At 39.6% G+C, this 109,059-nt stretch overlaps 5 protein-coding genes across 6 annotated transcripts; 3 read left to right on the top strand and 2 right to left on the bottom strand.

Annotated features, from left to right (window-relative positions):
* The first annotated feature begins 7,186 nt into the window (after positions 1-7,186).
* Positions 7,187-56,270, top strand: srrm4 (serine/arginine repetitive matrix 4). The gene is made up of 14 exons (XM_026321936.1): positions 7,187-7,389; positions 9,868-9,915; positions 39,805-39,939; positions 45,868-45,951; positions 46,095-46,175; positions 46,266-46,292; positions 46,552-46,602; positions 48,097-48,180; positions 48,902-49,067; positions 53,198-53,511; positions 53,735-53,914; positions 54,539-54,640; positions 54,743-54,898; positions 55,946-56,270. Exons 1-14 carry the CDS (start codon positions 7,187-7,189, stop codon positions 56,214-56,216), a joined length of 1,902 nt encoding a protein of 633 aa, XP_026177721.1. The 3' UTR covers positions 56,217-56,270.
* A 3,177-nt stretch (positions 56,271-59,447) lies between these two features.
* hspb8 (heat shock protein b8) lies at positions 59,448-70,589 on the top strand. Its single transcript, XM_026321961.2, has 3 exons — positions 59,448-60,280; positions 63,649-63,712; positions 69,375-70,589. Exons 1-3 carry the CDS (start codon positions 59,854-59,856, stop codon positions 69,565-69,567), a joined length of 684 nt encoding a protein of 227 aa, XP_026177746.1. The 5' UTR covers positions 59,448-59,853; the 3' UTR covers positions 69,568-70,589.
* Positions 70,590-71,863: 1,274 nt separating this feature from the next.
* On the bottom strand, positions 71,864-73,624 carry LOC113138579 (heat shock protein beta-1; the record flags this gene model as incomplete). The annotated part of the gene is made up of 4 exons (XM_026321117.2): positions 73,258-73,624; positions 72,814-72,877; positions 72,493-72,613; positions 71,864-71,965 (listed from the first exon to the last, which is right to left on the bottom strand). Coding segments are annotated over exons 1-4 (654 nt in total), but the record flags the coding sequence as incomplete, so codon positions are not given.
* Positions 73,625-75,816: 2,192 nt separating this feature from the next.
* Positions 75,817-101,725, top strand: LOC113139005 (coiled-coil domain-containing protein 60-like). Of its 2 annotated transcripts, none has more exons than XM_026321935.1 (14): positions 75,817-76,193; positions 78,522-78,599; positions 78,922-78,998; positions 83,954-84,124; positions 84,893-85,027; positions 87,722-87,826; positions 89,492-89,579; positions 91,653-91,863; positions 94,360-94,438; positions 95,216-95,305; positions 96,158-96,298; positions 96,685-96,825; positions 97,056-97,245; positions 98,341-101,725. In XM_026321935.1, exons 1-14 carry the CDS (start codon positions 75,954-75,956, stop codon positions 98,500-98,502), a joined length of 1,908 nt encoding a protein of 635 aa, XP_026177720.1. In that variant the 5' UTR covers positions 75,817-75,953; the 3' UTR covers positions 98,503-101,725. The 2 variants fall into 2 exon arrangements, with proteins under 2 accessions (XP_026177720.1, XP_026177719.1); XM_026321934.1 differs by having other exon boundaries at positions 95,213-95,305.
* Positions 101,726-106,260: 4,535 nt separating this feature from the next.
* On the bottom strand, positions 106,261-108,834 carry xbp1 (X-box binding protein 1). The gene is given in 6 exon segments (XM_026321948.1): positions 106,261-107,107; positions 107,206-107,313; positions 107,316-107,372; positions 107,461-107,577; positions 107,887-107,983; positions 108,458-108,834. Coding segments are annotated over 6 exon segments (1,191 nt in total). The 5' UTR covers positions 108,694-108,834; the 3' UTR covers positions 106,261-106,531.
* Between the last annotated feature and the right edge of the window lie 225 nt (positions 108,835-109,059).

Here is a 109,059-nt window from a genome sequence, read left to right as displayed (position 1 = left end):
TTTTTGTTACCACAGAAAAACCATAAGCAGAAAGTCTTTGAAGACATGTACTAGTACTACCTTTTGCTTATTTATTGAATAAACCTTTTGAAACAATAGTTGCCTATTGGTTAAATAGGTTATTTGTCAGACCTTACAAAAGCAATTCTTGTGAGCATTTTTTAAATGTACTTGTGCATTTGTGGATTTATTTTGGTAAATTTTAAGTAGCTACAACTACCTGCACATTGTCAGGGTCTGTGAAGGATTATGATAACAGTAAGAAGAAAACAGTGACTGGTTGACTGGTTGTAGGAGACAATGGAAACTGTGGTCTCCTGGTGTCAAGAATAAATAAATACTTTGTACTGTCATCTACCCCTTCCCCTGTGCTTTGTCCCCTTTGGGTTTGGGGAGATATAAAAATGTAATGTATCATCTGCCTTTGCTCCTTAGACAGTGTAGTCATTAGTCACATTACATAAGAGAACCATGTCAGAATAATGTAAAAATAGTTATTTTAATTAACAAACTACCAGCGCTGTCATTAGATGCTGTCTTCTCATTAACAAAGCTGACATGGTGCTTTTTAACTGTAGTGGAATTTTTTGAGACTGATCAGCATATTAATATGTAAATCTTAATATATAGATTATATATCAGCTGCTATTCATGTTTACACATAAACACTTGTTTAGATATTTAATCCTAAGAATCCTAAGTTTAGTGACTGATATTTGTAGGCATCCCTGCAGTTAAAATTTCTGGTACTTAATAAATTATTACTACTGTAAACGAGACAGGCAGCCTTTCTGTGTGCACCTGAAACCCCCACCTTTTGATTTTAGTTTCCCATCTTACTACTTTGATCATTAAACACACACAGACCTGTGGTCCTCATTCCAAAGTCATGTTCTTGCTCATATTGGCACTGAAAAATGAAAAGAAAGATAGTATCAGTTAGCATCATTGGTTGCAGGTAATAAGCACTTTTGTTTACCTGGACAGAAGTCTTTGTTTATTCTAGGGCAATAAAGATGCATACAGTCCAAGGAAGGCAAGATATTACAGCATAAAATATGACTTTTCCTGAGGTGTTTAATTGAGCTGTTGTTTTGCAAAAAGCTGCTCTGGTGTAAAATGTGCAGCTTTATTGCTCAAGTTCATCATTCTTGTTGTACCAGTGTGCACACTTATTTTATATGAACTAGTTCATTCAAAGCCCTCAACAAATATAATTCTTTTGTTTAATAAAAGTAAATCAGAATTTTTTTTATCTGCCATCATAAATGCAAGCAGCTTTTAGTTCTGTGATTACTGCCTATGTTTATTTGGTCTTTAAACTGGGCAATTTTCTAATTTTTATTCATTCAGCTCCAAGTTTCTATGGTGACAACCATCCCTGCAATGTCGGCTCAAGTTAGGTGTGAGGTATTATCTATGTTTTATCTCTGCAAGTAGATGGTGAAAGAAGAGCTATGAGCTACGACATGATAAGTAATTACACTGGGAGTCTGACTGTTTTGCTAGTTTTATCCAATTTTTCCAAAGCTGAGACACTTTCCTACAGGTTTCTAGCCTTCCCTCTGTGACACTGCTGATAGGGAGAAGAGAATCCATTTATATTCTGAATGATATGCTAATAGACAGATTCAGCATATCAACATATCCCACAACATTTCCATTCATTGTAGTTTTCTGTAAATCTAAATCAGGAATTGTGACAGCAGTGCCTTTATTTGTGTTTGCTACTGTACAGTTTAACAAACACACTAGCAGTTTCAATTTCCTAGATCTGCTGTGCTCATTGTGCAGCAATTTGTAACACTCTCCTCTTTGTTGAGCCTATTTTTATCAGACAACCTCCTCACACCTTGGCCCCCCCAATGCCATGTCACACAATAGTCAGAGAGTCAGGCCAGGTTTATTTACTTTCACGTGTTGGGTGGTGAGGAAAGGGATCAAAGTGTCATTTTCATGGAAGTCATTCCAAAACTGCAATAGCCTGAAAATGAAATATCTTATCAGGTTTGAGCAGCTGGAGCCGAAGCACATAGACTCTGGGGTTTACATGTTAATGAGGGGTTCTGAGTAAACCATTAAACCAGGTGAAGAGCCAGTGTCTGTTGGCAGCCATTCTACAACACAGTACCAAAGCATGTCTTGCTTTATCCTGTAATGTGGCATTAAAAAGTCATTTATAGTTTTTAATTTAAAGAGGCACCTCAAAGTCTTATTAGAGAGAGATTTATTGTAGTCCTGTCAAACATTTCAAAACTCTATGTCACCTGGAGGTAAGGGACCACCTTTGACTGTGTTTATTTTGGTTTCACATTTCTTAGTAGTTTTCAGGGCTTGTTAGTTGAACTATAAAGTTTACAACAACATTTTTATAACTAAACACACCGTCACTACAGTAAAAAAAAAGTATGGCCAAGAAATGTTATTACTGTCACATTCTTTTCAAAACTTCTTGAAAAGTAAGTTTGTCTGTCCTGAATGCTGTGGCGAGAGCTTATCTCCAGATAATAGCAGTGGTTGATTTCTGTTGATGTTATGTGGGTGTGCATGTTGAAAGTGAAAATGAAAAAGAACTGAACAGTACTATGAAAAAGAAATACTGCTCAGGGTATGGAAGGAAGGATGAAGCTTAGCCTGTCTGTTTTTCTTTGTGAATAAACTTTTTGTGAATTACTTTCATATGATGCATCAGTGGAAGAAAGAAAAAGAAAGTTATTGACTTGAAGGCGCATTACATATCTATACAATTTGCCTTTTTCCTTTCTTGTTGAATAGATTGAGGCTTAAAAAATCCATAGAGATGAATCCATCTGCTCTAACAACTGCAATTACTGTCAGCTTGAGATCTGACAGACAGCAAAGTTGTTGAGCCTCAACAATAACTTTTCATTTCCTCTGCTTCTTTTTAAAATTCAGCTAATTTGCAATTTACTTTGAGTGGATACACTTCATGCTTAGCTCTGGTTGTGTATCGGCTAACCCAGAAAATTAAAATTACATTCAGTTGCTTTGTTAATAGGCTTAATCTTGTTGATGAAACGGCTAGAGCTAGCTACTTTACGTAGCTCAGTCACAAATGATTTTAGCTTTTGATGTTATACTGATGTGATGTCTTTACCACAGAACCATCAATAATACCAATTATTCTGAATACTATTAAGTCTCTTCTATTGTATGTACTTGATGCCATGTAACACTTCAAAACCAATTACTGTCACTAGCTGCGATTCTCTTTGTGAAAGCACCAAGGCTAAAATATAAAATGATTGTCTCTCCATAGTTTAATGACTTTTTCCACAACAGCTTTCTGTCCTTCAGCTCAACTTTCCCTATAAAAGCTGTGCTATCAAAGGCACTTCATAAAAACACTCAGCAGGAGGAAGTCCACCCCATAGCCCTCAGCACAGCTCTCTAGTATAACCTCGACTTCATCTCGTGGCAGAAACGGCTGTTTGATATTCCCTACCACAAATGAAACATATTCTGGGTTTTGCTGGACTGGCTCGTCTCTGCCCTTTGGTTTGATTCGAGAGTACCTCTGCTCCATCTTTATTCAAAGCACACTGATGAAGCAGCCACTTATCATTAAGTGGCTGTACATCAAGGTTTCATGTTATCAGCTAATATATGCATTATTAATCCAGAGGTACTGCGCTGTGTCTTTATGCATACCTATTAGCAGGCAGAGATATTAATTCCCACCCACGCTTACATTACTCGTGAGGTCAATGAGAAGTTCACGTGAGAGGGTTGTCAGTACCTTACCTTATATTCACAGCAAAGGAATATTGTGGTGTGATGATCAGATATAGAAACAACCAGTGAAAATCATCCACAGCACATTTAGTTACAATCTGTAATCAGTGTGAGTGAAAAACATTTAACATATGACGCTGTTACATCTAAATCTATAGTTTGGATTAAGCTGTGCAGTTTTCAATTATAGAATATGTTTTTAAATTAAAGCTGGGTTTATTAGAGAAACTGATTTACATATAGCACCAGTTCCCTCCTACTGATTATCATAGTAACACATCCCTTTACAAATGTCTTACATTGTCGTGCTCCATTTATATACTCCAATGCAATTGCATTTACTAGAAGATTTATTTTTCAATATAAAGCTGATGTGCAGCTCAATTTTTTTACTTTCATTATTAAATTTTATTTAGATTAATTGTTCAACTCAACAGTAGTACTTTCTGTAACCAGTGTCATCTTACAATGTTTTTGTCTACAGCAGATAAGATATTCAAATGCCCAGAAAATTGGCTAATTGCCTCAATTTATAGGATATAGAGAAAACCCTACTAGTGTTTGTGATTACTGTTTTTTTTTTCACTACCACAGCTGATAAAAACGAAATCTATCATGCAGGCAGTACTTCGAATTTATGGCAGAGAACTGAAAAGTGCTTGAGATAAGTAACCCATCACAAAGACCATTGTATTAGTCATAATGCTTATGCAGCTATAGGTACAAAGTACAGTATATCTTTATCAGTAGGTGCTGCCTGGAACATAGGATATCAATCTACAAGTTGGTACTATGCTTTGGAAGATCATTTGTGTGATTTGTATATTTATTCAATGTTAATGGTTTAAAACAGGAAAAGCCACAGATATATACTGTCTTGTAAGCAGCTACAGCATTTTAGGTAGGGCATAAAACAAATATAATTGCAAAAGCAAATGTTGTGTTAAGATTTCACAAAAAGGTTACTTTTTTTTTTATTGCAGTTGGTGATATACAGACAAGACAGGAAACTAAAGAATGTATATAAAAATATCACAGATTAGTATTTTAGAAAAGATCATAAATTACTTGGAAATATAGTAGTGTTTAGTAGTGTTATGACAACAAAGAACAATATGTTAATAAAAATGAGAATGAGGATTTTCTACATGAAGACTGTGAATATATCAGCTGCGTTTGCTGCTCCACTATTCTGCAAGTCTATAAATAGTATTTATCCTTTAAAGTATTACAGAGTCTTCTGTTGTAGCCTCAGCAGGCCGGCATCCTTGTAGTAGTTTTACCTACATCAGTAATTCAACAGGATTTCAAAGCACAGTCTCCTGCGTTATAGCAGTGGCAAGCATCAGATGATTTGCAGCATTAGACACAGAGGAAGAGGGAAAAGGAGGGCAGGAGGTTTGGGGAGGGGGTTGTTGAGCTGTTGCTGTGTGTTAGGTTTCATGTAGAAGCAAAGTGGAGAGGAGAGCAGAGGAGGAGGTATCTGACGGCAGGGAAAAGCTGAACCCCCTAGGGGAGTTTTGTGTCAGCCACATGCTCTGACTGGTCCTCTGTGAGCCAGGCCTTTTGTTATGCTGATTTACTCTGTTCTTTTGTCCAAGAGACTGTGTGTGTGTGTGAGGGAAGAGGAAAGGGAAGATAGGAAAACTCACATAGCTGAGAACATGTTGCAGACTATATACAGAGTGTATCAATAATCAGATATTCAGGGGTTAGAGGAAGTAAGAACAGCTTTATTATCCTATCTCCTACACAACACTCAAATCCAATCCATTTAAGAAACTGAAACTGTTAAATTATTGATGAGACTGAGTAAGAAAGTTGTTTAAGTTTAATGATGATGTTTTGTTATGTTGGATTATATATCAGTATTTGATAACTATGCAGCTGCAGGTATAAAGAGAAGCACACAGCTGTATAATCACTAAGAATAATTGGTTTTAGCAGAAATTTTGACTTGTTTGCCACCAGTATTTGTTGTGGTGGTGGCGACAGTAGGTTTAATATAGAAGACAAGGAAGAGGCATTCCATCACCAAATAGTAATAAATAAAAAGACACATTATATTTACTGAGAAGATATAATACCTATAAGTAAGAAACCACAGATGGGTTTGTCTTCTGACATTCATAAAAGACGTAGAAGTTACAGACACAAAGAAGAATCATAAAAGTCCTTTTTAAAGCTTTAAAACTTGGTGGACATTATTTTATGATACTAGTTGTAATTTTGACATCACATCAACACAATCACATTGAAAACACCTAACAAATGTTGAACATTTACCCATGTTTTTAATTGGGTTGATTGGCCTATAAAATGACAGAAAAACAAGGCCACATTTTCCAGAACCTAATATTACATCTGTAAATCTATATTGTGTAATCAATATTACAAAACTCAAAGCTATTCTGTTTCTAATGTTGGGAAGCCTGGAATCAGAGAAGGTTTTGAGTTTTTTTTAATTAGTTTTCTAATTTATCCAGCCTTAGTACTTAAAAAAAGATGAAAGGAAGGAGTTACAGAAGTCATGGAGGTCGGATAGAATTTAAGAAAGGAAGAGTATAGGAAAAAAATACTTAAAGAAATACAGAATTAGAAAAAGAAGAAACTTAACCAATATACTATACCCTTGAAGTGAAGTGTGACACATACTTAGAAAGAGAGAGAGAGAGAGAGGGGGGATGAAAGAAAGTATCTCTCCATTGTCCAGCCCCTCAACTTTGACGTCATAGGCTGAGAGACACAAAACAAGCTGCTCTGAGCTGAGCTTCTCACTCGGTTTCCACTCACACACACACTCCAACGCACATTCACGCCTGTCCTCAGACAAGCTGCAACACTTGCCTCAACACCTGCTCAGCCCTCAGTCGCTACGCATGGGTGTGCAATCATCTCCACACCAAGACACTGCACTCTAGCAACAAGAAAACCACTTGGTCTCTCACTCCTCAGGACTGAAATGTGCTCCGTTTCTTGTGAATGATGCCTTATTCTGTGTGAAGCTGTCGAGTGGAGCACACTGTGGAAAAAGGAGCTCTCCTGACTCCCAGCCCTGACCCAGACCCCATCCCAAGAAGCAGCAGATGTGACAGAAGAGGAGAGGCGGAGAGAGGCACCATCTCCCCCACCCCTTCTTCCCTCATCTGGGGGAACAATACCCAGCCGACAGTTGAAGAGGGTCAGCTTTTGTCCCTCTCCCAGCAGTCCCGCTTAAGAGCGAAGAGCAGACAGACGCGCTGATATATTGACCTGCTGCTGTGAAAGGAGAAAGCGGTGAAAAACAGTTGCCGTGCTCTGTACGCTTTGATTCAGTACTTGGACAGCTCCTGAGCAACAACTGGTGTGACTGCCTGTTTTCATGAGTGTGTAGAGGTGTCTGTCTGGTGAGAGACTAAAATTGATCTGGGTTGGACACTAAGAACCACAAATGCAACCCCCCTGTTCGCTCCAGCCGGGCTCCTGTGGCCCCTCTCCGTCCCTGGGATCGCAGGGCAGCACAGCCAGCCTCCAGCATCTGGAGGAGAAGCAGCTTTTTGAGAAGTTTTGGAAGGGGACTTTCAAGGCTGTGGCCACACCAAGACCGGAGAGCGTCATCGTGGCCAGCATCACTGCCCGCAGGAGGGTGACTGAGTGAGTTCTCTACTTTGCAGTTACAATCAAACACATATTGGGTATTTTTTTTCCCCTACTGTCACATATATTTTCTATGCAGCAGTCTTAGCGAGTGTTAAATTGAAGGACAAATTGTCAAGCTTTTGTTTTTGATCAAGAACCTCAGCTGACACAAAATATCAGCAGGTGGTTGGTGAATGATTCTTATAAAGGATATTGATAACTCTTTGAATTTTCTGACATGAGAACCAACAAAATGATCCTTTCTATCACACAGATGTCATCGTGGTGGGCTCATTTTAAGGCATTAGCCTTCAGAAACTTCAGTTCCCAAAAGCTGTTGCATTTAACATATTAATGTAACATAAGAAATACATCTGGATTTGTCCGCTAATTTTTTTCATGACAATAAGAGAAAGTTGCTAGAATTTCCTATACAAATCAGTCTAACCCCATAGAAAATACTTTTATCCAATTGCATGTCAAAATACATTTGATTGTCTACTTGAGATAAATTTGGCTGGAAATATACATTTTTTGTTGTGTAGAAAGCAATTTCAGTGATTAATCTCAGCATTTAAGTGTACCTACACTTCTACAAACTTTCATCCTCACCCAATTTTGTCCCAGATACTTTTGGAGACACAAATCAGCAAATCAATTTGACTTTAATATGTCTTTGGTGCTCAGTGATCTGTCATCAGACATGCATCTTTATGATCTCCTTGCACTTATACAGGCAGCTGCTCACATTCAAACATATAGCCAAACACAGCTGGGATGAATAGTGTGATGTTCAGTTAATTGTCCCCTTTAAAGGTCATGCAGCAATGTCTTTGTGCCTCTAATGTCAGACTGCTCTCTTCCCCTGTGACATGGCTTTGTGCCAGCGTCTCTGTCGTGTGTTTGTTCCCTCACATTTGTCCGCCTGACCAAAGGTTAGCTGCAGCACTTAGAGCCTCAGAGAGGAAAGGCTGCAAGTCTGTTGCGCCTTTTCCTCCTCCTTCCTCTTTTCCTTTCTTGTTATCCAAGTCTTGCTCCTGTCTGCAGGATCTGCCATCATCTCATGGCTTTGACAAGTTTATCTATTTCATCTTGCCCTGCTTTTTCCTACTGTCAAGCAGTCCACAACAGCAGCAATGACACTTCTTTTACAAAGGCTTACGCTGCATGTAACACAGCATATATTAAATCCAACAGATTTACATACACATTTGCACATATGTACTTATCAAATACTGTAGCTTGCATGGGTGACCTTTGAACGATTTTGACACCCACTATCAACTTTCTCTAATGTGAAATTAGCTATGTTAATGAGGATTAGAACGGCCCATTTCATCCTACATCAGCACAGGCAGCGGAAAGAGACACTGAACCAGATAATGTGTCTTTAATGGCTTCTATTACAGCAGGACCATAATGCTGCACATGGCCTGGTTATAAAGGATTTTTTTTTTAGCTTGTAGGATCTGGCAAAACACTTCTTATTGCAAGAATATGACCAATATGCTTTTATGTTATGAAGTTTCAGCTCAGTGATCTAATCAAATAACTGCAGCCCCAGGTATTCCTGTATATCAGTCACTGCATGATACAGACAATAGATTCAAATGTTTTGGGGTAACTGGCAAAAAAGTAGAAACAAAGCAAATGGACCCACAAAAAAAGAAATGTAATGTGGCTGGCTGCCATGAACTGAGCAGCCGTTTTTAAATAGCTCAAAGAGGAGACTCTGGAGCAGGGCCCAGCTGTCTCTTCAGCTTTAGCTTCTCCTGGTAGGAAGCTCTCCTCAAGTGGCTTTACCCCTCCACGGGCACTGTTTGGGTGACAGTGACAATGATGATGGCAGTGTGGCAGGGGCAGGCGAGAGTGAATGTTGTTAATTTGCCTGGGTCTGTTTCTGAAAGACAACTACAGTGTCCCAGTCGTCCACTGCTCCTGTCTCACCCCAGGTCTGTGTATGTTTGCAAGAGAGAAATGCTGAGAGACCTCTCGGTGATGCAGATTGTAAATAATGAGTAAAACACAACAAACACAGCATACCCAGAGAACGTAGATACTGGAGGAGACTTGGGTGTCCTCCCTCCTTCCCTGGTGCACTGTTGATTTTGCCTGACTGGGGAATGCTGTGACCATCAGAATGCATAGCCTTAGGCTTGCTCCTCTGCCTCTTTCTCTCCAAGAGGAAATATCATTATTCAGTGTGTATAACTGCACGATGATGAACAACTGCAGTGAACGCGAGGGGGCATTATGTACAACAAGCAGAGAGGGAAATAAGAGAGGAGACAGAGGGAGAGCCACAGGGACATGTTTTATGTTCAATCAGCATTGGCCTTTTTTCTCTTTGCACCGTCCTTGCATTTCATTTCCCTTCTCCTCCTCCTCTCTCTTTTACTCCTGAATTAAAAACGCTGTAGGGGCCTGAGAGCCACAGAGGAGTAATTAGAGTTTGTTGTTCTCCCTCTGTCCTCCCTGTCTCCTCCTCTTCAGGCCAACCACACAGAGGAGGGGAGGAGTTCACTGGCTCTGTGCAGTGGGGTGGGGCTTCACTCCAAACCATTATGGACCTGCAAGCTGTTTTGTTCATGGGGGGCTCCTGATTAAAAATGCAGCCTAGCTAACTTTGGGTTGTGTGGCTGTGTGTGTATTTGCGTGCATTCATGTGCATCTGTACTTGATATGTTTTCCAGCAATGTGTGTGTGTGTGGCTGCCATGTTGGTGGGGTCTTGTCCAACTCTGTGGCAGATGGCAGCCTCGAACGAGTGCAATGCAAGGGAGGGGTGTGTGTTTGTTTGTGTGTGTGTGCGCGTGTGTGCACGTGAGTGCACGGTAGGGGTTTTCAGGCTTCTTACTTCAGCAGATGCTGGTTTTAACGAGAAAGAGGGTGAAAGGGTTGGGGGGGGGGCTTGTAGTCTGATGGCAGCAATGGGAATATACAGTACAATGGACAAAACAATAGGGACACCTTGGACTAGAATGCAGAGTAATCCATATACAACCTGAAAAATGTCCACAAAGTCACAGTTTTAAAAAAGGTCTCAATAAATGAATTGTTATAAGAATTCTTATTGCAAAGATGGATAATTATTTTCATTACATTAACCCTTCTATCAGTTCTAATAAACCTATACTCCATACTTTAGTAGCTGAAATCTGGCTATACAGCACCATGGCTACAACAAAACCTGAAAGGGCAAAAACATGAGTTTAGAAGATCAGGCTGAAGCTGTCTAGACATCTTATTTGTTCATAATTGTAAGAAGTTGAAAACAGCTCTCTAATACTACATTAGTCAGAAAACATGTGTGTGCACTAAAACCTGACAAAAACTGAATTTGTAATGTTGATAGCAATTTTCTGTATTTTTCTCTAATATCTCACTTTTTCTTTTGATTTGTAACGAAGGACATCATTTCAGAACTTCATTAAGATCAAATGAAGAATTGTGACCAAGAGACTTGTCTACAAAAGTCATTCTTTTTTTTCTGCATAGGTTTGACGTGGGAGTTTGTGTACAACCTGTATGATTGTTTGGCTGGCTGTGTTTCTTGCCCCATTGGGAATCATTTTTAGCAGTGCTGTGTTACTTGTGTTTTTGCATCCACCCTCTATGTGGTTGTAGTGAAAAGTATTTGCCTTAGGTTTAAATTTTTATTGTGGCCACAGTTGTGCTGAAGAATGACAGAACACAGCATCCTCACATATAGTACACATAAATACAGGCATAAAAATGTTAAGAGTAGTAATAAATGTTAGAGTATATAGAGTATGGAGTCACATAAACATAAACAACGAGTAGCCATCACGGCTTCAGCAAGGACAATGTCTCTCTCACTCTGCGAGAATGACAAACGTAATTTAGTGACGGACGAGAGGTTTGTCTGTTGTTATACATCTCTCTGTCTGTGCTTCTGCTCTTTTCATTGCTGAGCATCTTCACTGGACTTCTCTCTCTCTCTCCTCACATCAGTATCTCTCCTTTTTTTTCCTTGAGTACCTTTTCAGTGTGCGTTAACTCGCCCTCTGAGTCTCTGTCATATTACTCAGAGTGCACAGGATGCGACTGCTGAGGCATGCCGACAGGAGAGTGGGATATGATGCCTTCTTCCTAGACGGGAATCGGACTTATCACTGAAATTGATTCACATTTGATATTGATTCCCACATAACCAATCCATTTGAATCAAACTAGTGATTGTGACTTAACAGTTGATGCACCGTTGCAGTGAGTTGTACAGCATGATGTGTTTTCATAGGATCAGGCACTATAACAGAGATGCTAATTGGTTGACTGGATTTGTACTTAGTATTGATTTCTACACAGCTAATCAATTCGAATCACAAAAGTGAGTCATAAGTAACGTGATACAGTGTCACAGTATGTAGTTGTACATTAGAAGACATGTAAGGAAAGATTACTGTTCTTTACAAGAAAACCATATGAATATGTGAAAAAATCATATATACAAATGCGCATGATACAAACTCATAGTCACTGTAAATACATTAAAAGTAATTAAAATCTGTTATATTGTTTCTTGTTAGAGGGTACCCCTATATATATATTTCTGATGTTTTCGGACACCATTGCAGTAATCTTAACAGGAGAAAATGAAGGCACATATGATGGATTCAGTGTCTGTAATGATTTTTGAAAGTATTCACAAAATGCTAAAACGAAATTGGATGACCCTACTTTTTGATTGAAGTCTTCCTTTTGCGCAGTGCAATAAAAGATCTTAAGACTCAGAAAATTGCAAATATTAACTTAATAACTGCGAGTGAGTTGTTTATAGTTTGAAGTTGACGCATGCTTGATTTTGAGTTAAAAGAAAAACATCCCAAATTTCTCAAAATCATTGAATCACTCAGCTACACCAAGAGTATTTTTCTGTAGCTGTAGAAAGCTCTTTGGGCCTGCTGCATTTAGACCTATTTGGGATAGAAGATAATTTTTTTTTTTTTTTTTTTAACATCAGATACTACTGGAGTGTCAACAGACACATTAGTAACTGTGTCACTACAGTCTTCGACAGACATCAATGCTGCCAGGCTAGCGTGTATTTACAGGTCAGTTTATAGTGTGTCTTTCGGTGATGGTTAGCCCAGTTTATTGTGCAGGAGTTTCTAAAGTCTGCTGTCACATGTTTTTCTGCCATGTAAGAAAATAATTCATGACAACTGAAAACGAGTTCATAGCGTTGCCCAACAACTTTACAGCAGTGAAGCAGGCAGACAATCTGCCAAACAGCCAAGAGTTATGGTTAACTGTCAGAGAAAATGATTGTGATTGCTTCAAGAGCCTGATAGGAGAGAGTGATTCTGTGACTGGCTGACAGGATACGGTTTTACATATTACTGTATTTCATCTTTCACGTTTAGAAAAAAAAATGCCTTCAGTGGAGAAGATTCTGTTCATCTTGGATTAATGGTATCTCAGAGAAAACTAGAAAGACTAGTGTAAAAGTGTTTAATATCTTTAGAGGGAGGGGGTGTGCTATAATCAGGGACACCTGAGGCCAGTACCCTTAAATTGCTGTTTCTGTTTTAGCTGCAGCATAGTTTTGGGATAGGGGACATTTTGAGCCAAATTAAAAGTGAAAATATATAACTTTTGTGGAAATTATGTGATGATGCCAAATGCTAATGCAAAAGTAGAAAAAGTCAGCAATATTTACAGAAGCAGTTACCTATTTTCTGTCAGTGAATAACATGAGCCACTGTATTTTTTAGCTGCAAACTATTAGGAATTGAGTTGGTGTGTTATTCCTCAAAAAATTTCATTTGTAAGAGCAAGTATTTCATTTTGTATTTTATCTATGTTTCTCCTACATACTTAATGCATTAAAGAAATAATTCCTCAACTGTCACTTTAACTTACAAAACATCTTAAATACTTGGAGCTGAGTGTAGACCATGATGAAGACAACCTCGGAGGCCAGCGACTCATACTGCTTCTAAAATTCCATTACCAATGTTGTGACCATTCATACTTCGCTTTACCTGTGGGGCAGAATTCTACCAAGACTAATCCCTTCAGAATAATTCAGCAGTATTGATTAGAAAGGTTAAAAAAGTAAAATCCATTATGTTGTGATCTTATTTTGTCCTAATTTAGAACAAAGCTTGTATGATTTAGTAGAAGATCCAGTAAAAAGATTTGTTCACTTTATCAACAGGCCCAAAAAACTGACAGCCAGAACAGCAGCACATTAAAGGTGGAATAAGAAAGGCATTTGCTGTCCTGCAGCACAAAATGACTGTAATACATCAGTGGGAGATTTGAAGGTGTTATTGATAAATGCCAATGACTCACCAGTTACTTCAAAAAGTGATATTTTAAAGTTCACTTTGACATTTCCAAATTTCACTCTCATCTTAAGCTTAGGCTGGCACTGTGAGAAATGAGTTTAATGACACATCTGTTGGTCATCGGAAATTATATGCTGTTCCTGACCAATAACTTGTGTTGTGATGTTTAATATAGCTTTGGCATGATGGGTAACAATGGTTGTGTGAGACATTAGCAAGTACCTGGGAATCAAGGCAATCTCTCGTTTTTATACACATACCTCATGAACAGATGCCTGGCTGTGTGTTTGTTTAGGGTCATCAGAGCCGGATCTGAATCTGAATCCTGTGTACACACACTCACAGACAGTGTATGCATTACTTGTATGATAACACCTGAAAGCGTCAACCTGCTAGAAATCGACCGAGCTCATACAATCTGTGTGCAATCAATATAAAGAGGTGGGTGTAGCCTAGAATTAAATAGAAATAACAAACTCAAAGAAAAGTAACAATGGCTTCAGTGAAAGAGTGACAGAGATTTCTTTGGATGTGCCAGTTTTGAAGCAGGTTGAATCCATCGTAAAGACATGGCTAAACCTTTAATCTGTTCAACAAGACATTTTGAAGAGTTCATAAGAAACAGTGAAAACAAAAACCTGTGTATTAAAAAGTAAATAGAGACACTGTCACAAAAGGGGACATTTAAAATGGAGGCTGCAAAGACTCGAGTTATTGGTGCATCATGTTTTTGGTTTTTTTTTTTGCCTTGCACATGACATCTAGTCATCAAACAGATACATCAAATTTGAGATGTGCATAGACTACTTACAGGAGCAGGTATGTTCCTGTATATGGAGATTGATCCATATTGCACCATGGGGGGCTCAACAGTATAATTACTCCAAAACTCAGCAGCAGCATTTTAGATAAAGATAAAACAAAGACTTCATATTTAACCCTTTCCCTTAAACATCAGCTCAAAGTTACTGTTAAATTTCCTCTCAGGGATCTCAGTTCCCAGCCTTTGGTTCACCTATATGAGGAAAATGCCACACACTGCCTTCCTCCTGCAGCTGCTGGCCATTGTAAAGTCCTTAATATTATGGCACATTTTCATGCGCAGTATTATATGTACTCCAGAAATAATTTTTTAGTTTGGGGGTAAAAAAAAAAATTAAATCTGAAGGTCAACTGTGATGAAAATCTGATGGGAATCCTGTTTCTGGCTGTTTTGCAGCCCTTGGCCAGACATTCACTGATGGTCCTGATTTTTTTTTTTTTGTTTTTTTTTTTTTTTAATAGCCAAGATCTCTGTTATATTTTAGTTTAATTTAGCTCTAAGGTTACTCAGTATTCCTGTCATTTGCGTAATCCTGGTTCATAAAAAATTAACCTGCATTACAGATACCTGGTACCAGACCCCGGATAATGGCTTCCTACTTCATACCCTGAGATATTTCACATGATATATCTATGCTATAGTGAAATCATCATCTGAGAATCTCTATAACTTCAAAGGTGCTCTTAAAAAAAAAAAAAAAAGAGTAAAGGTACATTTTAGAGCTAAAATGAACTCGTGTTTGAAGTATATTCATGAAGAACATTTCCTTGTAGTGGAAAGTAATATGTAAATATTTTAAGACACATAAATAAACTGATCAAAACAAGCATTCCAAATCAAGCACAGAAATGGACTTTGCTTGTAAATACTGTATAAAACGTTTTGGTGACTGCTTATCTTATTCTAATTTGTACTAATGAGTGCATACAGAGGCTGAAAGAAACCAACAGTTTATAAAAATGCATGCCAGCGCATTGCTGTCATGTGCACAGCATGTAACACTCTAGTGTATTATGATTTTAATTTCAATGGAGTAAAAAGTTAAATAATTCCCCTGAGATGACTTAGAACATGCATACAGGGTTAATACAATGTCTGCTTCTAAATTTGTATGTACAGTATGTACAAATCTCCTAATGTCTGATCACAAAACATAAGGCAAGACTAATCTGTCATGTTGTATAGACACATTTTTGGCTTCATTAGCTGAGAATGGGGAAATGATTTTGTTTGAGCCAGTGTTTTCATGCCTGAATTAGTTTAATTTTGTAATCATGACAAAGAAAAACCTTTAGCCCTATTTGAAAGTTCCTGTCTTGTTCATTAGAATTTGAGCTGTTCGTGTATACAAACCTAGACTTAACTAGAGCAGTATTGATCTATTCTGCACCTGGTTGCACTTACTTAAAATAAAAATTGAGTGCACTGACATTTAAAAAGAGTCATGACATTTAAGTCCATTAACATTGTAAATTGTGTGGCTTGTTCACAAGATGTTTGTGTGTGTGCTTGTCATTTTTTCACTTTGCTGAGTACAGACTGCAAAATTAAGTGTAACAGATGCAGATGCAAAAAACAATATTTTCTCAAGGCTTTGGTTAATTTATGTTTTTTTTTTTTTTTTTTTTTTTACCAAAGCTGTCAGTAGACACTAGCTTTAGCCTTTCAAAGCCTATTAAACTTACACACAAACTTACACACAACTTAAACTGACACACACATACAGAAGGATATAAACTTTAAACTTTTTTTTGTTCCTGCTGCATAGTTAAACCTTGTTCAAAGGCTTCAAAAAGCATCTTGTGTACCTTTTTACCAATATACCATAGGGTTACATCTGACTCTGCTGGATAGGGTAACAAAAGAACACAAACTTACTTTAGTTTATTCTGCAGAATATTTTGTGGATTGTAAGGAGACTGTCCATGAACAAGCACCTTTGTCTAACTGGCAAGGAAATTGGGTGAAAGAGAGAAAGAGAAAGTAAGGAAAAATAGTCATTTTCAATAAAGAGGTTGGATGGAAATCAATATAACAGGACTGCAAAGCACTACTCTAATAACTGTATGAAAAAGGAGACAGAAAAAAGAACCAAGGAAATGGTAAAGAATGAAAGAAATAGAGAAATGAGAAGAGAGACTCTGTGACTGACATTTTGAGATTTCAGGACACTGGTTATTACATTTTACTGAATATCATATTCCAGGCCATGAATAGAAATCCTTCTTGAGTCTTGGCCAAAGGGAATTGAATTATATATAGGCACATAATGTACAGACATTGAATAAACTCATAATGGATGATGAGTGAGTAGGAGAAGGTGAAACACTTTTTTGTCCTCTACTGACTCTTCATGAAATGGGCGCTAGTAAATCTTACATACAGTGAGAGATTACCTCTTCCTTTGAGCAGTTCGTTGCCAGTGAGTGTGGTGGCTGACAGAGGACTCACTTGCTCATTACAACCTATTAGATCTTCACTAACCAGGAATGTCCCTGGATGTGAATCTAAAATGAGGCACCTCTCAACTTTAAGTGGTAATCCTCTGGTCTGCAGCACAGAGGCACCACCCTCAAGGAGAAACCAAAACAGGTGTGAATTGTAAGCAAGCAAGAGTTGACTTAACAGATGTTTTGTTTTTGCAGTAATTGCTCATGTAAACAAACTGATGTTATTCTGGTCACGCCAGAAAGGGCTTGTAAAAAAGGTGTTGCTAAAAGCTGCTTACAGGGCATGTTGGCAAGTCATAGCTGCCTTTGTAACTCCTAACAGGTCATTTAGCTGGAACCATGTTAACACAAACATTTCATTTTCTGATAAATTTAGGACTTTTGAGATTTTTTTAACAATGCAATTTCATTTCCAATTAACATCATTTTTAAATGTTAGAAATTTTACAGTTCACCAACGTTGGATGTTATGCAACAGATTTGCTCAGATTCACTTTTCACAAAGTATGTGAGATCAGTACTGGATACAGTACCTCCTGTCACATCTTGTCTCATACACAGTTAGCAGTAGTTGCTTTATACCATGACCACACGCTTCCCTACATTTTTTGGCAGAAATTGTGGTTTTAGAAAGGCAATTGTTTTTGGTTTTTGGGATGTGTACTTGTTTAGTTTGTTTTGACATGCAGCTTTTACTGACTGCTGTTAAAAGTCACATCAGCTTTGACCCACTGAAGGATGAAGAATGCATACTAAAAGTTATCTTCCTACTATTCGAAATGGTCTTTCATTGTCTAAAAAGGACATAAAGCATAAAATAACCACACTGTTTCATTAGATAACTTACTAAGTTTGTAAGAGCCTCAACATAAATGATATAATGTGACAAGTTTTTAATATACACCTCCTAAAATGTCATAATCATAATTAGATCAGTGGTGCTTTGGGGAATAGATAGTTATTGCCACATCCAAGTTGAGTGTGTCATGAGGCAGCACCATCACTCACAATGACAGTAGACTTAAATCCTTTTCAGTCTAAAATCATACTGAGGCCTCATTAAATATGCATACACATCCTAGAGTTGGCATATTGGAAAATCTGAAAAATCCTACATAATAGGCTGAGACCTTTTTCTGCCAGCAGCAATTTTGACTCTGAAGTAAAGAAAGACCCAGGAGCCTCTTATTTATTACAGTTTCACACACATACAAAGGATATTTGGACAATGAGCTTCAGCCTCAGTTTTGTCTTAAAGTGACTGACTGCCAGCCTTGTTGGGCTTTTATTCTTTTTTGCAAAGTGTGCTATTTTTTCGTATCTGGACCCCCAAAGCGGTCATAGTATTCATTATTAAAATGCAAACTTATCAAAGTCAACTCCTCATCACTTAAATTAAATCATTTCAAGGCTGACTGGGTCCCACATCTCCGCCTCTTCCTCCATTTTTCATTTTCGCTTCTTGCCCATCCTCATTTCAGGAAGAAGGTCTGCCATTCATGTGAAATTGCCGCCATTTACATAACTGATGCCAGGCTAAGGGTGCAAACTGTGGCAATGTTGCAATCGGAGATGGGAGCAGAGGAATTAATTGGCCTACCTCGTTGCTTCCTTCCCTCCATCCTGCTGTCACCTCTGCCGTTGCTTCTTGACACAAAATGTCATGCAAAGACAAGCGACTCCAAAACTGTGACACCTATAAGGCTCACAGCAGGTGAAAAACAGATTTGCTTTGCATCTGGTGCTTTGTAGAAACTTTTTGGTGAAGTTACATCAGTTCCTTTGTGAGTCTGAAATGTTTGTTTGTAGCTGCCTCTTTCCAATCAATGAACAGGAGCTTTTCAAGCTAAATATCGTCATTAACATTTTATGCCACTAAACTGTTTATGATTCCAGTTAAGTAGTTCCAGCACTTTAGCCTTATTATGTTATTATTCCTGTTTTCAATATTCAGTCATAAATAATGACTCCATTTTGTTGCATTGAGCATAAAAATGTGCCCACTGGCCTGGATTCATTTCTGCTGCATGCATTTTAAAAGTAATAATATAATTTTTACTGCCTTTTAGCAGTAAAATGACTGTATTATATCTGAGGAGTTGACAGGGCTGTTGATCAATACCAGCGTTTCCCACTTTTAAGACGCTGGCAGTATATAACAACTACTCATTAGTGCAGTTATAGCCGCTGCAGGGAAGAATTTTATGTAACAAGGACACAGAGTCACAGACAGTGAAGCAGTCTTTACGGTTTAGGACTATCACACAGGATAGGAATGTGAATCCTGGTTCAGTCGTTTTTTTTTTTTTGTTCATTCATTAAGTCAGTTTTTCTCAAATTAAACGCAGTTGTTGAAGTAAAAAGTAAAAAGACCTAACAATAATACAAGCAAAATTATGACTCTGTATTGAAATGGCTTTAGTCACTCATTTAGCATTTATAAGCAGTAACACTTAACACGCTGCAATGAAGAGATATGAGATATATTTATATATAGATAATGAATAAGAGAAGAATAAAACAGTAATTATCTATGAGAAAGGTTATAACTGACAAAAATTTGATCTTATCTGCATACAAACACTTTTTAGGGTGTCGAAAACATTTATTTAAAAAAGTACTCGTAAGTTATATGTTACTGAGTGATTGTGTCGTTTTGATGTGGTCTTTGGTCAGTTGTATATCTAACAATGTGCTTATATATCATTTAAATAGCCATATTTTAAAAACCTTTAAACCATTACCTTTAATGTTGAATTTAACTGAACTGTGATTTGGCATTATTGACCAGTAGTGCGCCATTTTGAAAATGTTGGCCTTTTCAGGAGCATAGAGGTGAAGAGTCCAAAATGGAGGAAGCTATTGTAGCTTATTAGCTGTGTTTTACTGTCCACTGTTAATTTCCCTGTTCTGTCAGAGCATAAACTGCTTTGAAACAATGTTTTGGAGACAATTATGAGACAGGAGTTGAAGGAATATATATATATATCTATATCTATAGATATAGATAGATAGATATATATATATTGGCGCTATACAAATAAAATTGAATTGAATTGAATTATATCTAAAATATAATTCATAAAATATATATATATATCTATATATATATATAGATATATATATAGATATAGATAGATATCTATAATATTCTTTCTGTAATCTATTAACAAGTTACTGTCCTGCTGGCTAGTTTGGAGAGCTTTTTTGTGTCTGCTTTAAAGTATTTACAATCCTGTGAACAAAATATCAGGGGCAGAGTAAATGCCACAGTACAGAGAAAAGTAGAATTATCCAGTTTGCTTAAATTAAATTTTGGTGGTGTAAACCTTTCTCTTTTACATTAAGGGATTAAATGAAGCTGCAGAGCAGCAATAACCTAATCAGCAGGGAGTCTAAAAAAACTGGACTCACTCCATGTGTAATTTGGTCAGATGCAGTTTGTTTTTAATACTAAAGATACTAAGTTTTTAGCTCTCACTGCTATTTGGAATTACTGATGTCTAAAGCTGCCTTATAGAGCTTTAGGTCAAATTTCAGAGGCATACACTCTCTAATGCCACATCAAATGAATGTAGATCAGGTATGCCAAGCCACAAGCTGGCTCTGAGCAGTGGAAGATGCTGCCATGTGAAGGTCAACATCAAGGTCTTAGAGTGACAGTGTACCCAGACAGAGAGTTGTGCTGAGGGACAGGCTTGTTCAAAGGCTCATCTACCCAGTGTGCTACTTCCCAGTGTGAGCGTTATTCCCACTGACATCCCAGTAGCCGACACATCCCACTTAGAACTGATTAGGACAAATGGAGCTGACAGGTTTGTCGCTGTTCCACGAGTAGGAAGGAAGTAGAGTAGAAATCTCCGGTTCTGTCGGGCCAGATCACACAGATAAGATATAGGAGCTATGATACTTTTAGTAAACTTGGATTTCTTCAGGGGTGTCAAACGTCAGTGCTCAAGGGCCACTGTCCTGCTTGTTTTCTAACTAGCCCTGCACTTGCAGCTTCTGATTGGATGAACACACCTGATCCAGGTAATTAGAAGTGAATAGCTCAGGGATAATTGGAAAACAAGTAGGACAGTGGCCCTCAAAGACTAGAGTTTGATACCTGTGTTTTAGATTCTTTTATTGCACCATTTTCTCTAATAATCAAGGGAAAAGAAGCTTTTTTAGTTTTCACTACTTTATAACAGCCCCAAACAACAGAAGTTGTTTTTCTTTTTTTTGTCATTAGTAAGTGAATGATCTCTGAAATTATAAGGGCCAAAGCAAAGTATATGTCTGCCATGCAATTTAGGATTTGCAGACTACAGAAAAGTGATAAAATGATACTTTTTATGTGACATCAGCATAATGCTCAAACATCACAGGATTGGTGTCTCTGGTGTCAGGAAATGGCTCATTTCTTTCCTTAATTAAGTTTAGTAACATCCTTCAATACTGCTCAGTGATTAGAACTACATTAAATGTTGTCCATGTAAGCAGTTTGGTGCTGAGGATGTCATGAGCATAGAAATGACTTTGCAGCTAGCTACAGCACTGCTGATTGGTTTGTTGGGTTAGAGTTGGTCTGTGTTTGATGATGAACCTGTCAGCCAAAAGAGAGGTTATATGGTTGTCATTTCATACCATACATGTAATTATTGAATGTTAGCATGAGTAATTATTTTTGTTACTGAAAATTAGTTAGTAGTAAGATGAGCCTGTGTTGACGAGTTTTTAGGCATGCCTTTGGCAAGGCTCTATGGATGGAAGAGATTGTTGGTCAGTCCACTACTTCGATCCAGACTGAAATGTCTCAACAACTACTAATTGAATTGCTATGATGTTTTGCACTGGCATTTCTGGTTCCCAGACAATGAATCCTAATGACTTTGATATTCCCCTGACATTTTCTCTGGCGCCACCGTGAGGTTCACATTAACGATCCTGAATGAAATGCCTCGTGTATAACAAAGTACCTGCAAAATGTATAACATATCTCACCTGGACTTTGTGTTCAGCACTTACATATTAAACTAAGATGGTAAACATGGTAAACATTGGACCCGCTACACATTTTAAGCATTGTCATTGTGAGCATGTTGCTCTGCATTGAGCTTGAGCCACCACTGTGCCTCATTACAGGATCAAGGAGCTGCTGGCATGGCTGTAACTGGTTGTCTGGAGAGCTTATCAGTTATATATTAAGTGCCCATAATATATCAGCTATAAATACCTTTCATAAAATGTATCACAAGCTCATTTATATGCTGAAAGATTTCCTCTGACGAATACAATTAAGATACTGAGTGCTGTGATGATTTAGAAATGTAGGCACATGTAGTCAATAGCTGGTCTGTGAAAATGCTCCTATTGGTCCTTTTTTGTTGTTTTGATAAAATCCCTTAGTCAAACAGCCCTTTAGAAAGTATTGATTATTAACAGTATGTGCCAAAATCTACAGTACAGTACAGCTTTATTGCTTCATGTGGTGTAAATTTGTTTTTATTAACACCTGGACAGTAAAGCATTCAAAAACTATGAAATCTACCAGCCTCAGAAGGACTGCCTATAGAAGATATGGGCACTGCATGTGCTGTTGAATTTGTCCACTAATTAAATTTATCTGTCAGACATCAGGGTGATCTGGGGATATTCTACATAATTATCAGAAATATAATTAATGTCTCCGGCATATGAGCTAATTTCAGTGGCTTCCTATCACTTTTGATAGAAGCGGGGAGAGATTTTTTTTTTTTTTTTTTTTTTTTTTCAGTTTTACATCAGTGAAAGAATTGGTTATCACACTTGGCCTGATTCATTTGGAAAACATGAAAGCCTCTCTGATAGCCACATAATTAAACGGTTATTTTGGGGCATTCAATTTAAACTTGGGCTCAGCAGTGCCCTTGTAGGAGAAACAGAATTGCTTTGTCTCAGCACTCTCTGTGACTCTGAAGACAGTTTAAGGAAACCTAGTTGCAATAAAACACCAGATCTGATTACAACTGGGGACTCAAAATTAATGATTTGCCTTTGATCCGACCAGGGCAATGCAAGAGTGCCTTTTGTTCTCATCTAAATGAGTTCCTAGTTCTGTGGAAGGCTGCTAAATTATTAAGGCTGTGCTAGTTTGACTTTTGGATTTTTTTTTCTTGCACTGCACAGAGAGAACCTTTGGCAAAGAATTTAAAGGTTTAAAATTGTATCTGAACCATGTTTGCAATAATCATGATGCCTCATTTGCAGAACGTCTGTCTAATCTAATCAACTTCCACGTTAACCTATATTGGCTATATCTGGAAATTATTTCAGAACTATCTGTGGTAAAAATACAGCACAGTGCATTACATCATATGATGGACATCAAGCTGCCAGCCAGAATTTGACTGCAGGACACCCTCATTCTCTTTGATGTGTTCAGCTGAGGTGGAGTGCAGTGCTGGGGTGTGGGTTGGACCTATCAAGTGATGATTTGCATAAACAAATAGATCCTGACTGGTGGCATAATCTGTCTCATGATGGCCAAAGGGCAAACTTAATGCACTAAGATATCAACGTCAACGTCAAAGAGCTGAATAGAGTCTATTTTAATCCACTTATCTGAGTCCTTGATTTGCCTCGTTATTCAACCTGATGAAAAATGCTTTTTAAATGCAGGTGGTGCACATGAATCAAAACCACTGTATGTGTGTGTTCATAAGGAAACTTTTTATTTAAACTCACCTTGAATAATAACTATTCAGGAGAATAGTGTGTTGTGGTGCACAGAAAATTCAGAAGTTAAATCAACACTAATCACACTGCTTTTTAGTGTTAAATTAATTTTGCGATTTTGTTGTGTGTCAGAATTTTTTGGCTGTAGTGGACGAGAGCTAGTTGTCTTGTTGACTTTACTCCCCAGGAAAACCTTTCAGTGCTTTAAGAGATTGACATATTTACTTCTTCTCTAGCAAAGTCCTCCAACATCCCTCTCTCCATCTGTCGCTGCCCTTAACGACACCTCATCCTGTTGAGAATGGGCTGAGAGAGGCAGGAGATTAGCAGCTAATATGGTATTGGAAAAGACGAATAATCTCAGGCACCCTATCTTTTCTCATAAACTCTGGGGCGAATAGACAGTCTTCCAGCTTAACTGACAGACTGGCTCACTGATTGACTGACAGCCGCCAAGGTTAGGGTATGTCAGATTGCAGGAGTCAAGTTTAAAAGTCAGATTGCGGCGTACAGTCTCAGCCCTGAGGACATCATTGTGGATGGCTGCCCATGCTATCAGTGCTAATCCTGGCCTGAAGCCCCATTCCCATTTCCACTAGGGCCAATATTGCTAGGAGACTTGAGATATTTTTGTAATAATTTCGAAGATTTGTAGTGATTTTATTCTGTGTAAATCAACCCTGTCTATAGTTTCTTTGGTAGGTAGGGCAGTTTTTTGCTGGGATTGCTCTGTTCCAGTCTAGTCTCCATAAAATGATGTTTATATAGTGCTAATTTCCAACCATCCATCATATATACTGCTTATCCTGTAGACGGTTGTGGGGGGTTTGGAGCCAATCCCAGCTGGCATTAGAGGAGAGGCGGGTTACACCCTGGACAGATCACTAGTCTATCACAGGGCTGACACATTTAGACAGACAAACACATTCACAGCTATAGAGAATTTCTGGTCACGGATCAACCTGCTAGGACTGTGGAAGGAAATTGGACTATTTGGTCAAAAAAAAAAAAACAAAAAACAAAAACCATACAGACATGAGGAGAAAGACTCCAATCAGGCCCCAGTTTCAAACCCAGAACCTTCTTCTTGTGGGTTGACAATGCCAACCACTGCACCACTGTGCTGGCCTCAAGTAACAAATTGCAGATTTAAATTTTGGTACTCAGTGATGTGGAACTTGACAGATTTATTTATTAATTGTGTGGAGTATTGTACTGCAGTAGCCCCAGGTGAATAAAGCTTAAGTCACTTTTCATCAAGGCTCTTCTGTTTTTCATAATCTGCTTCTGCTCAAAACACTGCAGGATGAAACTCATCTTGTTTTAAACTCGGTCTCCTCAGTTTCACAGAGAACACAGAGTGGACTGCCATCTCCTGAGTCACTTTTCTTTTGCCTTTCCTTCGCTATTATTGTCTCTCTGGAAAATGTGCTTATAGGATTTTTGTGACAAAAGGGAGAGATTCAAGTTTACATGTATACACACTTCTCAGGCAACACTCTTCAGTTCACTCAGGGAACGGCTGCATTTGCCAGCAAGGTGACAAAAAACAGCTGTCAAGATGCTGACAACGTTTGAAGCAGTTGACAGGCTTTGCGCCAGATGCCTCATACATGCCTTAAGGGATGATTTTTCAACATATCTTATTTCCCAATATGTCTTATGCTGTAGAAAACGATATGAAATATGCAATTTATAATCTTGTTTACCTATGTTATGAAGTGACGCTTTTCAGAGAGCTCTCAAAATAGATCAGAATTTAATATGCTCATATCCAGTATGTCTGTGTCCTCTTACAGTGATGGAATTGGTTTTCATATTAAAAAATGTTGCATTTTTGTTTTTGCACTTCTGTTATTGTTTGGATTAAAAGACATTATATACACAAAACATCAAACAAAAATATAGTGTGTTCATTAGTGAGTTAAATAGGTGTCAGCTGTCTGTTGTATTGTCATATTTAATCAACAGAATAATGAGAGTGCTGCCCTCTGTTCCTATCTATCTCTCTCAGTGATTTATTCCTTTATAGCTCCCGTCAGTGAGGGGGGAGGATGTTTTCAACAATATGTAGCAGACAGTCCCCTGCTCACATTTAAATCTGTGTAAAATTGAGGTCCCCCACATTGTTAATTGCAGAGGTGCAGCAAAAAATAAAGTGCAAATCTCCACTAATTTCATAAAATCTAATTTATGGAATAAAGCATTAGTATTTGGGAGAAAATAGCAAAGGCAATATTATCACAAAATACCACGTTACATGAACATGGCTGTTGATTAGACTAAAGTCTTCTGATTGAAGTCATAACACTGCAACCTACAGTACACAAAGACCGGGATGGTTTACCACAAATATTTAAAACAATGTGACAAGAAATTGCTGTTTCACCAAGTCTACCTAGCCTAGTGTCCAAGGATTTATTTTCAGTTTGTGAAAATACAGATTTCTTTTTCATTAAATTTTACCCAAGCAGTTGCAGTTGGTTCTATAATCAGTTCTAATAGCACACAACTGTAAACCATACAAACTTCTGCCATTTTGATTCTTAACAAACTACACTACTAAGCAACAACTAAGCAACAACACTAGACCATATGCGTATATTATATCTACAACCTGACTACACAGCCTGGTGAATATTTTAAACACCACCTTTGACTTTGAGAGGGATTATCCTTTAATAAGGTTTAAGCCAAATATAAGACCTTTTAATTAAGTCAATCATTTATAGCCATGTGACTCTGATGCTTTTTAATTAAATGTCATTACAGTTCTCCATTTGTCACATCTGCCCCCAACCTGGCATAAAAAGTATATCAGGACAGAGTTGTAACGCAGTTTGTTGTACAGGTATGTGACTGAATAAAATGACACTAGCATGCAGTGTAATGGTAGTTTAATTATTTTATCTATTTATTTTTTTCAATTTTCACTAAAGGTGGAAGAACACAAATTTTTTTAAATACATTGCATATATTAAAATCTATTAAAACACCTACAAATTGGTGTAAGACCACCAGTTTGTCACTTGTTATTTACTCGCACGGTTTCCTCTTGAGGTACAGAGGTTATGTAGCTAAATAAATCCCCTCAGGACCTTGACAGCTTTTGCCTTCCCACACATTAAAGATAATGGAATAATTCACTTGCCCTTGAGCCCCATCTCTGTGCATCCATACAGAAATACTCATTGGGTCGACAGCAAATTGAATGAACCTCCTTTCCATAAAAAGGTAATGGACTCCCTGGGATAGCCCCCTAAATAACACGGGCAGCAGGGGAGGTGAGATGAACCAATTTATTATCCAACTTTGAAGAAAGTGCATACAGAAGAGGAAGGTCACTCACTCATTGATCACTGGTTCCCCTGTAGGGAAATGATAATTATGTGTACCAACATGGACTGAAGTCACCCCAGGCTATCACCAGGAGCAGGTTAGAAGCTTTCCAGTGCATTTTTTTTATGGGCATAATAAACGCAGCTCTTTATTAATATATGTGTAAAAATTGTTGCAAGGACACTGAATATTTTGTGGTGCCATTAATGTAGTATCATGTGATGCCATGGGTGGAGAGAGTGTAAAAATATTACACTTCAGGTGTAAAACAGTCTGCCAAAGAATCTTAATACAAGAGGTTTAAAAGAGAGTTTAAGGTGGAATCCTATAATTGAAAATTCTGCTGAACTTATGTTGACAGTACCTCATTTGATCAACTTACTGTGCAGTAAGCATGATTCTGTTTGTATTGTGTGCCTTGCTAAATGCATACTGTGTACAGTTTGTTTATTCTGCAAACCCAGATACACTAACCTAAATCATAATGTTGGGCTGCAACATAAATCTTTCCTTTAATTATGTAGCCAGATAGTTACGTAGTAAAATCTCCATCTGGCATGTACCGCTGCTGGCACAGGTGTAAAAAACGTGAACCTCTGAATGCAGTGATGTGGGATCATTCTGACAAAGCCCATGGAGCTGCATGTAAAGAACATTTTTCTATTAATTCGCAGATCATTTCTCAATTAATCAATAAATCGCTTCGCCCATAAATTGAGAGAAAACAGTTAACTGTACACCACAGGCTTCTACATTTGGGGTAATGTTAAAGAGGAAGAGAAAAAACAAATGATCACAATTGAGTAGCTGAAAATTGCTAATGTTTGGCTACACATTTTATTGATTAAACATTTAGATTTTGGATTTGCCTGATCTAAGTGAACCTTGACTTGTAATCTAAGGTTGACAATCTAGGAACATGGGCACTGGAAAGGGGAGCTCTTCCTCTCCCAAGAAGAGGTCAAAGGTCAACACTGCAGCTGATAGGGATGTTTTTTCATGCTTATAGACTATGAAGATGTGCAGATACTTGGATAACATTATAGCTGTTCATAGATCACTGGACCACCATGTCTGCTGGTTATAGTATACTGTGTAGGCAGCTCTGTTCTTTTCTTTACAGGCTAGCAGCATTTCTGTCTCAAAATCTCATCTACCAGGCCGCCAGCAGCACCCACACTGATTAGCATCAAGGGGGAGAGGTGGGAGGAGGAACAGGGAAGTCAGCGGGTGTCTTGATTACTCTCTGTAGTCGTTGCATTTTGCATGCCCTTCTCCATTTTTAAGATGATTATTTTAAATGTAAATGCCAGGTTGTATACCTGATTTAAATATCCTTCAAAGCCAAAATCCATATGTAATGTTTGTAACCAATGCCTGCACACACTAGTATAGCATGGTAATACTTGAAAAAAATTCCTGTTAGCAGCAGAACCAAGGATCGTGTGTTAGTAATGGACATGGTCTGAAAAAGTGATGGAGATGATGCAAAGACTGCTGTGAGATTACTGTGACGGACAGTGCGTAAATTTGTTTCTCTGTGGTCATTGGTGAGATATATGAGTGGAGATATAAAACAGCTGTAGACAGTGTGAAGAATGCAGCCAAGTGAATAGAAAAAGAGAGAGAGAGATGGAGAAAGAGATTACACTAAAGATGTGGCACCCATGGCCTATGTAACAGCCTACAGGGTGTAGCAGCGGATGTGGGAGGAGGTCCTGACTTTGATACACCACAGACAGCGGGTGTTTTGAGACTGTGAATCTTTACTTGCAAAACTGAGACTCAGATAGACAGAAACAAAAGGTTAAAGCAGCAGAGAAACAAAGATGAACAAGCCTGCAGCCTTTTGCACGCACATGAGGGAAGTGGTGATTTTGTTGGCTAGAGACTGCATATTATGCCATCCATTGAGGCACATTTATAGCTTGTGGTTGATCCGCTGGAATTCTTAGATGCTGTGCCTCCATCTGCCTGTGTGGCACACCTGGTAGGTGGCAAAGATACAGCAATGACAAGAACAAGAGGAGAGACCATGGGGACAATACTTATGCCAAAATCAGCAAGATGAGACAGAGTGTGAGATCTGCAATAAGCACAGGTGAGAGGGAAAAAGGACAAGTGTCAAGTATTAAATAAGGTTTATGATGCTATTTATGTTTTATGTTGTGCAGCTCTGGTGCTAATCTGCTTTCTGGTGCCTTTCTGCTTTAAAAAGTTTAGTTTATGAGCAACATTCTTGGATTAAAAAAAGTTGTATTTCTCTCTCTTAGGCACGTAGCCCAGTTTTACGTATAATATAGAATAAATTGAATTCCATTAATTCAATCATCAGCTTCACTCATATATTTTCTGGCCATAATACATATGCCTGTTTGTAAATATATTGGGCTGTGGAAATTGATATGATAAAAAAAGATTGAAAACACAACAGTATCCAGGAATCCAGATGTTACTTGTGATGATATGTTTAAGCCTCATCCTTCCCAGGTTGCACACAGGTTCCACAGTATCAAGGCAAATCGAATCACAGGAAGGAAAAAAGAAAAATTGTGGTTCATTTTCTATCCTCCTGGCATTGATGATCTAAATAGGGAGCAGATCTTGTGAAATATGGTCATAAGCAGGACTTGTGAATAATTCATGGTGAGGATGTTATAGCTGAGTATGACATTGAAGAAAAAGAAAAAGACATTTAATGTCCAAAGTAATTGTTGGTCCATTCTGAACTTGTTCTCTAATTACCAGTATATATTTAGATCTTGTCAGGAGTTCCCTTGCTCTCACTCCTCCACACAGAGGTGTCGATTGGCCAATTCATTTTCATTGGCCCATTTCATCCTGCCTGTCATGACCAGCTGCAAACCTGATATGTTTACTGACACAAATTAGTGTGGAACTCTTGCAGCTCATTACGACAGAGGGGGGAGACTGAAATGGCAAAGTGTAGGGTCCCAATCTGTTCGCCCATCGAGCTATGTGCATGCAGACAGGTGTGTTAATGCTGGGAATTATTCCCACAGAGGACTATAGCGAAACGTGATGTTGGATAATTGGAGGCATAAGTGGGAAAAGCCAGCCCAGAAGGTCCTTAATGCACAGAGCTGTGGCTACTGGTCTGTCAAAAAAGATTTTAAATTAGCTTCGGTGTCACAGAAAAAGTTATTTATGCTTTTCTGGTAAATATTACTTGTTTAATTGGCTGGTTAAGTCTTAGCCAGATGGCAGTTTTATTTTCTGTCTGTTCTCTTTCTTAATTGGAAGAGGTGTGCAGCAAAAGTTGTTTAGTTTCTCCCACAGAATAAAGTTCCAAAATTCACATCTAAAATGATGCCAGTGAAACGTCCAATCTTGAACCCATCTGTCAGCTGCCTGTTTGAGCGAACAAATTAGGCTTTCACAGTATAGACATGCAGATCCATTTCACTGATCCAACTCTTTCAAAGACTCAACTGTGTCTTCTTCTTTGGTCAAACTCTCCAGGAACACCTTCTGCCAGTCACCGAGAGGCTTCCTCCTCAGCCACTTCCTCCTGATGTGTTGTTCATCTCTGGTGTCATAGCTGTGCTAATTAAACATAGGAATAGCAATGATTATTGCCACATACATTAGCATCTGCAGAAGGCTCTTCAGTAATCTTCTTTACACAGGAAGAAGTGTATTGAGGAAGTCTGCCTCAAAAGCTGCTAATTAAACCCAACTATGCCTGCTTTCCTCCATCCGCCTTCACACAAAAAGGCCTCTAATCACTTCTAACTCAATTTGGAGGCAAGTAATTGATGCACACATAAGGTTTATAATGCGTGAAAGAGCAATACTAGCAGTTAACAGTCTGGTCTAAGAGAACCATGTGACAAACTCTGTTTCTGAAATAGCACTGTTGACTTTGACCACAAAGCTTAACAATAATGCAGTGTGATGATGGTGGCAGCTCCACAGTGTTGGCTTTCATATGAGGTTTCGAGCTAATCACGAGTCAGACGAGCTTTGTTGTGCATGTTGCAGTTTGCTGGGGATTCAAACAGTCTTTATGCCCATGCGAAAATCCCTTTGTTCTGCTACTGGAACTGAACTGCTGCTGGTTTTTCTGTTGGCTTTGGATATGCGTTCCACACTGGAACAAAGTCTGCTTAATATTCTGCTTCTCAGGCCAAAACAGTTTATAACAGGAATGAAATGTAACACAGCAGCTACAGGGAATTGTGCCAACGTTTTCAGAGCCACAGGCTTCAGCCTTCAATTTGCAGGCAAATGCTGCTGCCTGAACTTTGCTATGAACTCTGGCTAAATATTACCATGCAGAGAACGTTGACACGTACAGGTGACCATATTTGACATGTCACCATCCAATAAGACATTTTTTACACAAGGCACACACTGTGCAGCAGCAGCATGTCATATGAAGACACTATTCAAATGTTAACATTCACTCCTACAAGTCCTCACTTCCTCTCAGTATGTGTTGGCTCTTATAATGAACCACAGTGCTAACAGCTCTTGTGAATTTAAGAACTAGTGCTGTGATTTGATTTTAGCTCTACAGAGATATGGCAAACAGAGCTGCCAGTGAAATCCAGAAGGTTTACCTAAGTCAAATGAAGCCTTTAGGCTATGATTCACTGACTAGCAAAATGAACATATTTTTCAAAAGGGTTCATCTTCCACTTGATGTTGCACTTCTCATTTACATAACTCTGGAGAGGAAATTCTAGAGATGTTATTTTAAATGAAATGTTCTGTCTTTAGCTTGGTACTAAAGTCAGCTGGGGATCGACATAGTTACGTTCTCACTAGAATTTGTACTTTTATTCTTTTTATCCAATAATAGTGAAACATTTCAGAATTTTAAAACAAAAAAACTGAATAAAGTAGAATCCATACACTGTTAACTTGACTTCCAGAGCCTCATGTCTTTTATCAAAGATAATATCTCTTCAAAGAAGTGAACGAGAGCACAAACCAGAATGCAGTCTATTCCCCCGATCTCCTACAAGTTGCCAGCCATCTGTGCTAGCTTTTAACTTAAAATCACCTTCTCATGCAGCCTGAGCTCAACTACTTACAAGTAACATCTGCATACTTGTGACATTTAGCACACATTTATTTAGAAAGGCACAAATGCAAATGTCAGTCTATGGATTTTGAGAATCAAGATTGCATCGTGATTAATTGAAAAGTTGATATTTTTATCCATACTCTGGGTACTCCCGTTTCCTCCCACAGTCCAAAAACCTGTATGTCAGGTTGATTGGTGACTCTAAATTGCCCATAGGAGTGAGTGTGAGTGTGTGAGGTTGTTTGTCTTTGTGTGTCTCTATGTGGCCCTGTGATGGACTGGTGACCTGTCCAGGGTGTACCCCTGCCTTCCACCCGAAAGAAAGCTGGGATAGGCTCCAGCAGATCCCTGTGACCCTGGTTAAGGAATAAGCGGGTATAGAAAATGGATGGATGGATATTTTTATTCATCCACAGAGCTGAACTCTGAAGGTCCTCACTATGGAGGGAGAGCTTTGCTCAGTCACTGCTTACTAAATCAGCCTTATTACAACTGCCGGTAAGTTATTTTGCACCTGACGTCTTGAACCCACGTAACTACAGTACACCATCAGTTCGGTTTCATGTGATAACTACTCATAGGTAAATGAGGTAGTGAGTATTTTGTGTGGAAAGTGGAGTTTTCTGACATTTCATCAAACCCTAACACTGACATAGTTTGTCTTCTGGTTTGAGCAGCCGTTCTAATAGTTTTGACCTCTTCAAGCAATTAAATGCACCCTGGTCCTTAACAGCCGCACAAAATCTGTTGTTATAATTGTTCATACAACATTTCTATTAAAATTTCTGACATGTTCAGAGCTGTCTAATCACCCTGAGTAACCTTTGCTTGGACTTACAGCTTTTAGGTAAGCACTTCCGTGGCCGGAGTCTCAGGTCTAAGCCAATCGACACATTTGTTCTCTTTGAAAGGGATTGCTACCAAGTGGAGACTGCTTTAATTTGATTGATGTGTGGTTCACCAAGCGGTGGATTTTGTTGTAATTACTCTTTGTGCTCCCTGTGATAAGGAAATTAATCAAGCCATTATGTTGCTCCCATTTTATCATCAGGACACAATAATTGAATAAACCAACCTCACTTGTCTTCAAAGTCATTCTGGTTCACAATGTATTCACCCGCTAGAAGGGTAGAGGGCTCGCTATACCTGATTGACTGATAGTGAGGCAAGGATGTTCAGCTTATTTCATATTCAGAGACAGTGTAGTTATTCTGATTGGAATAATCAGGGCCAGTTGTTCTCCAAATTTAATCACAAAGCCATGTTATCAACTACACATGGATTGTACAACCAAGTAATCCACTTTGTTTTCAACAAATAACATTTACCTTATTGATGGTGATGAAGTATTCAAATCCCTACTACTCCTACTATGAAGTAAAGTACCAGCATCTCTAAATTTTACTGTACTACTTTTGTAAATGTACTTATACTGGTTAACTCTCTCCCTTCTTCAAGGGGTCAAGTGTCAATCACTAAAAAAATTTAAGAATAAACCTTGAAAATAAAATCCAAAAAGAAGACTCAGCCCCATCATTTCCTAATTGTCCTGTGCTGTCAAAGCTTTATGCTGAAGTTGGATGTTAGATTTGATGCAAACTAAAAACAGTGGGAAATTGCCTGGTGTTACTGATACAGTACCTTCTAACTTGGACTGAACACCCATTAAATCTTTGATGTTCCCCTCTGTCATCCTACCCTCCTACCATGCTTTGTAAGAAAGAAGAGGTGGGCAATTTGAGACCGGTCACAGCTGCCCAAAAAGATTTGCATCCGTCATTGCAATTATTTCTGGCAAGTGGGATGTCACCAAAACTCTATTACCCATCCACACATGCTTGGGAGAAATATCAATTCAAATGGAAAGTGAAATACATGCAGTGATTTTCTTACCCACAAAAAAAGAGACAACATTTTAACATGGGCAGAGTTGTTACAGAGGACATGACAAACCCTAGACTCCCCTCGCAAAACCATCAGTGTGAACTTGATCAATTTTATGACAACAGTGTATTATAATTTAATTTCTCAGGTCATACTTGATTAAAACTCTGAGATCATTCAAAAATGTATTTAAGTTTAAGCGCTCCCTAAATTTCCAAATGTCATTTCATAAATCTGAAGCTTTAGTACATAAACCTAATGACATTTCCCTCAAGTCTTGAAGGCAGCTTCAATTATCAAGCTGCTGGATCTTTTTCTCTTGCTCAATTGATTGGGAGTGCTTGATTGCAAGCTTACATTTCTGTGTCTGTGAATGATTGCCTAAAAATCTCTTAACATTTATTCAATAACACTTCGCCTAAAAGTATCCACTTCACTTTGAGAAGTTTTTAATACCTTAAGAGTTAGTCTTGCGAGGGATGTGTGTGATTCACTTGATATAGGTTTCATTGCTCACTTGCGCCTCTTGGGTGGTGATAAAGTTGTTCCTCACTCGAGTCTGAAACATGGATAAACACTCTCACTGTAAATTAAAGCAAAGTGCCTTGGGACCACCTTGTCTGGGCTTTATTTGTGGTTGTAGATAATCCTTTTCCATTGTAATTATCTCAACTATCATCACTCCTATAATAATCAATTGTTCCTGGTCGCTCTGACAGCAATAATGAAAAGTTCATTCGTCTCCCTGAACCCCACATGTGGCTTGGAAACTCTTCAGTCATCTGCAGAAATTGGGGAGAAAATAGCATCTCAGCTCTTCGCACTTTACTGTCACTTTCAAAATTTTCTCTTGATTTATAAGAGGATTAAGGTCAATAGAAGTCTGTCCTCTGTCTTCATTTGTCAGATGTGATAGGCTTGACTTGTTTGATAGGCTTGTAAATAGGAACAGAGCTCCTTAAGTGCTAATTTGGACAATTTGGCAACCCTCCACTTTGAATAATCAGGGTGTTTGGATTGTTAGCCTAAGGGCCACTTCACTGTACAGACTAATAAAACAGAGGAAATCCTTTTTTCAGTATATTTGTCTAGAAGTTTCTTTCAGGAGCTCTGCAGGTAATGTCAACATGAAACAATTGCTTGCATGGAATTAGCCAAATCTGTATTTTCGCCATCACTGCTTCATTAAGTTTGAAATCATATGTGCTTTACACAGCCAGAAGGTTAATATGATGGTATAAATTTTTTTTGTTTTAAATTCTCTATCTTCTTGTTAGCACTCCTCAAAGAGACATACCATCCATCACTCCTCTTGTGTTGTTTTCCTGCTGTTGCTTTAGGGTTAGCTGTATTGATCTTTCTTATTTGCCACACTTTGTTATTCACTTGCTCTATTAGGTGTGAGTCTTGTTTTCACTCGGTGGGTTAGAGCTCCTGCAAGGATGGCATGGCAACCAAAATGACCAAGGCTCAACCAATATAGATTTTTAGCTGGAACTTCTGTCAGTATTTCAATGTCCCATTTTTTGCATTGATATTAATCGTCTTTATATTTGAAAAGTTTCAAACCATCAACTCTTAGTACACTGGAGAAACTTAATACTAGTCTAAATACTGCATACATATTATTAGGCCAAAATCTATTCACTGTATGAAATGACAAGTTGATTGAAGTGCTTAAAACCTATGCCCACACTCACTGCGGCGTTGGGTTGCAAGTACAGATTGCCTTATTTTAAAGGATTTTTAAACATTTTGCAATATGCTCATCTGCTTTCTTGCTGAGTGTTAGATAAGACGATTGATAGTCCTCTCAGATCTTTACGGTAAATATCGGGTTACTGCCAACAGCTGATCAGCACAGTCTGGAAACACTGGTCGTGAGAGTACACTGATTTGTGCTGAGAGAGCAGAACACAACCAAGGGGGGAGTACATTTGGCTCTTTGTGCTCACAGGAATAGATGGGATCACAGAACAGTTAATGCACAAATGCCCCTTGAGTGCCTCTTAACTCTATCTTGTTGATCTCTTATGTCACAGTAGGGCACCCTATAGATACAAGGGTTAGAAGGAAGGTTGCATTTGAGTGTGTCCTGTGTCCCCTTAGATCCCCAGACTCATTCAGCTCTGCACGCAGGGCAGAGGCAAACTGTCAGGCGGTTTTCGCAAGCTTTGAGTAAACACTTGATTTGAGCAGTGTGCAGATGAAAACATATCTTGCACAATGTAATTGTGGCAGCTGAGAATGCAATTTGTGTTAATTGTCAGTATGATTCTGAGACATTTTTAATGCAAACACTGGAGCTGTGTAGCACTGTTTGGCTGTTTTTCTTAATGGCTGCCTGCCTGCTTCTCGCACACCTGTACGATGTCAGCTGATACTGTGAGTCTGAGCCCTCCAGCAGTGAGCCGGTGTTGTGTAAAGCATCTGGCAGATTACTGAGCAGCTCCTGGCAGATACTGTAACTGTTTATCTCAGTTTTGCATCATAGATGGGGTGTGGGCAAAGAAGCTGTGGCTGTGACAGTTGATGGTACTTTATGAATACTGTATCTCTGTGAAAAATCAGACCTGCAGTTGTTAGTTAACAAACAAATGAAAGTTAGTTGTTCTCTTTTCTTCTCTTCACAAACTGCCCTGCCCTGAAAAATAACCCCACATTCACATGCAATTTATGGCTTCAACTACCAATTATTTTACTTAATCATTAACCTGCCAGTTATTTTATTAAGTAATAGTTTACAAAAAAATGAAAAATGCCCATCATTTCCTAAAGTTATATAATTTTAAATGATCTATTCAGGATTCAGGTTTTCTTTCAGATGTATTTTAGAATTGGAATTAGTAGCATATTTGCAGGGGGCCAAATTGATGCATACACACACAGCCTACACACATCTCTCCATCTAAATTTGGGAAAGTGCAGAGCTCAAAATCACATCCTCACGACTTTTTTCTCTTTTTTTTTTTTTCTTTTTTCTTGTCTTCCTGTTTGCAACATATTTTCATGCACCATCTGTCAGTGTTTGTTATGTGACAGTAAACAGGGCAGGAACAGAAGTGAGACGTTCTCTTTGTAACAAAGACAGAAACAAGAGCTTGTCACAGCATGGTCACTCCTCTCAGCCTCCAGCTACCCATCAGGAGGGGAGCATGTACAGTATGTTTCATACTGGCAGAAAGAGGTCAGAAAGTCAAAAAGACAGGTGCTCCACATATCTGTACTGTTCCTGTAGAATTTCTTCAGCCAGCAGCATCCCAATCATATTTCAAGAGGGACTCTAATTTTATCTGTGTGGTTCAGTCAATTCAGTCAGAACTGTTCAGCATTAGTGTTCATGTGATTTTTTTTTTTTTTTTTTTTTTTTTTTTATCATCAAGGACTCTTTGCATCATTCATTTGTGGCTATGTGTGCGAGAGAATCAGTGTGAAGTGTTGTTTGACAGATACAAACAGCCCGTGATAAATCCAGGTGCTTATAGCTGGGAAAGTTTCAGCCATAAATTGCAGGGTCGGATCAAGGGAATGTGCATTTGTGATAGCAAAATCGATTTCATTTAGAACTCATCAACCGCAGCTCTTAGAGTGACAGCAAATAACAAAGAGCTAGCGAAGGGGGCCAGTAAAAGGAGCTTTGGGCCGCTTTGAACTCCAGCTTTATTTAGGGACTCAGCGTTGAGTGTTCAACAGCACAAATGTTATTTCAATAAATTATCTTTAGGGCAGGGAGGTTTTATGGCAAACTAGAAACAGCCTTACTGTACTGTCATTGTAATTTCTTACTGTACACAGTCCTCAATATGATGAACTGTGTATCAGTGTAAACTGATTTTGCTAAATACATGTATTAGGTTGGATTTTTAAAGATGTCTGGAAAAAATTGGAGTGAAAATATTGTTTTATTGAGTGGCTTGTCCATCTATGGAGTTATAGAGTAAATGCCATTAAATCAAATCAGATCAAATCAAATATTCCAGAATGTCCACCGAGGCAATTACACATTTGCATAGTTGCAGAAGGATTTTATATTCCTCTCTTTTGAAAAGGCTGATTGCACAGAACAATTATTCAAATTACTTGTTCGATTGTTTTATTTATTTTGTTTCATAAGGTGTACCGAAGACTGAGCGACATATTTGCATGAGTGCATATTGGAACACAAAAAAACATTGAAATTCACATACATTAAATTTAAATGCTAATACGGTACAGGTAAAGGCAAGGGGAGGTGAACTGATTTCTGCTGATTAATTGGTTGTACTGTGCATGTACTTTTTGTATGAGTTGCCAACCAGGCATGATTATTTTTACTGATTCATGTATCCGTTATTTTCTGTAAACCAGTTGTAAACTTGTTGTGCTTGTTTGGGTTGACTATCAGTACAAAACCCAAATAGATTCAGCTGAAAAAACAGTATATGAAGTTTACAGGATGAATTGCAGAGAAAAACAGCAAATTGTTTTGGGAAGTTTGGACCAATAGAATGTTTGGCATTCAGACCTACCAACGGTATATAACTAAGATGAGTTCAGACAAAACACAACATAGTCTAGAAGTTTCAAAATTTGCTTTAATGGTCAAGTTCAAGCATCAGTTTGATCAAATAATCAAATTTCTTATTTTGCATCTCAACACTATTAGAACTACAGCAAAGATATTCACCAAGATATTCAAAGATTCCTCTCTCATCAACCTCCTTGATCACACTAATCATCCTTCCGGTGGCTGTCTTTATCTCCCCTATCACCTTTCAAACACTCGGTCATGTCAGAGCAGACAATCTGCCGTTTTGCATTATTAGTTCCCTGCCGGGGGCACTCCCTCGGATGCAGAGAAGCAGAGGAAAATGAAGGTGAGGAAGATAGAGAGCGACGGTTTCTGCCTGCTCGTTGTGGTGGGAGGAGGAGGAGGAGGCGTCGTTGACGGCCTAATCTCTGACTCTGATTATCTTCTCATTACAATCAGACGGAAGCCACTGGAAGAAGAGGAGAAAGTGTAATTACGCTCAAATCTCCCATGACTAAAACAGAGGATAATAAGCAGGGGCTAGAACTGTGTGCTCACACCCAATCATTCAGTTTATTTAGTCATTCGTTCTGCAGCTGCATTTGACCATGGATGGAGATTTTTGGGAGGTTCAGGTGGAACTGGTTGAATTAGTAAATACCTGGCTTATGTGGCGACTCACACCTACCAGGGCAAGTGAAAAACAAACTGTGGCAAATGAGAAAGGTCAATACAGCAACAGGAAAACGTTATTTGGAAGTCTCAATATGAAGCTGTAACTTATATTTGGTCCTGATTTTTACCTTATTACTGTTAATATATACCTACAAGCTTTATACACAGAGGTACCTCTGTTATTTAGGCAGTCCTCTGTGGTATAAATAGGGTTGTCACAATGCAATTCAGCAGCAGCAAACTACAAACACCAAAATCATCAGAGCTGAATCAACATCTCTCTAAAACAGTTTCAGCATCTTACAGCCATGCATCTTTAGTGTTCACATCTGCCCAGCATGAGATAGAAAACACTATTTCCCCAAATGTCAGGGCAAGTGAAGCATGTAAATAACTACATTTCAATTGACACCTCGATTTGAATGGCAAATGACCGAGCTGCAGTTTTTCTGGAGAATGGCTGGCAGGGAGAAATGGAGGGGAATAAAACACATACCCAGCAGACCAGAAGGAATAAGGCTAGCCAAGCATGTTAAATCCCCCCCTCACTGTTGTATGATGGAAGCATTAACTGTGCGGACAACTTGAAAAATCACTTGGAAAGTTCTCCTGAGAAGGCTCAAGAGCAAAAACTTAAAGTGCTTTTCTTCTTCTTTTTTTCTTTTGCTTTCCTCACAGCCCAGAAACAACAGCCTGCCAGCCGCTAAAGACTGATGAGAGGAAAGTGGCAGACAGCAGGGTGGACACCGCCAACAGAAATGGCTGCATCAAAACAAAAGGACGCAAACACCGCAGTCATCGCAGGGTCAGAAGGTCAGTTCATCTTTATGCTTTCACAAATGCCATGTAGAGGCACCTGAAAACTATCAAGAAGTAGTAGTGCTTGGCAAGACAGGAAAGTGCCCTTTAAAGTTGTAGGACTGTGGTTAAGAGTGAAACGTTTCTAGTGATGAATAGTAACAATTTTCATTTGTTTTTGGAGGTGATTTTGTAGATTACAGCACTGTTGATAAAGTCCCTTTAACAGTACACCAAAACTCCTTCAGGGTTAGACTCTCAGTATGAAAAAACAGACTTGATCTCTATATTCTGGTATGGAAGGTGTAAACAGTCTTATCAGGTCAGGCTCAGTGGAGAAAAATAAAGGCGCTATGAAGAATTCCACACTTTGTCACTCAGATCCTCTCTTTTACCAGTACCTTGAACCAAAAGTCTCCTTCGCACAGGCTTCTTATTCTGCTGTGGGAAAAATCAATTCAGCTAGGTTTTTTAAAGAAACCTCCTAATTAATCTGACACCTTCAAAGGTTTGTAGTTACACAGCAGGGAAGCAGCCAGTGGTATGTAAAACACAAGAGGATCATAAACACAAATCTCTTCTCTTTGGATGAACTTTACCCAGCGGCTGCTTCTCTTTGGTTTTAAATTGAAGCACAGACACCACGCAGGCATGCAAGCTTCTGATAATCACTTTCCTGATTTGTGCATGCAATGAAAGACATCTGATAGAAAAAAAAAAGCGTGGTGAAAGAGATTTATGGTGTTGGTTATCCTTGAAAATGAGAGCTTGTTCTGTGATTTGAATGTAGAGTAGAGAAACTTCTTCAGCAGCTACAAATGGCAGCCGAATATAAAACGTTGTTTGAAATTGAATTCTTGAGGAAAAATGGAACATGTCAAGAAAGTGGACACAGCATGCTCATACTTACCAGTTTTTATTCAAAACCAGAGATAAAAAAACACATCTATTTATCACAGTTACTAGTTAACTTATCACCATAGTCATTAGATATATTGTCTTTCCTGTGTTAAATGTTAAATATTTTTCATGACATTGTATTATTTGTTCTAAAGTTACCAGAAACGCTCTTTACTTCAGGTGAGGTACAGTGCGCTGTGATATGCTATTTATTTTATCACAGCCCGCACCACCTTCATACATGCAGTAAATAAAGGAAATGTTTCCCTTACTTGAAAAATTTTGCCACTGAACATAAACTAGGCAGTATTTTTCACCTCAGAATGAATTTTTCAATACAGTAAGACAGGGTTAAAATATCGCTTGGTCTCATCTGTGTCTGGGAGATTATCCTGATGCAACAGGCACCAGCAGGCACCTGTTTATCAACGCATTTGACCACAAGGTCAGCAGAGAGGAGGGGAGACTGAAAGAGCCTTGATACTGTGTGCTGTGTGCAACCATTATACATTCCCCAGCAGCCTTCAGCCTTCACTGGTGTTACCAACAAATGCATAAAATACAAAAAAAAAAAAAATCAAAAGAAGGGAAGGATGAAAAATGTCACTTGTGTTTATTCATTTCCATTTAGAAAAACAATGTAGATTGATTTCCAAATTCTGTCTCAGTGACAAATAGCTTGGCAGAGAAAATCTCCTCTGTTGAGAAACACATTTGTTTTTTGGATTGTTATCTTGCTAACTGGCCAACAGCATCCCAATTTATCAGAGCCCAATGGTAATTATAATATGAACACCAAGCAAAGAATTTATTTTTTTATATATTGACATTTCTAGGATGCACTTACATGTATATATTCATGGTTTCCATGCATGACTGTAGCAGTGAAAAAAAACAAAACGCTCTTCAGGAAAATAAGCTGCATTCGGCATTGAGTGTATTCTAATCAGATGTCCCCAAAACCCTTTTTCATACACTATTGTTTCCTACAATCACCATTCCCAGTATAGCTGGCAATTGACTGCTCTCTTATTCTTCCTTTCATTCTTTCCACCTCATCAAAAGGAACTGTTTCTGCTGGCAAGAAAAAAATGCAAATGCTTGCCTTGTGCTCTCATTCTGCAAGGCCAGAATGGTAGAGGTGTTAATGAGTGACAAAGTGTTCTCATTACCAGGAGAGGGTACTTGGACTTGGTCTCTCTCTAATCAGCCCTAATGCATTTCAGTTCCTAATGCTCCCAAACTACCGACTACACCAAGCAGGGCCATTTATTATAGAAAGACAGTCTTCTGCATCCAATGAAACGGGCACAAAGTCTCCAGAGCTCTGTGGTTGCATATATCAAGGAGGAGTGTAGTTTGTCACTGTCTGGATCAGTTCTGGTCATACTCACCTGTGTGCATGACCCAGTGTTTGTGTACCATAAAGGTACATTTCCTAGAATTTGATGTCTAAAGAGCAAAGGCTTAGTCATCAGTAAGTATGAAAAAGCTTAAAACTTAAACAGCTGCTGTCTGTTGGCATTTTGATATATTCTGCCAAGAGCTAAGCTAAACCGAATTCTGTGCTATGAAAATATTACCTGGGTGCTGATAATGTTATCCACAAAATGTTGTGAAGAAAATTGAATTTTAAAACTGAGCACATTTGTTGTACTCTTACATCTTGTTGACATTCACACATCCAGGCTTTCAGTCACAGACTGCCGTGCCTCTCATGAGTGTAGAGATGTTATTGAGTCCATCACTTAGTTTTCATGCATTTTTTCACATCCTCAGTAAATGATTTAAGTTACATTTTACAGAATTTCATTGCAACAGTTCACTTTTTCTTCTTTTGGATTTGGGTGGAGGGGAAAACACTTATGTCCTTTCATTTCACAAGCAACTCAAAACAAGTACAACTGGTAGTTGTTCTTGCACATCTGCACACACTTAAATTTCTCCACGTCTTCGAGCCGTGGTAGGGACCAAGAGATATTTTTGGGGATTTCAGTTAAAGGCATATTGCTCTTGTGTTAATTTCACTATTAAAGAAACAACTGAGCCAAATAGAGCATTTATACATTGACTACAATTGGCAATAATCAAAATGACATTTCAGGATGTTTTCAAGTACCCACATGTTTGTTTGTGTGTTAGTTTATTTTTTTCGGCCACAGCGAATCAATTCATCCACATGATTGAATTGGCACAGGTTTTACGCCAGATGCCCTTTACTGACGCAACCCTCGCAGTTTGTCTGTGTGAGTAAATTGTCTAAATTCCTCATGTCACCCTGTGGGCTCACTCCTTTGCCTTTTTTATTTTCTACTCTGCTGTTAATGATGTAAACCCTCCATGTTGCATGATACTCACATCAGATGTGACTCATCTACACATAGCAATAAGTCCTGCAACTCAGTGGCCACATAGGACACTTGTCCCCACTCACCAATACGACCAATAGAAGCATCTCCTGAAATAACATCCCTATAACAGCTGGTGTACTGGACTTTCAGAATTATGTGCCACAAATAAACATACAGTTAAATTAATGCACTGGTTATGGTTTGAATTGTTTTACCCACAAATACCCTTGACTAGGTTTATGGGTTCACTGAATTTTAAGGTTGGAGAGTCATGGTTACCATATAAACATGCAGTTAAAGTTATGAAACAGTCATGGTCAGCAATACTCCCTGACGATAAAAGGTGACAGCGAGTCGTACTAAGCCGCTCGCTCAGGTGACCTCTCGGGTCGTTTTTGAGCAGAGGGGCTGTCTCCTTATTTTCCTCCTTATTGTCAACTCCAAGGTGAAGCTGTCCGTGTGAACTGCAGTTAAAAGCATATTCTTACGCATCTTCTTGTACTCTGTATCACCTGACATGCTCACTCACTCCCTCCCGCCTTTGCTTCTTATGACTTTCAGTCAGCCTGTACTTGAAAGGCTCATTCACTGCGCATGTGTTGCTTCAAAGGGCTTCATCTCCTTTTCCACATCAGTCATTTTACACAGCAAATGAAGTAGACCTCCTGACAGCAATCAAGCTGGTCAACAGATGGAATCTGACACGTTTCTTCTCTCTACAATGATGAATTTATGATTTCAGAAAAAAAGAATGCCTAGAAGAGAAGAGCACTGCATAGCATTAGCATGTGTCTGTGCTTGGGTAAATGTGTGCAGGCGTGCAGTGCCCATGAGAGCCATGCAAATGTATCACCAGTCTTCAAGTGGTAGTGCCACTTGTAGATGCAGGAGTTTAGAGAGTGGATGTAAAACATGTTTTTACACCACCACCACACACTGCTTCCTCCAAAATGACCATACAGTTGAATCAACATTTCTCTGAAACAGCTTCAACAAAAACATTTTCCTGGAAAATTGTATAGGCATTTTCCAAGAAGACTGGAATCTAAAATAGACCATTGTTGATTAATTTTATTGTAGGAAGTGTAGGGCATGGCTTTTTTGTATATTGTCTATATTAGGGACAAAAAATAATGATATCTCAGCCTGGGTTACAGTGATTTTGACCGTTTAAGACTCATTCCATAATTCTGTGCATGGGATCATACAGTAAATACACTGTTCCTCAGAAATAAGAAGGCAGAGTAGATTCCAGGCCTACATGATAGTGTCTTACTATCATAGCTCTGTGAAGTTAGCTAATGGTGAACAGAGCAGAGGGTGAGACATAACAGGCCATCTCTTACTGCAGCCATGTTGTCATTGGTCTTGATTTCAGTGCAGCTCACTGGTATGCTGTCTGTTTTCTGCTTTATACCAGTCTGGATAGGATTTCATCATTCTGTTGTGATGGGATCATCTCATATGGGACATTTGGCTCACAGATAATCCTGCTTATGATTGTTGTGAGAGGGAATCAGGATGCATTTATGCACAGTTATGTGATGCCAATGATGAGTCATGTGGATTAGTTTTTTTACCCACCCATTCTGTTAGGGTTATTTGTCTGAAAAGAATTTTTAAAACAGTACAGATATCTCCAAAACAATATATTTTTGGCACTACTTTGGACTTTTCAGAACAGGCAGTTTCAAACCTAAGTTTTATAAAAACTTACATAAAAAATCTCTCTCTCTCTCTCTCTCTCTCTCTCTCTCTCTCTCTCTATCTCTGTATATATATATATATATATATATATATATATATATATATATATGAATAGATAAGTAGGTAGGTGGATATGTGCATCACTTGAGAAATCCCTCTAATTTGTCACTTGCAAACATGTAAATGTTTGAAACCAGATCTACAAATGTAAGTTTTTCAGAGGCATCTCTGACTTTATAAAAGGAGTTTTACACTTGGCAGGGAATGCAGAGAAATAAACTGTAAATAACACTTTTGTGATAACAAATAAATAAAAGGAACTGAGAAAAGTGTTCCTGTGTTCCTTGTCATTGTAGAATAATTTATTTCTGTAATAGAATCTGTGGGGGTGTTTTTGAATAGCCTTTAAGTGCTTTTTCTCAGGTTTGTACTTTGAGACTGTGACTTGAATAAGGCTGCATTGAACAGGTACCAATTAATCAAATAATTGTTCAGTCTATTAAACATCAAAAAAAGACTAAGACTTGTCAAAGACAATGTCCTACAGCATGAGGTGAGATTAAATGCCTTTAGACTTTGGGCATTTGTGTTTCAAAATCTAAAACAGAATAAATAGACATGACTCCATGCAAATGATAAGCTTGGTTCGTAACTGCTGGACATACAATAACTACTATGTTAATGCTGTTGTTCTGAAGTGCCATGAAAATACCAGGTTCACGGTTAGATTTCAAAAACAGAAACTCACGGAAATTAATGTATTAGTACTGGATGCTGGTAATGTGCGTACATTGGGATGTGCAGAGTCATGTAAAATGTATGTAATTTTTAGGGATACTAGCCTGGCTATTTAGATTTAGAAGCTGTAACTCACTCCAGAAATATACTCCTCACCCTGCCAAATTCTTACAGCTGAGATTTCACATTTAATATCCCATAACAGCAGTGAATACACAAGTGACCCTTCTGCTCTCTTTGCTTACAGCCCTTCCTTTGATGAAGAACTGTCCCCTCGGCCCAAGGGGAAGAAGAAGAAGAGAAAGTCTGAACGGAAGAGGAAAAGGAAAAGGTCAGTTCCCAAAATGAGATGACTTTGCAGTGAGGTGTACTGTTGGACACCATCTTTTTTTCCTAAAATAAACAAATTGACAGGTGTTCAGGAGAATGCTTGGTATTCTCTTGAATTCATGTTTATTTGTTCTCTTGCTTCAGGTCTCCTTCCCACAGCCTCTCCCCACTGAGGAAAAAGAAGAAGAAGAAGAAGAAGAGCTCCAAGAAAAGCAAGCGGCATAGGTAGTTCTTGCTTATTACAACAATACTTGAAAATGTCACAATCTGTTTTTATGTGAACCCAATAAACACCTTTTTTTTTTCCTATTCCAGGTATTCCTCCAAGAAGTCAAAACACAGGTACGTATATGATTAATGCAATATTCTGTCTTTGCCCTTTTAATGGTTTATTAGAAGAGCTGCTTTAAAAGGGAGTTCTTTTAGTTTCTGGATACATTTCCGTCTTGAATGTGGTGTAACATTTAGCCCCTGCTTTCACTAAGATTTCTGGATATCCACCTTAAATCCCATGCCCTTTATGTACCAGCAAGAAAACTGTGCAGGCTTTGTCAGACTTAATACACCACACTCATGATTCTATTCTCTTTCATCCCACCAGCTCCTCAAGTTTAAAACATAAGAGGAAGATTGAGCGCAAGCACAAGAAAAGGTCAGTCTGTGATTGTTGCATCAGAATCATGTACTCTCCAAATCCTACACAAGTTTTTTGACCCCCACTCCACCTCCTCCTTCTGCTTCCTCCCCCATTGTAAGTCCATCCACCCTTTTAAGAACAACCATTGCTGAGGAAGAAAGAGAGAGGATCCTCTGAAATGCTCTCATGTAAGGGCACGATGGGTGAATTCAGAAACATGCACCTTTTATCTTTTGGAATTAAAGCGTGAACAAATCCTCGCAAAGAGGAAAACATGTTGAAAACTCGAGCCACAAAGAGACAGATGATGGGGTGGTAAAAGAGTAAGGGAAACCAATTTCATGCTGTGATCTTGCAACATTTTATAATTCGACTTTGGATGAGCACAGAACCGAGCTCAATCACTGCTTTCTCACTACAACTCTCTTCTCTCTCCTGTTTTGTTCTCCATGCTTTTGCTGTTCGCTCTCTGATGTGCTCTCTATTTTCAAACATGGTTTGTAGATTTTGTTCATAGTAAAAACCTGATTGAGAAAGTATGTTTTCTGAGGCTTTAACAGAAAAACAGAATGAATTTGCTTGTACCTTTGTAATCTAGAACAGTATGGTCCTAAAAGCAACAGCTAAGTATTGAGCATTGTGAGCAAATTTACATGTGTGCTCTACAAGGCTGCAGCTAATGATTATCTTCGTTTTCAATTGATCTCTACACAGTAATAACAAATGAATTAGTTGAATAAAAATGAGTTGTGTATTGCATGTTGTGTATATCTTATTTCCTTAGTTTTAGTCCTCATTGCTAGGCAGCAGTGACTTGCCATTTGCTTCATTACATTCAGTCAGGCTGACTCACTGATTTCTTGTTTTTGGTGGGAATGAATTTTCTTTCCTTTTCTTCTCACCCATCAGTAATTTCATTTGCTAATAGTAGGAGCACTTTCATACAAATGTGTTGAGTTTTTCTTTTGCAGTCTTTTGTACCCAGGTAGTTTACAAACAATGTAGGAAGATGACTCCAAACAGCATAAACATGACACCAGATCTGTGTGAACTGATGTGACAATTAATTTCTGAGATCTGGAAAAGCAATGACAAAAACACTAACGGGCAGGCAGTTTTTAATAAAGCTTCCCAGAATACCTGAAAAGGCATGGAAAAACTTTAAAATAGTACACAATACCCCTGTTATTCTCACATCGAGTCCAACCCTACTTATGGAGTCTTAGATACCTACACAAAGAGGCCCTTATTAGCAATAAAGTATTAGTTGTTTTTTTTAACCTGGTGACAATAAAGAAGGATATCTGATGTCTTCTCACTTTCCTAGAAGTCATATATTCCTCATGCTATTTTCCCAGGTCTCAGCAATTAATGTAGTGAGTATGGAACTCTTGCAAATTAAGACCTAAGTTCTAACCAACCTAAAGTTTCCAGAGCCCAGATGCTTATTATCCTTAGCTCATTATCCACTTGAGTTTTTCTCCTCTGCTTCTGCATCACCTCCTTCAGTACCCGGACTCACTCACGACGGAGGCGACGCTATCGGAGGTCAGAGTCCGACAGTTCTTCCTGCCAGTCTTCCACAGATGACAGGTAGGGACCAGTCCCTCACCCTCCTTCCCCCTTACTCCTTTGGTTTATCTTATCAGCCTGAGGTGTCTGCCAGGTTCTTGGGAAGACCACAGCGATGACTGATAAGGCAGAGGTGACTTCCAGATCTCAGACATGACCGGCCCTTATCAGTGCTTCACAGGAAATGGCCCCATATTCACCCACAGATCAATGCACTCAATTATGATGACATATTGCAAAATCTTAGATGTGTGATAATATGAAAGATGTTATTTTTGACAGGTTTTATAGCACAGGGATCTTAAATTGTCAGTGGAATAACTGGATGCTTCTACTGGTTATAATTACTTAGTAATAAAGTAATGCATTCCGAACAGAACACTCTGAAGTGAACACTTTAAAATCTGTCTGCATGTATTTATTCATCTTTACTATGATTTTTCTTTTTACATTAAATAACAGAAATCACAATTGAAATCACATTCTAGAACAGCTGAGGTCCAATCAGCTGAAATAACTCAAGAATCAATTCTTGTACAAATGTTCTGTCGTTACACAACACATTACCATCCACTTTTCACAGAAGTCAAAATCAAACAATAAAGAAACATGTTGCTTATGCGTCACTGAATGCGTGCAAGTGCTACTTCTCTCTAAAGTGCAGTATTGACTGTAATAGAAAAGATGCTTTTATGTCATGATGGTGTTTCATGAAAAAACTAAATGCAGATTTTTCCCCCAGGCACCATCTGCAAAAATCTGTGGTACATCAGGCATTAGGCGGCTTGGCAGCTGCAAGAGAGGAAACCAATGGAGTGTTCGAACACAGAAACATTAAGTGGAGACCTGAACCCAAATCAGTGTGTAAAACGGCTCCAAAATATCGCTCCATCCTCTCAACTGCCACCGTAAGTACTCCTCAGTGGTTGCTGCCAGTGGTTCTGTTTGCTTACGAAATGTCAGTCAAAATAACATGACTGAAGAGAGGTGGTGGGGTTTGGAAAATTATTCTAATGAAAAACAAAATAGTCTCATCTTTATCTTGCATTAAAGGTTTATGTTCCCGGTGTTTTTATAAAATTGTTGCCATTAATATTCAGCTAAAGTCCAATTATTTATTAGATAGTGATGTGTTTAATCTCATTTAGCTATCTTTTAAGGGATGAAACTTTGCAAAATTAAAAATCCTTTTCATGGCCTAACCCTGAGCTTATTTTATGAATTCTTTTTTCGTTCTTTTTCTTTCATTTTGTTCTTCTTAGTTTTGTCAGTTCATATTTTTTAAGGGTCTTCTCAGAGCAGAGGGTGCCATAAGCCCCTTGAGGCATTTTTGTGAACTATTGGGCTATACAAATCTGACATTATTTTCTGTTTCTAAACCTAACTCTATTCAGTACAAGAAAAGACTCCCAACCATGAGGAAATAATTACATGACCTCATTATAATTACATTATAATAGTTAATACAGTGTTTTGAAAGCTTATATTCCTGCCTGTGGAGACTTTGTGTCAAATATTTTGAAAAGTTAGCAACATTTTTGTTAATTGATGTTATTAATGAATTTTCATTGCCAATGTTATTATAAATTCTTTCACAATTATAAAAAATAAAATACTTGGTTACAGCTTAATGTGTTAAAATAGTTTGATTTCAACAGGACATGAGGCAAAAAAGCCTGTCATTTATTTTCAGGCCTTCAGGATTGTCTGGTTTTATCTGGGGAGTATTGGTGCACTGTTGTGCTGCACAGAAAGTGATGTATTGTCTTCTTTCTAATGCATATAGATAATAAAAACAGTGTTGTTGACCATTCTTGTTACCATGATTTGCAGACAACAGTCAGCAAGAAAATATCTTGTTGTCTAAAATCATCAAAAGTGGATCAGCCTGCAGTTGTCAGGACATAGTGAACAGTTGAGATGGGAGAGAAAGTAGTTGTTTCTGCAATGCTACATAAATGTCAAACTGTCTGCTCTGGTGGCACTCAACATTGGCACTGAATGCAAATCATATACAGTACTTATGCAAATAGACCAGGCTGAACTAGAAGATAAACATGAATGTTTACTAGTCCATTTGACACAAACCAACAATATGAAAGCCTGATAGGATGATAGGAGTCTGGATTGTTTGGTTCTTTGAATTCATGTGAAAGTATTCTCAGTGCAGCAAGTCTTTAGGCCTAAACCTGCAGAAGTGCAGCTTACTGGTAATGACTTAGAGTTAGTGTGATCCTGTGTGAACCCCCTCTCATGACCTCATTTGCAGCTACAAATGACTTATTTTTGTACAGACATAATAAAAATGTAAATATAAAATTATGATTTTATATGGAAACATGTTACTGAAAAACTATAACTGCTTTTTGCAGGATTATGATTATTGTTTAAAAGTCTTTTGTAAATTGAGCTGAACAGTCACAAACCATCACTCATAGTCTGACCACATTTTCTGGTAAGTTAGTGGAAAAAGCAGTGACACAGTGGCCCTCCATGTAATACTGCTGTGTAAAGCACAGCAGTATTAACGGAGCAACACATAAAATGAGACTTAAGACATGAATTGATTGCCCCAGTGCATGTTGGGAGAGTTCCCAGCTCATCATGTAGCTAACATGATCAGCACAAAGCCATGCGCTTGGCAAATCGTGAATTCTCTACTCATTTCATCTTTATTGTATCCAGGATTAGCAAATCCATCCTCAAACTGCATTCAAAGAACCAAATGAACTGGGTGAGGATTAACAGGATTATTTTAACCTGATAGCAGCATGTTAGCCTAAATCAATTAAGCCCCATTTGAAGAACAGGACCCTAATTAGTTAGGTTTCATTTTTCATATGTGGATTGACCTAATAAAACCTTCTTGTTTAAATGGTGAATATGAAGCAGCAACATATTGTCCTGCGCACAGAAATGAAACTTTTACTTTATTTTGGTTGTGTCACTCGATCCTTGCACTCTAGTGTTCATCCAGGAGTCTGGACTGACATGATACTGACACAGCAAATATACAAATATCACCTTTTTACTTTAGCCCCTTTTAGTCCCCTCTGGCCATTGCATTTGTTTTTCAGCAGACAATTTCAGTTGTTCAGATTGCAGACCTGAAGTGAAACCAAACATCTTTGAAGTGTAATTGAAAACTTCTGTCCAACAGACTGAATTTTAAAACTGGGCTGTGTGTTTCAGATTATTTTCATTTTTTTAAGTGATGTTCTCCCAAAGACCCTCATAAATGCAGCTGTGTCCTTAAACTCATTGTCTCATGCTTATTGGAGCATAAAATAGATTTAATTTCTCTTCAGCAATCATTAAATTATACACCAGAGGGTTTTAATTGAATTTCAATGTATTAATCCATATATTGAATTGATGTCTGGTGTTCAATATCCCCAAGTCTTTCAGAAGGACCTTATATTTGGCTACTGAGGTGTAGCCTTCTATTGACAATATCTACAACATAGGCACACACACACACATAGACATATGTCTATATGCATATATGTATCTTTATATTATTACTGATTAGCGTTTGCATAGGTAGAAGCACATCATTTAAAACCTAATACAGAATGATTTTTTGCTTAATATTTCTCTCCCAACATAGCAATACATAAAGAGGAAAGGTAGGTATGACTGGACAGAAAACCCACAAAAATATGAATAGTCAACATTAAATGTGATTGATTATAAAATATGTCATTTTTTTCTGTAGATAAAAGTTGTGCATTGGTGAATTTCTTTTGTGGTGGAAGCTTAAGAAAGGTTGTGGCAACAAAAGGGAAAGAAAACACCATTTGCAAAACAGAGGAAACGTTTATTTGAAATCAGCCTTGTCATAATATCTCGAGGTGATGATGAATATTTCTGTTTAAGATTTGTCTTTATGTAAGTGAAAGACCTTTTACTTCTGAGTACTCACACTGTGTAGATGCGACTGGTGAAGGGGATGGTAGAAATACAAAGATTTATTTAAACTTCCCTCAGGGTTGGTCTATTGTGTCGAGTGTCAACTAGATAATGGAAAACCTTCGGGAGGACAGACTGGATAAACCCTCGTAATCAACGAGTAAAGAGAGATCATAATTTACTAAGATTAGTCAACTATGGTCCTTGGAGAGTCAGTATCTTCTTCCATCTGTGGACGTTTACAGTACAACAAAAAAACAAACTCTAAATTCAGTGTGCAGTAGTTATACTTGCATACAAGCACACATTTAAAGTACTCTCGCTCCCGAAAAACTCCAAAACATTGAACTATTAAAGAAATAAAAAGGAATATGCCAATATAAATCTAACTGGCTCTGGGTTTGAAGAGAGGGTTATTGTCTTTTTCTTGCAATTTACGACTCTAATGATGCACTTATGTTGCCCGCTCTTCCCTTTTTCTTACACCTTACCTACTTAAGGAGGAAATCTTGATTGGTAAGTCGATGCTATCCGCAGATTTAGGGATTTACTTGTAGGTCGGTGCAGGCTAATTATTTACTTCTTTCAGGAGAAAGAGCACAGTCATCTGTCCTATTCTGAGGGATATTTTAGTTAGACTGATGGGATCTCTCTTTGTCTGCAATCCTTTTTATTTCTACATAATACCCATTTTTGTGATGTTTGTTCAATGTTCTTTAAATGAAGCTTTTCAATGGGGCTATTGTTTACTCTTTTTCTCTTCACTCGAGTTAGAGTCGGTAGATCTTTCCACGCATAGTTCTTCTTTCTTCTCTGCTCTTTTGTTGTTCCTTTCATATAATTGTTTTAGTTTAGACTTACTTTATCTAAATTTGTTTCTTGTTGATTTCTTTGACTTTAGTTGAGTTCAGACTTTTATTTGAGGTTAATCGCATGCTTCAAATTTGCATGATGTCTTTATCTTTCAAAGTTTTCTGTCCCAAGAAAAAAAGAAATCTCTTCTCTGTGTTTTCAAAGGAATATGTGCCTTTGTACTAGAGTATTCACAGTGCATCAAAGCAGGTAGCAGGTTCCATTTGTCAGCACATGGCTGGTTTTAAGCTGCAGCCTATTTGTCTGTTTGCAGATTTTGTCGGCAAAACCTGGAAGCGATCTTTTACATGGAAAAGGGTCTCATCATTTACCAAACCAGATCTACGGCCCACACGATTATGATTCTGGGAATGACACATCTTCGCCGCCATCGAGCAAAACTGGTGTTTCTCGGGCAAGTGTCATTGACACGAAGAACCACTACCGACGTCTGGCCTCGCCAGAGAAGCTGAAGTTTGCTGACAGAGACAACGCTTCTGATTCAGGAAACTCTGTGACCAGCTATGCTTCCTTGTGCAAACATTACGGGGAGGACAGCCTCTCTGCTACAGTTTTCAATGGAAAGAGGTAAAGCTGTGTTCATAATAAATATTCCCTCTGAATGAATGCTTCCCCAGAAAATTGCAAGCTGTTTATCTTCTGTTTCCATGCTCTCTTTCCTCTATTGAACTATTCATTTTTTCATTTTATGAGGGAGAAAAAGAGAGCGCCTTTCCTAAAAACAACCCTGGATACAGTTTGGATGGTATCACTCTAAGCACTGAAATGTCTTAATGTGTTTTCTTTGCAGAGCGCAGATAACCTTGGGCTGTCGGTTAGAGGCTGTGAGATCTCCAAAGACTTCACATAAGGTGAATGCTTCATCTCAAAGGCGAGTGAAAACACGGTCATCCAGCAGCAGGAGCAGGTCCTCAGGGAGTTCCAGATACTCTGGACGTTACTCTCGAAGCCCTTCACTGTCATCTTGCAGGTGGGTTAACTACTTCTTTGTTGTTGTATTACTGACTTCCACTAATACAGAAGTTTCACTAAGTACATTCCCTCTGTATTTCAATTTGTGCACAATAACATGGAAATATGGGACACTGGTGGCACTGACTACAAACCTCAGTCACTCAGCTTTGGCTGCATGTCATTTACCATTTGTTTCCCCTTCAGGCGGAAGAGACATGATACGATAGATGCTGATGGAAACATACTAGATGAATTACGATAAAATTACTACAAACATTTGTGGTCCCTGGACAGTGTGTCCTGGTTTTGGTGACTTTAGGCTTTGCAAGTTTGGTGACTCCTGACTTCCTGAGGTTAACATTTGCTGATAAAAACACTACAGGGCACATTTATTTTTTAACAAAAATACAAATATTAGGTGAAGAAAAACAACAAATTCTCTTTAATCATTTTAATGGTGCGTAATTACTTGTGTGATATCACCATGTACTAAATATGTACTTGCAAAAGGAAGTTATGGAAACATGCACTTATTCATATTTTATTCTGCAGAAATTTCACAATTTTACACAATAAATTGTGCAACATTTGCTGCTGCTTTGCTCAGTTCTTGGGGATAATTGTAATTTTCATGTCGTAGCTCATACTCACGCTCGCCAAGTTATTCCCCTGATCTGAGGCGACGAGGCAGCGTGGCAAGTCTGAGCTCCAGAGGAAGCTACTCCCGATACAGTGGTGACAGGTGAACTTTAGGAAATGTTCCAACAGCTAATGACTCATTATTATGGGTGTACAACAATATATATATTTACATCGTTGGTGATTATTTTTTTCTGTATCCCAGACTACGAGACAGAAAGAGAACACCTAGCTCCAGAGACACAGATGTGAAGTACGCACATAAGGTTAGTGGGAAGAGAAGAAGACGGAAATCTTATTCTCCTATGAAGAAAAGGAGGAGAGACTCACCAAGCCATCTGGAAGCACGCCGAATCACAAGGTACAGCTTTCCCAGTCTAGTTATTTATAGCTGCAATATGCATTTTTCTGCCTAAAGGCAGCAGAAATGTACTGCTGGTCCCACCTGCCACCCCCTCAGTTGGACAAGCCCCCAACTGTTGATGAGCTGTGTACCTTGAAATGGCATTTAGCCTGAGGATGAGATATCTGTGAGCTTTAAAGCCACCACAGGTGCTAAAGAAGCAGATGGTAAGGATGGGCAATCTGAAATGCAAAAAAAGAACAAGCAAGTGTGATATTCATTTTTTTCAGCAGATCTTGTCTGCCACACAGTTAGATTTATTTGATCTTTTGTTTCATGCTGCTCTTTGACACCAGTGAATATCTATACCCAGAAATATGCACAAAAAACACAATACAGCCTCACAGTGATTACAAATCACTGGTTGGATTATATTTAGTGACAAACCACAGAGAATTGTCACCAGGCTGTGCAGCCCCCTGCAGCCTTTGAGAGGATTTTACTGTCTTTTCATCTCTTGGTTTTGGTTTTCCTGCAAAATTGATTTTTAATTTCAGTGAAAGCTTTTTCTGGCTAAATAAATGTATATAAAATTAAAGATATATGCGCTATACTGAAACTAATGACAGGCTGGTGGAGCAGTGGTGCAATCAGCAGCTAGAGTCTTCTAAGAGTTTTTTGGGAGTTTGTAGAGACCAAAACAGATGTACACACAGCAAACTCAGATTAGCATTACCATTCATTTAAAGTTGGGTTTCTGACCAGCTGGCAAATGTGAGTCTATTTTCATCCTCTTAATGGAAATATCTACATTTAAGTCCAATATTTACTCTGCTTTGGCTCTGTTTTAGATCTCGACCAGTTCCTGAGAGAAATGTTAGCTCTTTTAGCTGCTATATACACCACTATGTTCACAAACTAGTTCTAACTTCGTCTGCTGCTTGTTGCTGAGTGTGTAGTGTGTTGGGGATCTGCTGCAGCTTTGTTTGTTTATTTGTGCTTTGTTTTTTTTGTTTGTTTTTTTTGCTGGCAACAGTTTTTGAAAATGCTTTTGTCTGTCCACAGTGCCAGGAAGCGACCCATCCCATACTTCCGTCCCAGTCCTTCCTCCAGCAGTCGCTCCACAAGCGTGTCGTCATGGAGCAGCCTGTTCACCCGCAGCCGCAGTCGCAGCCTGATCCACAGCATCAGCCGGAGCAGGAGTCGCAGCCGGAGCCACAGTTATTCCTCCTACAGGAGCTACAGCCGCAGTTCATCCTGGAACTCAATCTTTGGGACCCGCAGTCGCAGCCGGAGCCGTGGTTCATTGAACAAACGCAACAAAACCAGGCATTAGGTTTCCCAGAGGAACATTAAGTGTCTGAAACAGCAGTTGTGTTTCCATTTGAGAGCGAGCCCAGTGGATGTTGGGGCAGTGTGTGTCTCCGTGCTCTGCTTTGATGCTTGAGCGGAAATGTCCCAGCAGGGGTCCGATCATTGAGTCTTTCATTGAGGCGGTCTCATTCTCTCTGACCGCAGAGTCCTCTAGAGACTGAATGTTTCTCTTGTTGTTGTACTGCATCCCCTTGTATCAGTGCTCACAGTGGCCTGAGACTATTCAGCTCTTTGGTATTTACAATAGGTACTGACTGCAACAACAAAGAAACAGCAGTCCTGCATTTAACAAACATCTCAGTTCCTTTTGATGTCCATGCACTTCACATTGACATTTCAATTAATGTTTTAATCTGATCAACTTTATTTAATGGTTCTTTAAAATGCTAGTACTATAATAAGACCTGGTGAGAATACTAGGAATAGTTTAAATGGCTACAATCCCATACAAAATATATTCTCGCAATATGCATTTTGGTTATATGCAAAGGAAAGTTTATCAACTAAATAATCCTGAAACTAATGAAAGGCAAAGTTTTTTTATCGGGACATCAAACATTTACTATTCCATGTCAGGACATGTATTTAGTGAGACTGCACCAAGAAGAGAGGCATGGAGGTGACACTGGAGCTGTTTGATCCCTGTGCTTCAGAGGGATTGTTAGCAGGAATGAGGTAAATGTTTATTGCTCTGATCTCAGCACTTCACAAGGAGGAGGATAAACGTGTTTCCTGTGAAAAATGAAACTGTGAGGGTGGCCCGACAGCGAGCAAACTGCCTGTCAGCTCAAATGTCAAATTAATTTATCCTCTGATCAAGTGGAAAACAATTGAAATGTCAGTCCATGTAATACAACAGAGAGCGATCGAAACATTGTGCCGGGACAGGGAGGAGGATTTTTTTTGGACCTAATCTTCGTGGTGTCAGGGGAAATATTTCCCTTGACAGCTCATGACAAATAAAATGATGATTTTTTTTTTTTTTTTTTTTTTGGAAACTAAGATAACATTTTATTAGTTTCAAGGCTTAAATTAACATCTTAGGCGGTCTGAAATTATTAGTCTGTTTTATCAGTTTGTTTTTGAAGTACATGAAGAAAAGCTTTACCTCATTTGTTTGCTACATATTGAAAATAAGTGTGATCAGCATTGAAGAGAATTGATTCTCAGTTTACTTGAATGATGTTTTCTTGCTACAAGTCCAAGCATAGACATCAACTGTGGTGTTGTTGAGGTATGTCAATGCAAGGCTTGGGTTTTGAGGTGTACAGGAGCATACATATTTATAACTTATTTAATATTTATTGGTTTGTTGTCCTTCGCAGTAATGGTCAGTCTTTCTATGCAACACAGTCAGTTTATAGTTCTTAAGAAGCTTTTGTTTTTGGTTGTAAATTATTTGTTTGGTTTTCACCTTATTCATAAAGTAGATGTTTTTTTTTTTTTTCTTGTCTAAATAAGAAGCTACAGCCAGGACACAGTTAGTTGGAAATGGGGACCAGTTAGTCTAGGTGTGTTTAAGCGTCACAAAAACGCTGCACTTACTAATTAACACATATTCTGTTTGTGTAATTCATAAAAGATTGAAGAGTCAGAACATCAAGTTGAGGTTCATGTGCTAAGCGACAGTATTTTCTGCTGGCTAGCCAGCTGAAAGTCCAGCACACTCCTTGAAAAACGTTTTCGTTCTAATATTTCAGTCTTTGTATGAATTAAAGAAACCAGATGTGTAATGTGTGAATAAGACACTTTAATGTGCTGGTAAATGGATTGTTCCTCTTACACACAGCCAGACTGGCTGTTTCCTTTTCTTTCCAGCTTCTGTGTTAAGCTGAGTCACTTTTTCTAGCTTCATATTTTGATCATCTGACTCTCTGCAAGAAAGCAAATAATCATATTTCCCCAAACTATTCCCTTAAACTTCATTTTGAGAGTCCAGAGTTTGAATTTGCAAAAAGTTTGAAACTGCCTTTCCATATAATTAAGAGAGTTATATTTCACCATCATTCCACATCCATCATCCTGTCTGTGTAACTGCTCCGGGCCTGGCAGACTGCTCTCTATGCACTCAATACTCTCAGCTTATTTCCCTGAATGTCAACTAAATTGGACGAATGAGGGAAATATGACACTGGAAGTGGAAAGGACTTGGCACAAAGTCATCCATAAACTATAAACTGATGATGACTCGTGACAGTCAGTGTTGACTTGGTGCCAGTAGATTATTTGTGTATTAATGTTGACAAACTTTGTAGACGGGCACCCAGACCAACAGCCCTCACCCCATCTCACAATGTAAAGTTTACATCCGTTCTTGTGCAAAATAATTTTGTATATGTATTTACTGTGGTGTAAATAGGCATCTGCATTGTATAAAATATCAAGATGTGCGAGTATTTGATTTACGAAATGTGATTTGGGCCATGCTGGATGTTAAAATGTTGCTGTGGATATGAATCAGTGACCAGTGAAAGAGGAAAAGAAGACAATGTGCCATTTAGGCATCAGTCAGTGGACTCTAGACGTCTTTGTGCTTAAGATCCCTCTGGTCGTGTCTTTTGTTATTTTAAAAACTCCAATAACAAAATCATAGAGCAATAGTGATGCAGTGTTTCAGTGTTAAATTATGCATAGTCTCCCCGTTTTCCATATGAACGAACATATTGCAAAAGCATATGTTTTTCATACTGTCACTTCCTATCTTGTGTCAGTGTGAGCACCACACTGTAATAATGTGTCACCTGGAAATTGAATTGTCCCTGCCATAACCCCATGAAATCAACTTTCCCTTTCACAGCGTGTTCAGAATAAGCTATATAAATCATGTTCTGAATAAAACACCGCTGCAGTCTTGTTTTATGTGCTGAAAACACTCTGATTTAGCACAGTAAATAGAGGCCATCTTCACTAAGTTGGCTTCTTAGCTGGGCTGTTTTATCTGTACTGTGACATCAGTGGGTTTGACGTGAAGCTCTGCGTTATCTTCTATTAAAACGCCAATGAGTCAGCCCCAGGAGGAGGGCGCTCCTACTCTGGATGAGTGACATGTGGACAGTAACTTAATTTGGTAAAGGGGAGGCTGGTCTTTGGTCAGCTGTTGCGCCTGCACTGCACAAAATATCCACCTCAGCAACTTGTTTAATCTTAATTCAAATCATTTCAAGTGTTTGGCCCCAAGAAACAGCTGAGAAAGTTCGTCCAGAGTGGATCGAGTCATTATTTCATCCCGTTGTTCTCTGCTTTAAAGACCTGACGTGGTTTTTGCACCTACAGGCACAGATATTTTTTGCAGTGTGACTTGTTCTCCAGATCCTCCCAGCACTTTCCCGACACTTGCTCTGTGCCGACTCATCGTCTGGGAAATCGCCGTCCAGTATAAAACCCGCAGCCAGGAGGAATTAGAGCAGTTCACTCCACTTCGGATTTTTTGTTGGATCAACAGGTGTCTGATTGCGTAACGGTGATGCGCGTAATCCAAAAGAGATAAAGTTTTACGACATTTACTGACAAGAATCTTACTTTTGAAAAGAACGAAATTGGGTTGAAGGTAGTTTTAACACAAAAAGCTGAACTTTAACTGGCTTTGAACCCAGCTGGACATGGCAGAGGGAGACTTCTACACTATGGGAAACCGGCAGAGGTTTCCCAGGGATCCATTTGGAGAATCACCGTTCAGAGAGCAGTCTCCGTTCAGGGAGCAGCTCGGATCTCGGTTTATGGATGATGACTTTGGGATGCCACCTTTCCCCGACGATCTGTCGATGGACTGGCCGGGCTGGGCTCGGCCGGGCCGGCTAAGTTCACGCCTCAGCACCTCGCCCTTCAGCAGCAGTTTACGCACAGGCTTCTCCCCGCGTCAGTCCACAGGAGGCCCGACGCTGTACACCAGCAGGTACGGGGAGCCCTCCCCACGGAGCTCCCCCACTACCACCGGTGGGGAGCCCTGGAAAGTTTGCGTGAACGTCCACAGCTTCAAACCAGAGGAATTAAACGTCAAAACGAGAGACGGATTTGTAGAAGTGTCAGGTGAGTTGAGATAATGACGCAGACTCTTTTAGTGTTTGTGACCTGTGATGATCAGTGACACTCAGCTGAGTGTGTCTCTCTCTTTACAGAGCTCAGCCTGTTCCCTAAATGTCTTTAAATGAAAGGAAAACAATAGACTTAAAGCATATGCAGACACATGAAATAGACTTTTAAATTAATAGTACAAATAGTGCCATCTGCTCTAAACAAACTAATTCTAGGTCTGGAGCTACCACTGAGGACACTGGGGTCGTGTCCTCAGTATTGTTTATGAGTTTGTGTTGTTTAATTAAGCTGAAGAGAATCTGGGCCTGGTGTTTTTTCCTTTTAAAGGTGGATTCTGTTGTTTTGTTTTGTTTTTTTTAGACTGAGGGCTTTTATAGTTTGTGTTTTCTCTACAAAAATGTTCTTGGCTTTGTGTAAATGGCTTTAACCAGCCCTTAGATCTTAATGTAGTGAGATAAAAGGTCACAGACAATTGGACTGAATAGCTGTAGTTCATTTGAACAGAACAATTGAAAAGTGGTTTTCTGTGGGTGGGCCAGTCCAGTTCTTTCTTAGCAGGGTGGGATTTCTCCGAAGGAATTTGTATAATCCTGACCTCATTATAAAGCTTCTCACTCCAGCCCTGCTTATTCTTCAGTATAGTTTCTATTTTTACTGACCCTTTCACTCTATTGTCACATTTAGACCAAGTGTCCTAAGCAGCCAAGACAAAAACCATCATTCATTCATTAAAATCACACATTATTTAAAGCATTCATGTATCAAACGTACAGAATCCTTAGTGGAATTTAACTAACTAGATCTTAATGAAGCAAAGCATAGACACGCCTTTCTAAGTATCTCTCAGGATCCTCATTCTAATCTCACCGAGAAATATCAGCTCTTTCACTTTGGCAGCAGATTTGCAGCAGTACCATGAAAGTGGAATAACATGGTCTGAGCATTAATGAGTCTCGATGTGGAGGAGCTGACAGATTTTGGGGACTGGGACTTGGACGTTGGCAGGCAGATCCTCAAGCTTAGACACCTGTTTCAGATTCCTGGAGAATCTTTCCCTCAGTCGCCCATGAGCTCGATTTAGATTTAAGGCAAGGCCCGTGACAACAGTTTCTGTTTACAATAAGACACACTGCTCTTTACTCTTAAACACCAGAGAGAATGTTCTGGAAATAGGCCTTCACTGTTACCCGGCAGTCTTTGTACAGATGTTGTCTTTGCTGGGGTCACATTGTAGCACGTTACAAGAGCAGCTCGTAGAAACTGTCGAAGTTTCAAAAGACAGAAGAATTCCAGGGATACCCGGGACTGAAGGGGCCCAGCCGGCCCCCCAGCTCTGAGTTTTTTATAAACACATTGTTGGTATGCCAGTTGGGTCATTCAATCAGCGCCATGTTGGGCCTGCCTGCCACAGTGACTCGAGCCTTGTGCTAAAAGTGTGACTAGTGGTGTGATTCAAGCACGTTGTCTGTTCAGCACAAGAACGAACAGGTCGTTAACACTGTGTTTCTCCAGGTTCAGAGTTTACTGAAAGACTGCAGGATGCACAGACACAGTCCTGAGCTGCAGTTTGGCCTGATGGGATTAACCCAGTTAGCTTTGGTTTAACACACTTTCATTTAGAAATAAGGACCGTGTACATTCAGAGTCAGGACTCTGTATGTGAGCGCTTTGTTTGAACAGAGCACCCTGAGGTGAAAAATGTGTGTTGCTTTTCAAGGCCCTAATCATTTCAGCTTCTGCTCTGCTTTAGTGGAGCATTTCCCCAAGCACATTTGCAGTTGATCAAATTAACACAAACCAGCTGACACACAATGCACATGAGGCGTTCAGTGCCTCTCTAAAATGACTGGCTGTAAATTTACATTTTGGTGCTAAGACCTGCCACTCTGTACAAAATATTGACTGGTGTCTGTCTCAAGCAAAAGCAGGAGCTGTGGAACATTGTTCCAATGCCTCATAGGTCTCAGGAAGCAGGTTCAGGTGGATGGTTGAGTGACCAGAGCATCCCAGCACTCAGAGCTTTTTTTTTAACAGAACCAAAAATCTTCCTCTGAACATAATGAAGTAGATTCTGGTCCTAAACTGAATCGAAGCATAACTTTAGCATTGGCACCTCAGTGTTCTGGCAAACGTTCTGCTGTGAAGTGCATCAGGTGAGAATCGGCTCCTATGGGTGCTTCTTGAAGCCCAGAGTAACAAGTTTTGGTCTTTATTTTGACACTTTGAAAAGACTGAACTCTATGAAACCTCCAAACCACAAATAGACTGACACTCACTAAGGATCCAGTGATGAAGTCAGGAAGGAGAGATGCAACACTAAAACACACACGCAGTCTTCAGGACAGTGAACTTTAAACTTAACTGAACTGTATGTTTTGACTCATTAGAGCGATGCAAAGTTTGGACCACTATTCAAGGTTCAGTGCACAAACAGAAGAAAACCAATCACAGTAACAAACCTGCATATATGAGAACTGCAGCTCCGTCCTTGATACTCGTGCAGGCAGAAAACCTTGTCTGTAACAATACGGTGCAATCTGCCGTCTCGCCTTCCTGAACAACCAGCGTCACACAAGGCCTCTAGAATTTGGCACCTCTGGTGTAAGACACCTAAAAACAAGGAGAGTTACGCCTTGTACTCTGGTAGTATCATTATTTATTAAATATCTCAGAGAGTTAATCAGGGGACCAGTTTCACGTGTTAAGTCATGATGAGGGTTTCATAACAACCTGATGACTTCACCGATGATCTTAGCTCAGTTTTCCCTGGTGTTTAACTCCAGCCTCAGCCTCTGCTGGAGTCCAGCACATTCAGCAGGCAGAGATGTCACTGCGGGGGTATAAGGTAGCGCATACTCAAGCCTGGAGTGCAGGTGGGGGGCTGCGGGGTGGGGCGGGTCTCGCTCCTGGTGGCGGCGTTGACATTTAACAGCCCCAGAGCAGCTGCTAGCAAGCCTGAGAGACAGAACAACCATAAACAGAGCTCGGAGGAGAAAGTGGAGGGGGGCGCTTTAGAACGACATGTGTGAGGGTCTTTGTGCAGGAGAATTCTTCTTGGATGCAACTGAAGGGAAATGAGTTATTTCTTGATTTCATCATGTTCATTGTAACCCACCCAAAGGCCCCAAAGCACATACACTGCTGGGACTGAGCAAGTGCAGGGTGTTTTAATTGCAGCTGCTGGTTAAAGAGTCATGGGTGTGGGTTTATATGATCAGTGTCCTGTTCAGCTGGTGGTGAGGACATCCAATTCTGATCCATGACCTCCATTAGATATTGTCCACTTCATAACCTCTGAGGTCATGTGAGGTCATGTGAGGTTAGTCACCTCACTCATTTCTTCTTTTCTTTTTTTCCAACAGGGACACATGAAGAGAAGCAGGAGAAAGGAGGCATAGTGACGAAGAATTTCACAAAGAAGATACAGTGAGTATGATCTCAGAGACCATTGTGGATCACAGTGGATGGTAGCTCTACTTGTCTTCCCACATTACTGCACTGTGGACACAAAAGGCCAAAATTTCCATCCGGTTTATTGCCATGTATTCCGAGCTAATGATTTATGCAGATTTTGCATTGTTTTTATAAGGCAAAATGTTTGCTGCTTGTTCATCCGTTAAACTAGACAAACTGTTAAATTATGGCTAACAGCTGTGGACTAATAGAAATATTCAAGTTTAGATTTTCATGGTGGAAATGTTAAATTAAATTGACCTTTTTACTGTGTGTACTAGTGTAATGACATTACATACTATGCTGTGCTTCCCAACCAGGGAGTCATAAATAAATACAGTACAAAATATATAAAAAAAAGAAAACTCATTCAAATTACATTCATCTTTTAGTTTTTCCTCTCATTGCATGGTTTACCTTTTCAGACCTCTAAAATGATTTTTTTAAAAGTCTGTGAGTGGGAAAAATCACTTTTCAGTTGAACCAATCATTCACAGACACATGAGCAGACATGGCTTCATGTTAATGGCTTCAAAGTCAAAATAAATGGGAAACCACTGCTATAATAAGAACAAAGGCTTTTCAGTCACACTCTGCCAACCTTGATTTATGAAGAAAATGCGCCTTATGCAGAACCATGTCATATATGAACATATTGATCCTAAAATGCAACATAAGAGAGATTTGTGGCATTCACCAGTCTCCTTCTACTTAGAAACTCTTCTTAGCTACAAACAAAATTTACCACTTAAAAAAATAATAATGTCATGGCTGCCAATGTTCAGAGAGGCTTTTTAGAATTTTGTATTTTTTTTTTTTTTGGTGTTATTGTTTTACTGCAGCAAAAGTTGGTGCATTTCAGAGAGTTTGGTGAGTCCGATATGGAAAACAAGCACATGAACATGTTCTTACTTGAGACCCCTTGTTTTGCTTCTTTCATCAGACTTTCTAAAGCACAGAAACTTTATATTAAAGGTTTTTAAGTTAAATGGGTTTGTACTGGTGCACTGAACAGTAAAATTGGAGCGACACACTGCTTTAAAGCCAATATGTGTAGTATTTGAACATTCTGACCTCAGCACTCCCTGGTGGTACCATTTTAAAAAAAAACAACAAAAAAAAACATCTTCTCAGAGCAAAAGTCCAGTCATTTAGATGAACTTACAAACACTATAAATCTAACATCAGAAAGATTTAAAGGATGATGTAATCACATAAAACATCTGCATATGGTGGCTTAAAGGTTCAATGTGCAATATTTAGAGTAATCTATTAGCAGAAATTGACTATAGTGTTCATAAATATGTTGACATTAGCGTGTAATCACTAGAAAATACCAACTGTTGCGTTTTCTTAATCTTAGAATAAGCTTTTCAAATCTACATAGGGAGCAGGTCTCCTTTCATGGAGGCTGCCATGTTGGGCTGCCATGTCTCTGCATTAGCCCAGAATGGACAAACCAAACACTGTCTCTGGACAGGGAGTCATGTTTTGATATGCCACCTTAAAGCCATTGAGCCCTCCCTCTGCAATCTCACCACTAGATTCCACTAAATCTTTCCCATTTAACACACTGCAGCTTTAGCCAAACATAATGCCACAGGTGTTTATTAGTACTCAGTAGAAGCTCCAGTGAAGTTTTGATTATGGGCAAATGGCCAGGGTTCATCAGAGCTGCAGTATCTTTTTCTTGACTATACATTTATATTTTATATTGACTTTTTTAGTCTCTTTTCCCTGTAAATCACTTTCCACCTGCTATGCATTTACCTTAGAGCGTAAAACATGGATGCTTTATGATCACTTCTTAAATATAATGTATTAACTCTGCATGGATACGTTATATAACACCACCCTGCATGTATCATTGCTGTTTATTTATCTCTTACAAATGAAAACATCCACAACTTTTACTTAGAACAAACCTCCAGAGACAGATCAGCTGAGTGGACAAACAGCTCTCCAGGCAGACAGTTGTCACTGACAAAAAAAGCAACACTTGCTAACACTATCGTAGTGAAGCAGGCACTACATAGATGAAGTATTGGTGTGTAGAGTGGAGAGTATTCATATTGTTAGTTGTCCATGCCAAACAGGCCACAGAAGTTTCCACAACCTGTGCGCTCGCCACCTCTGCCTGTTTAATTGGCCAGAGGGAAGATTCAAACAGCAGCAATAATCACTGGTGCGAATCGCTGTCTCACTGGCACGTCACCCCAGTTCAGCTAGTTTCCTGTTAGCTCATTAGTAACACCACACCGTCCAGATCGCAGTCCTTTTAATTGGACTCAGCCCTCAGATCAGGCCTGTGTCTCTCAGCAAAGCAAAACCTACAGCCAGCGACAGACTGATTATATAGACAGAAGGTGGTGATGTGGTGGAGGGAGGGGGTCATATATAAATAACTGCCCTCAATACACAAATCCTGCAGCTCTGTGAGAGAAAGTGAGAGAGGGAAATAAAGAGTACATACTTTATTCCTTTGCATGCTTCATGTGCCTGAAAATGTGCTTTTGAAGTGCTTCTACTTTTTTATTATCTTGGCATATAATAGCAATAAACCTTTTCCACATAGCACTTTTTATAGATTAAAGAGAACACTGAAGTAATCAGACCTGCAGCATGTAAATTTAGGACAAAGGCAGGAGACTATATCAACTTTAAAGTTGTCATAGAATATAGCAAATTTTTGTCATCTATAATAGTCTTGATAGCATGTTTATATTTGTTTTAGCATTATTTTCCTCTGTCCTTATTATCTTACATGTTCTGTACATACTTATCAAAGAAATAAGATCTTTTATTATATAAAGTAGCAACAAGTCAAACTAAAAATACTCAGTCTTTCAATCAAATTCTACTCAAATAAAAAGTGTTGAAGTAATTAGGCAACAAATTCATTAACAATAAATGCCTGTTTTTGCTTATCGATGCATCATAATTCAATTAATTGAGAACTCTAAAGTTCATTAATTGCAGCCCTAAAGTGACAGTTCTGAAGTAATATCAGTAAAATGTACTTTAAGTATTTATTTCAATCAAATGTAGTGCAGTAAAAAGGACAAATATTTCCCTCTGAAGAAGCTTAAAATAGGAGTATTTTAAATACAATTAACTCAAATTTCTACTTGGGCAAAGTAAATGTTACTTCCCACCACTGCCTCTATGACCTATAAATAAATGTTCTTGAACTTTGGGCTGTGAAAAAATGCTAACAGATAAACATTAATCTTCCATTGCAGAAATTATTGAAGGAAAACACTGTTGTACATTAAACACAGCAGAGTTCAAAGAGGCATTTTCCAGTTAAACTGATCCAAACAAGTGGGAAATCAGTCAGCTATTATGTTGTTTTGAAATCAGTTGTGATGGGAACTGATCGGACCTCAAGTTGTGTAGCTCAGCTGCTTCTGTTTAAATGTGAAAGTACGAATAGCTTGTTGTTCAGGAACTTCTTGCTCTGGTTTCTACTCTCGTGAGATGATTTCACTGAACTGACTCAGTCTGCATGTGTCTTACACACTACACACACCCACACCCTGTCCTGGCCTCTTGGCCTCAGCAGCCCAGCGGGTAAAAGCATATTGGACGTTTTTTTTGGCAGCTGTACAAAATCAATGTCAGATAAAATATGCACTTGCCGCACTTGCCAGAGGTAAATAAACTCCCCGAGCTGGACAGATAAGGTTCCTGCCAGAGTCCAACGTAATGGGACAGCTGAGTGACTTTGGCAAAAGGGACAGCTTTGCTCCACAGCAACTGGCCCCTTGAAGGATTTGGGGGGGGGCATAGATAATGCAACATGTAGGCAGGTGTGTATGGCTACAGCTGGGAATTGGTGGAAAATATTCAAGGATGGTAGTGACACCTTGAAACAGCAGCTTTAAGTATTTTATTCCTCATTATTTTAAACTACTGTGCACTAGATTTCACTGAACAGCTGATTACTGTTAGTCATGCTGGCATTATAGCGTCACTACACCACTTTGCTCCAGTCTGAAGTTTCTAACAAGTATTTGATGGATTGCCATAAAATGCTTGTGTTCCCTGAAGGATGAATCCTAATTATCTCATCTAGCACCACCCTGACTTTGATATTGATGATTTTGAGGATGAATTACCATGAAATTTTACCACACATTCCTCCTCTGAAGGAATAAGACACTCCAGTTGACTTTTCTTGTAATGTTTGATCAGATTTCTTTCCAAATACTTGTAAAAGTAATGGCATTCCCATCAGCCTTAGCTGCACTTTATGCTTAGTTTTAATAAACAAGTGTTAACATGTTTACATGCTAAAGTTACATTGTTAACATGGTAAACTTAAGTATTTTAGTAGCCGTGGGCATGTTAGCCTTCTACATTAGCATTTTCCTTTAGACTCCATTATGATTTAGTTCGGGACCATTGTGTTTCTCAGTGGAGGGGGAGTCAGTGAAGGGTCCTCTGAAACAAATCGAGGGGCAGACCAGGCTGATGTTTATGTTAACTCCCAAAGACACTTGGCTGCTCACACAGAAACCCCACAATACCCATATTAGGCCACAATGTCTGACAAAGAACAGTTTGCCTGGATATCGGTGTGTGTGTGTGTGTGTGTGTGTGTGTGTGTGTGTGTGTGTGTGTGTGTGTGTGTGTGTGTGTGTGTGTGTGTGTGTGTGTGTGTGTGTGTGTGTGTGTGTGCGTGCGTGCGTGCGTGCGTGCGTGCGTGCGTGCGTGCGTGCGTGTGTGTGCGCGCGTGTGTGTGTGTGTGTGTGTGCGCGCGCGCGTGTGTGTGGACCTCTAGAGCAGATTTTTGGAAGGCTTACATTGCAAAATGTGATGTATTATTTTGAGTATGAAAATCAACATGATAATTAAATACAAATCTATTAGATAATTTAAGGTAATAAAGTGTCAATGCTGCTATAAATTGCATATACGGTTGAATGAAGTGAAACTATCATGTGCTGCAGCTTTAGCTGATCTTCCATCAACTCTCTGAAAGTCCCTGAAATATTTGGAGCCAATTATCTCAGCCCACTCTGGAAAATATAACCTTTCCAGTTTGAGAAATGTAAAAATAAAATAAACGGCACAAAAAATGCCAGACACAAAATCAGCTGTTGCATATATGAAAGAAGAAAACAGATTAGGAAAGTATACATTTATGGAAATGTGTGTTTTCTCTGTCCTCATTGCCAATCTGGAGGATTTTAATGCAAAATCATGTTAGCCTCCAGTTCACCTCCTGGGTGTGTGACCAATTTTGTGAATCAAAAATGATTGCTGGCCAAGGAGGACTGGGTGAATATTTAAAATATAGAAGTGAAAATCCAAAGCCTGGTCATTTATTTTTATCTCCTTCAGACATAAAGCAATAAAATCATCCAACTGAAGATGTTTGTGGATATTGACAAAATGTCAATAAAACAAGCCCAGCATTAAACAATGTTTGCATAATACTGTAGGTCTTATGGAGGAAAATGACCTCCAGCTGTTTTCTCTAGCTTTTTGCTTCTGTCCTTTTTTTTGTTCCTCCCACTCGTGCTTTTAAACCTGCAGAATGCAGCTTACAGATTTTCCAAAAAGTAAATTATATAGTCCATATCGACCATATAGTCTTTCTCACCTCTCTTCTTCTGTGTTTCATCAGGATCCCAGTAGATGTGGACCCTCTGACAGTCTTTGCCTCTTTGTCCCCTGAGGGCGTCCTCATCATCGAAGCTCGGCAGACGCCTCCATATTACCTGTTCAGTGATGAGGGTTCCCAGAGTGGTGAAATGCAGCAGGTGGAGGCCCCCAAGCCTCAGGAGCCACAATGGTCTAAAGCCCAAGTTTCAGACTAACATGCATAGTTACAAGTTTGATATCAAATGTGTGGCCTTCAGCTTCATGTTGTTACCTGGACATAAAGTGTGTAAAATATACTTGGCAATAGGTAAGTCCTATTTCATGTCCATATTAAAGCTGCACCAGGCATGATTTTAGCTTTTTATTCAGAAAATGGTTTTAGAAGCCACATGAAGAAATCCATCTTCATACTAAACCAAATTCAATTCTGATTTATTTCAACTAAAACACATTTTATTTATCACCTTATCTGTCCATTATTTTATCCACGACATGTCAGAAAAGTTTCAAACCATCATATCCCACATGTTTTATTGTCTGTAATGATCCTTTGCTTCCCTTTATGACAAGAACATGAATGTGTCGTTGGCCTTTAACTAAAGATCAACATTTTTCAACCAGCCATCATTGTGTTAACTTGTCTTGTCTTGTGCAGCTTTAATATTTTATGCAGGTGCATACTGAGGTTATGCCAGAGGCCACTGATGCATTACAAATCAGAGCATTCTTATTAAACAATAAATTAATATATGTGAAGAATAAAAATTATATTTGTATTTATATTAAGTTCATTTAGTGGAACAATCTTCGCATCAAATGTATTGTATGTAATTTCTTTAGTTTAAAAAGTGAGAAATGTGCCTTTATTTACTTGGGTGCCTTGACTTCCATCAGTTCTGCCACTGTTTATCTTTTGTGTTAAACTGACAAGAAATGAAAGCAAGTTGCCTTTTATGGGTTCAGTCCAGGGTGACTTGTAAGTATTAATATTGTGTTCTACCAAAATGTATTGTAAATATACTTTAATATGTACCAAGTCCTTATAAACATTAATCTTAAGTGTTCCAGGTTTTACAACATGGTTTGAAATTTTCTTTTCTATGTGTGAGTTCAGAATGATGGCTGCATGACTGTTGGAGCAGACCGACTGACTCGTTTGCCTAAGACGTTTGTTTCCTGAACCTCTTTTTTGTTGATGTCTTTGTACTGGCTGATGCAATAAAATGTCCAGACAGTCTCACAGTGTGTCTTAACATCTGTGTCTTTTATTGAGAACCGTGCCACTCACAGGCCTGGTTCCAGGGATCCAGGGAGCCTGTGGTGTTATTGTTGGATAACAGAAGGAATTGGGCAGCAGATTAGCAGAAGGCTTAGTGCTGGGTGAGACTGGCACTGCTGTGTGCTGCAGAATGGGCTGATCGCATGGAGGCAGCACTGCCAGAGCTTTTGAATGTGAGTGCAAAATTTGGGACAGTTCCATCGAATGTTGTGTGATGCAAAATAATGTAATCTGCTCTCTGTGTGTTGGAATCAGAGGGGATGATCATTTTGAATTTAAAAAGTTTTTCAACTGGAGCCACATTGTGGAAACAATAAAAAGCCTTCACAGTTTCAGCTGTCTTGACGGCAGGCTTTGTGTAGTGTGCCAGCTCACATAAACTGTATTTATTGGTATTAGATGATATGTATGGATTTGTGCTGCCATGACAGCAGAATTACTGGAATTACACCAGTTTCTCCTTAGAAAGTTTGTTGTATAGAAGTGAGTAATGCACAGCTGTGTAAACGTATAGAATCTGATTAGCTTCTTAGCTAAACAGCATGATGATTAATCACTTTTGAATTTTGAGATGTAACTCTCAGTATGATGCTACTAAATGTGATCGGATATGCATGAACATACTAGACATAAGGAACAACAACACATTGTAAAACATTTTCACATGCTATTGTTTTATTGGAGCTCCAAAGGCAGCATGGTTATATGGCTGATACTGTATCTAATGGCTAAAATTCATCTGTAGACCTGGTGCGAGGCAAGCTGTGCAGGCTGTTTCAGTGTGATCTATGCAGCATTTTGGGAATGTTGTGTTTCTACTCGGTGTGTTCTTGTTTTATGTCAGGAGCCTCCAGCACCTGGGTCGAAACCTCAATCTGTGGACTTCTGTCTGACTCCGGCTCCTCAGGGTGGGTGATCTCCTCAACAGCTTCCCCTGTTTCTGCCATTGCCTGGATCTCTTCGTCCACCCCTGTTTCTTTGTGATCCAGCTGTTGTGATGTGTCTTCATCTGGGATTTCTTGGCTCTTTGGAACTTCTTGGTGCTTAGAAGAATCTTGAAAACTCTCTGTGCCTTTTTCATCTGCAGATACTGAAAGGTGGGGCTCTTCAGTTGGCTTTTCAATGGTCCCCTCCTCCTGTTCCCTCCTCTCTTCCCGCTCCTGTCCAGCTGTGGCGCTGCCAGGGTGCGCCTCATCCCCAGGAACCTCCAGTGGAGATTCTTCCCCATGACCCTCTGTAGATGGAAACTCTGGGGCCTCTGGTTCTTTGCCAACTGTTTCAGAGGTTTCTTCTGTCTCATGTTTTTCTTCCTGTTCTCCAGCCTCCATCTCCACCTGCATTTGTACACAATTATGTAAAAAAAATGCCAGCAATACAATTAAATGAGTGGTTTTAATTAAAGGTGAGAGAGCTCAGGGTTCATGACCCAACTCAATACTCAATCATAAATATGTGGAAACTCAAGGGGAAACTGAATTGGATGCATTTGTTCAGAGAATGTCATGAAAATCCAGTTTAAAGGTATAAGGTGACATGTCTGAGCATTTAATAGAGGGAATAGTATTCTTGTATCTGTACATCAAATATAAGGGTACAGCCAGGAGCTTAGTCTTGTGTGATGTAATGTCTAGTAATGTTAATCTGTGAGCTGAAGAGATAGTGGGAGGCAGATTTTGTTACTGTCAGACACAGTCAGGTCCCTGTTTCTACTTTTTATGCTAAGCTGGACTTACATTTACTGGACACATCTATATGTGATATGGATTTTCTCATCTATTTCACACTCAGAAAGTCAATAATTATATCTACAGAAATGTCCAACTATTCCTTTAAAAGTAAATAAATTCCCAGTTGTGATCACCTTTATGGGAATGACTATGGCAGCAGGAACAGAGGTTTCAGGAACTGGAGCTTCCACTGTCAGGATGCCATCAACAGAAAGTGTGGATGTTATTTTGGTAGCATCAATTTCAGTCGGGAGCCTGAAATGACACAACCATGTTTCCAATGTTTACATTATCCCATTTTCAGTAAGCTCAGGGCGCATTTTATAGATGGGACATAGTAAAAAATAGACCCTCTGTGCTGTGTTTCTGGCTGCTGACTGGTGTTTAGTAAAGCTTCAACTGTGCATACGACACTTCATCATCTGTAGGTTAATATCCGTATTCACTTTACATACCTGTATTTCCGTGTAAAACATCTGGCAATAAATCCATGCTCGTCTGGCCTCTCCTCGTGTTTCCCTGGGGATGCATTACCGTTTATGGGAAGAATGTGAGGACACGCAGAGGAATCAAGCAACACAATGAACCTGCTCAACACAGAAATTAATTTCTGCCACAGAGCTGTGATTTTAATTTCCCTAAGCACATTATTTAAGCAGCCTCTAATTTTGTGGTTCTCAGCTTCCTTTCCATCTGCGTTTAGTTCTAAGGGGTTTATTTTGTGAACTGTCAGAGAACTCCATTTAGATTACAGTCTATGAGATAATAATATTAGATAGACAAGAATATTAATATTTTAATAGTAGAAATGATCCTATGTGCAAAAGTAATTAGCAATGTTAATAAAATGAGCTTTCAGTGCCATTTAATTAACAGAGCTGCAAGCCAATGTTCTGTACCTCCAACCTCCAAGAACCCGTCTCTGACACTGAGAGAAATCTCTGGGGGAGAGAAGTGAGCCACGTCCAGGCTGACCCTCCACTTGTACTGCTCCTTACTAATCTTCTGGCTGGGATGTTGCATCGACCCAGAGATGTAGGGCACAAAGAGCGGAGCGGGTATATACCCGGGCCAGGAGCAGGCTGCCAAGCTCCTCTGGAGCCAGTCCACATTCATCCACCAAGGGTCCCCTGGCTCCAAGAAAGGCAGTAGGCCAACGTCCTTATTGAAAAGGCGGCTAGACTGCCACCATTTTCTCAAGGGGTACCAGGGGTCACCCCTGCTGTACTCCCCACATGACGGCTCTGTGTTGGCCTGTTCACTCATGTTTCAAGAAGTAAAAAGTAAAAGACAAAGGGAGGAGATAAAAAATGGCAGCCTTTTTTGATAGCAGTCAGCGAGTAACTTTTGGACTCCCGAGGTTAACTCACTAAAATTTCAGCAATTAAAATCAACTTAATGAGTGAGGGAATGATAAAAGGGCGCTTCAACAAGGCTAAGTGTGGTGAGACAGAGAAATCTCTGAGGGGACTTATATAGTGTTCCTGTCTGTTTTAGCACTTCTTAAACACTCATGGCAATCCCATGAGAAGGGTGTGTGGAGATGAGGTGATGGGTGTGGAGGGGAGGCTTTTACCTCTCACTGGCAGCAGACTAATTAGTTGTATTTATAACTTTTAAGGGCAGGTTGGCAAATAGCAAGCAGTTGGCCGAGGCTAGTGTGTGTCTGAACTGCTGCCTGAAGACTGTTCTTCTCACGTCCCAGTGAACTCTATTTTGTCAGTGATGACTGGGTTCCTCAGCCTTGTCATGAGTCAGTGATGGTGTCTCTTCCCCCTTAAAGCAGGCGCAGCAGCAACAGTTTGTGTGAAGCATGAAATACCTCTGCTAGATGCTGAGCAGAAGAGAAATGCTGTTTTGTGTGTTTTCCAAACATTTCAGTGGTATGTGTATTGAGTGTACTTCCACTCTATTTCTCTTTCACTGGGCAGGATTATTATTGTTCCCTCTTTTATCAAGTGTGGCAGACTTGTCTGTGTTTCATTTTTAGAGCAGAATGCCCTGAAATCTTGGCATACTATCCATTGGAGCACAAAATGGACTGAACAGATGTTTCTGACACTTTGTGTGATGCCTCCCAGAGATTGTGTGTGTAGAAAATGCTCTAAGAGGTTAAACTGAGATTCTCTGCATGAAAAATGGGGTGATTATGTACAAACACATTCCCAAGCTTGAGTTAATGTTAATTATTAGCTCTTTTTTAAGGCATATGTTTTACAGATATTTGCTAAAGAATAGGCAACTTATAAAGAAAACATATCTGTTCAAACTGGATTTGGTTTTGCTCCCTGTTGCTATTCTTCTACACTATGTGCATTTGCAATAAAGCAAAGCCCTTATGCTACCAGGACAGCAAAGTAGAAGCTTCTAAGAATAGTAGGTGAAGAGAAAATGGGAGAGAAGGCTGCTGCTGATTCTCTCTAAAGTCACATGAACTGTTAAACTACCAAATTGTATTTTTTTTTACCTTCATATTTAGTCATCTAATATTCTCTAACCTCCATTTTTCTTTGTGCTTAGTGTGGTAACATTTACTGGTGAAAATACAGTTTACAGCTCTATGCACCAGTACAACATGGAGACACTTGTTGCCATGCAGGTTCTGATCCAAACACCAGCAGCTGATTTCACTGATTAGTTCCTCTCATCTGGTTGTTAATTAGTGGCAGAACGTGGAGTCAGTGTAGCTCCACACAGTAATCTCTGCTGTTTGGTAGCCTATTGGCATCTAGCTTCTAGTTTTCTTCTTGTTTTCTTTGTGTGGCAAATTAAATAATTGGCCATAGGGCAAGTAGAGTGTAATTTTTGCAGTTAGTAGGTTGAGAGTTTCTCTGGCTGACTCCAGAGCTGAGTGGACTGAAGAGATGATGCATGAAAAGGGAGTTTGATGGACTAAAGGAAATGTGTCTATTATTTTAATTACTATTGATTGGGATTAAGTGCATGTTTTACACACATTATACTAAAGTGTCCTTGTATTTTCACTATCACACTGTTAAAGTAGTAAATTTTAATGTTAATAATATGACCTTTACCCATGGTAACAAGCATAGGCAATATATTGGTAATATATCACCTGTTGTTTTAGTGGTGGGAACCATTATAAAGTTTATTAATTGTAATTATTTCTTCAAATTTTCTTACATTTTTAAAAATCCTTCACATCCTGTCACAGAGATAATTTAATATCTCACTGAGTTCTTTATCTGACTCTGGAGTTGCCATGATTATAAAGTGAAAAGGCCTACAGTTTGAATTTACTACTTATTTCTATGTAGTTTGGAATAGAAATACGCACTGATCTGTTAGTGATGTCACAATCATTTGGATGCATTGTAAATAACAACATGGGTGAATTGGCTGTCAAATATTACAGGTTGCAAAGCAGTGTCCACATAATTTTGGCCACATAGTTGAACTATTGTGGGCGGAGCTTCGTTTATCGTTGCTATGGGAAACGGAAGTCGGGGCACAAAAAAACACGCGAGAAACTTGGCGAGAAGTTTGTCAACATGTGTTTGTGTTTACACTTATTAACAGCGTTTGTCCTCTCGAGTCAGATTTCAGCTGCTCCTGTATAAACTAGTCAGGAATCATGAGTCATGGGAGTACTGCGGCCACGGCAAGACCTGGCTCGGTTTGGTCTCGGAGGACTCTACGATGTCCCAGTGCGGAGGAGCCTGACTCCTGGAAGAAACGTGACCGTGGAAAGCTGCACCTGACCCGGCCGGGTGACCGAAAAGCTCCCGTTGCATCAAGCGATTCGGCTGAACGGACCTCACGTCTGGACGAGAAACCTGTGGCCCTTTGTCCGGGACTGCAACACATGGGAAAGGTATTTTAGCGATTAGCCTGCAGGCCAGCATGACTTCTGCCAGTGTTTGTGTGTGTGTGTGTGTGTGTGTGTGTGCGTGCGTGTGTGTGTGTGTGTTGCTTGTTTGTTTGTATGTGTATAAAGGAGAATGCATTTCCCCACTCACTGTAAACACATCATTTTGATGTCCTGAGTTTGGATTTGCTTCAAAGATGGCATTTTATTCATCTAGCTCAAAATAAAAAATGATTTTAAGGTATCCAAACTGTCTTTTTCTCTCTTCCCTAATTTCTGATTCATCCCATCCCATCTGGCACCTGCTAAAGATCAGAAAGTCTTCATAGCCCCTCTTGCTTTTCCGTCCTTCAACTTCTAATGCCCTTATGAGGTGATATTTTCATATCTTTCTCTGCATGTGTGTGTGATCCCTTTTCATTTCTCGTTCATCAGTGGCTCCTCTCTGCTACACAGAGGAGTCCACTCCAAGACCAGTCACTTTTAATGACCGCTGAGCCTTTTCTAAACTCAGGCAAATCAAGTGTGTTGTAAATGCAAACATTTTTTTTTTTTTTTTGGGTCTATGGTCAAAGGTTTGGAAACTCACCCATGACCTAGTTTACTCTAATCATCCTCAGTGTGATTTGAGTCAGAGAGTTTTGAAGGCCCAGGCTCTGCAGAGTCTGTTTCCCCATACAGATGCTGTGTCTGATCCCCCAAAGCCTGCTTCTGCTAACAAATGCATTTGAAGTAAGACATTGACATTTGTAAGATGATTACAGTCACCTATGCTCAGGGGAGAGCTTGCCAGAGGCCAGTCACAGCGAATCACAAGGCTTCAAACCAGCCCGCCATGGATCCACGGGATATTTGCAGCTAATGCATCAAAGGAGGATGAAGTGTCAAATGGCTGGTTTGTTGCTGTGGACACTGCATTCATCATAGTTATTGTGAGGCTGGCTCAGGTGCTGAGACAGGCCGGTCGACTGACAAACAGAGACATGGTCTGTATGAGAAAACAAAACAGTGTCTTATCTATGTAAATATATTTTTTCCGTTATTGAGCCAGGAATCATACACAGTGGTGCTTGAACTTCGATCTAACATGAAATGATGCCATTGCTTAAAGAATTCATTTGCTGGATTGGTTTAGCCATGCCTGTTGCCAATCCACCGTCTCTATGACTACAGCGAACACGAATAGCCCCATATATACTGTAAATCACTAAGGAGGGAAGCCAGACAATTTCATCTTCTGCAGTTTCCTGTTCTGTTATTGCATTTACAATGCTTTTGATTCAGCTCTCTGTGGCGCTGTTAAGACAAATGCAATGTTAACAGTTTTCAGAGTTTGTGTTGCTTTTGGGTGTTGCTGGGAAAAAAACTGCTGTATAGACCATTTCTAACAATTGCATTATGTTTTGTGTGCCTTCACATATATTCATGGGCTGAGGTCTCTATTCTCTGTACCCACTGAAGAAAGGCAACACCAGTGTCACGGTTTGTCTCGAAAGAGATTTGCAGTAAATGAGCTCATCCATCAGCAGACGTGTGTGGGGACAAGTGGATGATGAGGAGAAGGAGGGTGAGGAAGAAGATGAGGAGAGACAGTGGGGTGGAGCAGGGGCTAACAGAGGCAGGACCGTGCAGAGCGAAGCCTCACGCTGAAATATGACAGCCATGGCATTTGCACTTTCTCTGACACTTTCTCCTGTTCTTTGGACATTGCAGCCTGGACACCTGAGCTTGGCTTGGTCCTTGATTTGTAGCTATATCTTTCCTATACATCAGGAAAGCAGTGACATTCGGAGGAGTCACATTTTAACTGGTACATGTTTGCTGGTTTTCATGGTTGCAACGCTGAGTTAAATTGAAATGTTCTACATCAGTTTTGAATCATTTTATACAAATCCACTTCTAAATTCAGCCTGACAGTGGCCCCAAGAGCTCAGTGTACTGCAACTAACACATGCAATTAGCAAAACAGAAGTAGATAAAGAAAACACCATCAGCAGTTTGACGACACATGCAGCATTTAGAAAAAAGAAACAGCCAGCTATTTTCTGTATTTTCAGTGGATTTCAGTAAGTGTCTTTTTGTGTGTTTCTTAAGTTGCACTGAGCTCTCAGGGCCCACCTTGCTTTTATCTCCTTCTTTCAAACAGCTTGAGACCCTGTTAGAAATAAATGTTCTAACTTTAATATGTTATCCCTTGGATTTCATTTGTTTGTTTTTTTTAGATCCCTAACTGAATGAAATAATAAAAAAAAAAAGTATATTAGCAGATTAAAATCCTTAAGAATATCCAATCTAAGCTAATGCCTGTTTGCTTCCCCTCTGATCTATTCATAGGTGACGACAGATGATCTACCAAGGATAGGCAACCAGTCCCTTTACAGCAGACCTCCAGATTCCACAGGAGTAAGCAAGGTGCAACTGCTAATAATTAAGCCCACATTTATACTCCTCTCACACCCTGTTATCTAATTTACACTGTAGAAAACACCACTTGGGATGTTTTTTACTCATTGTAGTTAATTATGTATAGCTTAATTGCCTGATTACCTCTTATGTCATATTTTTCTCTTGGCTTGCTGCTCATTTCACCTCTACAGAGTTCACATGGGAATGCAGCAGAGCCTGTCATGGGTGAAGAAATGTTTTTGAGTTCCAGAGCAACTCAAAAGACGAAAGGAAAATAGCTGCTTACTTTTTTGTTTTTATGTCTTTGTTTTATGCGCTTTCCTTTCAGAGTTTGCCTGTTTGTCAAACACAGGCTGGAAAAAGAGCCGATATTGTTTCCCTGAGGAAGCATCTGGGCTACGCCAGGTGAGAGCTACATCTGTGGGCGTTTAGCAAATATGGAAAAACGAATCCCTTTGGTTATCTTTTTACAGGAAACAGTGTTGATATAAATACATGGTGTCTAGTTGCTTTTCCCCTGAAACAAATGAAAGTAGCACCTATTTATGGAAAAAGTCACATTCAGCAATAACATAGCTCATCAACACTTTGGTCACTGCAGGTATACTAAGCTTTCAGAGCTGCTGTGTCCTGCAATGCCTGCAGTGCTGGCACTGAAAAATTGTGGCATTTGGTCCAGTGTGTGTGTGTGTGTGTGTGTGTGTGTGTGTGTGTGTGTGTGTGTGTGTGTGTGTGTGTGTGTGTGTGTGTGTGTGTGTGTGTGTGTGTGTGTGTGTGTGCGCGCGCGCGCGTGTGCGTGCGTGCGTGCGTGCGCGGAATCGCAACCCTCTAACCCTACTGCAGGGTGTAGAGACAACATCCTCTGGGGGCAGCCAAGGGGACTTCCAACCGGCTGACATTTCTGACAGGCTCTGATAGAGCCCAGGGTGCTGAATTATTCATACAGGTGTTATGGTGAAAGGTTGCCATTTTCACAGGAGAAAGTAACCCCCAGGTGAATTGTGGCTGTTTATCCCTGCAAGTGAATACAGTCGTAATGATTTGGGGCTGTGATGGCTTTTAGGCCAAATGGCAGCCCATTCTCTGTCCGCTCATATGTTGAAACCTCATACATCTCAATGCTTTTCTGGCCATAGCAAAGCTCTTAAACCCAATCAGCCTGGTTTATTTTTTCTGTCCAGGCAGTTAGCTGAAAATGTTTGACATGCAGTGTGGTCTGTTTTCAGCAGCACCATATTCACCATTATCTCCTCTGACCACAGTAATTACACTAAAGGCTTTGTCTCTTACCTCTAGTATTTAACCTTGCTCTTAGTTTTATTTATATAGATTTTTAAATATCTGCCAATGCGTTTTCTGCTGTCTCTTTTCTATTTGCGTGTTCGTTACTGTTCATTATTGAGTGTTAGGGCTGCTGTAGGCAGCTGTTTCCATCTGCTAGGCTAGATGGGCTAAGCATTTCCTGGCTTTCTTGGCAAGAAAACAAAGCTTCTTTCCCAAAACATCCAATTACTTCGAGTATTTTCTAATGTACAAATGGTTTATATGAAATCATTTCATAGTAAGGTTTGTGAATGTTCCATAGTAGCCGTGTTTTGTTTTTTTCCATGTTTAGAACAGCACAGTGACACTGAATGGCAATTCCATTTAGTACAAGCTTGACTTGCATTGCACTGGGCTGGTGGCAGAGTCATATATAACTCATTGTACATCAAACTTTGTATGTGAGAGATTTGGATGAACTGACCCTTATTGTCAATACCATGTGAAAATACATTTTTGGAGCTCTTTTGTTTAAAGTAGAATTCATAATCAAATAAAATCACAAAAATATCGGAAAATGTGATAATGACATTTGCGTAACATCAAATAAATGGCCCCAGTCATCCTCTGTTGAAAAAGATTTGTCACATAATTTAGGAAAATCCAGAAACTCCAGTAGCAATTGTCTCCTTTTCTTCCATATAAAGATGAGATGGAAATTAGGACACCAATTTTAAAAAATGCTTTTCAATGTGATTGTGGTTCCTGCACACGACCATCATGTGTACATAAGATTTTCTCTTAACTTTCTTTGCATCTTATAGTGTATGAATGAATGTATGAATGATGAATTCATGTCCTTACTGTGCAGTTAGTCACTTCTGTCACAACAGGGGGCAAACTATGACAATCCATGAAATTATGTGGTGCAGCTACCATGAAAGTCCAGTTTGGTTTTGTATTTCCTGTCATTTCGTTCCAGTTTTGTCGCAGCAGACACTACAAAAGCCTAATGAGCATTTTGGCTCTTACCCTTGCCTGTGGTGCTCTGTTGTTTATGACTGCACCAGCTTGTGTTGTCACGGGCTGCCATTTGTCTGTGGCGATGTTGACATGAAACATCCCACGCTGTCTTGTCAACACTATTGTGAGTCCTGTTTTACATCACGTTGCGGCTGACAGATAATGCTTCACAAGTTTCATTCTTCTGATAGATTTATATTTAGGATTTAATTATGAAACGTGTTTAAACTTGTTCACGTTGCAGTGGCTTTTGCGTCACACTCTGCAAGATTCACCATGTTTGTTCTGACTGTCATTAAAAATTCACATGGGAACTCATATTGATGTAAGAGTCGAAACAAGGAGTTGATTTTCAGTAGAGCCACAGCATCTTAGTTGGTCTAATCACTGTAAAGATCCTCTCACCTTTCCTGAACCCTCTCTCTTTTGTTGCCTGGCAACAAGCTGCCACCCAAGGGGTCCCATGATCTGATCTCTTAAAATCAGTCTCCCTCCACCACCACCCTTCCCCCATGCACAGATGTCTAAATGTTTTACATTGCAATCAATTTTTAACCACCCTTCAAATCCTCCTTGTCATCTTTATTGAGCTTTTCAAGCCAGCCTATGATTTGTGGTCATGATTCACTCACAAAGAAGAATAACGTGTTACTGAGTGGAAGGACAGATGGCTGTGATGAGAAAAGGCAGAATGGGGTTTAACTTCAGAGCTTGTTGGCTTTCAAACACAAAAGTTTCATTGTGTGTTTATGTATTGATAATACATTGCGTCTTCCCAATGTCTTTTATTTTCTTGTCACACCAAATAGTGCAGCCTGTCACTGACTCTGCAGCTTTTTTTTTTTCTGTCAGCATCGTTCTCCTCCCCATTTCCTTTCAGCATATAATTGTTCAGCTTTCATGTTACATTCAGGCACAACTGGTGCTGTTGTCACAAACATTTGTGCATGTGGTGCATCAAATACAAGCAGCAAGAAAAACACTCTTGCCTGTCAGTTAGAAGAAATTAATCTATTAAAAAAAAAACATTAGCTGAACTAAAGTGAAAAAGTCACTTTATCACAAAGAGCTAACAAAATTAGTCACGTCTGAGGCAAGGTCACTGAGCCACCTCCCACACTCTTGGCAGCCGGCAGCTACTCCAGGGAAAAACTTTTTGCATATTTAAAGATGCAAGTCATTAACGATGCTGATAGAAACACACTTTAATTAAGACTGCTACATTTTGGACTGAGATCACATCTGAAGATTAATAAGTAATATCAGGGGTGTGGTGGTATGTACATAGAACAGACATGTCTCCGAGCTAAACTGGTGCACTCTGCGTATCCACGAACGAAGCCAAATTAGCATGCTGGAACACAAGTGCTCAGTGCCCCCCTCCTAGGCTGAAGTGCTTGGCTCCACTTGTGGGCGAAATATTACCAGCCAGCTGCTCGCTAGATAACAAATAAGAACTGGAGCAGCAGAGGGTTGGAACATATGCATGCATTTGTGCCTTTCTTGTCTGTTTTCACCCTTACACAAAATCTAGTTCACCTAGAAAAGAAGGGTCAAGAGAATATTGTCAGGTTACCGTAACTTTCCAACCCTTACGCCTCTTCTTGTTGGTGTATAATCAAGAAATTCATTCACAAGTTGCTTTGGACAGATGGAGAAGCCAAATAGGATCTAATATACACACATTGAAAACACTGCATAAAATATTTTTTAAAAACACCGGAAATCGCATTGTTTTATTAAGAAATGAATACCATGCTCCAACAACTGCACACACAAATGGAATAAAATTAATTAGAGCTGCCATTCTGTGACATTGCATCAAATTCCTTTGGACTGAATGGCTCTGATTTTGATATTAAGAGTAATTGTGATAGAGTGATTGTGATACCTACACAATGTGTGATTTTTAATTAGTTCCTTTTATGTTGAGTGTGTTTGTGAAATAGACTTTTTGAGCCAGGCTGTGAGCTGCAGCACCTACACCCTCAGAGGAGTTTTTCCTTAAGCATACTGAGGTTTAAAGGTGTCAAGTACAGATTAATAAAACCTCTTGAAAAAATGTGTCTATATTGCTATATAAATACAGTCAACTTGACTTGTGCTTGTCTCCAGGGGTTAGGTTTACATGATAGATTTGTTATAGGGGCTGGAGGCCAGACTGAAAGATGGTGCCCTGTCATTTGCTTGAACGTTGCCTGCCTGGCACACGAGCCAAAAAGTATTCTAGCTTCAGAGTTTGCTTTGACGTTGTCTGGCCCATCTCAAATCCTCATTACTGTTTCCCCCACTTTCTCCCACAGCATGTTCTCGCTTGCCCCAAAGACGTTACAATGGGATGATGTCACAGAAATGAGAGAGAAATTTTAAAACTATATAAACAATAATATTGAATTATTGCCCCCTGGTTGTTACTGGTGCAACGTAAACCACTCCAGCTCACTATAACAAGCATCAGAGCAACCTGCACTTTGACCTGCTTTTTTTTCCTGCCCCCTTGAATCCCAAGAAGGCAAATCACTCCTGTGAAATTAAGAAACACAGAGGTGTGTTACCTTGGCTAGTCTCCTGGCAATGTCACCTCAACAGATGTGTCTGTGCATGCGTCTTTTAATTTTCCACTGCGCCATTAATGCAAAGGTAATTACGCGTGCAGCATGAGAAAAACAAGCAAACAGTATTTGTGGAAAGGTTATGGTTGGAAGCTAAACCACCATAATTAAGTCATTAATCTGGCCAGACATAGCACGTTTCTCCCACAATGCTCCAGTTAGGTGTCATTTATTCCTGCCTGCTGCTTTGGTGTGCACTGATTTGGATGATTTACAATGTGTATATGTGTGTCTGTGTGTGTGTTTATGCATGCATAGCTATGAGGGGTTATTCTAGTGACTGTAACTCATTTTATATCTGAAAGATGAGAGATTAATGTGTAGACTTTTGTGTTTTATGTGCATTTTGGTTTTTTCCCCATTTCTGTCATTGATACTACTGGAAAGTGAACACATCATTACTAAAGAATACTGGTGATACCCTGTATTTCTCACTCTCACTTGTATTTCTCTGCTTTGCAGGCGTTTGGCATCATCAATTAAACGAGGCCAGAGCTACTTCCACCTCCTGCAGAAAGAAGAACAGGAGGAGCAGGAGGAGGAGGAAAGGCGGCGGATGAGGAGGGAGGAGCAGCTGAGAACAGAGCCACGACCTCCCAGGTTTTCCTCTGACTCAGACAGCGATTCAGAAGGGTGAGGCAACGACTCACATCAGCTCAGTTTCATTTCATCTTGCAGTGTCTCCCTCTGGCTTCCTCTACAAGCTTGGTTACAGTATGTGTGCAGTGTATGATGGATACTCTGTACTTGGCATTACAAAGCATGATTGCACTTTACAGGCTTCCTGATATTATACTTTTACTTATTTGCACATTTTTTCCCTGATATGTCAAAAGAAGACAAAAGAATGTTTCAGTCCCTACACTGTCGCTAAGGAATGTGATAGTCTAGAGCCTCGGTAGCTGATCATAAGCCACGATGTCCTTGGCTTGCATCTATTCAGGGATTTTTGTTTAATGACTGTCCCCTGTCTCTCACTCTCCTTTTTCCTATCATCTTTTTAATACTGGCTCACTACCTCAAATATTTTATAAATACAGCTCTAGTTTTAGGCGTAGACCTACAGTATGTGAAGCATAGAATATCAACAGACTCACAGTGCTGACAGTTTCTGAGAATTCAGACTTTATGCAACTGCAAACATTATGCTAATATATGTAAGTGCAATAGCCTATAGTGTACCAATTGCACTGGGGATTTAAGGAGCCACATGATAACTTGAAGGTTATTTTGCAGACACTGACTTCATCTTTATAATCTGATAATGGTTAAGTAAATTGTAGTAGGTTGTATAATTTTAAAAAAAAACGTACATCAACATTCAAAAAATGAATATGTTGAACCTACATACCTAGTTAACATTCCTGTCGTGCCTACAAATCACTTTATATATTCGTTCAGGTGGTGTGTGCTGGTGGGGACCAGCTGTTCAGGTGCAGATGAAGCAAGACCACGTAGGAAGAAGAGGCAGTCAGCACGACCTTTCACCCCCATTCATCACTCTCTGACCTCCCCTCGGCTGAGCCAAGCACCAAGGTAAGGTTGCAATGTACGATACTAAACACAGTAACCTTCTAATGTACAGCTCGGTGCTTGAACAGTGATGGACTGTCTAAGCACATTGCACCATATGCAGTTTGTAGGTTTCACAATCAAACTGTTCACTTGTTGAAAATAGCCACACCCTGTGCCTTGGTAAATTAAAATGTTGTGATGCCTGATTTTGAACAGCTGCTGTACTTATTCCACCGCCTTCTTTTAGTCAGTGTTCATCCTTTTTATTTATGTCAACCAGCTGTAATTTCACATCAGTAAACTTCAAACAAAGAAAAACAAGCAGTGCAGATTACAGAAGATGTACCACCAAACTTTTGACAGATACTTTTACTTACTATTTCTTTCACTCCTTTGATGATGGCTGAACTGAAAAATGTGTCAGAAGAAGACAGATGTGCCTTTGTTAAAATCTCAGGTCTTGGTCGACAGTAAACGTGATCAAAACTCAGGTTTCCAAAAGCAACATTTATTGCTTTCTGTATTGTGAATGTTATACACTGTTTTGATCTTCACAGAGGATCTGATTACAATGCTGCCTGCAATCAACAAGCACTAGCTTTTGAACAAAATGTTTTCAATTCAAATCTCACGTCTGTTTTGTTGTAAATACCAAGGTAACTGGTCCCACAAACCCCTGGTTTGAAGCGCACTGAAGCATGTAGGGAGACGAAGTTCAAGTCTCAGCATGTTTGTGTGGACATAAATTGCGATTGGTTCATTTATGAATAGTGCTGATTCACTTTATCTGATATTTTTAGATGAGCTGTGGACTTGGTCATTTGTCCACTTCCCATAATTATGAATTACTTGCCTAGGCATGTGACAATAGAATTATACTGTTGTATATTAAACCATTCGAAAGTGTTACTGGCCATTATCGTATACTTTGTATGCTAATAAGTGATGCTGTAAGTGTTTAAGGCCTGTTCTATCTTTTCATAGATGTCAGGGAGATGCTTTGGATTTGTGCCTGCATTTTCTTTTCACTCTAGTCTGTGTTTATGATACATCTCCAACTCAACATGCATTTGCTCTGACACTGTATTACTGCCACTGCCAGAATACAGGCTTGTTTTCTCTGACCTGTGGAAAATAACAACCCTGTTCGAAGGCCGTTACCTGACATCTGACAGATCCTAATCTAGCAGACTATCTGCCTGACAGACAAATGGCCTTGTTGATAATGAAAAGAGCTTGGAGCAACCTGGGGCAGCAACATTTGTTTGCAGGGGCGACTGTGGCAGAGAAGGAGGCGGAAATCATATTGTGTTTGATGCGTTGGGAGAAATGGTGGGAATGGATGTGGTCATAAAGTAAGAAAGTGTTGGGCTGACAGACGGCACCGCTTGACTGCAGGTGACGTTATAACCAAGCTTTTAGGGAGATGGCATGTTTTGCATTTGTTCTCACTACAGTAGCTCCTGCATTGAGGAGTTGGTCACTGTTTTTATTCACTTCTTTTACCTTTAATAAAGACTTGACTGGAAATAAAGGTCAGTTATTAAAGGAGCGTTACACCATTGATTGATGAGTCATGGTATACCTTTTCATTTGGCCATCATGCATCCGAACTGGAATAAGAGACATTTTTTTAAAAACAGTAGCTCTACAGGGATTTGTCTTGATGGCATTAATGCAAAGTCTTTAAATAGACCTTGCAAAAAAATGCTAAAAGTATTTCAACTTTTATTTCAGAAGAGAGCTAAGAACAAAGGAAATCTTTGAGTCAGGCCTAATGTGCAACATAAGCACTGTGTTATGACCACAGTATAACTCACACAGTGTTAGCTACAGGTTTGGACACACCTCTTCATTTAAGCCTTTTGTTTTTGTTTCTGCTGCCTTGTAGTATTAATATTGAAAACATGATGCCCATAAAATAACAATGAGCAAAAAAGTGTTAAATGAAAATCATTATGTTTCATATTTGGTTTGTTTGGTTGTATCTAAACTGGTACTGTATATAAATCTAACAAATGACATAAACAATCTATTAAAAAGGGTCAGTGTCTGTAAACAATAAACACAATACAGTACCCCACAATACCATAAAATTAGAGGCAGGGTATTCTGTAACTTTAACATTGTGACAGAGGTCTTAGAAAAATTCAAATCCTATAGAAGAACTAATATTGCCCTAAACCCTTATCAATTTTCAAACTATTGAGCTCAGTCCCTCCAGTCTTCAGGGCTACTAACAGGAATTGTGCTGACACTGGAATCAGAGTGATCTGATCTGAGACCACAGTAATTACATATAGACTGACCAAGCATTAATGTAACAATGATGCATGAGCACAAAACTCTGTCCAATCTCTAGTCACTCTGAAAGTGTGAGACAAGTTATTCAGAGAAGCGTTACATTTTTAGACTCTTTCCATAGATTTGCTTGTGGGTAAATAAATGAAATAGACCGCTGGTCAATGACATGGTGTATCTAGAGTAAGAGTTCAGTAAAACTAAGCTGGAATGGATTTTGTAAATTAAACATTTTCCAGCTGAACCTAATTCTGTATGGTAATAATCTGTCATATGATAATATGTGCCATTTCTATTGTGTCTTGGGTTTTTGTTTATATTATGAAGTCAGAGATGTAGTAATAAAATCATATTGATGCATTCGTAATGTCACAGACCTCAGTTTGATGCTGAAGCTCATGTCTTTGTGTGCAGGGAGGTCATCTACCGCCAGCTGTGCTGTCTGAATTGGCTTCTGGAGGCTTTGACTCTGGATCGGTCCGGTAGAGTCGGCCCCCTCACTGCCTGCTGGGATTCCAAGTAGGTTATTCTATGTTCAGAGGTTACCACCCACTCACACAACTGACCAGTGATCAGTTAGAGCAAATACATGAATAGGAAACTGTTTTTTAAAGCTGCCTAGGGTAAGATTTGCATCTTAAAATAAACCAGCCCAACCTCCTGTTTAAAACTCAAGACTGATTTGCCCAAATAATATCAAACATTTTTGTATTGAATCTGGTTTCTTCTGAGTACGCTGTATTTGTTCAAACCTGACCTGTGTATTTAAAATGTTTATGAAACAATAAGTCAGTTTCATTTTAGACACTGTTCATCTTTGATGGAATAATGGTACATTCACACAAAAGCACACAGAGCTTTAGGGTCATCACAGGGGTGGTCTTCATACTCTTAAAAAAATCACATACATAATAGATGAACTGTCTTTTACAATTAAAGAGTGATTCCACTGTGTGAAGCCCCAGTTCAGAGGCTAAAACACAGCAGCACGACATACCCATCAGCTCATTACAGCACTGACCTCTGCGCACTGACCAATGACTAACTTGTGTCAAATCCACACTGCTTTTAAGCGAGCCACCTGAAGAGATGTTGAATCTGTACTGTAGAGGGCCTGGTGATGAAGAATGGTGTTGACCAGGAGCTGCAGGCCCCAGCTGACAGTGCTGGATGAAATATAAACTCCAAAGCTCCGGAGGGGGTCCAGACTTAGAGAGGAGATTGCATTCTTCCATCTTCCCCCGCCCCTCAGGTTCCAGCTCCTGTGATATTGACCCACCACAGGGAGTTGAGAGTGAGGAAATGGAGAGAAAGTGCAGAAGCAGCAGCTGTGTGGTGCTTAAATTCATATGTTTAAGCCACAGGGCTGCTGCTGCATTGCATCTGTAACCTGCATAATTCCTCAAAGGCAGCTCTATCCCAGTTTCCCTCTTTACATCTCTTTTATATTTTGTTTTCCTGGCCTTGATATAGATCTATTATGATCTTTATGAGCTTCCTACACTCATTCTGTCTTGTTCTCTTTTCTATTGCTTTTGATGGTAATATGAGAGACAGGGCATATAATGATTTTAATGCTGCAGCTTCTTCAAGTGTCAAAGGAGACCTGGACTGGGAGAATAGATGAATTCATAAAGTTTAAAGGCGACTGTGATACGTTCAGTCACAATGGCTCTTTGTAGAATGTAGTACAGGAATATTAGTGCACACCACTGTGCGCCTTGAATAATTGATAGAAAAATGAAAAAGGAAAGAACAGAAGGAAGGAAAGGGAGGAAAAGCACTCCAAAGAGTTTTTTTTTTACACCCAAACGTCGTCATGTTACAGCCTCCAGGGCCTTCACTCAGCTTCAAATCCAATTTCTCAGAAAGTCTTAAGCTTTATGGGCCAAATGATCCAGCTGAGGTATTACAGTACAGGAAGACAAGGAGAGGATGAAATGAAACATTATCACAAGGTTACAACACTGCTGGGCCTTCCATGGGGCGGGCAGCTCTGATGTTAGGCATCAATCTAAAACAGCACACAGTTTTTACGATAAGATGAATTATGATTTTGATAATGACCAGAGCAACTCTCGAGCTGTCTCTGCCTTGAAGGCCAGTTTTGACTAGTGGTGAGTCATAGAAGGTCACCGGACTGATGAATGTATCACAACAGCAGCTATTATTTTCCATTCACAGAGACCCTGGCCGAGGCAAGACCACGATAAAGACATTGAAAAAAGAAAGAACCATTGAGAAGAAATGGGAACAGTTTATTTCAACAAAGGTATTTCTCACTCTTATTTGGTCTCTGAAATTAACGTCATTATTTTTTATTATATTTTCTTAATCAATTTGATTTATGTTATATCTCCAAACCTTTGGTCTGGGGCTGTTTTTAATGGTTTGGGCTGAAACACTTTGTTCCAATTAAAGCAATAATCTAGGGACATTCTTTATTTTTTATGTTATCAATAAATACCAAGAACAGACCAAACCCAGCAATGAACTGATCTACTAAATGAGCCATACTGCTGCACTGGGTGACATGTTCCTTCATTACCATAAACACAGGCACTTTATTTTTAGGCAGTCCCACTTAGACCATCATCCTGCTGTAAATGCTCACTAGCGAACCAAATGTATGTTCATTTGCTGCTGAAAATAGTCTGCAACAAATGCACTGTTTGCTCCCATCTGAGCATTTGATGCCCAGCTGTTTCAGAAAAATGTTGACTTAAAAAAAAAAGACATGTACATATTTGTGAACCAGTCTTAACCTTTTTCATGGAGTCGTTGACAATACCAATACACAAATTTAAATTGAATTTGAACTCTGACTCCACCCAATATCAGGGATGCTAATGTTCTTGTAGCTGAATCAGAGCAAATACCTTCAGCCTTCTTCCAAAATGTGGTGGAACACTTTCCCCGAAGAATGGAGACTGCTATAGGAGCATGTTAATACCCATGTTTGATGGAATAAAATGTCAAGTCACATGTGGGTGTAACATCGAGGAGTCCACATACTTCTGTTCCCCTGAGTTGTGGATAAACTCTGATCTCAGCAGGAGGTTGGACTTTGCCCAGAACTTATCTTTCAATGTCCCCTACCTGCCTTGCCCTGCAGAATAGAGATACAACACTATGACTCCTACATGCACACGTGCACACACACAAATACACAGAGAAAACCAGAGAAGTAAGGTGCATTTACTCGCTCATGCTCGAGCATAACACTTAATAAACTCCAAACCTTATATCTTGATGCACATGCACACTTACTTAAACAGTCAAGCATGCATGCTTACACCCACAGACTGACTCAATAAGCAGGAAGCATCTTCAAACACACACAAACACATCGACTTACTCCTTAGGGGGATGGCTGTGTGTGGCAGCAGAGGACATTTGGAGAGCGGTTGCCACTGTTACTGAAGTGTTGTGCTTCCTTCCACCCTGATAATTAGGCTGATGGCAGCGTCACACACACTCAAGGTCTGGGTCTTCTATGACAGACAGGCAGAAGAGAAGGAAGGGCATAGGGGAGAGAGGGAGGAGAGACAGGGAGGGAGAGACGTGTCTGGCTCTGTTGCTCATATGTGGTGCTCAGTTGAGAGATGGGTCTAGCTATTGGTGTGTGCCAACCTGCTGCCTGTCAGCTTGTGTGTGTGCGTGTTTGCATATTTTTGCACTAAAAAGGATCAAATGTTCCAACAATGTAGGACTTTGCTTTCAAAGATTCTTATTCAAAAACAGATGTTATTATAGGAACATGTCACAGATTCTGTGCTTTGTTTTGATTGTTGATCTGCTGTCGTTTTCTTATGAATAACTTGCTAAACACAGATGGCTACACATCAAACTCTGATTGTTCTTGTTTGGCCAAAGTGGAGCTTGATGCAAAAAAACACTGTAACTGTAAACCATCACTGCCAGGTTTTGGTCAGTCTGTCAGAGCTAATACCAAGAGCCATTCAGTAGTTACACTGGAGCCTGTTATAGCCTATTAAATTCTCTGCTGATAGTGGCTTCTATGAACACAAACATATTAGAGGTATCTTGTTTTTAGTAAGACTCATTTTGTAGTTCCCTATACATATAGATAACAGTTTAGAGATTAGCAATTTATTATTAGATTAGGATTATAGAATTAATGTTGAAAGAGCTGCTAGCATGTAATCTTTTATGGTAGGAAAGCGTTATTGTACTGACCTCTATGGGTTGAAACTCCAGCATGCAAAACAGCAGCTGTCAGTGCTGTATGCATACAATCTGTGTATAGACAATAACATAAAGTGTCCCTCATAAATGTGCACAAACCAAATGTTTTATCTCTTTTGCTTGTTTCCTTTAAAAGCCTCAGAGAGCTCATCCCAAGCACCCACGCAGCTCCTCTGCTCACCTCTACACTTACAGAAAGTCTTCCTTCATGAGCGTGACCTCCCTGTTGGCCCTTACCTCCACCACTGTGGGCAGCAGCCTGTCCTCGTTGGTCCCAGGCCCTGACGACGACACCGGGACTCCAGCAGCAGCAGCAGCAGAGAAGACAGACCGGCTGCCCTCAAAGTGTAAGCTGTGATACTTGGAGTGTTTTAGCTATACAGGCATTTCTTTGGCCAAATAAAAATGTTTGGGTAGACTACAAAAACACAGTTTTTTGATAAAGCAACTTAATTCAGATTTTTCCAATTTAGGTTGAAAGAGACTCTTAGTGGTTTCTATACTGACTGATCATCTAAACTCATAAAACAGAGCAAACAGCTTAGTAATTGTAAAAAAATTTCTCACCAAAAATTTGATTTTGCTAATGGCTAATGCAGTGTTACCCCAGACCTTTCCCAGTAACAGTGTACTGGCACATGTTATTACACTTGCCTCAAACCTTACCCATTGTGTTACACGCTAACTGTGACCTGAATTCTCCTAGTTCATTGTCCACATGTTGTGGCATAGTATATGAGGATGTTTTTTCATATCATAATCTAAAACAGTTACCTTCCTTTTATATATGTTTGTCTACTGTTCCTGTCATGATACAGAAATGCAGATAGTAGCAGCATCAATCTAAACTCAACTCTAAACCCAGTTTAACCCTGAAAGGGCCTAGAAAGTAAAGGATCAGCCAGAACAATGTCTTAACTGTCAAAGTGCAAAATCTCCAAATTGTTCCACAGAAAACTCAGTTCTGTTGTTATAGAAATGGCTCCTTGTCACAGAAAAAATAACCTGATTGCAGTAAAATTCTCTTTTCAGCCTCATAAACACACAAGTTGCACACACTTACCCACCACCTGCTGAGACAGAAATGGAACCCAAAATAAGAGTTGTGTCTGTTCGATACACCACTCCACTGGGTGATCAGAGCCTTTTAGCCAGGACTCAACCCTCCTGTAACCTGCACTGCTTCCCAGAGTGCACTGCTTCAAGCTTCAGTGCAGAGTATAATTAGACATCTGATCTCCCCGACTTCCCCCGCCTCCTGTAGATTACAGGTTTCATATCACTACCTCCTGATAAAAGACTGTTCAGCTAACCGTTGCTGCCTGGCTCATTGTCAGGTTGTTTTTTACTCCTCCTTTACTCTCCTGCTCTCATTTTTTTCTCTCCCCCCTCCCTCTATCTCTAATCATAAAAGGAGTTCAAAAATCAAAGGATTAATTCAGCATCATTGGTTTAAAGCAATTAGCTGCTGTCCCAGCTAATCCCCAGAGTTATGTCTCACACACAGAAATTGGCCACTTGATATGCACAGCTCTGCCTACACTACATTGTTTTTGCTGCTACATGAAGTTGAAAGAGGAGTTCTATACTTTGAGAAGAAACAAGGATTTTTTTTTTAAAACTCTATGAATTGTAAAAATTAGAAGGTTGATCTTTGCATTTCAATGTCTCACCCAGTATTTTTTTTTTTTTTTGCTGATTAGTTAATCCACTGCATTCATTTGGGATAATTGAAATAAGAACTCTATTTATTCAATCTAAAGCCAGGCAATTTGCAAAAGTTATTGGCTATTACAGTTTTGGCTGCAGGTTTTTATAGCTATTTCTCATGAGAAATCGTGCTATACACTCTAATAAATGCCTCATCTTCCTGATTTGCCACACTGTGATTAATTTTGTCACAGTTCATAGAGAACTTGAATCATTTAAGCTGGTATTTAGGATTTTAATGAATGCTTTACACTCTCTGGAAGCTTCATGAAGATTTATTGTGTCATCACTGTATGTGACATCTATGTATAAACCAGTAGCTGCTGCTTCAGTGGGAGTACACATCATCTTCTCTGAAGAATTGCATGGTGTAGTAACAACAAGTGAACACCAGGGGGAGCCATGAGCTTATAAATGGAAACAACACAGACTGATATTCTGACTGCAAATTCTAATGTTGTTTTACTCTGTAGGAAAATATGCACAAACTCTATACCTACTTATATTTCCATTGATTATATTTTTACAGGATCTTATATGTAGCTGTTATATTTCTGGTTTCTTATCAGACTGAAAAAACTTAAGCACTTTAATCTACAGGTTTGATTAATGTTCAAAACAGCACATACTCAGGAGCTGTAGTTTCCAACCTTTTTGGTTTATCTATTTCATATTTTTGCAGGTTTTGTGAAGAGTTCAAGGTATGAACTGCTGAAAGTAATCATTATTTCTCAGGGAAAAGCATAAAGTGGACAAAAGGTGTTGTGTTGTCCTTTGTCCAGATGGCAAAGGACATTAGACATTTTTGGGATAATTGTTGGCAAACCCTATTTATAAAGCAATTTTATACACAGGTGAGCATTACATGAATATGAAAAGGGAGAGACAAAAAATAACATCTATTTATCACAAGCACACAGGAGGGCACAAAAATTATATATTTACAAAGGACCCAGAGCTTGTTATTGAAATATAACTAAAAAAAATCTGCTTCAGTAATCCTCTTCTCCCTGTGTGAAACCTTCTAATGACAAAAAAGTGGAACCTTGGTGTTATCAGAAATATAGAATAACACCTGGAGGAAATGAAGGGTAGAGAAAGAGCAAGAAAAGTGTAATAATAATTTTCTCTAGGTCTTCCCACACGGTCGAATGTCCAACAATCGGTGAAGATGGAGTGCCAAGGCCCTCGAACCAGCAGTGCAGCACACGAGTAAGTTCTGCTGCCAGTATCAACATTTTGAAAACAATTAACATAGTGGTTGTGATCTTTACACTATCATTACCACTGCACTGCAATAAATCTTTAGTTTCTACCCCTGACTGCTGCTGTTCTCAAGGGCTGGGCTCCCGTTATGATTCAGGCACTTGCAATAGCTGGAATAGTAGAAAAGATCCAGGAATCCTGTTGATTTTCTAATCAGCTAATCAGAAAGAGCACAAAGGTCCAAGCTGTCATGGGCCAGACAAATACCACTGTGACCCTGGAATGATTGTGATGAAAGAGCAGGGAATAGAAATCTGCAGGGGCAGCTCAACCTTTACTCTTCTCACTCATTCTATAGTGACAATCCTTCAGTTTTTTGTTTTATTAGTCTTTCAGCTCGATTCCTCCTCTGGTCTATTCACGGATCTAAAGGCAGCAATTTGTAAGGCAACGTCAGGAATTTTCTCTAACATATTAATGGAATTGTGAGCTGGCTGAGGGACACAACACAACACCTTCCTAGAAAACCTTGAATGCCACAGTCAGCCAAGACAAAAAACATGGGCCCTGTTCTGCAGAAGCATCTTAAGGCTAATAAGATATTACCTCATCGACAACAGAACTAAGATTATGTTACTCCAACCATACTTTTGGGAAATAGCTGTTATTCTAGGTCTGAGAAATATCTCAGGTTGATATGCTGTATGTTTTTTTTTTTTTTTTTTTTTAATGTCTCTTCTATGAACAGGTCTTACTTGCTGTATCCATCCTCTGTTTCAGTAGGAAAGCATTGGAGTCCAAATTACATCCTTTACCCCAAAGCATAGACAACCAAACCGGCTCCAAGACCGCAACAACATCTCAATCTAAAAGGTGCGACTGCAACCACACCTATAATTTATGTTTCAGCAAAGAGCAAACAATAACCTTAATTACTTAAATAAGCAGTAGTATGTGACCTGACCTCCTTTCTTTGGTCTCTGAATATACTATGAGGATTGTGTTAATATCGTTTGTCAATGAATCAGTGTTTGCATGTGTGCTGAATACAAACATGTTTAAAGAAATTGCATGAATAAATTCAAAAGTGCTATGAGTGGTGTATACAATTTACAGTATCATAGTACACAGTAGTAAATATTTGGACAATGCTTTGGCCCTATGCGCCACCACACTGAATTTGAAGTTAAATCCATTAGGTTAAAGCTTAAATTGTGTTTTTCAGCCTTGGTATGTTCACTTCTACACTGGTTGTTTTACTCACTGGCCCTGTTTATATACAATACCTGATTTTGCAGCATTTTGGAAGGTGGAAAGTTCTTGTCTGGTCATGTCATGTGTTGATGACCAGGCCGATGGCACAAACTCTCAAAATAAACACCAGAAATATTAAAAATCAAGGCTGTATAGTAAGTGTTAGTGCACTAAAATTGGGAAATATGGGAGTGTATAGCTATAGTTCCTATACTTTCAGGGAGATTTAGATCTAAAAAAGCCTTATATTTAATATTTGGCACATTAATCTGGTTCATTTCAAAATACATTTCTGGTTTACAAGCCAACACAACAAAAAGGTCACTGTCTTAATTCTTTCAATACAGCAACATGTGACATGGAGTATGCTTGTAAACCTTTACAAATGTTTGAACTTTTCAGACAATCCCAATGATATTTCTATGAATACATCAATGAATTAGGTGTATCTTTTGTGTTCTGTATACCCAGCTGGCCTGCCCAGTCCCCATCAGCCATCAGTGATGTAATCAGCAGTAAGGCCTCCATGCTGCAGGAGCTGAGAGCTGTCTTTAAGGAGAAAGCTGAGGAGATGGCCGAGCGCTACGTTGAAATCCTGGAGCTCAAAGCCAGGTCCGACAACTATCCAGATGCAAGAAGACTGGTTTTTCCCAAACTCCCCCTCATTATCAACATGATTACTTAACTATGTTTCTCATTTACACAAAATACATTTTTATTCTTCCAAATTGTTAATATATAAAAAGATTGGTATGGTAGTTGAATTTTTAATTGGAAAAAGTTTCAATTAAGTTTCCAGAATATGGTCTTTACAGGTTTGAGTTAACTTCATCTACATACACACCCTTACTGGTACTTATGAATCAACCGTGTTTGCTGTGTTATATCATTTTGTGTGCTGTAGACACATTGAAATACAAGTTAAAGGCAGTGTGCTGGTGAACTCTTACAGGTTCTCCCAGTTCTTTCTTTTCATTCAGTTTTCTTCACACATCCAGGGAGCGGTTAAACACCAGTCTCCAGAGATACCGAGCCTTGTGTCACATGACTGAATCCCATCAGCCACGTTATCATGTGACCTGCAAGTCCCAAGGGAGGGAGGCCCCAATCAGCAACACTAAAAACAAGCACAATATGTGGTATGCAGCCTGGTGAATAGATTATCTGGTGTGGAATGTGGAGTCTGGCAGGATGAGGAGGTTTATTGTGGGGTGGGTGGAAGGACACATTGAGGTCAGATTGTGTTTACACAAAGATGGGAATGTGTATGAATGTGTACAAGTAAGATGCTCCATGTTCTTGCGTGTTGTAGCATGATGTTGTGAGTTGCTCTGACACTCATGCTGGTTTGTTCTGTCATGTTTGTCAGGCTGTTTATGCTGCTGAGCAGCCTGCCTGAGGAGGTGTGTAAGGAGCAAGCGGTGAGCCGGGTGATGCAGAAGCTAAGTGGTTTTGCAGAGCAGCAGACGATCAGGGTTCGACCTCAGCTCTTCCTGAAGGTGCTGGGGGGTCTGGAGGTTTGGGAGCTCTGTCTGCCTGAGCTGTGCGTGGCCATCCAGGTACACATAAGACTCCTCACATCAAAATATCCCAGAGAAAGTTATGAAAAGTAGATTGTAGTCAATGTTGGTAAGTCATATTGAAAGCAATCTAAAACTTTGGTAATTGAATTAGAGAAATGTATAGACAAATGGCAAAATAATATATCTCAAAAAATCTGATATTAGGTTTGTATTGTTTATTGGCTTAGGAATCAAAAAAACATCAATCAGAGGTGCATGTGTGTGAGGTGAGGTCTGAAAAACACAACAGTGAGCATTAAAGTTTACTGACGACACGAATTTTTGAAACTAGAATCCTGGTTATACATAAGTCTCAATGGTAGCAGATGAAAATAAGTTTGATTCTGAAATCTCTTCACAGTCAAGTTGGACTTCTAAAAGTTGTCTAGTTTGATCTCGCTTGTTTTCATGAGCACAAGCTAATCCCCAAAACTTTTGCCTGACAGTAAAGGCTGGTCACTCCCACCAAACCATCAATTAAGGCACACACAAACAGACCGTTTGAACACACCCCAATCGGTCACAAATGAGAGGCAATACATCGGTCCCAGATTCCAAAGCAGATGGCTCACTGATTTAGATGGGCAGCGAGGTGGGATGAGTGCTGGCTGTTTTCTTTCTGTGTTCAGTCTTGGGACAGTATGTTGCTCTGAAGCTCAGAACCAAATCAAACAAACCTCAGGTGACTTGTAGTTTCAAGTTCAGGCTCAGCATGCGGAAACCAGAATGGCTGAGGATGTGTAGAATTGCTGGTGTATGTGTGTGTTTTAGAGTTAACTTCCTCATCTACATACACACTCTCACTGGTACTTATGAAACAACCGTGTTTCCTGTGTTATATCATTTTGTGCGCTTTAGACACATTTAAATACAAGTTAAAGGCAGTATGCCTGAACTCAGCATGACTTCAGGCAACACAGAGTCAATAAAGAGATGTTCTTAATTTTCATCTACAATCACATTTTTGTGCATATTGCTTGTGTGTTTTATTTCTTACTTTTGACTGTATAAAATGTCACAGTATCCTGTTCTGTTTCTCTTTCTATCTCTTTCTATTTAAACAACCCCCCTCCCTCTCTGTTGGTCTGTGAGATTGCCCTGGAGCATGTGGTCCAGATGTCCAGAGAAGAGTATGACGCCTGGCTGTTTTCCAGAGTCACTCTGGCCCCACAGTATCATTGTTCCCCTCGTACACAAGGTGAACCACACTCACGAAGACCTCTAAAGAAGACCACAGAAGATAACATATCCTAGCACAAACATTGTACATTCGATGTTGAGCATCATGCTAAACTAGTCTAAAACAGACTTAAAACTAACTGGAGGAAAGGAAGAGATACTGGTTTTGTTTGTCACGCACAGCATCACATATGCATAGTCAAAAGAAACAGGTCTTTGTCATTGTGACTTGTATTAACCCCTGTTTTTAAAAAGAACTACCATGTCCTAGTCATCCTTATCCAGTTGTGATAAGATGTACTTTGTTTTTTTTTCATGTGGGAGGGGGCAGGACAAGGCCACTTCAGACTGTTTGAGTACTTGTACTTCTTTGTATTGGAGTGAGGACATTTTGGCTAAGTGATGACATTGGAGTGAGGACATGCAAGTGAAGTAGTAATGCAGCAGTGAGAAGAAAAAGTTTCTTGTCTGAAAGAGGAGGTGTAGGACTGTAAATGAGGGCAGCGGTGTGATAGCACACATTTCAAGAATGCCATACATTCTGTGAACTGAGCTCGACCAACCCCACACCCTTCACTTTAGGCCTCGAGCTGGGGGGATGGTGAGGTGCAGGAGGATAACAGGAGGGGGAACGCATGAAATCACTAAAATATCTGTATTAAATCTCTAGTAATATATCTGTAGTATTTAGAAAGTATTCTTCTATTTCTGCATCTTTATCGCCAGCTGAATGCTGAGTTCCTGTGGTAAGGGCCAGTTGGGAATGATGAAAAGTGTAAGCAACAGCTGTGCAGACACTGAATCTACTGTGTGGGATATTTTCTTGAAAAACAGCTGCTATTGTGCAGCTGGTCTGCTGGGTCATGGTGCGGACCATTCCAGATAAACTGTATATGTGAGGCTTAGTTGCTGTTGGGCCAAGAATCTGAAAGCAATCTACTGAATGTGATGGTAACACCAGCATTTTAAGGCAATTTTAGCTTTTCTTTGTGGAGTGGAGCAAACCTGTACTCTGACCAAAAGCATCACAAGCAGTTAGAAGCAAGAGCAGCTGCTCACATCATTTGTGTTCACTAAAAAATCCATTAAATGCTGACTGTCAGAACACACTCGTGTAGGTGTCCTGATCTTAAAACCTTGTGTTCTTTCTGCCTCTTCATATCAATACACAACAGCCGGGCCGCCTACAGGAAAATTCAATATTTACTCTCCAATTTACGAGCAGCAGCCCCTCCATGCTTGTGTGGTTATGAAAGTGAGTTTGGCTTCATGGAGAGGAACAGAGAAGAAGTGTTTACTTAGTAAGTTGTGTAACCTAAGCTGGGCCTTACAATTATTGCATCATGAAGCAGTTGCAATGAAAGTACATTTAAACTAAGACACCTGGGGTCTTATGTTTCTTCTTGGGGTTCTTATGCATAGGTCTGCAGTTTCATATTCAAATGATTATATGTGATTGTTTGTTCTGACATTTGTCATTGATGCTTGCTGATGTCAGTGAAAAATGTATTATATTCTTGTATTTCTTTATGCTCCTTGTGAGCAGTGTTTTAATATGAAATGTAAAAGCTGTAATGCTTTATGGCAGGCTCCCCTGCTTAGCCCTTTGTCCTGCTGATAAATTCCCCACAGCTGGCTCTTTGCACATGTAGATGTTGTCTTATCGCTACTCAAACAGCTGAGGGCACCCACTGTTCTCAAAGTCATGTACACATACTGGAATTTCTACTATGATCTGTTTCCAACCTTTTCAAGGTGTGGGATGGATATTTTTCCACAGATCTACCTGAACAAAGTCATTCATTTGACTTGTGGGGTCAGTGTGACAAATGGCATTTAGTCCAAGTCCAAAGTGACTTGTCACACTGTCACAAGCAGGCTAAAGGCTGTCTTCACCACTGACTAAAATAGATGAGCAGTGTTAGCGTACAGTTGACATGAATGATACTTTTACAGCTGAGGCCATTGAGGGAAGGCACCCGCTGTGGATACAGGGATGAAAGTCTGCCTTTCAGAATGTCAGCCATGTTGCGACTATGTATTAATCACATTACATGATTTAAACTTAGCAGTTACCTGTGCTTTGTATTAGTTGCCGTCACATCTATTTATATTTTGTGTTTAATTTTTACTCATAACAGATGGATTTAGCTGTTCCTAACTAAAAATCCTGTGATTTTGGGCGATCACATAAATGTCTATGGGCCGAGACTGATCTCACCACAATTCCAAACATAACTCTGTTCGCTACTTTGATCCAAGTGAAGTACCTAGTGAAATACCTATTGAATGGATTACATCAATGTGCATATACTGTATACCTGCAAAACTAATGGCTTTCTCATCAGCCACAATTTACTTTAAAGCTGCTTAATGAATGTCAGTTGCTAAAATGTTGAACTAAAATAATGAACATGGTGAATGTTATAACTGCTCAGCATCTGCTTGTTACTGGCCAAAGCACTGCTGTGTACACTGTGTACAGCCTCCAACATGACTGTATGGCCTTCTTTCATAAGGAATTACATCACATAACACATTCCAAAAAGCTGACATGCAGCAGGTTTTTTTGACTTAGGGGAGCATTATTGATCTATCTGTGACTCTTACACCTGGTCATAGCAGGAGTGTTCAGTATTACAACAGACACAGTACAAGCTGTGGCAGCTAAGGGATGTTTATCGTTGAGTGTCCTGATGAAAGCACATGAAAGATGGATTTCCAAAGCAGGAATTACCATACTTGGCTTACATATCCGAGTGTGTGCATGCCTGTCTGTCTTTGCTCTGTGATCATGTTCTAGCAGACTGTGTAATAGCTGGCACACACAGCCTGACACATGAGCCTTTAACCTCACGACTGTTTTGGTCTAACAGTGAAATGCCGTACAGAAGTGTAGCTTTGTGGGATAATTGTAGCTCTGCTCTAAAAGTTGCTAACAATCTTAAAAAGTTAGGACCCCAGATTGCCGAGTGAGTAAACTGCAAAACTGTGTCAAGGTTATAAGAACTGAATTCATTTAGATGATATCAAAAGGTGTTCATGGTGTGCATTTTAAACCCCCTTAATCTGCCCTGAATCTTTATGTGGGTTTGCTGCCTTTGAGCAAGCTTCAAAGGAGAATCTGCCACGCTGTGTAGGAGGAATCCAAGTGATTAATGTGTTCTTCCAGCAGACAGGCTGCCTCTTGCAGACCTGCCACATGTACAGGAACTGAAACCATGGCAATGTGGGCTTGTGTAATGTGTGACACCAGTTCTCCTGCAGCTTGCATTAGCTTGTGCCTATTAAATATCACTCCGGGAAGCCTTGACTGTGCTGCTTTCGCTAATTGGAAATGTTTTTGCCTTGTTTTTATTTTTTTCCTCATTGTTGATACTGAATTTTGTTCCAAAGGATATGATGATATTGCAATGAATTTGTCGTTGTTGTGTAGCATCTCTTTAAGATTTAAATTGATCTGAATAGGTGCATATATTGATCAGTCTATGTTGGCCATACATCAGTTAATGTACTTTGGAGGCAGGGTGTATAATTTGAGTGCAGAAAACGTGAAAGTCTTGATTGGCATATTGGTTTTGCCACTTTGAAGTGATAATGAAGATTACATTAAATTTAATCTGGCAGAATTGTTAGCTTTGCAAATATTTAAAGTCTCCCTCATCCATTTGTTCTTGACTTTCGGGAACACGCTTGACTCCCATAAGTCACCTTACTGTTCCCTCTGTGGGCTTTGCCTCAGTGCTGTGGGTCAGACATGCATTAACACACTCCACTGACTGTCCTTTGTCACCAGTGGAAACTAAGAACAGCCATCTCTCACAGCTCAAGAGTAAGCCACCGTGACTAAGCAGAGGAGTAGTAGTGTGTGCCTGTGTGTTAGTGCTGCTGCTGTATGTGTCATTGATCACTTAAGTGTGTAGCTTCTTGTTTACGCACACATTCAAGTTGTGATGCAACTAAGAAACGGTTGACTTGATGCTGGCAAGACAGGAGGTTTAGGATTGTAACGTTAGTATTGTTCTTTTTTTTTTCTTCCAAGTTAAAAGAACATCTTAAGCAGGCTGATACAGGCTGATGATTGACAACTGCAGTCTTCATAATAATGTGCTTCATGTGAAATGATCATTCGGAATGTTAAACCTGGCGGATATCTGGAAAAACTTGCCACTCATAAAGAAAAGATGGAAACACGCCTTTTGAAGCGGGAAGACAGGATTAACTGGCCTATTTTCAACAGGTGATTAAGTGCAACAGTTTGACTGTCTGTCTGTCCTGTTCCTCCATGTCCATTAGTATACACACACACACACGTACACACACACAGATGTTCGTAGGCAGTGACGGAGACGATGACTCACTTTTCCCAACCTGAATCATTCATAAAGTGGCCTACGTACCTAAGCAATGCCCCCTTCCCCTCCCCAGCTTGTGACCACCAACTCATTAACCTTTTAATGAAGGAGACTGGAGGGAGTTGTTAGAGCAATTTTTGTTCCTTATTTGGGTCAGATGGCTGAACTCATCCCTCACGACCCTGTGAATGTAAAGTGTGTGACCCCAGTTCATCCCCCCAGCAACACCATTACCACTGCCATGTTAGCAACATGACGCACTTCTTCCTGCTTTGACTTCTTCTTTGCTGTACATCTGACTGACTTTGTGTTTGACGAGTTGGTACATTTTCATTTTCTTGTTTTGCATGTTAAAAGCTAAGTAAAGCTAATTCAGCACCTAAAGGGGTTTCGTTTTCTGGTCAGGCCAGATTTATCCTTTTGCTCTTAGATTAAACAGACATTTGGAGCTCATGCTTCAGTTTGAGGAGCCTGAAGGTGGCTATTGTAAAACCTGTATTTACATTGAAGTGGCAGCTGCTCTGTAGGTTTAGCAGTCCTCTTTATAATACTGCTGACTGTAGTAACTCGAGCCCTGCAGTAACATTTATCCAAACACATGCATAGGTGATGACAGTGTTATATTAGCATGAAAAGTCTGGCTCTAATTTAAGCATGAACATTGATATCCAGTTGGTTTTACTCAGGTTTAGAGGGGGACACACTGACCTGGATTCAGTCTTTATCAAGACTCAGGCAACAAAAATATTTAATTTTAAGGTCACAAAACTTCAGATGTTAGGTTGGACAGTAGCTCATAATTGAAGTAGGTTCAAGTTAGTAAAAGACAACTGAGCAATGGTGTCTAAGGTTAAGATTTAGATGTGGTCTTCATCAAAGCTGGTCATTGTTTTTTAACCATAACATCTGGACTGTTATTTGGCAACCACAGTGAATGAAAAGTCTGTAATTAGTATATATAAACATAAACTGAGTAGGAACAGAAGTGATCCAGGTGTCCCCGAATAAACCTGAATCTACAGCCTAAAATCGAAAGACCTGCTTCAGCAGATATTTTTCAGTTTCAGTAAACCAGCTGTAAGGCAAATTTAGTCTTTGCTGTGGTTTGTACCTACAAGACAGGAAGCGGTACATTTCTCACTACACTTCTTCTGGGTAGCTCAGGCGAAGCTACGTCAAAGGCTGTTGCGGTTTCCTGCAACCTACAGTACCACAAGACAAAATGGAGGTCACAATTACCACAAAGTAGCTGAGTTTAGGTTTTTGTTCAGTTGCACCCTTTCAACCCTTTGTAGGTAATTTGCTCTTGTTTACACTATAAAACATAATGGAGGACATTAAAAATACTAAACTTTGTAATCAGAAAACAGACAGTGAGGCCCTGCAGAGTTGACATCAATTAGAGCAGTATTGCATCTGAAAACCTGATCTAATCAGCAACCACAAAGACACGAACCATGGGGGTTTTTGTTGGGTGAGGGGGTCACACCACACACAATGCTTTCACGTCACAGGCTCATAGGCTCTCTTCTAACATAAGATCACACTGTGATGAAAAGAGAGGCCTCAGGGGAAGGTGTATTCCCTGTCTTCTGCCTGTTCTCTTCGCACCCCATCAAAACACCAAAAATACTTAAACTAACCCATCTCTGTTGGGAAGTAATAACTGCAGCTGTCTTAGGTGAGACTTCTAGGAAACTCCCAGTTACATTAGTGTTACAAAATGAAAACAGGCCTCCGCATCAGAAACACAGGGTTGAGCAGGCCTAAGAGGGTTAGGGAATATAACCACTGTATGTGTTTGAGAATCAAACATCAGGATGAAGAAGGTTAACATCAGATCTGGAAAAAAAAAAAAACATGCTTTGTTTACTAAAACATTTGATCATAAGATTCAGTGATTTTAGCTTAATAAATTTGAATTAAAAAATACTTTATAAACTTTCCCTCTTCATACTGACCAAATGTGCAACAGTCCAACTAATTAACCATTATTTGCATAATTGAAACTCCTATTACCTGTGCTGTCTGGGGGAGAAAAAATGATTGTATAGGTCCATCCATCCATTTTCTATACCCGCTTATTCCTTAACCAGGGTCACAGGGTGATTGTATAGGTGATTTGTAAAATAAAAGTACATGCTGTTTAGAAAGATAGTAAACATACCAGTAAGGGCATTTCACTAACCACTGACAGCAAAAAGATTAGGCCTGCAACTAGCCATAATCTACAGTTACTTTTATAGTTCCAGTCATATATTTTGCATGTTTTGTTCCTGAGACATTTTAGGTTTTTCCTAGTAGTACTTGGACCATCCCAATACATTGAGCTTTTCCTACCAACTGCTTAATTAGCAGTTCTGCAGTAGTTTCCACTACAAAGCTGCAGTTACCTTCAATTTATTCATATAGAAAACTCAGTACTGTCTGTTACATTACCTTTATATGTTCCTTTCATTTATATGTGGAGTGTGTATATGTATATGGTGGACTTTAGGAGGAACAGGAAGACCCCGTCTCCATCCTTAGAGACAAAGTAGACATTGTGGACTCCTACAAATACCTTGGAATCCACATTAACAAACTGGACTGGTCAAACAATACACATGCACTCTTCAAGAAAGGACAGAGCAGACTGTTCTTCCTCAGGAGACTCTGTTCCTTCTGTGTGTGCAACAAGCTACTGAAGATGTTCTATCAGTCTGTAGTAGTAAGTGCACTGTTCTTTGCAGTTGTGTGCTGGGGAGGTGGCATCAAGGCTGGTGAGGCCAACAGACTAAAGTTGATCAGGAAGGCAAAATCTGTTGTTGGACTGGAACTGGACTGTCTGGAAGCTGTGGCAGTGAGGAGGATGGTGGACAAAATCAACTCCATACTGGACAATTCTGCCCACCCACTTCATGAGGAACTGTGGTGAATGGGAAGTTCATTCAGCCACAGACCAATTCCTCCTAAAGCCAAGACTGAGATTCAGAAAGTCTTGTGTGTTCACAGCCATAAGACTAATTCCACAACACAAATAACACACACACCCCCAAAAATAAATTATGTATTCTACATACAAGTTAATTACTATTAAATTTAATAACTTTAAATCACTGCTGTAACAATTGAATTTCCCCTTTGGGATTAATGTACTTCTAAATATACACCTATGCATGGATTCAGTGGGCATGTTCCCATACAATGTTGCTTATCTAATCAGTATTTAACAGCATCAATTTTAAGAAAACTTTCCTCATGATTGAATCTGTTTAAATACTATAAGCATTGCTTTAGTGCCCATACAAGCATCATGTAATGACAAATGAGACAAAATGCAATGCAAAAAATTTTTTAATGCAGTAATTAGACTACAAGGAGAGCAGTGAACAAATTAGAAAGCGTTTTACATGCAAACATACAATGACTCCAAAGCTGACTACATGAATAAATAAAATTTCATATTTAAATGGATCAGTTCCAACCCCCCTTACAAATTTACAGAAATACTGGATTCCACCCACATTTTGTCTTAAGTGAGATTTATTAAATCAATTTTTAAATCAAGTCATGAACTCCTAAATCCCACAGGTCAATGCAGCATTGCCAGTGGTACAGACCTGCTGTAATAAAAGGAGATTATGTAGATAACTTTAGTATATAGTGGTGTTCTGTTACTATGAAGCAGTGTGTTAGGTAATGAACACTACACATTAGCTCTTTCATGTATATATATTTATATATCTTATTGGGTTGATGGGTTGGATTCAGACACTGATAAGCTGGGGGAAGAGTTCATTAGCAAACACATCATCCCATGAGCTCTCAGAACACAGGGGAGAGGACATGTCACTGAAAGGGGATGGGGGCCCTTCGTATCCGGAGTCGCTGTAGGTGTCCACCAGGCATGCTTCCTTATCCAGGCCACTGATGGCAGGGGAGGAGTCTGCAGAGAAAAGGTCATCCACCTGACTGTGACCATTACAGCTGGGGATGACCACTTCCTCTGGCTCATCTTTGATGCAGACCGTCTCCTCCTCAACCACCACTTCTGTAATAGGGAAGCCAGCCACATCGATCTTCTCATCTGCACTGCTCTCCAAGTCACTGCACTGCCCACTGCTCACCTCCTCTACAGGCTTGGTGTAGATGTGATCAAAGTGGATCAGTTCATTAAGGGCCTCCAGCTTAACTGGTGGGGCCCCCAGAGCTGCAGGTGCGGGGGCAGATACTGGGTTCCCCCCGCCGACCAGCGGCACCTGCGGCTCCTGGCACTGCTGTTCACAATCTTTGAGGAACAGCTCTGGGTCAAGGATGTCCAGAATGCCCAGTAGCAAATCAGACTAGTGTAGGACAGAGGGAAAATTAAGGATTAGCCTAGTAACGGCTCTTATTATGGAGTGTTTAAAACCTGGGACATAGATCTTTGCCAGAGACTCACCTCATTGTCTGTAGCGTCAGGACTATTTGTATCCATTGAGAAGTCTTCAGATTTAAGGACTGCTGGGCCTGCACCTGCTGCGGAGGCACACGTAGCCTGAGTGCTGCGGACTCAGAAGACCCGATCCCCAAACCTGCTTCATTCCCGGTGGACAACAGAACCTGAACCTGTGACAAAACAAATGGAAACAAGAATTAAAGTTACTCTACTTTAAAGTAGAGTAACTGCAAGCCAACCCTCAATCCCATATCTTACATTCTCTTTTGAGTCAAGGGTGTCCAGCCCAAGTCTCTGTCTCAGTTCCTCATTCTCAGTTAGTAGGCCATTCGTCTTTTCCCGAAGTAGCCTGTTTTCAATGTGAAGTTTCTGATTCTGTGGGAGGAAAAAGATGTTTGCACTTGAAACTTGCAAGTAGTTATAGGGAAATTAAGTCCTTTAGGCAAAACAGACCAGAGCTACAAATGAAACTGAACCCAAATAGGAACAAAGATATCTTTTCTGTAACAGCTAAGTGTTTTCATTCACAAGTTTTAAATAGGGAAGCTGATTGGGGTGCATAGTGATTCTAGTAGAAATGTGAATATATGCAGATGGATTTATATGATTCATATTAAACACAGACCCTTCTTGTATGAGGGGCCCTGCATCTACAAAAACTGTCTGAAGAGGACAAAAATTTACCTCCAGCTCCAACTCTAGCACTTGCTGTTCCAGCTCCCCCATTTTGGCCTTTTTCCTGTCCCTGGCTGTCTGTGCTGCGACTCTGTTCTTCAGTTTCCTGGAGGAAAAATGACAGATTAAGGAAAATGGGAAGAAGTAGGAGTTTGACGCATTCTTTCCATGACCAGGCCACCCCTGCCATGACTTATGCTCACAGCACTACGCAATCACCGGCCATGTTTCTGCCACGCAGGCATAGCGGGATATCAATGTCCGGGCGGACCCAGCACAGTCAAATGACCCAGATAGCAAACAGAGTCCAAAGGTGATACGGAATACGTTTAAGTAACTTATCTACCTCCTGGGACAGCACCAGCCATCCAGACAGCCTAATCACAGTATCAGATGACATTAGGCCTTTTCTCCTGCGTCTCGATTTAAACAAAGTAAGTTACGGTTGTTCCTCTAAGGGATCGTTGTCTTTGGGCGTGTCTCCGCCGTAAATCCTAGAACAATAGCCGCGTCTCTGCGTTATATACACAGTCCTTACACCCACATAAACTGACGAGCAATATGTTTTTGTAAAACCAACCTGCGAAGCGCTTTCTCCTCCGGACTCAAGTGTGTGAGCCTCTGTCTTTTTCGTACCGGTGGCCCCGCAGACGTGTTGGAGTCTGAGTCCGACGACGCCTGGTTGGCCGCCGACGGTAACACAACAGATATGGGCCGACTGAAGCCTGAAGGAGAGACGCTAGAGGAGCCGCTCTGCTTCCCCGATATGAGGAGCACTTTGTGGGTGCCTCCGGTCCCTGCTGCTACCACCACCATGTTGGAATATCCAACTGGAGCTGAGTGAAATCAAGAAATATTCGGGTATCCTCGTCAAATTCAACAGAAACCTTGAGGTTTCTCCGGTCACCCGACCCCGGTAATTCTCAACCGTTCAACTCGAGAGATTGGCTCTGCGAGCTTTTTCTACTATCGTGGTGACACCTGATAGGCTGCCGGTACCTCTGACGCAAGCGAGTCGCGGCCTGTGATTGGTCGTCGGGCTGATGCAATTTGCATTTGTAGTTTCTTTCTGCTGTCAAAGTAAAATTACACCAAGTTCCTTGTAACTACTATTTCCCATCAAGTCTTGGTGTGAGTTTCTTTTTAAAGACAACAAAATGTGTTTCAGCCACACGAATCTCG

The sequence above is a fragment of the Mastacembelus armatus genome, chromosome 9 (genome assembly GCF_900324485.2).
Source record: "Mastacembelus armatus chromosome 9, fMasArm1.2, whole genome shotgun sequence".
Taxonomy (NCBI): Eukaryota; Metazoa; Chordata; class Actinopteri; order Synbranchiformes; family Mastacembelidae; genus Mastacembelus; species Mastacembelus armatus.
This window is presented reverse-complemented; position numbering and strand designations above follow the sequence as displayed.

Excerpts from the sequence above, each read along its gene's own strand:
- srrm4 (XM_026321936.1), top strand. The coding sequence starts at position 7,187 with ATGCAACCCCCCTGTTCGCTCCAGCCGGGCTCCTGTGGCCCCTCTCCG. Across the intron at positions 39,940-45,867 it reads AGTCATCGCAGGGTCAGAAG|CCCTTCCTTTGATGAAGAAC; the intron begins GTCAGTTCATCT and ends CTTTGCTTACAG. Across the intron at positions 46,603-48,096 it reads GAGCGCAAGCACAAGAAAAG|TACCCGGACTCACTCACGAC; the intron begins GTCAGTCTGTGA and ends CACCTCCTTCAG.
- hspb8 (XM_026321961.2), top strand. The coding sequence starts at position 59,854 with ATGGCAGAGGGAGACTTCTACACTATGGGAAACCGGCAGAGGTTTCCC. Across the intron at positions 60,281-63,648 it reads CGGATTTGTAGAAGTGTCAG|GGACACATGAAGAGAAGCAG; the intron begins GTGAGTTGAGAT and ends TTTTTCCAACAG. Across the intron at positions 63,713-69,374 it reads AATTTCACAAAGAAGATACA|GATCCCAGTAGATGTGGACC; the intron begins GTGAGTATGATC and ends GTGTTTCATCAG.
- LOC113139005 (XM_026321934.1), top strand. The coding sequence starts at position 75,954 with ATGAGTCATGGGAGTACTGCGGCCACGGCAAGACCTGGCTCGGTTTGG. Across the intron at positions 78,600-78,921 it reads ATTCCACAGGAGTAAGCAAG|AGTTTGCCTGTTTGTCAAAC; the intron begins GTGCAACTGCTA and ends CTTTCCTTTCAG. Across the intron at positions 78,999-83,953 it reads AAGCATCTGGGCTACGCCAG|GCGTTTGGCATCATCAATTA; the intron begins GTGAGAGCTACA and ends TCTGCTTTGCAG.